Source organism: Leptodactylus fuscus, chromosome 4 (genome assembly GCF_031893055.1).
Source record: "Leptodactylus fuscus isolate aLepFus1 chromosome 4, aLepFus1.hap2, whole genome shotgun sequence".
Classification (NCBI taxonomy): Eukaryota; Metazoa; Chordata; class Amphibia; order Anura; family Leptodactylidae; genus Leptodactylus; species Leptodactylus fuscus.
The window spans coordinates 194,076,535-194,220,713 of NC_134268.1; the positions used below are offsets into that span (position 1 = coordinate 194,076,535).

At 43.7% G+C, this 144,179-nt stretch overlaps 1 protein-coding gene across 2 annotated transcripts; it reads left to right on the forward strand.

The window, feature by feature from the left end:
- Positions 1–54,330: 54,330 nt before the first annotated feature.
- ZMYND11 (zinc finger MYND-type containing 11) lies at positions 54,331–105,302 on the forward strand. Of its 2 annotated transcripts, none has more exons than XM_075271620.1 (16): positions 54,331–54,407; positions 66,818–66,955; positions 71,789–71,948; positions 75,506–75,559; positions 76,763–76,924; positions 79,328–79,405; positions 83,264–83,356; positions 84,776–84,863; positions 86,764–86,819; positions 88,625–88,702; positions 89,185–89,303; positions 91,443–91,650; positions 93,068–93,133; positions 96,447–96,725; positions 98,589–98,774; positions 100,578–105,302. In XM_075271620.1, the coding sequence occupies exons 2-16, from the start codon at positions 66,822–66,824 to the stop codon at positions 100,698–100,700; spliced, it is 1,884 nt and encodes a 627-aa protein (XP_075127721.1). In that variant the 5' UTR covers positions 54,331–54,407; positions 66,818–66,821; the 3' UTR covers positions 100,701–105,302. The 2 variants fall into 2 exon arrangements, with proteins under 2 accessions (XP_075127721.1, XP_075127720.1); XM_075271619.1 differs by lacking the exon at positions 54,331–54,407 and adding an exon at positions 64,425–64,446.
- Positions 105,303–144,179: the final 38,877 nt, after the last annotated feature.

The window sequence follows — 144,179 nt, forward strand, 5'->3', positions numbered from 1 at the left end:
ATCACATATATATATATATCTATATATATATATATATATATATATATATATATATACTAGCAGGTACCTGCGACTTCGTCTGCGGGTTGGCAGTGGCGTTGAACCGCTTGTATGCAGGCAATCGCTGCTCCAGTGTCATGTCTCCCTATCTCTGCTCCCAGTTTCATGTCCCCCCATGTCTTCTTCCAGTTTTATGTGCCACCATCTCTGCCTCCAGTTTTGTCCCCCAGTGTCATGCTGTTGTCTTTCCTGCTCGTTTTGTGCCCGCAGTTTCATAGGCCTCTTAGATGATGTCCCCCTTGGATGTGTAACATGAATATTTGTACTCACCTTCCCACGCTCCCTCGCCGCTCTCTCCACTCTGTCCCTCCACTGACGCCGGCTCCCGGAGGTTGCTATGACAGCCGGAAGCCTTGCGCTGGCTCCCCGGCCTGTCAGTGTTGCGCTTCAATTTTAGACTATGGCAGGTAGACTGCAATTGAAGCGCTGGTTTTATGCAATGCACTGCATAATACCGGTGCCTCTATTGCAGCCTACACAGCCAAGGCTACAATAGAAGCGAAAGACTGACAGGCCGGGGAGCCAGCGCTAGGCTTCCGGATTTCATATCAACCTGACGCCGACCCCGGAGACGCATGACATCTGTTCAGGGGGTTGGTGGACACTACTACCCCCCCCCCCCCCTCCCGGGGACACCACCTCCCTCGGGACATTTCAACAAAATCCATTCAGCCGTTTGGCTGTGATTGAGGAACATACATCCACACACACAAACCCACAAATATCCAGACTCATAAACTTTCACCTTTATAATATTAATAGGATATATATATATACATTATATACAGTATATGGCGGTGGTTCTTAACCGGGGTTCGATCAAACCCTAGGCCCTATGCATGGTTCATTTTTTGTACCAGTAAAAAAACATATACCTATGTCTTGAATTTGGAAAAAAATCATATTTGATTTATCACTAAAGAAGGGTTTGATGAATGTGCATATGAAACTGGTGGGTTGAGTACCTCAAACAAGGTTAAGAACCACTGATATATAGCTATAGATATTGTAAGGGGGCCTTCACATGGAGTAAACGCGCGTGTATTTTTGCAAAATACACGTGTAAAAACAAGACTCCCATTGACTTCAATGATATTTTTTACACGTGTAAAATACCCCTGTAAAAATACGCCTGTAAAATTCGGCTCTTAGGCTGTATTCACACAGAGTAACGGCAGGCGTTTTTTGTGTGCTTTTTGCACATAGTGCCGCGTTAACGCGGCGCTATTTTGTGGTGGCGTTGACCGGCGTTAACGTAGCGTTAACGCGGCGCTATGTGCAAAAAGCTCACAAAAAACGCCTGCCGTTACTCTGTGTGAATACAGCCTTACACTAGTAGAGCCGACCGTGCATGCGCGGCCATAGTTCCGAGGCCGCAATTGCGAGCATGCGCAGTCGGCTCTACTAGTGTAAGAGCTGACAGAGGTGACGCTGCTGAAGAAAGAAGGGGAGGATCCAGCAGAAGACAGAGGCGGCGCAGGATCCTGTTCTCAGGCAGCCGTGGGGACGTCCTGATCGCATTTTCAGTGCTGGGGCCCGCCCCCATCGCTGCCAGAGACCTAATTTACATACCGGTAAAAAATGGTATTACTAAGGAACGGCGCGGCGGAGATCCCATCTACAGGTAGGAGACGAATAGCCTTTCTAAAGGCTATTCCGACGTCTTATCCACAGAAAAAAGTTTTTTAATGGTAGAATCCCTTTAAGCTCAGTGTGAGCCGGACTTGTGAGACGGAACCTCAGTACAGTATCTTGCCCCAATAGACTAGTGAGGGTTCAAGAAGTGAGGTAGTGCCCTGTGTGTGGGTGGGCTGTTTGTTGTTTTTGTTCTGTTATAAGCTGATTAAAGCCACTTATTTTGGATCACATTACCTGATCTGCTGTTTATTTGGCACACAGCGCCACCAACACTTCTGTAAATCCAGGAAAACCACTACCTTTGGTGCTAAACTACCCCCAATTGTCACAAGATAGATAGATAGATAGATAGATAGATAGATAGATAGATAGATAGATAGATAGATAGATAGGAGATAGATAGATGATAGATAGTTTAAAAGCACGAAAACTCACTTTATAGTACTGTGCAAAAGTTTTAGACAGGTTGGGGCCCATAAACATTTTGCCAAAATACATGTGTAAAAATAAGACTCCCATTGACTTCAATGACATTTTACACGTGTATTTTGACGTGTTTTTTTATACGTGTAAAAAAAATGCCATTGAAGTCAATGGGAGTCTTATTTTTACACATGTATTTTTTACACGTGTCTGGTCATAAACCAGCCTCAATAGTAATATGCCTATGACAAGCCTTCAGTAGGTTCCTGGAACAGCTCAGCTATCGTGACCTCACCGTGTGGAACACAGCCTGCAATGACAAAGGTCCGGGGCTGGGTGCCATAGTCTTACTTTTGGGGGGCCTGGCCTGTAATGCCCACAATCAGAGTGAACTATTATTAATTTGGAAGACATTTTGGACTGAAGAGATTCCTATTAAAAATGTGAAGGACATAGATATTATTGTAAGTGATCAATTAAGCCCATAAAAGATATCCATGACCTCGCTAGATCTGACAAAGAGAGATGTTGTTATCTGAGTTTCGCCATAGTGCAACTCAGGCTTCGGGCTATTATTATACTCGTACATTGAAGTAAGATATTAGAAATTACTTATTTTTAATGTAAGTTTATTCGCTGGCTCTGATAAAAGACTCTGCGCTTTCTCCACATTTGTGTCTTATTGGCTCGGAGCAAAATGACTACATCAATAAATATGGAGATATAACATTTATCCTGAATAGACTGTATACAGGGAGATCAATTTATATGAAATGAGTTAGTGATAAAAGACGGATTGAAACTGAAGTTTCTGTGACTCACATGTTACAAGGACATTCTAATGTACAACCTGCACCAAGAAGAGTAAAATATGACCCAGCGGAAACTTACATCTCTTTGATAAAGGGTGTCCTTCATATTTAGACATTTCTGTATCAAAGCGCAGCAGCCTCTGCTTTATCCTTGCTTCTCTATTGAATTTCCTCCTAATGTATCACGGTCACCATAGTCCTAATCTCAAGTACCTTTTACAACATATTTCATTCCAATAGCTTCCACTCTTTTGATATTTCTGCAAGACATTTGGTCCTCGGGTTTAGTTCTTGCTCTTAAAAATTGATGACCATCTGAAAGAGCGATGGGCGCCGTACAGCTTGGTACGTCAAAAAAATGCTTTTCAGACTCACTCAAAGAATGAATGGTATTAAATCCCAGCATTAAAAAGCTTACTGACCATAATTCTATATAATTTGGGCTTGTTGTACCGCCTGCCCAGAAACCAACTGCCGTGCAGTTTAACCATCCTTTCAGCCCAACACATACGCAGCTTTCTGTAGCCAAGCGTTGTTTTCTCGGATGTCTTAATAAAATCCTCACATAAAACAAGATGATTAATGTGAATGGTGACTCAGCTTAGAGTAATGCCCAGAGCTAAACTAGCAGAAAATACAAAAAAATATCATAATGCAACATAAGAGGTAGACCTGCAACATGTGATATACCTGTAAAAAGTCGTTATGATAAATTTACATTCAAAGGCCAGGTTCAGATGGGGTTTTCTGGGCTAGAATTTGGGGCGGAGGCCGACTCAGATTCCGGACAATAAAACGGTAGCCGCAGTGCACTGGCATCCTATTGCAGCACACCGCTCCGGATTAGGACCAAATGAATGGGCCTAGTCGGGAAGGAGTGTCTTCAGGCGGACGTACGTGGCTGAACTGGCCTGAAGAAAAGGGCATGTTGCTTCTTTTTTCCGCGAGCAGTTTGTTCCCACTCACGGAAAAAAGAAATGACCGGCACCCATGGATTTCAATGGGAGATTTTTTTGGGGTCAGGATTTTGATGCAGATTTTGCATCAAAATCCTAACCAAAAAATCTCGTCTGAACTCATCCTAAAGAGGATCTTTCATGTCCTCTGGATTTAGTACACTGTCAGTTTTGCCAGTATGTTGCCTGGTTGCAGAGATATTGGTACTGTTAGCTTCGGTACCAATATCACTGCTCTGTTAGAGGGGCCGGTCTTATAGTTTAGCGTCATTGCTGGCATTGTGGAATGCCCCTTGGACAGTACAGTTCTATAGTCTTGTACTGTTCCCCCCGCCTTTATCACTGCCCAGCCATGATGCTGAGCTGTTAAAGCCAGCCCCTCTGACAGAGCAGTGATATTGGTACTGAAACTAATAGCACTGATATCTCTGCAACCAGGGCACATACCGGCAAAACCAATAGTGTACTAAATTCAGCTTTCCTGCAGTATATAACAATGCCAGGCAACATTAAAAGTCGTCTTTAAAGGGGTTGTACTGTTATGGACAATTATCCCTTATCCAATTGTTGCATCGCCCAGTGATAAGGAGGATGGGGGACCGAAAGTACCCCTAAGGCCTACTTGTGAATAGAACACCAGTGAGCTCCATTCACTTCTATGAGACTGTGGGCATATTAAAGTTCTGGTAGCCCCATAAATGTCAGTGCAGTGCTGGTCACGTAAGCACACTGGCACTCCATTCATAAGGAGGCCTTGGGGAGATTTTCCTGTGGATAGGAAATAAGTGTCCATAATGGAACAATCCCTTTAAAACTCTATAGTCATGTCCTAATTATCACCCAATAGCTTTTTTAAACACTGTCTTAAAGCTCTTCACCAAACTTCTGGCGAACAGACTTAATGCTTGGCTCCCTCTCCTTGTCCACAAGGACCAGGTCGGCTTCATACCCTGTCGTCAACGTTGCGACAATACTAGAAGAGCTGTGGACTTGGAGGAGGTAGCCAACCATCATTCTATCCCCGCGCTTCTTTTGAGTTTGGATGCAGAAAAGGCCTTTGACCGCCTTAAAGAGGACCTTTCATCAGATTGAGCACAGGCAGTTCTATATACTGCTGGAAAGCAGATATCGGGAAAGCCAATAGTGAGCTGAATTCAGCGCACTGTCAGCTTTCCAGCAGTATATAGAACTGCCTGTGCCCAATCTGATGAAAGGTCCTTTTTAACTGGTCATTTATGCAGGAAACCCTGAAGGCCTTCGGGCTCTCATGGCCTTTTCTGGTGGCTATCTGGGCCCTCTATTCCCATCCCTCGGCAGTGGTCAGCCTTCCCCTTGCCTTCTCCCTCCCTTTTTCCATTCAGAATGGTACTCATCAGGGATGTCCCCTTTCCCCTTTGATCTTTGCCCTGTGCATAGAGCCCTTGGCGGACAAAATCCGCTGCAACCCTGATGACAAAGGAATACAGGTTTGGGACAGAGAATTTAAAGTTTCTCTTTTCGCCGATGATGTTCTCCTTACCCTCTCCACACCTCACACTACTCTCCCCAATCTTCTGCATCTTCTGACGGAGTATGGCGACCTTTTGGGTTATAAGGCGAACCCCTCGAAAACCGAGGCGCTCCCTCTTAACATCACACATGATGACCTTACGCTTCTTCGTTCCAATTTTGATTTTCAGTGGCAAACGTCTTCCATCCGTTACTTAGGGATTCAGATTTCTCCCTCCTATCATGCCTTTTACTCAGCGAACTACCCTCGGCTGTTCCAAGACTTAAAGGGGTATTCCCATAAGTCTTGTTCTGCAGCCTGAAGACTCTGTACTCTCTTCACTTCCTGGATTTCTCACACATTGGTGGGCGGGGTTTCACTTGCTCTGCTATCTGCTATGAGCCATAGTATGACGCTGATGTGCAAAATGATGTAGCAGAGCTGGATATGAGTCAGCTTGCAATACATAAAGATGTAAGGGACTCCTTATCTCAGCCCTTATCAGCCAAATTCAATTAAACCGGCTGATAAGTGGAAAAGCTGAAGATAGACAGCACAGTAATCCCAGAGCTCTTACCTCCCCCTCCCTATATGAGAAGCTCCGTTGCTTGTCAGCCCCTCCCTCCCCCCCCCCTGAGAGAAGGCAGCTACATCACTTGACAAATGAGCAGATAATCCCAAGGGCCAGTGTCAACAATGAAGTGAATAAATTAAGATAGCGGCCAAACAAAGCAGTTTTGATAAAGCAATGTATTTAGGAAAAGTCTTATATCCACATAAACTAGCAATATAGATAGGATCCTTGTTATGGGACAACCCCTTTAAGAGCTCTCTTAGATAAATGGCAGCCCTTGCCGATCTCCCTACTAGGGAGGATCGCGGCGTTTAAAATGACCCTTCTTCCAAAATTATTATACTACTTCGAGACACTCCCAGTTGCGGTCCCGCGAAATGACCTTCAAGTTTTACAAAAAGCTATCTTTCGATTCATATGGCTAGCCAAACGTCACCGTATCCCTCAATCGGTCATGTTGTCCAGGAGGGGGTCTGGGGGTCTGGCTGTCCCAGATCTTTTACACTATTACTGGGCGACCCATCTACGCTGTATCCCGTTTTGGGCCTCTGCCCCGGCATACACTAGGTGGGTGGAGATAGAAAAGCTTTGGCTAGCTCCCATGCACCCCAACGCTTCCCTATGGGATGCCTCTCCCCCCACACCTACCTCCCCCTACTTACTTGGCCCCATCCACTTTACTCGCTCTATATGGTCTACGTGTAACGCTAAATTTCCTCTGGCGTCCCCACGCTCCTCCACAAGGGGCCTCATATCTTCCGTGTACCAGCTTCTTGTCTCTCAGACGACTGGTTCCCCTATTCGGCATCATTATATGGACAAATGGGAGGAGGCTTTGGGCACCTCCATCTCCCAGGAACAGTGGCAGATTGTCTGGTCCTGGGCTCAAAAATCATCCCAAAGTGTTACTTTTAGGGAAACACAATATAAACTTCTGATGCACTGGTACCATACCGCAGCTCTTCTTCATGCTTTGAACCCTACACTCCCATCGAGGTGCTGGCGTTGCAACGCTGCAGTGGGTACATTATTTCAGATTTTTTGGTCTTGTCCTCTTGTGGGTTTCTGGGAGGAGGTGAAAGCTCTGATAGACTCTCTCTTCCTGCAGGAAGTCCCTTTAGATCCTCTCCTATATTTACTGAACCTTCCTTCCAGACTCTTCCTACACCTCTGTACGGCTGCAAAAACCCTAATTGCCAGGTATTGGAGGAGCGGGAAGCCCCCCTCAGGCATTGAACTCCTGACACGTATTAAAGATGTTAGGAGTCTCGAGTTCCTTACCGCTAGTCTTAATAACACCCTGGACAATTTTCAATCTATCTGGTTTCCCTGGGATGCCCACTGTGCACTACGTGGCCTCTGATCTGGACCCTCTCCCCCTATCCCCCCCCCCCCTTCTGTTTCTGTTTGTCTGTTGTCCTCCCCTTTCTGTTATTTTCCCTTAATTTGTATTGTTGGATATTTTTGAAAAAATTCAATAAAAATTAGAGTTGGAAAAAAAAAACTCTATAGTCTAACTTTGCACTAATTTTGGACAGTATTAGTAACTTTACCACTTATCTCTACAGTGACTGATAGGCTGATGTGTATATGTGCATCACCACCCAAAGAGGTAGGAGGAGGCGCTATCCTCATGAACACTCAGCCTCATATACTATGGGGGAGATTCATGTAGACTCCTTTCAGAGATTACTGAACAGCCCAGGCCCCTTAGTGCCCTTAGGCCGCCTCTGTTCGTGGGGTTTAGGTATCAGACCACCACTGATCTGATGACTTATCCTAAGGATTGGTTATTAGTATCAAAAATGCCCCCAGCCTCAAAAACTGTGAATATCTTAGCCACAGTAACAGAGATGGAGGAAGAATACAGATCCTAATAACTGGCATTTCAGTAAAGCAATATATTTGGAGCACAGGGTAGTGAGCAGTGTTATCTCTATATGGCACATTACATTAAAGTTAATAAAAAATCTGTCATCTTAAATATTCTTTTGAGACAAAACCCAAACACGAGAAAATAAGCTGCTATCTCAATAAAAATCAAATTGAGAAGAACTAAAAAGTTAATGCAAAGTTCACTTACTGTATATCAAGTTTCACACAACATGTCTAATAGTTTATATATAGACTCTTCAGGGAAAGTAATTGCATTAGAGGGTCAAGATTTCTCATCCTTAGGCCACTTTCACATGGCCCGTTTTGGTCAGTATTTTGCATCAATATTTGTAAGCACAAAAACAGAAGTGTAAGCTACAAAGGGAAGGAGTTTAAAGGGGTTGTCCCATCACAAGGATCCTATCTATACTGCTTGTTAATGTGGATTTAAGACTTTTCCTAAATACATTGTTTCAGCAAAGCTGCTTTGTTTGTCCACTATCTTATTCAATTCATTGTTGACACAGAGAAGAGTAAACGGACACAGCCCTGACTTATCTGCTCAAAAGTCAAGTGATGTATCTGCCTGGGCTAAGTGCACGGGAGCGAGCCTGTGTTTCTAGCTATTCCTGTGTGCACCACATGACCTAGGTCCTGCACTCAGATAGGGGAGAGGAGCTGCTTTCATTTCTGAACTCGTCTTCTGTTCTCCCAGTTATCAGGCTAGCTAATTCAATTGTGTTCATTATGGCAGAGACAGGCAGTCTCTGTATGTAACACAGAATGGAGTTGCTCCTGCCTGTACTTCATAGTCCAATATTGTGCATATAGTGTTGTTTGAGGACCTCTGATGACATCACAGGCCCTTCAGCCGCCCCATAGGATCATGCTATGCGGTGGGCGGAGCTACACACTAATTTGGAGCAGAGCTAAATGGCAGGTTGCATGTGAAACCCCGCCCACCAAATGACGCAAGAAACCAGGAAGAAATAAGATTTTACAGCAGTGAAGACTGGTGAGTATGCGACATGGGAATACCCCTTTAATGAAAGGATCCACTTCTAGCTTTGTCATATAAATACTAACATCGGCATGGTCCAACAACTGAAGCATAGGGTACACATTGTATGTTACTGTATACATTTTCTTTACTGTGACATCACTGTGTGTCATTGGTGTAACTAGGAATGGCGGGGCCCCGTGGTGAACTTTTGACATGCCCCCCCCAACCGACACTAAAGACCACACGCACTATTATACTATTATGCCCCATAGTGGTCCCTGCACACAGTATTATCTCCCCTAGTGGCCGCTGCACACCCTATTATGCCCCATTGTGGACAGCCATGAACAATTATTATACTCTGGGGTCTTTTCAGAGTATAATAATCAGACACTCAGGGGAGGAAACAAATATAAAAAACACTCACCTATCCCTGGCTCCAGTGCGGTCCCTGATGAAGTCGGCCATCTTCAATGACGTCGGGATCTCACTTGATTCAGGCCTGTGGCCATGTGACATCAGGGACATCACACAAGAAGGCCTGAAGCCTACATGGAACCCAGAGAAGTAAGTAACACTGTTTTTTTTTTATGTTCCCTCACCTCTACAGGGCCTCCGATCATTATACACGGGGGCCTATTAATGGCCTATTATAAAAAAAAAACCAAAGAACGCAGCAGTAGCAGCTGTCGCCGGGCCCCCAAATGTCCCGGGCCCTGTGGCAGCCACTACCACAACTACCCCACGATAGTTACGCCCCTGCTGTGTGTATTATACATGTAACGTGACAACACTATGTGCATCATTTCTGTACTGTGGCATAACTATTTATTTGCTTTGTACTGTGACATCACTGTATGCATTATTTTTGTATTGTGACGTCACTGTGTGTATTATTCTGGTACGGTGACATCGCTGTGTGCATTATCTCTGTACTGTGACATCGCTGTGTGCATTATCCCTGTACTGTGACATCACTGTGTGTATATTATCCCTGTACTGTGACATCACTGTGTGTAGTATCCATGTACTGTGACATCACTGTGTGTATTATCCCTGTACTGTGACATCACTGTGTGTATATTATCCCTGTACTGTGACATCACTGTGTGTAGTATCCCTGTACTGTGACATCACTGTGTGTATTATCCCTGTACTGTGTCATCACTGTGTGTATTATCTCTGTACTGTGACATCACTGTGTGTATTATCCCTGTACTGTGACATCACTGTGTATATTATCCCTGTACTGTGACATCACTGTGTGTATTATCCTGTACTGTGACATCACTGTGTGTATTATCCCTGTACTGTGACATCACTGTGTGTATTATCTCTGTACTGTGACATCACTGTGTGTATTATCTCTGTACTGTGACATCACTGTGTATATTATCCTTGTACTGTGACATCACTGTGTGTATTATCCTGTACTGTGACATCACTGTGTGTATTATCCCTGTACTGTGACATCACTGTGTGTATTATCTATGTACTGTGACATCACTGTGTGTATTATCCCTGTACTGTGACATCACTGTGTGTATTATCCTGTACTGTGACATCACTGTGTGTATTATCCCTGTACTGTGACATCACTGTGTGTATTATCCTGTACTGTGACATCACTGTGTGTATTACCCCTGTACTGTGACATCACTGTGTGTATTATCCCTGTACTATGACATCACTGTGTGTATTATCTCTTACTGTGACATCACTGTGTGTATTATCCCTGTACTGTGACATCACTGTGTACATTATTTGTACTGTACAATCATTATGTAACTTATCCCGGTGTACAAAGGAGAACAAAATAATCAGACACTTTCCAAGTTCTCAATCTTACTGCTTAAGGTGGTCATGGTATAATGGGGAATGGGAAGAATGGGTCAGTGTGCTATCTGTGAAATACATATTTTGTTCTGCACTGTTTTTAGCTACTTAGGTCCTTAAAAGTGAAATATTTAGCATTTTATTCAGATAGCTCCCAATAGATGTGTCTCCACAAGGAGAAGCCATAACTTTCTTGAGACAATAACACCGAGACACTGAAAATGCATTCCATGGATGTATATTTAGGACATTACGGAAATCAGCTATAAATTTAGTCACTCCACAAATATACATTTTTTGGCCAGACGGATGTTTTTCCAACTTATCCAAAACTGTAATAAATCGCAAGCTGTAATATTTCTTTAGTCTTTCAAGTAAAGATCCCAAATTTATGAATAAAACTCCAAACTACTATGGTTTTCTGGAAAATATTGCAAGGTATCGAGGACTAAAACTAGTCCGAGCAAATATGTTTTGTCTGTGAAATGACTTTAGTCGAAAAATAAATCACAAGTTTAATTTATGATAAACTAGCTTTTACCCGCGACTTCGTCTGTGGTGATTTGAGAATTGGGCGGACACAGACGTGTGAAACTGTAAAAGTGCTTTAAAAAGTTTGGTGGGATAGCAAATGTGATGTGTTATATTGTGTATGTAGTAATACAGACAATGTGATGTGTTATATTGTGTATGTAGTAATACAGACAATGTGATCTGTTATATTGTGTATGTAGTAATACAGACAATGTGATGTGTTATATTGTGTATGTAGTGATACAGACAATGTGATGTGTTATATCGTGTATGTAGTAATACAGACAATGTGATATGTTATATTGTGTATGTAGTAATACAGACAATGTGATGTGTTATATTGTGTATGTAGTGATACAGACAATGTGATCTGTTATATAGTGGAAAGCTATATGTAAATGTGAGTGAGTAGAGTGAGGGCTACTCCTGAGGTGACAGTAAGGAGTGTGCAGGCAGGTTGAGGCAGGAAATGCCAGGCAGTGTGTGTGAGTCTATAGCTGGGGCTAGGAGTCCTGCTTTTGTGAGTCTCCTGCTAGGAAGCCATGTTGTTTAGTGGCACCAAAAGTAGCCTATGACTCAATCCTAAGGGAAAACTATGTTTGAGGAAAATTGCACGCAAATCCGTCCAGGCATTTTAGCGTGATTGAGGAACAAACATCCGAACTCACAAACATGCAAACATCCAAACACACAAACTTTCACATTTATAATATTAGTAGGATGGATAAACAGAAACACACATAGAAAAAAATGTTCCTATTGGTTAATAATGTATTTTAAGACGTTGATTTTTTTTTTAATTAAGAAAACACAAATACAAAATACCGTATATACTCGAGTATAAGCCGAGTTTTTCAGCACGGCTTATATTCGAGTCATTACGGTAATATCATAGTCACAGACCCAGCATACAGACACGGGGGCGGGTGCCGGGCCGCAGCATCGCCACGCTCCTGGCAGAAGTACTGGGGCCTTCTAGCAGAAGTACTACTTCTGTAGTTTGAAATGGCCATGGCGATGCTATGGGCCCGGCACCTGCCCCGGTGTCTGTATGCCGGGTCTGTAACTACGGTAGCTGTAGTCTGTAGCTATAATGGCGCCACTCTGCTCCAGAGAGGTCACCATTGCAATCGGCACCTCCACTGTAACTCTTACAGTGGTAATGCCGGAGTTCCTGAGCACTGGAGTTACAGTGGAGATGCCCTTCGCTGCGGGGAAGCAGCAGGCGCCGCCATGCCCCTGGAGAGAGGAGGGAGTAGGCGCGACCGCTCTCTCAAATGCGGCCCTGAAGCGCTGAGGGAGATCCCCGGCTGCCAGAGCTGAAGGGGAATCGCCGGCAGGAGCGCGTACCTGAAGGAAGACCTCGGCCGCTGGACCTGAAGGGGAACTGCCGCCGATAGAAGCGCTGAGGGGAAACTCAGGCAGCGAGTCTGCCGGGGATTCCCCTTAGCGCTTTTGCCGGCGGCCGGCCACAGTTCCCCTTCAGGTCCAGTGGCCAAGGTTCTCCTTCAGGTCCGCCCCTCAGTGCGCCTGCTGGGGATTCCCCTCAGCGTCTCTGTAAAGGCTCCCCGGGTGCAGTGCTTTTCTTTTGCAGGCTGCTCTATAAAACCTGCAAAAGAAATGATGATTTTTGCAATGTATTGCAATGCATTAGCATTGTAATGTATTGCATTAGTGATCAGACCCCTAGGGGGTCTAATAAATGCAGGAATTTTTTTTTTTTTAAAAAAAAGTAATAAAAAAAAAAAAAAAAAAAAGTATAAAAAATTCAAATCACCACCCCACCCCCCTCCTTTCCCTAGAACACATATAAAACTAATACTGTGAAACACAGACACGTTAGGTATCCCTGTGTCCGAAAACGCCCGCTCTACAAATCTATAAAAATATTTTTCTTATACGGTAAACGCTGTAGCTGGAGAAAAAATGTTGTCTAACTGCCCCTTCCCTGAAACTGTTTTTTTTTTCCCCCCACTTGGAATTCAGTCTGACTATAGCCAGGCTGAATATAGGATCTGCAGTGCTCCTGTTCCGTCAGGAAGGGGTTAATAGGAGCACTGCAAATACCCTATATTCAGCCAGACAGAATTCCAAATGGGGGGAAAAAACCCAGTCCTCAAGCTCAGGGAAGGGGCAGACAGACAACCAAAGCACCCCCTCCCCTTCCCCAGCACCCAGAAACTACTGCACCCAAAAACTCCGACCATTTTAATTTTTGAAATTTTCCAGTAGCTGCTGCATTTCCCCCCCTCGGCTTATACTCGAGTCAATAAGTTTTCTCAGTCTTTTGTGGTAAAGTTAGAGGCCTCGGCTTATATTCGGGTCGGCTTATACTCGAGTACATACGGTATGTAAATATTAACGTAAAAACCTGTAGAACAACCCCTGACCCATTGACCTATCAATTCCAACCCTGTTGATGGAGAAGAGAAATATAAAAAACAATCATGTTACATACAATACAAGTCACCTAGCATTAATATGTTTCCAACCGTTTACTCCAGAGCTCGATAATGGTCGCCTGTTACTTGTTGCATGCACCTACTCCAATACAGTCTTAATTGACATTCAGGGGTTAGCCCCACTTTGCAGAAATGCAGATTTTTTTCCTGCGGTTTTTTTCAGCCATAGAATGGCTACAAAAGGAATAGGAAATTTATAGGAAGCTCTTATACTTGTCCCTTCTGCTCAGTACGCTCCAGGCTTTGACTTTAAAAACCTCAGGAAAATCTGCAACAGAAAAAAAGCTCTGTTTCCTCAATGTGCAACCTTAGGGTGCATTCACACTACGTTTACGGCAGCTTATTCTAAACGTAAAACACGTTCAGAATAAGCGGCGTATAAAGCAGCTACATTCATTTCTATGGGAGCCGGCATACAAGCGCTCCCCATAGAAATTAATGGGCTGCTTCTTTCACTGCGAGCAGTCCCATTGAAGTGAATGGGAAGTGCCGGCGTATACGGCAAGCTCTGCTCATGCCGAGCCGTACACGCCGGCACTTCCCATTCACTTCAATGGGACTGCTCGCAGTGAAAGAAGCAGCCCATTCATTTCTATGGGGAGCGCTCGTATGCCGGCTCCCATAGAAATGAATGGAGCTGCTTTATACGCCGCTTATTCTGAACGTGTTTTACGTTCAGAATAAGCTGCCGTAAACGTAGTGTGAATGCACCCTTAGGGTGTATTCATACAGAGGAAAATGGTGCTGAATGGTTGCTAGCAGAAAAAGAAGCCCATTGAAGTCAATGGAGACTTTTTTCAGCGCTAAAATTGTACACCAAATTCCTCACCATTTTTCTCCGTGTGAATAGACCCTATTTGTGGTTTTTCGCAGTAATAAAGTGAAGAACAAAATCTTGCCACACACACACGCAGGTAGTCCAAGAGCCACATGTGACTCCCAAACCTGGGAGGGTGGATTGCTATATCAAAGGAGGAGCAAATGGTGCAGGAACTCCTGGCTGTGACCTGTTGCCTGGATTAGTCCACATGTCTTTTTAGTGAAAACTTCCACTATAAGGGTGCATTCACACTACGGATACGGTGACTGATTCTGAACGTTAAAACACGTTCAGAATCAGCGCGTATAAAGCAGATCCCATTCATTTCAATGGGAGCGCTCCCATTGAAGTGAATGGGAAGCGCTCGCATGTATGGCTCGCTCGGCTCATTCCGAGCCGTACACACGAGCGCTTCCCATTCACTTCAATGGGAGCGCTTGTAGAGAAAAAAGCAGCCCATTCATTTCCATGGGGAGCGCTCGTATGCCGGCTCCCATAGAAATGAATGGAACTGCTTTATACGCGCTGATTCTAAACGTGTTTTAACGTTCAGAATCAGTCACCGTATCCGTAGTGTGAATGCACCCTAATGATGTGTTGTGGTAACGGAGCCCTGTTATTCTCCCAAAACCTTCAATTTCCACCTCTGTGTTGAGTGGCTTTCTGTAATATAACTATAGAAAAGATTTCCCTTTTTGCAGGTTTTGATAATTGATATCTCACAAATACTGAATTACTAAGGTTTTGCTATACAGAAGTTGTATCTAACCAAAAATAGTAAAATACAGCAGAGCCATCATGTGGCCATGTCTGCAAAACACAGAGGATATCCTGTAGTTCCATAGTGTTACACATGCACTTCACTCTATACTCGTGAATTGACAGAAATTTTTACATTTCTAGATATTACATTTACATAAATTACATTTACTTTCATGTACATTTGCTAATTTTTGTATAGAAATATTACCCTGACAAATCAACACAGTAGGGATTTACTTTGGACTTTTGTGGACCTGTCTCTTTTTTCAACCTTATTACCTACTAGAATTACCCGTGACTTCGTCCGCGCCAATCACCATTTACACAGGCCCACACTCCCCCGCGCACCCGTCCGCCTTCCCCGCACATGTGCGGCATAGCCGAGCCAGTTTCCTCACCGTACCACAACGAAGCCCGCCACTCCCATCCACGCACAGCATCCAGTACCCGGCCGCGGCACGCAACAACGTTCCCTGCTAGTGCTACATATACCAACTCCCCCGGGTGGCCTCACTACCCAGTACACAGGAAATTGTATATTTTTAGGCATTCATTAATATGATAAAACCCGTTGGATAGCTTTGATGCCTAATACGCTGACTAACCTTTTAAGTATATTACTTTAGTGTTCTAAAAAAAATTAATCCATCCAGGTCCTGCTTTCAGCATTATATAAAGGTGGTATAACATTTTAATTATAAATTACAAAAAAATTACATTTAACACCAAACACAACTGACTTACCCTATACATTTCTATAATATAAATCCTAATTTGCAATGCTGACCCTAACATGAACAAGACTAGCACTAGGACCAAGAGACAAGAACACCAGCTAAGTAGGAAAGCAATGCAAGCAAAATACAGACAGGGATACTATGCTGAATATTCACACCTATACCATCTCTTCCTTCCACTATGTGACCCCGCCACCCAATCCCCCCATGATCCTTAGTATAAAGGCACTGTAGTCTCAGTAAGGTGCTGCAGTTACATCACAGATTTTTCCTAGAGAGCAACACAATCTGGCCAGCCTATGTGCAGGAACTACATCATAGCCCTATTCACATAAATATAGCTATATTGTAGCCCCTGCAGATGAAATGACTTCAAGAGTCTCTGTGCAGGAAAAGTATCAAAGGGACCAGGATCAATTTGTTTTCAGTATTGGCAATAGTCCCAGTGGATAAAGCTCCCCTAATCAGAATGTTATGGCAGAGCCCAGTGATATACCATAACATTTCAGGATGAGAATATCCCTTTAATAAGGGTGCATTCACACTGAGTAAACGCACTTGTAGTTTTGCAAAATACACGTGTAAAAATAAGACTCCCATTGACTTCAATGACATTTTACAGGCGTATTTTTACAAGCGTATTTTTATAGGCGTATTTTTACACGTGTAAAAAAATATCATTGAAGTCAATGGGATAGCAAAATTTACAAGTGTAATTTTACTCTACAAAATAAGCTAGCGTTTACTCAGTGTGAATGCACCCTAATAGTTGGCCGGTAATGGTTGCAAAATTCATGTACAAGGTAGAGACATGAGAGCTACTACAGGGCCCGGTCGAGGTAAGAGAATATCTGGAGTGCAAGGGAAAAAGTGCTTAGAACATTGGGAGGGGTAGTAAAAGTGGGGGCCAATATACTGTAGGCATCAAAATAGGTACAGTTTTACTATCTTCTGGAGATAGATGGATGGATGGATGGATGGATAGATAGATAGATAGATAGATAGATAGATAGATAGATAGATAGATAGATAGATAGGAGATAGATAGATAGATAGATAGATAGATAGATAGATAGATAGATAGATAGATATTGGTATACTAAATCAATGACATAAGGAAGACCTCCTGGTGTCCTGCATGTTAAACACCTAACTCATCCCTAGCATTGTGCGCCATGTATCTGTATCTGTCGTACAGTGACTGTCCAGCGAGCAGTATCCATATTTAAGGATAGACACGAGCACACTTTGAAGCCAATGTATTTTTAGCTTTTGTTTAAAGGAAGTTTTCTCCCATTTAAACAGACACTTTACACTGCTCTTCTCCTGCCAATTTGGGGGGACTTGGCTGTTATTATACAGCAGGAGAGACATTCTTAAAATATACATCTGCTGAATCACTCCAAGACATGGTTTATGAGCTGTCAAAATGGAAGGGTTAACATAAGAATTATCTCCATCCTTTTGAGTTATACACAGAAATTTGGCTCGGGATCATATAAGTACATGTAATGGCAAAACTCACTCACTTCTTATTTGCCAAAATCTCCTGCAGAATATGTGGCTGGTAATATAATAATCCAGGTTTTGGTGTTAAAGTATGAAAGGTTAAACATATTTAACTCTACAAAGAAATGTCAGCTCAGTTACGCTTCTGGAGACCCAAAATTAGACTCTTGCATTTGAATAAATTCCTTACATGGTCTCTAACTTTTCAGACAACTTAGTCTCACTTCGTAGAGCATGAGTTTCTGTGCCAAAATGTAATGCACTCTAATTAAAAATGTGGCTGCTTTCTGCTTGAAAAACCTCTCTAAAGTCCCTGCCACTAGAGGTCTCCGATCTAGCTAATTTACAGTTGACTCCTTTGTTACCAGGGAAGTCTGTCCATAGATACTAGATAGAGGCTATGCAGAAAGACAGTGAGTGGAGGGTAAGATCTCTCTCTTCACACAGTGAATTGAAAAGGGAGGGGCTGATTCTCCTCATAGCATGTCTGCAAACTATTGCTGTGTGCAAAGAACTGAAGATTCAGTAATCTCACAACTTATAATGTAAGAAAAGTCTTCTATGTACTTGTATATACTTCTGTCTGCTATCTTTGTAGCGTATTAGCCAATGGATATGAAATATAAAGATTAAGTCTTCAGTAGTTGATACCTTTTTAACGGCTAACAAAAATGATGAGAGATTGCAAGCTTTTGAGACTACTAGGTCTCTTTATCAGGCATGGTATGACACAATTTCTGAAGGCAAGTGTACTTATGCATTGTTTTTTTTTCCTTGTTTTAGCTGCTTGCCTGCATGTATTTGCCCTGTGTTTGCAGTCCAGTGTCCCTGGATCTCCTATATTACAGTCATTTGGGCTGTTCTCAGTTATTTTCTTTCTTATTGTATAGTTTATACATTGTGCATTTAAATGCACCCCAAAGGGTAATAATAGACCTTTTAGGTGCATTTAATTTAATTTTTTTTGATGATTTGTCCTGTAACAGGGATTGAAACATACACTTGTTCCTGTCCACTGCCCTGGTCTCTGGCCCCTACAGACCTCTGGATAAGCTGATCTGTGCAGGGTTAAGATGTCAGACCCCCTAGATCACATAATAATGACCTATCCTGTGAATAGTTCATCGTAATGAAAACTCTATTCGGGGTTGGAAACCCCCTTTAATTGGTCAAAATTCATTGTTTCTTCACAGTACAGCAGTTGTCTCTGTTTTGCATATCCATTTCAACTACTATGTCATAGTCATGCCTGATGGTATTCTATGATTTTTGTTCCTCCTCCATCAGATTTACCACTTTTCAAGGCTATTTGAAGATTGTTCCACACTTTCTAAAGAAATATTTCCATAAATTCTTTAGACTGTGTCAGCCAAACTCATCACTTTGGAGGGAGCCAAGTATGCATGTGCATGAGAAGCTGCAAGAATAATATTTGAGTATCCTGTGCACAGGTGATAACTTGTAATCTTGGCACAACCACATAAAAAAATGCAAAATTCCAAGAACTAATGTTCTGATGTTTGACTTCCATTGCATTGCCATGTAAATAATATCACATGTATCCACATCTATCTAAGCGCTTGCAGCTCTTTGCTTTGAAATAGATATAGGCATTTACTTTGAGTGCTTTATTTGCTCATAACAGGCATCAATTCCTTTAGATCAAACTGAGAAATGTTTCTGGTTTGTTTATGGGCAGTGGTAGCCGTCTCCTTTGTGGAATGTTTAGATACAGACATGTGTGTGATGATCAAAGTGTATTATGTGTATCCAGATGTGATCAACTGTGCTAGGACAGAATACATATGGCACACCACGCCTGTTTATTCTGCCCTCTGAGCATAGCCTGATAAAATGCATACAAAAATTGTGTTGTGTTGTGTTTTGCATTGACTGTTTTTATTTTATTTTTTAATGTAGATTGTGAGCCCCACATAGAGCTCACAATGTACATTTATCCCTATCAGTATGTCTTTTTTTGGAATATGGGATGGAAATCCAAGCAAACAGGGGGAGAACATACAAACTCCTTGCAGATGGTTTTTTTTTTGCCCTTGGTGGGATTTGAACACCAGGACTCCAGCGCTGTAAGGCCACAGGGCTAACCACTGAGCCACCATGTGGCCCCCTGACTGCTTTTAAAGAGGCCACTTCAGCTGTCCCGGCATGTCTATTTAGAGGGGTTGTCCAGGATCTGGAGCAAACTGAGGGGTGACCAATGTGGGTGAAAAAAAAACAACCCAAAAACCCTGTTCTTACCTATTCCTGGCGCTTTGTTGCTTTGTTATCCAGTCCTGGTCCTCTTTCCCTCTGTGTTTGGACTTGCCAAACTGGAAGCAGAGAGACTCACATGCCCACTGGGACCTCAGGGGTCTATGTAGTCGCTGGTAAAGAATTGGAAACCTCTCCAAGAATCGAGGAGGTCACTGGTCTTCACTTCTGACGTAGCCAGTATCATCACAGGAGAGAAAGTGGACTGGGACTGTACAATGGAGTCCCTGGGATAGGTTAGTATGTCCATATTTTACACTCACCCTGGCTGCCCCCGAGTTTGATCTAAACTCTGTCGTTCCTCTGTTATTTCTCCTAAAAATGTCAAAAGAAATTGACAACTACATGTTCCTTGTCAAAGGGGTGTGGCAGTTCTGGAGGAACAGGGTGTATATTAGTAACAAAGCAGTGCAGAAAATACACAGGTAAGTTTTATTACTCTCTGGGTAACCCTTGTAGCGTTAATATTAATTTCTCACATATAATCCACATTTTCTTCAATGATTTCATTGAACAGTCATTGATAAATTATACAATTCTGTCTGTCTGCAGACACCACTAGGGGGCGCTCACTAGACATGGATATATACTTTACAATGGGAACTATAAAAAATGTATATGTTAGTTTTAGCTGCATAAAAACAGGATGGGTCATCAGTATTTATTTAGTAAATATTTTTCTGACCTGTATACCACCATCATATTCTGCAGCTGTCCCATATAGGGCTCGCAATCTAAATTCCCTAGCAATATGTATTTGGAGTGTGGGAGGAAATAGGGTCCATGGGCTTCCAAAGGTAAACTTTTAAAGCGGGTTAACGTTCCGTGTTTTTGGAAAGCCAAAAACTAGTGTGAACTTAGTGTAAAATTCCCAAAATACGTGGTAAGTACTTGTCAGCAGCCTGATTGTAAAACCTGTAAACTGTTCTGAACTTTACTGACATGGGGCCAGCCAAGCAGTACTGAAACTATGTGCAGATACTGCCATCTAGTGGAATATAGACAGATACAGTAGCACATTTCTAAGACGTTAGATAAAATCGTGAAACAATGTAACATGCCTCTCTATTAACAGACAGATTTTGTGGAGTTGGAGAGTTGGTGTGACCTTTGTTCTTTGGAGGAGGAGTCCTGGAAGTGATGAGCCGGCCCCCGCAGAGCCCTGATCTCATCATCATCCAGTCTGTCTGGGATTACATGAAAAGACGATGATCTGGGCTTAGTTCACCAAGATGGCGGGAACAACCTACAACTGCCCCGCGTTCTGCAAAAAACCACGTCCATATTGCATCGCATATGTATGATTTCCTACACTGTCTGATCTGCAAATATCAATAAAATAGGACATGCCATGCTTCATAATTTGCAGTCCTTGGATATGGCACGGACACACCACCCCAAAAATTGCGGTTGTGTATCTAAGCCGAGACGCAATTTTGGGTCTGCAATTGCAAATATTAATTTCAATCATATGCATGAGGCTTTAAACAGGGATTCTTCCAGTTAGGCCTAGCATATGCCACCCCAGTTAGCTGTATCTAAGGTTAAGGCCTCATGCAGTGAATCGCTGCAAAAAAAGACTGCGGGAAATTACCGCAGCAGAAATGCATCAGATTATTCTTCAACTTTTTTTTTTTTTTTTTATACAAACTTAACAGAGATTTCCTCTGCAGACTTTCTGCTTCCATTATACCTATATGGAAAATGCCAGCATTTCCGTAGCTATAATTGACATGCTGCGATTTTCACGGTTGTTAAAATTGCAGCTTTTCCAATGCAGATTTTTTTTCTGCAATGTGTGGTTGGGATTAGCCAGAATCTCATTCACTTTGCAAGTAATGTAAAATGCAGAATTTTTGCAATGTGCGGCCCTAGCCTTAAGGACTCCAGGTTTTCACCCTTTGCCCCTACGTACCTCCTATTTGTTTTTCACAATCCTCAGTCTGTGGCCATAGAGTAGCCCCCAACCAGAAGGTGAAATATAAAAAATAGCAGGGGTCAGAGCCAGGTATCCAGAAAGAGACTGATAAAAAATGGAGTAAAGGCCAGGCTAGAATAAAAACCAGAGAAACACTTCAAGGTGAGAGTAGTCAGAGAAGGCCAGATAAAACACTGATGGTAACCAGAGGGTTAATCCTGGAGAGCAGAAAGAAAGTGCACCAATGAGCCCGTGTAGAAAAAACTATTTTCTTCTACAAGCCTAACGTTAGTTCATTAAAAAGATTGTCCCATCTGGAAGGATCCTATCTATACTGGTAGCGTATGTAAATTGAACACTTTTCATTAATATGAAGTCGTGCACAACCCCCTGCCGCTAACCATGGCTAAGCAAAACTGCAGTTAAGAAAACCACGGATACCGGGATTTACTGTCATCCAATCATTACAGATCAGGATGCAATCCTGGTCACCTGATCATTACATGAATTGTACAATCCTTCAGTATCACTATATATTATACATTATGACTACACCTCATACAATTTATAATGAAGAACTCTGTATTAGTCCTTTGTGGGCTTGTGTATTGGCCTCATTACAAAGATTGACTTGGTACAAAGACGGCTTTTGTAATTCCTTTCTTATACCAGTAGGGGGCAACAAAGCATTATGAAATAACTGTGTGGAAAAAAAAAATCTCATAAACCATGTTGTCAATTCCTGGTGAATATTTCTCATTTACATCTTCAATACATCATTTCTTATACTGTAATGTGTTCCTTCACTGTACCATCAGCACACACAGCCAAAATCATATTAAACATATTGTGAGATTGGCTCCTAAAAGGGAAGATCGATCTATCTATCTATCTATCTATCTATCTATCTATCTATCTATCTATCTATCTATCTATCTCCTATCTATCTATCTATCTATCTATCTATCTATCTCCTATCTATCTATCTATCTATCTCCTATCTATCTATATATCTATCTATTTATCTATCTATAATCTATCTATCTATCATCTATCTCTTTATCTATCTATCTATCTATCTATCTATCTATCTATCTCCTATCTATCTATCTATCTATCTATCTCCTATCTATCTATCTATCTATCTCCTATCTATCTATATATCTATCTATTTATCTATCTATAATCTATCTATCTATCATCTATCTCTTTATCTATCTATCTCCTATCTATCTATCTATCTATCTATCTATCTATCTATCTCCTATCTATCTATCTATCTCCTATCTATCTATCTATCTATCTATCTATCTATCTATCTATCTATCTATCTATCTATCTCCTATCTATCTATCTCCTATCTATCTATCTCCTATCTATCTATCTCCTATCTATCTATATATCTATCTATTTATCTATCTATAATCTATCTATCTATCATCTATCTCTTTATCTATCTATCTATCTATCTATCTATCTATCTATCTATAATCTATCTCTTTATCTATCTATAATCTATCTCTTTATCTATCCATCTATAACCTATCTATCTATCAAACTCACCCAAAATATCAGAAGCACTCTCAGTCGTGTACATGGGGGTCTAAGGCCAGTGATGCCTTCAGTGGTCACTTGACACAAAACAGGATGTCAATGCTGATAACAGCCAAGGGAACCTGTATGTAGAAGACTGGAAATGGAGGATCAGAGAGAGGTGAGTAATGTTTTATATTTAGAAGGAGCCTACCACTGAAGTGAAGAATATCAAAGCTAACTACACCACTAGACAGGTCATACTCACCTGAATGTAAACCTTTTACCCCTATGCAAATGCGGGCCTTCATTGCCAAGACATCTGTTTATTACCAGATATGTATATGAGTAATCTGGAGCACCCAGGGCGGCTCCATTGCTCCAAGCCGTACACCCCCACACCGCTGTAATTTACATCCTTTCCACCCTGTTTTTGTTGATGGGAAACTCATAACACTTTTCCCCACATGTTCCAATTATGTGAACATGAGAATACAGGCCCAGGTAAGAGTTCAGCTTAGCTCCTTGGCCCTATCAATCAAAGAAGGGAGGGGTACAGTGGCAAATTACGGTTGTATGGGGTATAACAGCATGGAGCAACAGAGCCGCCTTTGGTGCTCCAAATTACTCATTTGCATGTTTGATAATAAACAGATATCTCGGCAGTGGAAGCTTGAATTTGCATGAGGTAGGGAAGGGTTGAATCCGGGTGAGTGTTAGGATTGGGTCCCGCAGGTTACTATCATAGTGCACAGCGCCACCTGCAGGGCTGTCTAACTATTCAGCTTTCACCATACTGAGCATACTCAGACCTATTGGAGTCGCTCAAAAGCTAAGTGCCATTTCTCCCTCACTCAGCATGAGTGGTGAGGTCAAAGCCCCTATTGGGCGGTGACTTCCCTTTAAATAGTGTGAGCCGACGCCCGCCGGGGGCTCACACTTTGTCTAAAATTTCTTCAAAGTCCACAGAGTGAATGACAGTAGTTTTCAGGGATAGGCTCCAGTACTCAGGCAGGTTTCAGACTAGGTGTGTGGGGTTCCTCTGCTTCTCCTCGGTGCTGTTAGTTAGGACCTGTAAACCCTGAACCATTAGATCTACACCAGGGCTAGGAGCGATAGACGCCGTTCCAGCTTGTAGATCTGCAGCAGGTATGGTCTCTGAGATAGCCTATGTGTACTGTCTGACTTCATGTATGGCTCCTAGCTGTGTGCGGGAGCATGGGTGTTTGATGGCTCCAAGCTGTGTGCAGGACCATGCAAACTCCCCTGGTAACTCCAAGCTGTGTGCAGGAGAATGTTCTAAAACTTCTGTGGTGACCCCTAGCTGTCGCAGGGGTAAGTGTGTGTTTGCTGGCCTGGGGTGAGTGTTAACCCTTGGAAGCCACCCCCCCGGAAGAAGGCTTAGAGCCGAAACGTGCGTTGGGGCCTGGTGTGTGGGCTAAACCAGCAACAATTTTTACAATTCATCCATGGGTATGTTACACCTCTGACCTCAGTTACCTATTGCCCTTTGTTTATAATTTTACCTAGCATGTTATAACTACTACCTCTACCTCATTGATATGCGCACTACCTACTTATAACATGAAGTGTATTCACCTGGATAGGCTTTCTCTGCAACATGACGTTTCAATTTGTATTAACTGACATGCACTTACTAGTCTATTGTGTGAATTGTATCAGAGATGCATGAAGGTCATTGATGTTGAAATTTCTAAATATACCTTGATAGGTTCCTGGGTTTATATCACCCTTACATTTGGGTGATTACTATAAGCTTACAACTTGATTTTGTACAAATCTATTTACTTCAAATACTGGGAACAATAATTACCCTATTTATACTCTCACTTTGCTGGATTTATCCCCCACACCTACTGTTTGGTAGATGTGGTATTGTCACCCTTTTTAACTTGTTGTTATTGTGTTTGTATATTTAATAAAAATTGTCTGTTTCAATTTAGCATTTTCTACCCCCTTTTTTCCGTTTACCCCTGCAGTGTCTTGCAGTAGTTCACATTTAGTTCAGGCTGCAGTGTCTTGCAGTAGTTCACATTTAGTCCAGGCTGCAGTGTCTTGCAGTAGTTCACATTTAGTCCAGGCTGCAGTGTCTTCCAGTAGTTCACATTTAGTCCAGGCTGCAGTGTCTTGCAGTAGTTCACACTGAGTCCAGGCTGCAGTATCTTGCAGTAGTTCACATTGAGTTAGGCTGCAGTGTTCTGCAGTAGTTCACATTGATTTTCACACTGCAGTCTTCGCAGTAGTTCATATTGAGTTCAGACATACAGCCACCCACCATTGGGCCTGTGGACCACGCTGTAGTGTTCTACAGCTAAGAGGTTCTGTAGTTTTAAAAAAATATTTATATATATACACAGAACCGTAACCATATCTAACAGTGTTGTTACTTTCATATGCTTCACCCTTATGATAGACTCCCTTTAACTCCTCTTAAAAATCCAGATAATGCGCACCTGGATGAGAACAATCTCATTTGGATAAAGGAATAATTTTGCCAATATTTAATGAGGTTCCCCAGGATATATATATATATATATATATATATATATATATATATATATATATATATATTTAGGGGAAGGTGAAAAAACAAAAACATTCTCACCTATCCCTGATGCTCCGATGTCTCCCATCTAGGGTTGAGCCGATCTTGAGATCTCAGGATCGTTTTTAAAATCCGATTTTCGATCATTTTCCAGCCGATCCCGATTGCAATCGTGAAATTTGCTCGATTGCCGAACAGGATCTAATCTTTCTCAATCCTGATTGCTCAACCCTATTAATGATATGTAAATGAATAGGGTTGAGCCGACCTTGAGATAACCGCCAACCTCGTTCCCGCTGGAAAAGATCGGGATCGGAATCACGATCGTGAAATTTACTCGATCACCGATCCCAGCGAGACATCCAGTTCCCCTGCTCCAGTGTTTTCTTGTGACAGATGTCCCCACCACACTGTGACGTTCAATCAGCAGCCTAAGCAAAGGACATGGGACGTCACATTTAGTAGGATAACCACTTTTTAAGTGGACAGGGTTTCCGTTTTTTCGGGTCCCCATGTGGTTCTGAACGACGGATCAAATGCTAGTGTGAACCTAGCGTAAATCGTAAAGTTTTCTGCAGCTGAAAATAGGAATAAATATACTGTATATCATTCCATGTTTAAAACGTTTTACAGAGAAACCTACAATTTATATTGTCCTCATTTTGTGATGTGCACACCCTAGGCAAGATAATATTGCACATCTTATAGGTTGCACAAGTTCCTGTATATATGTTTAGCCTGTGTAAGCTGTTATCCAGCTATGAATCCTGCTTTCTATCTCTATAGATGGTTATTTTTCGACTAGTCTAAAGGGTGTCACCAGAACCCACAAGTCAACCTGGGCCCACAGATAGATGAGTTAGGACTGCTTGTCTTTGAGCAGCTGGACTTCACGTGCAATCGAACTGTATTAGGGAGGTAGGTCATGCACTTCATCTTGCTCCACTCCATAGATTTGTCTCAGTCCCTTAAAGTGTCCCACCAATTCTAAAACCAGTTTCATACATTCATAGTACAGGAGAATATAAGAAACTTTCTGATTGATCTTATTTAAGAAATTAACTTCCTTCTCTATTTATCAAGATGAGTTCTTTTTTATGTATTAATCTATGGAGTGGGAAGAGGGAGGAGGAGGCTGCAGGAAAAGATACACAAATAATTGCAGCTGCTACACTCTTCTAAACTTGAGCGAGGGAAACTTTCTGACACTGCTATAGATTTAAAATAAGGCTCTACCACTACAGAGAATGAGACAATAGATTAATTAACATCTCCTCCCCTTTCCATAGACTTCTGTGTGTGAGCTGGATACAGATCTATCTAAACAAACAGACTGCATGAAGGTAAGGAGGAGCGCAGCTAAACAAGTGGGGAAAGAAACAGATTTCTTTAATAAGATAAATTACAAAGTTTCTTATATTCACCTATTCTATCTATCTATCTATCTATCTATCTATCTATCTATCTATCTATCTATCTATCTATCTTTTATAATTGGGGGTACATGTTAATTAAAAAATTCTCATCTACTAGAGATAATTGCAACTTATCACAGTTATCATTGTGCACGGATCGGGAATCAGAAAAAAAAGTGTTTTATTCATGTGATTCCTGACTGTGCTTATAGTTCAATACGGACTATTGTAGTGATAAACTCCCTTTAAAGATGGCTGTAGACTCAGTTCTGGTCCCGAATATACTGTAAGTCTAAAGTGTATTACAAAGTCAGTAATACGCTTGTAATTTGCAACGGGACCGAAACATTTGTGCAGAGACAGAGTATAACTAGAGATTCTGTTGACTGTGGGGAGGTGGGCTGTGTATAATATAAAGGGGAGGGGGAGTCCATAATATACTGTAAAGGGTTGGGAGGAGAGTATAATATAAAGGCGTGGTGAATGTATAATATATAGGCATGGGAGGAGTATATATATATATATATATATATATATATATATAGTGAGTGGGGTTGTGTATAAGATTAGGTTTGATAGGATTGTGTATAATATATAGATTTATGAGGCTGCCTATAATATAAAGATGGCGGGCATTGTATAATATAAAGGTGAGTATGGGGAGTGCGCACTATAAAAGCTTTAGGGGGCTGTGTCTAATAAATTGAGACAGCATATAATATAAAGAGACGAGAAGCTTTATACAATTGTACAAAGTAGGGAGAAGGGAGAGATTTGGGGAGTAACAATTGTGATCAAAGGGGGTGCATGGTTTTGCACTGGATCTGGTCTAAAGCGTTTCCCCGGCCCCAAAGCACTGTAGTTACACCACTAGATTAGTAGTTATACATAGCTAGCTATCTTTCACTAAGCTTGTTTATTCCTCTTTCATATCTTGTCTTGAGTATGATTTACAATATTCCTGGAAGGCAGTGAACAGCTGAATAGGTGTAAATATTACCGTATTCATGGAAGGACGTAGCGGCTGATGTAAGACTCAGGAGGGAGACTCATCCCCCTGAAGGAGTCACAGCTGCTGCAATCTTACCGCATCTTTCTACCGTATTACAGGATCTAGCCTGAGAATATACTAAAAGTGCTGAAAATAATTGCAGGCTGCACAAAAAAAACAATATATCAAGGAGATTTTACACAGAATGTGAGAATTATTATCAGAATGTTATCACAGGCTAAACCAATAAGCAAAAATCTATTAACAAAAACCATCACATGATGAAAAAATAAAGTCCATGTTGTGCTGAAAAAACATGTAAAACCTAACTTTTAATATAAATACCAATAAAAATCAGTATGTAAATATATTCCACCCCCATTAAAGAGAATCTTATATCCTATTACAGCCATCCAAGGTCACAACCTCAATGGCCAATGTGAAAAATAAATAATTCACAATGTCCTACCGGGTCTCAGGGAAAAAAAATGCACACCCATTGATACCAGTGTTGCAGCCTGTTTAGGGAAACGGCATAGAAAGGGAAAAAACGTAGGACATTTAGGGAAGAGATTGCATAGATGAAAACCGTCCCTATCAAAACCCTACAAAATGATCCTATTAAACCCTATATTCCTATCTCTGACCAGTACCTTATCCTAAACCAATCAAGCCCTGTTATGTATCCTAATATAGAAAAGCAGAAGTGCAGAGCAGGTACTGTATATGAACATAATATATCCAAATCCCGACATGCACGTTTCATGTATCATATATACATTCATCAGGGAATCACCAATCAACATGATTGCCGTACGCACTGTTGACGCCAACAGCGGGGAACACTGCAGATTACAAAATTTACTGGACACGGAAGCGGCAAACTGGTTCCGGAAGCCCCATAGACTTGAATGTATCACAGAATGTACTTGGATGTCATCCAACTGCATTTTGTGATAAACTCGGCCCCCAATTTGGATACTGTGGGGAATCGCTCAGGTAGCTGCTCGGTAGCAGTGCAGGAAACAGGGACACACAATGGGTTGCACACAAGTTTAGGCTTTATTCACTTGTAGTGCATTCACTGCCTTTGCAAAGGCACAAATAACCAAAACAAAAACCTTCTCGGCTGAGAACTAACTTAAACATAAGGAGCCTTGTCACTAACAACGGGTGGCACAGTACCTGCTCTGTAGATTTGGTCTGGACAGGTTAGCTCTGTCAGTGTGGTGCCACACTTCTAGTCCTCACACACAGACTAATATCAGACCTTGATTAGTCAGCTGACCTCCCTGGTGTGGGTCTTTACCAAACACCCTTTAGCTGCCTGGCTGGGACATACCTGTCTTCCCAAACCACACCCTTCAGTCTCTCACAATACATACTTGGTTGTGTGCATGAACCTTAAGGGCTAGTTCACACGAGGCAAAATGGTCAGGATTTTGACTCGGAATCCGCGCCAAAATCCTGCTTAAAAAACCGCCTCCCATTGAAATCAATGGGAGCCGGTCATCTCCTATTGTCTACGAGCGGTTTGTTCCTGCTCGCGGAAAAAGGAAGGGAGCTGCCCTTTCTTCAGGCGGATTCCGCAGCTGATTCAGCCACGGATGTCCGCCTCGCGACACCTCCCTCCGGACTAGGTCCATTCATTTGGGCCTAATCCGGAATGGATAGCCGCAATGGGATGCCAGTTCACTGCATCCCGTCGCGGCAGCTGCGGCGGAATGTGTACACACAGAAACCCGTGTGAACTAGCCTGTTAAGAAGTATACAGCTACAGTACTCAAAACTAGAGATGAGCGAACACTAAAATGTTCGAGGTTCGAAATTCGAATCGAACAGCCGCTCACTGTTCGTGTGTTCGAACGGGTTTTGAACCCCATTATAGTCTATGGGGAACATATACTCGTTAAGGGGGAAACCCAAATCCGTGTCTGGAGGGTCACCAAGTCCACTATGACACCACAGGAAATGATGCCAACACCTCTGGAATGACACTGGGACAGCAGGGGAAGCATGTCTGGGGGCATCTAACACACCAAAGACCCTCTATTACCCCAACATCACAGCCTAACAACTACACACTTTACACACTCAATACCACCTCTCTGACAGTAGGAAAACACCTTGAAACATGTGTATTTGGCACTTGCAGTGAGGAGAGCTTGTCACCAGCAGTGAATTTGGCCCTTGTAGTAAGTTGAGGTTGGCACCAACATTTGTTTTGAAAATCAGGGTGGATTGAGCCTCTAACCAGCAGAGTTTGGGCAAATTCATGGTGGAGGGAGCCTCTAAAAACCCCAGTTTGGACCAATTCATGGTGGAGGGAGCCTCTAAAAACCCCAGTTTGGACCAATTCATGGTGGAGGGAGCCTCTAAAAAACCCAGTTTGGACCAATTCATGGTGGAGGGAGCCTCTAAACAGCCCAGTTTGGGCAAATTCATGGTGGAGGGAGCCTCTAACCAGCCCAGTTTGGGCAAATTCATGGTGGAGGGAGCCTCTAAAAACCCCCGTTTGGACCAATTCATGGTGGAGGGAGCCTCTAAACAGCCCAGTTTGGGCAAATTCATGGTGGAGGGAGCCTCTAACCAGCCCAGTTTGGACCAATTCATGGTGGAGGGAGCCTCTAAAAACCCCAGTTTGGACCAATTCATGGTGGAGGGAGCCTCTAAAAACCCCAGTTTGGACCAATTCATGGTGGAGGGAGCCTCTAAAAACCCCAGTTTGGACCAATTCATGCTGGAGGGAGCCTCTAAACAGCCCAGTTTGGGCAAATTCATGGTGGAGGGAGCCTCTAAAAACCCCAGTTTGGACCAATTCATGGTGGAGGGAGCCTCTAAAAACCCCAATTTGGACCAATTCATGGTGGAGGGAGCCTCTAAACAGCCCAGTTTGGGCAAATTCATGGTGGAGGGAGCCTCTAAAAACCCCAGTTTGGACCAATTAATGGTGGAGGGAGCCTCTAAAAACCCCAGTTTGGACCAATTCATGGTGGAGGGAGCCTCTAAAAAACCCAGTTTGGACCAATTCATGGTGGAGGGAGCCTCTAAACAGCCCAGTTTGGGCAAATTCATGGTGGAGGGAGCCTCTAAAAACCCCAGTTTGGACCAATTCATGGTGGAGGGAGCCTCTAAAAACCCCAGTTTGGACCAATTCATGGTGGAGGGAGCCTCTAAAAACCCCAGTTTGGACCAATTCATGGTGGAGGGAGCCTCTAAAAAACCCAGTTTGGACCAATTCATGGTGGAGGGAGCCTCTAACCAGCCCAGTTTGGACCAATTCATGGTGGAGGGAGCCTCTAAAAACCCCAGTTTGGACCAATTCATGGTGGAGGGAGCCTCTAAACAGCCCAGTTTGGACCAATTCATGGTGGAGGGAGCCTCTAAAAACCCCAATTTGGACCAATTCATGGTGGAGGGAGCCTCTAACCAGCCCAGTTTGGACCAATTCATGGTGGAGGGAGCCTCTAACCAGCCCAGTTTGGGCAAATTCATGGTGGAGGGAGCCTCTAAACAGCCCAGTTTGGGCAAATTCATGGTGGAGGGAGCCTCTAAAAACCCCAGTTTGGACCAATTCATGGTGGAGGGAGCCTCTAAAAACCCCAGTTTGGACCAATTCATGGTGGAGGGAGCCTCTAAAAAACCCAGTTTGGACCAATTCATGGTGGAGGGAGCCTCTAAACAGCCCAGTTTGGGCAAATTCATGGTGGAGGGAGCCTCTAAAAACCCCAGTTTGGACCAATTCATGGTGGAGGGAGCCTCTAAAAACCCCAGTTTGGACCAATTCATGGTGGAGGGAGCCTCTAAAAACCCCAGTTTGGACCAATTCATGGTGGAGGGAGCCTCTAAAAAACCCAGTTTGGACCAATTCATGGTGGAGGGAGCCTCTAACCAGCCCAGTTTGGACCAATTCATGGTGGAGGGAGCCTCTAAACAGCCCAGTTTGGGCAAATTCATGGTGGAGGGAGCCTCTAACCAGCCCAGTTTGGACCAATTCATGGTGGAGGGAGCCTCTAAAAACCCCAGTTTGGACCAATTCATGGGGGAGGGAGCCTCTAAAAACCCCAGTTTGGACCAATTCATGGGGGAGGGAGCCTCTAAAAACCCCAGTTTGGACCAATTCATGGTGGAGGGAGCCTCTAAAAACCCCAGTTTGGACCAATTCATGCTGGAGGGAGCCTCTAAACAGCCCAGTTTGGGCAAATTCATGGTGGAGGGAGCCTCTAAAAACCCCAGTTTGGACCAATTCATGGTGTAGGGAGCCTCTAAAAACCCCAATTTGGACCAATTCATGGTGGAGGGAGCCTCTAACCAGCCCAGTTTGGACCAATTCATGGTGGAGGGAGCCTCTAAACAGCCCAGTTTGGGCAAATTCATGGTGGAGGGAGCCTCTAACCAGCCCAGTTTGGACCAATTCATGGTGGAGGGAGCCTCTAAAAACCCCAGTTTGGACCAATTCATGGTGGAGGGAGCCTCTAAAAACCCCAGTTTGGACCAATTCATGCTGGAGGGAGCCTCTAAACAGCCCAGTTTGGGCAAATTCATGGTGGAGGGAGCCTCTAAAAACCCCAGTTTGGACCAATTCATGGTGTAGGGAGCCTCTAAAAACCCCAATTTGGACCAATTCATGGTGGAGGGAGCCTCTAAACAGCCCAGTTTGGGCAAATTCATGGTGGAGGGAGCCTCTAAAAACCCCAGTTTGGACCAATTCATGGTGGAGGGAGCCTCTAAAAACCCCAATTTGGACCAATTCATGGTGGAGGGAGCCTCTAACCAGCCCAGTTTGGACCAATTCATGGTGGAGGGAGCCTCTAACCAGCCCAGTTTGGGCAAATTCATGGTGGAGGGAGCCTCTAAAAACCCCAATTTGGACCAATTCATGGTGGAGGGAGCCTCTAAACAGCCCAGTTTGGGCAAATTCATGGTGGAGGGAGCCTCTAAAAACCCCAGTTTGGACCAATTCATGGTGGAGGGAGCCTCTAAAAACCCCAGTTTGGACCAATTCATGGTGGAGGGAGCCTCTAACCAGCAGAGTTGTGGGAAAGCAGGGTGGAGGGAGCCTCTAACCAGCAGAGTTGGTGGAAATCAGGGTGGAGGGAGCCTCTAACCAGCAGAGTTGGGGGAAATCATGTTGGAGGGAGCCTAGTATTAGCAGAATTGTGCAACGCTTATGGTGGATGAGTATGAGGATGCGGAGGAATTGGAGAGGTTGAGTACAGACATGGAGTTTCATGTTGGGGTGCTTTACACAGGTGGGCACAAAAATGAAGGCTCTATCCAGTGGTGGTTCATTTTTATCAAAGTGAGCCGGTCGGCACTCTCAGCTGACAGACGGGTGCGCTTGTCAGTGATGATGCCACCGGCTGCACTGAACACCCTCTCAGATAGGACGCTGGCGGCAGGACAGGACAGCACCTCCAAGGCATATAGGGCAAGTTCAAGCCACAGGTCCAACTTCGACACCCAATACGTGTAGGGCGCAGAGGGGTCAGAGAGGACAGGGCTGTGGTCGGAAAGGTATTCCCGCAACATGCGCCTATACTTCTCACGCCTGGTGACACTAGGACCCTCTGTGGCGGCACTTTGGCGAGGGGGTGCCATCAAGCTGTCCCAGACCTTAGACAGTGTGCCCCTCGTTTGTGTGGACCGGTGAGAACTTGGTCGCCTACTGGAGGAACTGTCCTCCCTGCCGCCAACGTCACATGCTGGAAACATCTCCATCATATTCTGCACCAATTGCCTGTGGCAAGCATTGATGCGATTGGCCCTCCCCTCTACCGGAATAAAAGACGAGATGTTGTTTTTATACCGGGGGTCAAGGATAGCAAAGATCCAGTACTGGTTGTCCTCCATGATTTTGACAATACGCTTGTCGGTTGTAAAGCACCCCAACATGAACTCAGCCATGTCTGCCACAGTGTTAGTTGGCATGACTCCTCTGGCCCCACCGGAAAGTTCAATCTCCATTTCCTCCTCATCCTCCATGTCTACCCATCCGCGCTGCAACAATGGGACGATTCGAAGTTGCCCGGAAGCCTCCTGTATCACCATCACATCATCGGACAACTCTTCTTCCTCCTCCTCCTCCTCCTCCTCCTCCTCCTCCTCCTCCATTAAACGCGATGAAGCGGACAGATGTGTGGACCTACTCTCCAGCTGTGACGGATCGGATGCTATCCCTGACTCCTCTGTGTGATCTGAGTTATCCCTGATGTCAATCAGGGATTCTCTCAGAACACACAAGAGCGGGATTGTAAGGCTCACCATCGCATCCTCAGAGCTCACCCTCCTTGTGGACTCCTCAAACACCCGTAGGATGTCACAAAGGTCTCTCATCCATGGCCACTCATGGATGAGAAACTGAGGCAGCTGACTTTGTGGCACCCTAGGGTTTTGTAGCTGGTATTCCATCAAAGGTCTCTGCTGCTCAACCACTCTATTCAACATCTGAAACGTTGAGTTCCAGCGTGTGGGGACGTCGCACAAAAGCCGGTGTTGTGGCACATGCAGGCGTTGCTGGAGAGATTTTAAGCTAGCAGCGGCTACTGTCGACTTGCGAAAGTGGGCGCACATGCGCCGCACTTTCACCAGTAGCTCTGGAACATTGGGGTAGCTCTTTAGGAAACGTTGCACCACTAGGTTGAAGACGTGGGCCAGGCATGGAACATGTTGGAGTCCGGCAAGCTCCAGAGCTGCTACCAGGTTCCGGCCGTTATCACAAACGACCATGCCTGGGCCCAGGTGCAGCGGCTCAAACCATATTGCCGTCTCATCGAGGAGGGCATCCCTCACCTCGGAGGCAGTGTGCTGTCTGTCCCCCAAGCTGATCAGCTTCAGCACAGCCTGCTGACGTCTACCAACGCCAGTGCTGCAACGTTTCCAACTCGTAGCTGGGGTCAATCTAACAGCGGTGGCGGAGGAGGAGGCGGTAGAGGAGGAGGAGGAGGGGGGTGTTCTTCTCGTGTCCCTGCCAGGAATGTTAGGCGGGGAGACGAGGTACACCGGGCCAGTTTGGGAAGCAGTCCCAGCCTCAACTACATTCACCCAGTGTGCCGTCAGTGAAATGTAGCGTCCCTGTCCGCATGCACTTGTCCACGCGTCGGTGGTCAAGTGGACCTTTGTGCAAAGCGCGGAACTAAGGGCCCGCCTGATGTTGAGTGACACGTGCTGGTGCAAGGCGGGGACGGCACACCGGGAGAAGTAGTGACGGCTAGGGACGGCATAGCGAGGTGCCGCAGTTGCCATCAGGTCCAGGAAGGCGGGAGTTTCAACAAGCCGGAACGCCAACATCTCCTGGGCCAGCAGTTTAGCGATGTTGGCGTTCAAGGCTTGCGCGTGTGGGTGGTTAGCAGTGTATTTCTGCCGCCGCTCCAATGTCTGAGAGATGGTGGGTTGTTGTAAAGAAGCGCCTGATGGTGCCTTTGATGGTGCAGGAGAAGGAGATAAGACAGGAACAGGGGAGGATGAGGGAGAAGTCAACAAAGTGGCGGAGGCAGATGAAGTGGTGTCCTGGCTCGTCCTCTGGAGTGCATCGCCAGCACAGTCAGCAGTGGCAGTGGCAGAGGCAGTGGCAGTGGCGTGAACGGCAGGCGGCCTTTGTCCTGCCGTTGCTGCCTGCCACTGATTCCAGTGCTTGGATTCCAAATGACGGCGCATTGAAGTGGTGGACAGGTTGCTCTTCTCAGAGCCCCTAATCAATTTCGAGAGGCAAATTGTGCAGACAACACTATATCTGTCCTCGGCGCATTCCTTGAAAAAACTCCACACCTTCGAGAAACGTGCCCTCGAGGTGGGAGTTTTTCGGGGCTGGGTACGAACTGGAACATCTTGGGAGATTCCGGGTGTGGCCTGGCTTCGCCTAAGCTGCTGACCTCTGCCTCTGCCTCTAGCTACCCTTTTTGGTGCTGCACTTGCCTCAACATCCACACTACTTTCCCCGCTTGACATCCCCCCTGTCCAGGTCGGGTCAGTGTCCTCATCATCCACCACTTCCTCTTCCAACTCCTGTCTCATCTCCTCCTCCCGCACAATGCGCCGGTCAACTGGATGCCCTGACGGCAACTGCGTCACATCATCGTCGATGAGGGTGGGTTGCTGGTCATCCACCACCAAATCGAACGGAGATGGAGGAGACTCTAGTGTTTGAGCATCTGGACACAGATGCTCCTCTGTTAGGTTCGTGGAATCGTGATGTGGAGAGGCAGGTTGAGGGAAAATGAAAGGAGCGGAGAACAGCTCTGGGGAGCAGGGACAGTTGGGGTTATTGTTCTGTGAAGCTTGGGAATTTTGGGAGGAAGGAGGACAAGACTGTTGGGTAATAGGAGGAGAGGAGGCAGAGTCTGACTGGCTGCTGGACAATGTGCTGTAAGCGTTCTCTGACAGCCATTGCAAGACCTGTTCCTGGTTCTCGGGCCTACTAAGGTTTGTACCCTGCAGTTTAGTTAATGTGGCAAGCAACCCTGGCACTGTGGAGTGGCGCAATGCTTGCTGCCCCACAGGAGTAGGCACGGGACGTCCTGTGGCTTCACTGCTACCTTGCTCCCCAGAACCATTCCCCCGACCTCGCCCACGGCCTCGTCCACGTCCCTTTCCGGGAGCCTTGCGCATTTTGAATTCCCAGTTAGAAATTGGCACTATATACCAGTAGCAAAAATTGTGGGTGCACGTAACCCCAATATATTCTTTGAATTCCCAGTCAGACAATGGCACTATATACCAGTAGCAAGAAATGAGGGTATTTATAACCCCAATATATTCTTTGAATTACCAATCAGAAACTGGCACTATATGGCAGTAGCAAGAAATGAGGGTATTTATAACCCCAATATATTCTTTGAATTCCCAGTCAGACAATGGCACTGTATACCAGTAGTAAAAATTGTGGGTGCACGTAACCCCAATATATTCTTTGAATTACCAGTCAGAAACTGGCACTATATGGCAGTAGCAAGAAATGAGGGTATTTGTAACCCCAATATATTCTTTGAATTCCCAGTCAGAAACTGGCACTGTATACCAGTAGTAAAAATTGTGGGTGCACGTAACCCCAATATATTCTTTGAATTCCCAGTCAGACAATGGCACTATATACCAGTAGCAAGAAATGAGGGTATTTATAACCCCAATATATTCTTTGAATTCCCAGTCAGAAACTGGCACTATATGGCAGTAGCAAGAAATGAGGGTATTTATAACCCCAATATATTCTTTGAATTCCCAGTCAGACAATGGCACTGTATACCAGTAGTAAAAATTGTGGGTGCACGTAACCCCAATATATTCTTTGAATTACCAGTCAGAAACTGGCACTATATGGCAGTAGCAAGAAATGAGGGTATTTGTAACCCCAATATATTCTTTGAATTACCAGTCAGAAACTGGCACTATATGGCAGTAGCAAGAAATGAGGGTATTTGTAACCCCAATATATTCTTTGAATTCCCAGTCAGAAACTGGCACTGTATACCAGTAGTAAAAATTGTGGGTGCACGTAACCCCAATATATTCTTTGAATTACCAGTCAGAAACTGGCACTATATGGCAGTAGCAAGAAATGAGGGTATTTGTAACCCCAATATATTCTTTGAATTCCCAGTCAGAAACTGGCACTGTATACCAGTAGTAAAAATTGTGGGTGCACGTAACCCCAATATATTCTTTGAATTACCAGTCAGAAACTGGCACTATATGGCAGTAGCAAGAAATGAGGGTATTTGTAACCCCAATATATTCTTTGAATTACCAGTCAGAAACTGGCACTATATGGCAGTAGCAAGAAATGAGGGTATTTGTAACCCCAATATATTCTTTGAATTCCCAGTCAGAAACTGGCACTGTATACCAGTAGTAAAAATTGTGGGTGCACGTAACCCCAATATATTCTTTGAATTACCAGTCAGAAACTGGCACTATATGGCAGTAGCAAGAAATGAGGGTATTTGTAACCCCAATATATTCTTTGAATTCCCAGTCAGAAACTGGCACTGTATACCAGTAGTAAAAATTGTGGGTGCACGTAACCCCAATATATTCTTTGAATTACCAGTCAGAAACTGGCACTATATGGCAGTAGCAAGAAATGAGGGTATTTGTAACCCCAATATATTCTTTGAATTCCCAGTCAGAAACTGGCACTGTATACCAGTAGTAAAAATTGTGGGTGCACGTAACCCCAATATATTCTTTGAATTCCCAGTCAGACAATGGCACTATATACCAGTAGCAAGAAATGAGGGTATTTATAACCCCAATATATTCTTTGAATTCCCAGTCAGACAATGGCACTGTATACCAGTAGTAAAAATTGTGGGTGCACGTAACCCCAATATATTCTTTGAATTCCCAGTCAGAAACTGGCACTATATGGCAGTAGCAAGAAATGAGGGTATTTATAACCCCAATATATTCTTTGAATTCCCAGTCAGACAATGGCACTGTATACCAGTAGTAAAAATTGTGGGTGCACGTAACCCCAATATATTCTTTGAATTACCAGTCAGAAACTGGCACTATATGGCAGTAGCAAGAAATGAGGGTATTTGTAACCCCAATATATTCTTTGAATTCCCAGTCAGAAACTGGCACTGTATACCAGTAGTAAAAATTGTGGGTGCACGTAACCCCAATATATTCTTTGAATTCCCAGTCAGACAATGGCACTATATACCAGTAGCAAGAAATGAGGGTATTTATAACCCCAATATATTCTTTGAATTCCCAGTCAGAAACTGGCACTATATGGCAGTAGCAAGAAATGAGGGTATTTATAACCCCAATATATTCTTTGAATTCCCAGTCAGACAATGGCACTGTATACCAGTAGTAAAAATTGTGGGTGCACGTAACCCCAATATATTCTTTGAATTACCAGTCAGAAACTGGCACTATATGGCAGTAGCAAGAAATGAGGGTATTTGTAACCCCAATATATTCTTTGAATTCCCAGTCAGAAACTGGCACTGTATACCAGTAGTAAAAATTGTGGGTGCACGTAACCCCAATATATTCTTTGAATTCCCAGTCAGACAATGGCACTATATACCAGTAGCAAGAAATGAGGGTATTTATAACCCCAATATATTCTTTGAATTACCAGTCAGAAACTGGCACTATATGGCAGTAGCAAGAAATGAGGGTATTTGTAACCCCAATATATTCTTTGAATTCCCAGTCAGAAACTGGCACTGTATACCAGTAGTAAAAATTGTGGGTGCACGTAACCCCAATATATTCTTTGAATTACCAGTCAGAAACTGGCACTATATGGCAGTAGCAAGAAATGAGGGTATTTGTAACCCCAATATATTCTTTGAATTCCCAGTCAGAAACTGGCACTGTATACCAGTAGTAAAAATTGTGGGTGCACGTAACCCCAATATATTCTTTGAATTCCCAGTCAGACAATGGCACTATATACCAGTAGCAAGAAATGAGGGTATTTATAACCCCAATATATTCTTTGAATTCCCAGTCAGACAATGGCACTGTATACCAGTAGTAAAAATTGTGGGTGCACGTAACCCCAATATATTCTTTGAATTCCCAGTCAGAAACTGGCACTATATGGCAGTAGCAAGAAATGAGGGTATTTATAACCCCAATATATTCTTTGAATTCCCAGTCAGACAATGGCACTGTATACCAGTAGTAAAAATTGTGGGTGCACGTAACCCCAATATATTCTTTGAATTACCAGTCAGAAACTGGCACTATATGGCAGTAGCAAGAAATGAGGGTATTTGTAACCCCAATATATTCTTTGAATTCCCAGTCAGAAACTGGCACTGTATACCAGTAGTAAAAATTGTGGGTGCACGTAACCCCAATATATTCTTTGAATTCCCAGTCAGACAATGGCACTATATACCAGTAGCAAGAAATGAGGGTATTTATAACCCCAATATATTCTTTGAATTCCCAGTCAGACAATGGCACTGTATACCAGTAGTAAAAATTGTGGGTGCACGTAACCCCAATATATTCTTTGAATTCCCAGTCAGACAATGGCACTGTATACCAGTAGTAAAAATTGTGGGTGCACGCAACCCCAATATATTCTTTGAATTCCCAGTCAGAAACTGGCACTATATGGCAGTAGCAAGAAATGAGGGTATTTATAACCCCAATATATTCTTTGAATTCCCAGTCAGACAATGGCACTGTATACCAGTAGTAAAAATTGTGGGTGCACGTAACCCCAATATATTCTTTGAATTACTAGTCAGAAACTGGCACTATATGGCAGTAGCAAGAAATGAGGGTATTTGTAACCCCAATATATTCTTTGAATTCCCAGTCAGAAACTGGCACTATATGGCAGTAGCAAGAAATGAGGGTATTTGTAACCCCAATATATTCTTTGAATTACCAGTCAGAAACTGGCACTATATGGCAGTAGCAAGAAATGAGGGTATTTGTAACCCCAATATATTCTTTGAATTCCCAGTCAGAAACTGGCACTGTATACCAGTAGTAAAAATTGTGGGTGCACGTAACCCCAATATATTCTTTGAATTACCAGTCAGAAACTGGCACTATATGGCAGTAGCAAGAAATGAGGGTATTTGTAACCCCAATATATTCTTTGAATTCCCAGTCAGAAACTGGCACTGTATACCAGTAGTAAAAATTGTGGGTGCACGTAACCCCAATATATTCTTTGAATTCCCAGTCAGACAATGGCACTATATACCAGTAGCAAGAAATGAGGGTATTTATAACCCCAATATATTCTTTGAATTCCCAGTCAGACAATGGCACTGTATACCAGTAGTAAAAATTGTGGGTGCACGTAACCCCAATATATTCTTTGAATTCCCAGTCAGACAATGGCACTGTATACCAGTAGTAAAAATTGTGGGTGCACGTAACCCCAATATATTCTTTGAATTACCAGTCAGAAACTGGCACTATATGGCAGTAGCAAGAAATGAGGGTATTTGTAACCCCAATATATTCTTTGAATTCCCAGTCAGAAACTGGCACTGTATACCAGTAGTAAAAATTGTGGGTGCACGTAACCCCAATATATTCTTTGAATTCCCAGTCAGACAATGGCACTATATACCAGTAGCAAGAAATGAGGGTATTTATAACCCCAATATATTCTTTGAATTCCCAGTCAGACAATGGCACTGTATACCAGTAGTAAAAATTGTGGGTGCACGTAACCCCAATATATTCTTTGAATTCCCAGTCAGAAACTGGCACTATATGGCAGTAGCAAGAAATGAGGGTATTTATAACCCCAATATATTCTTTGAATTCCCAGTCAGACAATGGCACTGTATACCAGTAGTAAAAATTGTGGGTGCACGTAACCCCAATATATTCTTTGAATTCCCAGTCAGAAACTGGCACTATATGGCAGTAGCAAGAAATGAGGGTATTTGTAACCCCAATATATTCTTTGAATTCCCAGTCAGAAACTGGCACTATATACCAGTAGCAAGAAATGAGGGTATTTATAACCCCAATATATTCTTTGAATTACCAGTCAGAAACTGGCACTATATGGCAGTAGCAAGAAATGAGGGTATTTATAACCCCAATATATTCTTTGAATTCCCAGTCAGAAACTGGCACTGTATACCAGTAGTAAAAATTGTGGGTGCACGTAACCCCAATATATTCTTTGAATTCCCAGTCAGACAATGGCACTATATGGCAGTAGCAAAAATAGTGGGTGTATATAGCCCCAATTCTATTGCTAGGGGACTTGCAGGGTATTTCTGGGGTGAAGGTGGGGGGGCACACCGTTGGAACGGGTATCGGGGGTATATATCGGGTAAACGGGAATACACTGTCAGTGTATTCCATTCAGGATCCTGGGAAAGCTGGGTTGCGGCGATTGAGCCCGTCAGTGCCACGTTACACTGACAAGCTTCTCCCTGGAATTTAGCTCTTACAAGAGCTGTTGTGGTTGTCTTCTCCTTCCTATCCTAGCCTGTCCCTGCCTACCCAGAATCTAAGCCCTAACTAGCTGGACGGAAACCTCCGTCCTCGGTGAATTGCAAGCTCAGAATGACGCGAACCTGGGCGGCGCTGTTCTTTTAAATTAGAGGTCACATGTTTTCGGCAGCCAATGGGTTTTGCCTACTTTTCTCAACGTCACCGGTGTCGTAGTTCCTGTCCCACCTACCCTGCGCTGTTATTGGAGCAAAAAAGGCGCCAGGGAAGGTGGGAGGGGAATCGAGTAATGGCGCACTTTACCACGCGGTGTTCGATTCGATTCGAACATGCCGAACAGCCTAATATCCGATCGAACATGAGTTCGATAGAACACTGTTCGCTCATCTCTACTCAAAACCCTTCCCTGGATATTTTTTTCATAGCATGTAAATGCCAAATACGGAGAACTTTTTATTATCTACACAATGATTCATTATCTGTAGGATCTTTAGCTTCCTGGTTGAGTGTTTATTACTCACCCTTGTGTTCACCAGGTCTTCTTCTAGATTAAATTTGAGGCAAATATGAGTGTTTCCCGAGGAGAACCAAAATTCCTTCCAAACAGATTTAGCAAGTCTCCAGTATGACATTGGCAGTGGTTCCAAATGCTGGTTTTGTAGAAAACAAACTGAACTATGTGAATTTTTCAAGGTCAGTGTTTAGTCCTGGCTGTTTATCTGTGTTTATGTAACGCTCTGGCCAAACATGAGATCTTTTCCACACCCATGAAAATTGTGTCTCAGAGAAAATAATTGTCCACAGGTCAGAAGGAAACTGAATAACTCTTAGCCGGTAAAATCAAGAATTCTCTATCATTAGACTAAACTTAGGATAAGGTCCTTGTGGGGAACCGCTCAGGTAGATGCTTGTAGCAGTGCAGGAAACAGGGACACAGACACTGGATTGCACACAAGTTCAGGCTTTATTCACATGTAACGCATACACTGCTTTTGCAAAGCCACAGGATAAACAAAACTATATCCTTCTCGGCTGAGAAAACTAGCTTTAACGTAAGGAAACTTTTCCCTGATTATACAGGAGCCTGGCTACCAGTCTCACACCTTGGCAACAACAACAGGTGGTACAGTACCTGCTTTGGAGGTCCGGTCTGGACAGTTCAACTCTGTGTGGTGCCACCCTGCTAGTCCTCACACACAGACTGTTATTAGGGCCTGATTAGTCAGCTGACCTCCCTGGTGTGAGTCTTTACCAAACACCCTTTAGCTGCCTGGCTGGAATATACTTGTCTTCCCAGACCACATCCTTCACTTCTCTCACAGTCCTATAACGAAACATGGCTAAAAAAAACACTGCAGAAAAAAATCTGCAAAAATGCAATCCCTAAAACTTAGAAATGTTTCACTGCTTTTGCAATGTGCTTTTATTTTTGCCTCTCCCACAATTTTATGGGGAAAAGCAACATGCTGATTCTATTTAAAAATGCACATATTTTTGAGAACGCTGCCTTTTTTCGCAGTGCAACATGGGGATGAGATTAAATTAATTCTCATTCACTTTGCTGGGACTGTAAAACACAGCTGGCAAAAATGATGCATTTATCCAAAGTTTGGCAAAGGACACGTAGCAAATCACAGCTAAACAATGTTGCAGAAAAAATGTGGAAAAAACATTAACAGTTCTCACTGCATTTGGCTGCATTTATAATGTTGGCCTCCCCCTTGTAAGTCTAATAGGCAGCACTGTAGTCCTGGGTTCAAATCCAGTGAAAGACGGGCTACTGGGCCTTGATCTCCGCTATGCCCCATATAAGTTGATCCAATACCTTTTATTGTCATCTAGAATCCATATAGCCTCGGACCGAAACTGTCCATCTCTGATATCAATGGACACCCGTTTGCATTTCGACAGAGTTTGTCAATAGCAGGGGTGGGCAATTAATTTTCCCATGGGGCCGTATAAGAAATTGAAACTATGCTAGAGGGCTGTGCCACGACAAATTTATCTCCACCCACTTCTATGTTGACTCCGCCCACTCTCAATCATCTTTCCATGCCCCCCCACACAGGATAATCCTCCTACAGTCACCCGTACATTATATGCCCCCACATTGTAATGTTCCCTTCCAACTGTCCCACAGTATTAGGTTCCTCTCCTGGTGCCCCAGTATAAACTGGTGGAAACTAGAGGGGACATGAAACTGGAGCAGCTGGAGGGGGACATTAAACAGTGGGGGTAGTTGGAGGGCGGCAATAAATTGACAGCTGGAGCGGGACATGAAACTGGGGGAAACTAGAGGGGGACATTAAAATCAGGAAGCTGGAAGCAGACAATAAATCGTAGGGGTAGCTGGAGGGTGACATTAAACTGGGGGCAACTAGAGGCAGACAGGTCCCCCTACAGCTTCCTCCACGGTTTAATGTCCCACCAGTCTAAGTGCCCTCTTCATCTACCCCCAGTTTCATGTCCCTCCCCCTCCATTTCTCCCTCAGTTTCATATCCCCCTTTATTTTCCCCATTTCATGTCCCCCCCCTCCATCTCTCCCCCAGTTTCATGTCCCCCCCTCCATCTGCCATCTCTGCCCTAGTATAACATTCCCCTTCCATCTCTGCCCCTAGGTTACTGAGACACACACACAGATAGACAGACACATATAGACAGACAGACACACATATAGACAGGCACACATATAGACACACACACATATAGACAGGCAGGCACACATATAAACAGGCAGGCACACATATAGACAGGCAGGCACACATATAGACACACACACACATATAGGCAGGCACACATATAGACACACACACACACATATAGACAGGCACACATATAGACAGGCAGGCACACATATAGACAGTCACACATAGACACACACACATATACACACACTCTCTCTCTCCCCCTGCAGCTCACCTTACATCTCTCAGTACTTTATGACACGCTCCACATCTCCATCTTCGGCCGGCACTAAGACACGCCCCCTAGTCAAAGCTGTGCGGGCCGGACTGAATCAGTCAGAGGGCCGGACTTTGCCCAGGTCTGGTCAATAGGGTAATGTTCCAGGCTGGCCAAACTGTATATAAATATAATCTCTGGCTGAAGTGATCTGAATTTAGCTTTTCCCTTTAGGCAGTGGTTCCTCTTTCGTGATACAGCGCTACCCTCTTACCTTCCTCAGTTCATCCCCAGTTGTATATCTTTGTAACCAAGTTTAGAATATGTGTATATTTTCTACTGCTCAGCTTATACAACAGAGAAAGTTATTACATGTGTTATATCAGCTCTGTTACTCCGTTCACTGTAAGGGCTCGTTCACATCTGCGCCCGGGGTCTCCGCTTTCAGGTTTCCGTTTCCTGCTTAAAACTGGGCAGGAGATGGAAACCTGCCGGCATCTTTCCAAGCCCATTGATTTGAATGGGTTTGAAAAGTGTCCGGCCGTAAGCGCCGGTGGGCGTTTTATGTGCTCCGTGGCAAAACCAGTTTTTTTAAACCGGACACAGAGTTGGACATGCAATGTCATGTGAACCCAGCGTTATTCTGACTATTTTGTGTTTTATGGCTTCAGTCAACAAATTCTTTATGAAAATGAAATAAAAAATAGAAGCAACTTTACAAGTCATCTTGATGAAAAATCTTTTTGTCTACAGTTTTTACACAGTCATATGTGTCTATAGTTACAACTACAAACAATCCACATGTAGTCTTTTCTGAGACTTCATATCTACTGCATATATCCAACGTCTTAAAATATTTATGTTGCCAAGATGTAGGGAACACATTTCAGTGTATAAATGCAGGATCAGACTACAGGGGGTTTATTTGTAGTCTGTAACCGTGGCAGCACATAGTCCTTAGTGTGCTCACAGCTCTACTGCAAACCTTTTTTCCTCTAGAGTTATGGAATACAAACAACCTGCGGTGCAGGACGCGTGTTCAGCTTGATTCTTTGCTTAGAGATTTTGTCGCTCTGTCTTAACATTGTTCTATTACAGGGGTGGACAATTAATTTTCCCATGAGGCCGCATAAGAAATTAAAACTATCCTAGAGGGCCACGTTGCGGCAAATTTAGCTCCACCTACTTCTATGTTGACTCCACCCATTTTCAATAATCTCTCCATGTGCCCCCACACAGTATAATCCTCCTACAGTCACCCGTACATTATATGTCCCCATATTATAATGTTCCCTTACAACTGCCACACAGTATTACATCCCTCTCCTGGTGCCCCAGTTTAAACTGGTGGAAACTAGAGGGGGCATAAAACGGGGTCGCAACCACTCAGGATTTGGCCTAGATGCGGATATCCAGTATGGCAGGGTGAACTGTAGAAATTTTGAAAAACAAGGGTCAGCGTTATAAATATTGAGTTTTTGTATAAACTTGTGTTGTCAGTAAAAGTGTAAATGAAATGCTTGTAATTGTACATCACTATAGCATAGAAACAGCTGACTACAAGATCTAAGATCACCGGAGCAGCAAACTTTACGCCATGACTTTACATTTCTTATGAATGGTTTCTGATAGGACACAAATACTGATCAGTATCTTAAGAGTTTCCTTTGCTCTGCACTAAGCCCTGCAGCTCTAGACATGTCTTATATCTTCTATTTCCTGTGTGGTTTTACAAATAAGAAAACACACCTGAGAGAAGACTGTGCGGCAAAAACCTAAGGAGATTGGTAAGGAACTGAGAATTGAGTTATTTACTGCGGCTTCTGCAGCATTTTACACTTACAGAAATAGCACTGGCAATTTGTACATGCAGATCTAGAAATTTATACATGAAGAAATGTCATCTTTGGGCGGGTTCACTTTAGGCAATCCTGACGGTTTCCGTCTTCTGCCCCGAGAAACTGGTGAGGGGATGGAAACCCGGCGGTCAGTTTTCAAATCCATTCACTAGAATGGGTTTGCAAAGTGACCGCCCGTGAGCGTTTTGTGGTCTCCGTGGCAAAACCATTTTTTTTTTAACCGGACACAAAGTCCTGCATGTCCGACTTTCTGTCCTGGTCTGGGCACAGCCAGGGGTGTATAATGAAAGCGCCAGCTGTGTCTTGATGGTGGGTAAGGAAACTTTGGGAGCTGTTCATGCTTGTTGGTAGATTCATTGATCCTCTCTACTGGCAGTCTGAAGCCTGTTCACCACGTATGTGTGCGCTCACATAACCACTGCTCCCAACATCTCCACACAGCTAGGCCAGAACCACTTGGGTGGCAGGCAGTTCATTGAAACAACCGTCTTGCTTCTCTCAGTCCAATGATGTGCCCCCTCTCAAAGCCTGCCAAACAGGCAAAATATCTTCAAGTGTGTCATAAGTACATGTGCAATCTTCTTTTTGAATAAATTCCTTTGGACCTGAGAGCGCCGTCCTTTTGTTCTTCCATTGGTGCATCCTCCTGGTTTTTGACCAGTGTTATAGAGACGTGCTGCCACTCTCACTCTGACGAAGCCTGATATTGCTGAAAACGGAGTTGTGAACGGAGTCACAACCCGATCAGGTGAGAGGCCACCACGTCCTGAGTTCTTTTCATAAACACCAGATAATTCATCTATATATTTATAATAGACCATCTACACTATAAGTGTGCTCGGTGTCTCTCTATTCTCTATAAGTACATGTCTAGCAGACAGTGATCTCTCACAAAGAGGTACACTACCCAAGAGTAGTCTTTGAGAGCCTTTTAATATGGCAGCAGATCCAGAGAAGGGTCTGGAGAGTCATATGCCAATGATCATGATTGCTATAGCAGGCCTCTGTACTGAAATGGTATCCTAAATAGAGGCTCAATACCTTATAGATTGTAAGCAAGGCCCTCCAATGGTGTGAATTGATGATTCGTTAAGTAAAAATGCCAGTTATTAAAAACTTTGATGTCAGTGGTTTAAAAATTTCCACCCACCTGGCTTGCCCCGGTATACAGTGGCTTGAAGAGCCACCTTTCACTGCAATTACAGCTGCAAGTCTTTTGGGGTCTGTCTCTACTCACTTGGCACATCTAGAGACTGAGATTTTTGGCATTCTTCTTTAAAAAATGAGCTCAAGCTCAGCCAGATTGGATGGAGATCGTCTGTGAACAGCAATTTTCATGTCTTGCTACAGATGCTCAATAGGATTTAGGTCTGGACTTTGACTGGGCCGTTCTAACACATGACTATTCTTTGATCTAAACCATTCCACTGTAGCTCTGGCTGTATATTTAGGGTCATTGTCTTGCTGGAAGGTAAATCAATCAACCAATCTTGCTGGGATGGTGTGTTCAGGGGGATGAGCAGGGTTACTTTTCCGCCGCACACAGTGCTTTGCAGTTAGGCCAAAAAGTTCAACTTTGGTCTCATCTGGCCAGAGCATCTTCATCCACACGTTTGTTGTGTCCTCTATATGGCTTGTGGCAAACTGCAAAAGGCACTTCTTGCCTTTTATTTCAACAATGGTTTTCTTCTTGCCACTCTTCTATAAAGGCCTGATTTGTGGAGTGTACGACTTATAGTTGTCCTATGGACAGATTCTTCCATCTGAGCCTAGGATTTCTGCAGTTCCTCCAGAGTATCCATGGGTATCTTGGCTGCTTCTCTGACCAGTGCTCTCCTTGTTCGATCTGTTAGTTTAAGTGGACGGCCATGTCTTGGTAGGTTTGCAGTTGTAGAATACTTTTTCCATTTTTGGATGATGGATTGAACAGTGCTCCTTGGTATTCTCAAAGCCTGGGATATGTTTTTATAACCTAACCCTGTTTTAAACTTCACCACAACTTCATCTCTAACCTGTCTGGTGAGTTCCTTGGTCTTCATGATGCTGTTTGTTCACTAGTGTTCTATAACAAACCGCTGAGGCCTTCACAGAACAGGTGTATTTATACTGAGACTAAATTACACACAGCTGGGCTCTATTAACTAATTAAGTGACTTGTGAAGGCAATTGTGAGCACTGGATTATATCTATATAACAAGGAGAGAGTGAGTGCTGTCACCTCTCAACTACTTCTACTAATTCAATCTGCTGACATCCTCCCTGGATACTGGAACTGACTGAAGGCTACAATACACCGGCATGACGAAAATTCATCGCAGTAATGACTAAGTTGCTGATATATATTGTGTGCTGCACCCCTGGTAATGCAGAATACAATACAAAGTGAAAAGATAAGCTTCCTGGCTGGGCCTCCTCTTCCTCATGGGCCCCTTTGCAGCTGAAAGACTGCACAGACAGCATGTCTACGGCTGATGTATACCATGAGGCCCCATGCACACCACCATGTGCAGTGTACAGGTCAGTGTACTACGGTCTGACATTACACCATGTCACTGCTTTCTTGTAATGGTGACACTAAAGTTTCACTAGAGTTAAGGTGATCAGGGATGGTGAAAACAAACTGGACACACACCTCCATTTTTGTGAGGGTGAGATACACAACAATGTAGATGTGGATGTCCTGTAGAAATTGAGGACACCTAGCACGCAGGGATAAAATCCAATAACTTTGTTTAGCCTACATGTTTGACGCGCTACATGCATTTCTGGTTAGACTTTGCACCTGGGAGCCAACCCTGTTTGTCCGCGTACCAGGACGATTTTTCTCATTCCAGGAAGAGCTAGCTGAACTAATCCATACACTGTTTTGCTTGCTTTGCTAGGTGTGAATGAAGCCTTATGTGGTAGGGGCACCTCAGGCACCATGGCCCAGATGTCACTGTTAAAGAGGTTTCGCAGGACTTAGTAATCGATAGCTTATTCTTAAGATGGATTTACTTAAAGGGGCTCTATCAGCAAAATTATGCTAATTGAGACCCACATATGCGTGAATAGCCTTTAAAAGGGCTATTTAGGCACCGCAAATGTTATATTAAACCCCCGTCCCGTTTTTAATAAAAGCATTAAAACATATATGCAAATCTTACCGAAAGTGCACCATGGGCGGGGATAAACGATGTGACGTCAGCTTCGGGCACGCCTGCCTCTTCTGTCTTCTTGTAGTAACGCCCTCTGGTTTCGTGTCTTCCTCCGGCTTCTTCTCTTCAAATCCCGCGCCTGCGTAGTAGCCCTTCCCTCCGGAGCGCTACTGTGCAGTCTCACTCGCGAACTGCCATTAAGTAAAATGGCGCGTGAGCCTGCACAGTAGCGCTCTGGAGGGAAGCGCTACTACGCAGGCGCGGGATTTGAAGAGAAGAAGCCGGAAGACACGGAACCAGAGGGCGTTACTACAAGAAGACAGAAGAGGCAGGCGTGCCCGAAGCTGACGTCGCATCGTTTATCCCCGCCCATGGTGCACGTTCGGTAAGATTTGCATATATGTTTTAATGCTTTTATTTAAAAACGGGACCGGGGGTTAATATAACATTTACGGTGCCTCAATAGCCTTTTTAAAGGTATTCACGCATATGTAGGGCTTTATTAGCATAATTTTGCTGATAGAGCCCCTTTAACTTGATTATAGAGTGCCACAGTATTCCACAGCACCATACAGATATTGTCGTCACCCATTGTCCCAAGCCGGGCTTGCAATCTAAATTCCCTATTAGTATTAGTAGACATTCATGCAAATCCAGAGAGAACATTCAAAGTCTAAGCAGATGTCCTTGGCCTGGAAAAACCCTTTAAAGGAAGTCTACCACCTCCCCCGAGCACCATATCACAGAACACATTACAATGATAATATACATTTTGTTATTTATGACACTTTCCTGGATATGGATGAAAACAGTCTTATGCAAATTAGGTAGTTGTCCCCTGAGCCCTTTGGCTTTGGGAACACAGCTCTTACTACGTACGTAGGATGGGCGATGTCACATCAATAGGAGGAGCAACTATCACTGCAAAAATGTCATGCAGGCAGGAAGTGATAGAGGTCTGAGTAGCAACAGCAGTGCTCCATGGAGCCAAGGGCCCGCCCCCAGTGCACCAACTACCTAATTTGCATAGTTGTTTTCATCCAAATGCATGAAAGTGACATAAATAATAAAATATATATTATCAGTGTAATGTGTTCTGGATGGGCCAGAAGTGAAGTGGCTCAGGTGACCATAGTGGTTAAGCACTGGCCTCAATGTCGCATGACGTTATTGATAATACGCCAATATGTCAAACATGTGACCACCAGTGTTTGGCCACAGTGTTCACCTGAGCTGCAGCACTTACAGTCTAGCCAGTGCAAACAGAAGAATTTGAGACCACACACTGGGACAATGGACTGAGCATAGGAAACACGTCTTTATTACTTTCAGGGCCGCCATCAGGAATTTTGGGGCCCCATACAGCCTAAGTGTCTGCCCCCCCCCCCCCCCCCGCCATTTTAAAACGACCTTATTTTGCGACACACCAATTCTGTATTGTTGAGGGAGAACCCCCGCCAGAGTACGGGTCACTTACAGTGGTCAGTCACCTGCTCCAAATCAATCATGCATGTACATTTCCCTTTATTTAGCAGCATTACAAGGCTTAATCAGATTCTATTTGCAGGTAAAATCTGCTCCGTGTGACCGCGCCTATAGAGAGCCAACACCATCTATAAGAGCCCTCCTAATAAATCCTCAGGGCTTATTCACATTGCGTTTTTGGCCTCCCTTGCCGGGGTTACGTTGGTAACCAGTCACAATCAGCTGTCAACTTATCCCTGCACGAAGAACTGGCCATTAAAAAAAAAGGGGGGCCTGCAGTTCTCCGTGCAGGGATAAGTGGGGAGCTGATTGTGACTGGTTACCAACGTATCCCGGCAAGGGAGGCCAAAAACGCAACGTGAATACTCCTTTACAGTGAAAGTCCCACCCCCAAACAGGCTGCTATGCTAGTAGCATAGCCGCCTACATCATTATTATTCTCCAGCTAAAAACTTATATATTATTGCCCCAGTTCCCTCTCCGCAGTGCCGCACACCCGATGTCCCAACAATCCCCCCCCGTCCACCTTCTAACATCTTTCCATTGCCCCCTGTACCCATACCTCCCAACTGCTGAAGAACCAAAAGAGGTATAAAATGTGCGGCTTCGCCGCTGCCGCCTCTCACGCTGACACATATGCGGCTGAAGCGAGGAGCTGACCTGTGTCAGCTCCTCGCTTCAGCCGCATATGTGTCAGCGAGAGAGGCAGCGGCGAAGCGAGGAGCTGACCTGTGTCAGCTCCTCGCTTCAGCCGCGTATGTGTTCAACTCAGATCTGCATCCTCTGGACGCAGATCTGAGTTGAAACAAGCAGGACATACAATGACTGCTGCCGGCGCCAGGGGGCCCGGGCCCCCCCCATTTTTAAATTTGGCCGGGCCCCTGACGCCAGTAGCAGTAGTACCGGCCTATCGGCGGCCCTGATTACTTTAATCCCAGCCCCAGCACAGTTTGGCTGGAAAATCCCTTTAACTCTACCTGCACTACAGCTACACCCATATATGAAAATATAGCACAAGTACCGGAGGGCACCAGGAATATTTTTGTACTAGGAGACTACAGCTACAAAAATGTCACAGCTTGCTAAATCACCACTCATTTTTCAGACAATCAAATTCTCATTTCATACAACATGTGATCCTGGGCCAAAATGTAAAGCACTTTCATTAAAAATGTTGCTGCTTTCTGCCTTAGAAACCTCTCTGAGACGCGGTTGACACCTTTGTTGTCTCTCCGCTGGGGGATTCCATTCCCCATTCCGCTTTAAAAATGTAAAGAGTTTCAAAATTCTCACGCGATAGTACGGGTGTTCATTATGTTTGGCCGATCGGGTTTTCCCTGTCTGGCTTCGTTCATGAGAGGCCTGCGAGCCTCGTTTTCCTTGTTTCCCCTTCCCCCTGTATTTAAAAATCTTTAATAAACATTGATTAAACATAAAAATGTAAAGAGAAAAGTCCTGCACCCTTTTAGGGCAGAAAGCTGAAGCGGATTAGGTATCTGTTCGGGAAGGCGGACCCCCCTAAATGGAAAACTGAACACAGGTGTGAACCTAGCGTGAATTTCCTGCCACTAGGTGTCTCTACTCTTGCTGATTTGCAGTGATTCTGTCTTGCTGACGCTAGGTTCACACTAGCCCCCGGACTCCGTTTTACAGGTTTTCATCTTCTGCATGCAGAAGACGGAAACCTGACAGACCGGGTCCGGCCGTGAGCGTTTTATGCTCTCCACCGCGAAACCGTTTTTTTTTTAAACCGGACACAAAGTACTGCATGTCCAACTCTGTGTCTGGTTTTAAAAAAACGGTTTCACGGCGGAGAGCATAAAACGTTCAACGGCGCTCACAGCTAGACATCTTTCAAATCCATTCAAATGACTGGGTTTGAAAGAGTCCTGCAGCTTTCTGTCTCCTGTTCTGTTTCGTGCAGGAAATGGAAACCTGTATGAACAGAGACCGGGCGCAGATGTGAACGAGCCCTTACCTAAGTTAAGTGTAGGGGGGCAGTTTTTTTCTCTCTTTACAGTGAATGGAGAGGGGAGGGATTGATTCTCCTCACAGCCTTCACACACATCTGCAAACTGTTGCTCTGTGCAAAGGACTGAACATTGTGCAAATCTAAAGTCTATGTATCTACTTCTGGCTACTTGTGAGGCTACAGATAGGATATTATTCAATGGTAGCAGCTTTACTGACTGTGTTCATAGTTTTGGGTTTTTTTTCCCCTGTGTTTCTGCTTGTATTTGCCCTGTATTTCCAGTTCAGTTTTCCTGAATCGCCTACATTATTGGGTTTTTCTCAGCTGTTTCCTATTGTACAGTTACTCCTGGCAGAATTACATATAGAATAACCAGAAGTATAGGGGCAGATTGCTCCTTATTGTACAAGACCACAGCCTCAGGGACAAATGTAAAATATGCTGCAGCCATAATGTGCATATTAGAAGTAATACAAAACTGATATAAATATTGCTGAATTAGGTCAGAAAAACCGAGGTAAAAAGTCCTATCACTTGACAGGTCGCAGCGGATCAGGGAGTGTACAGGAAAACTACAAATCCCATTACACCTCTGGCTGGCAAGGCATGCTGGGAGATGTAGTTCCACAACCGCTTGAGAGCCACAGGTAGCCAGCTAGCCCCAAACACTGTCACTCAGGAAACTGTCCACAACCTCAAGCAGTGTAAAGAGTGGCGCTAACCCGTCAATGAGACGAGACAGGACGCGGCCGAACTCTCCTCCTCAGACGGTAATGGCGACAGGCCAGAGTACGGCGCAGATTCTCTGGCCTGGAGTGTTTCTGCGCAGGCGCCCTACGTCACACCCGACGTGTGCGATCCACCAACCAGTAATGAGCCAATCAGCGGGCGCCTGTGGAGCAGGATTGAGCGCTGCCATTGGTGGGACACAAGGGCCAGTCATCATCCGATCCAGCCCAGGTAAGTGAGCGGACCGGCGCTGCGTCGTTGCGGCCCCGTTTCCCTCCCCCCTCCCTCCTCCGGTCGTCTCATCCCCCCCCCTTTAGTATGGTTGGGTGGGCCCGTGTTTGGACCCACCCGTGACTACGCCCCATGGACGTGCCCGGGGCTGCCGGCCGTGCCAGTGACCTGGTTGTATGAGGTTCCTGGACTAGTGCTGCTGTATTGTTGTGGCCACTTGTGTGTGTGCAGATGACAGATGTGACAGGGCTGCCTATAGGGTGAGGTGGAGCAGGAAGTGTCAGCTGTGGCATGTAAACACAAGCAGTGCCCCATACTAGCAGTCACTATAGACCTGGGTGCAGGGGCCAGACTGGTGTCCATAGCCCTGCACCATCTACTGGGGTCACTTACCTGCTACAGCTGCATTCACTGACATGTCCACACTCGTCTAGGATAGCGCTTAAAGGGGTCGTCCACAATATTATGGCAGGGAATGTGTCAAAGTTACAAAAAAACATAATATTTGCCTGTTAAATCCCCTGTATCCGCTGCAGCGATGATGTGCCGTATATCTGTGTGATCATTGCAGCCAATGACTGGCCTCCGCTTCGATGCCCGTGTGTATGGTGGGAGAACAGTGATTGGCTGCAGCGGTGACACAAATGTGCGGCACGACACCACTACGACAAGGTAAAGGCAGGAGAAAGTGTAGCTGGAGCGACAGAGGATCAAATTGTATTTCCTGCGGTCACATTTTTTTAGCCTCCTTTATGGTGTTACTCCATCAGTTATCCACAGGGTAGGTGATAAGGGTGCATTCACACAGTGCATTTAAAACTGCATAAAAAAGAATTAGGTGCAGTTTTTGGTTTCAAGGGTGAAATGTGTTAGATTGATTTTGCCAGGTTGTACGGAGAAATAAAAAGTTTTGCACTGTATTCTCTGTACTGGATAAGCCTACTTACTGCTAAATGTGTGTATATATATATATATATATATATATATATATATATATATACATATATATATACATATTTACGCACACACACAGGTTCCCCATCATCCCCCAATCTTATTTTACAAAGCACAGTGTAGGTTGGGGAAGCGTTGTTCCTCTGCTGCATCTCTGACCCCATGTCACATGATCAACTCTACTCTACTCCTTCTTGTATATAGAGTAGAGCAGGGTCGGCCTTGTGACCGAGAGTCGGAAGAACAAGATGTCCAGTCCTCCTCTGCTATCTGCGTGGGGTAACATACATAGCCCCTTTAAGAAACTACACCATAAAAGCATCAAGACAGTTAGAACCCAACCTGAGTGTTATGAACGTAGGACCTTAGTCTTAAAGGGTTTGTTCAGCAAAAAAAAAAAAAAAAAAAAGTCTAAGTAGGCTCAACATGATGTCCAAAACAAAAAAGCAGGGCAGGAGTCATAGGTCAGGAGATGAGGCCTCTTGGTTTGGTTTCTACACAATACTGAACCATTCTAATTTGTTTTTATGGCCGGACAAATCTTTAACTGCAGTTTTCTGTCCTGTTGAATTGGATCAATTCATATCAATAGGTGGGTTGTCCTGACAGCAAAACCTTTTAACCCTATTGGAAAACCAGACAATGCTGGTGGGGGGCGGGATAATCCTGTAGTCTTACATGAAAACTCAATAGGCTTCATTTATCAAATCTCTCTAAAAGGCAACCAATCTGATCTGCGACGCTGAAGGCCCCAGTGCGCTTGTTACAAGACACCAAGGCCAGTTTTCCCTTTAGACCGATACGTTGTTTGCATTGTTTATGGCCACTTTTATAAAACTGTCTGACAGTAACATGACAATTCCATTGACGGGTATGGGGCAAAGTCATGAGTCTCAGTTCACACAGCATTGTCATCATGTGACTCGAAATGCATGGTGACCTTAAGTACTTGTTCCCATGGTGCAGGTAACGTGTGTGGTTAAATCCAGGAGCAAAGTGGGGATAAGAGAGAAACTCAAAGCAGTGGTTCTCAAGCTGCAATATGTGCACCCGATGGGATACGGTCCACGGCTAAGAACCACTGGTCTGTATTACCTGCTTCACTGTATACAGGTCCCCTGTGCCAATAATGGATGGCCACGGAGGCCATCCTTACTTTAGAAATGCAATGAACCCTTCCATCAGTACTAATGCAGTTACTGGCACTCGGGGCACAATTGGTGAGCAGCATTCATCTGTCACGGGCGTCTGTCCTGGGTAGCATGTAATAGATCGCCAGCTGTGAAGCCATTGTGTTACATTGTGGGGGCTCTGTTGGGGTAGTTATGTTACGTCGTGGCCATTGGTATAGGGCAGGGGTAGGGAACCTTTGGCTCTCCAGCTGCTGTGAAACTACAACTCCCAACATGCTCCTTTCACTTCCATGGGAGTTCCAAGAACAGCAGAGCAAGTGTGCATGCTGGGAGTTGTAGTTTCGCAACAGCTGGAGAACCGTACGTTCCCTACCCCTGGTGTAGGGGAATAGGAAATATATAGCAAGCTTCTTATACTTCTCCCTTCTGCTCAATCCACTCTTGGCTATGGCTTAAAAAAAATGCAACAAAAGAAGCTGTGTTTCTGCAACGTGGGGCCTCAGCCTTATAGTTCTTTAATGTTTGTGATTTCAATATGGCTCTAGCCAAATCATGGATTGGCCTTAGTCTAGAGTGTCATTTTGGATGTCACCTTGGTTGACCCATGAGGATATCTTATCCCCTAGCCACAGAATAGGACATAAGTCCAAGCACTGGGCCACCACTCATCTCAAGAATAATGGTCCCCTGTGCCCCCCATGTGAATGCTTAGGTGCACTGCCACTCCATTCCTGTCTATGGAACTACAGTATTGTTCTCCGCTATCCCTGGCACTCCCTTAGAAATGTATAGAGCCTCAGTGCCGCCATCTCTCCAATCAGACACATGTACATGGGACCTCATGTGAAAGGGGACCAAGTTGTCTTCTAAATTTTCACACCCTATTGTGGCGTTTTGGATGCATCCCTTATACAGGAGTGTTATGAGTTAACCGAAAAATGAGTACCTATCTTACTAAAGGACTCTGTCTACCCTTAGACTACACTCATTTCAATGGACTGTCAAAAAATAGGATATGTCTTATTCTTACCTGCTTTCAGGAATCTCTCCATAGACTCACATCTATGAGGCATCCTTGAAAACGGGTGAAAAAAGTCCCTATTGTACCACAGTTGAGTGATTGTAGCCTAACAGCCCATTGATGCAATACTTCATTGTCCTTGTGGTGGCGCTATAGTCAGGTTCACCCACAAATTAGAGCTGACTGCAGAGATCTCAGCAACAAGGCATCCTGTGATCCTTCATAGATCCAACGAGGACAGACCCTTTGGGCGACTCAGTAACATACTTTATCAGTATTTTACCCCTAAGTGCCCTGTTGCATTGCCATTTACACTTGATTTTCTGCTGATACTTTTTTAGGTCTTCCTGTTTTTATCTATTTATTTATTATTTTAATAGGTTCCAGATTATCTCCCCATTAACTTCAATTAGGAACATTTTGTGCTTTCCTGTAACGCCCATTTCTGCGGGCGTGCTGTGATCTTAGAAATTCTTTCTGCAAATGTATCCACAAATGCAACTAACCCTGTAAGACTTTGTCCACACAATGCAGTTTTGTATTTGGAGACATTTTTGTTTTGTATAATGGAAGGATCCTGGCAGAGACGTATCCAATCCCTCTTGGCGTAAAGGGTTCTCTTCCCAGGACAGCTGATTCAAGGCAACTTTGGTTGACTTGGTGAGACGGCACCTTTTAAAATAATGGGGGGGGGGGATTTGTCAGTCCATCTGTGCCAGTTTTATAGCATAGATGGACACTAATGTATCACACCTTTGGTAGATCACCCCTTTCTGCAGATGTGGGCTGGAGTGGGGATGCCTCCGACCCGACATATTTATTATAATGACAGAAAACTGGCGTGAGTTATGTAGGAGATCTTGATCCTTCAGGCAAGCCTCATGCCAGTCGAGGCTTATATTAAGACTGACATAAGAAATGCCGGTCTTGATAAATTTCCACAGTAAGCAGTGCCCAATACTTAGGTTAGTGAATAGCTATCTGTTGAACTTTCTCCTAATAGGGTTTACATGAACTTGAACTGATCCGTCAGTGCGGCCAGACTGGAGACACACGCCTTTGACAAGGAAGATAGCAGCACCCAGTCGACAGGTTTTTTTATATAGCTTTCCAGGAGGAATAGCAAAAGGACAGCGTGGTCCAAAGTCCTACGTAAAGAAGCTCCAGAATTGTTGTTTCATGAGGAATATAAAATAGGCATATGAGAGGTGACCAACCTTCTTAGGTTGTGTTCACATAGAGCAGTGACGGTGAACCTTTTTGAGACCGAGTGCCCAAACTGCAACCCAAAACCCAATAAATTATCGCTGAGTTCCAACACAGTCGTATGCCCAAAAGTACTAAATGCAGAGACCTTTACCTTTCAGTACAAGCTCTGTAAAGCCCCATAGTCACACGACTATGTTCCAGCATAGTCGTGTGACTGGGTCCTTACAGAGCTTGTACTGAAAGGTGAAGGTCTCTGCATTTGGTACTTTTCAACAATTAATGTTCACTACTTACATCGCACAGGATCTCTTTTATAGTGACCGTGAAATGTTATTACAGCCTGTACTAATATCACATCTGCTATAAAACAGATACTGTGTGATATAAATAGTGAGGGGGCCCCACACAGTACAATCTGCCCCGCAGTGGCTCCCACAAAGGATTATATACTTCACAGTAGCCCCCTCCCCACACAGTATTAAATGCTCCACAGTAGCCGCCCTCCCCACATAGTATTAAATGCCCCACAGTAGCCGCCCTCCCCACACAATATTAAATGCTCCACAGTAGCTCCCCTCCCCACACAGTATTAAATGCTCCACAGTAGCTCCCCTCCCCACATAGTATTAAATGCTCCACAGTAGCTCCCCTCCCCACACAGTATTAAATGCTCCACAGTAGCCCTCTCTCCACACAGAATTAAATGCTGCAAGTAGTTCCCCCTCCCCACACAGTATTAAATGCTCCACAGTAGCCGCCCTCCCCACACAGTATTAAATGCTCCTCAGTAGCCCCCTCCCCACACAGTATTAAATGCTCCACAATAGCCCCCCTCCCCACACAGTATTAAATGCTCCACAGTAGCCCCCTCCCCACGCAGAATTAAATGCAAGTAGTTCCCCCTCCCCACACAATATGAAATGTTCCTGCACTAGATTCCCCATTGTGCGCGATCCGGGCTACCACATGCATACCAGCTGAAGGGGCTCTGCGTGCCATAGGTTCGCCATCACAGACATAGAGGAATTTTCCGCAGACTTGGTTTCAGATTTTGATCCCGAATACGGAGCAGATGCCTCCTGCAATCCACCCCCCATTATTTTCAATGGGTGGCAGATATCGCAGCAGGATGCGGAAAAAAGAAGTGGCCCGAAACTCCCTGCTGGCCCATTCATCTGGGCCTAATCAGACACTGCATCGGAATCCCGTCGCAGCTAGACCATAGTGAAAATGAAGAGGAATTCCTCTTAATTTTCCACCGTGTGAACATACCCTTACAAGTCGTGGGCACACTGTACAAATCACTGGCCTCAGACCTGCTGTGAATTATAGTAGTTGTAAAGTCAATTGTTTTTAAGAAATCCCATCCAAACATTGCGGGTTTGTCGATTTTTGCTATGGATGCAAAGGTCAAAAACCTCTCTAGCCAAAAGGCTTAAACTTGGTTCGAAAACAGAGCCTGGCCCGCTGAGGGATGGCCTCAAAGTGGTTCTCCCATTAGAGAAATAGGCAGCGCTGTGAACGTATGAATTCACTATAAGTGGTCGATACAAAATATGGCGCGTCCCATTGCAGTCAGTTTGCCTAGTATGACATTGACCCACAGTTGTAATGCGTTTTTTTTTTTTTTTTTTTTGTAATGTAGATTGTGAGCCCCATATAGGGATCACAATGTACATTTATTTTCCTATCAGTATGCCTTTGTAGAATGGGAGGAAATCCACACAAACACGGGGAGAACATACAAACTTCTTGCAGATGTTGTTCCTGGCGGGATTCGAACCCAAGACTCCAGTGCTAACCACCATGTTGCCCCCTCCATTGCAGTCAGTTTTCCTAGTATGACATTGACCTACAGTTGTAGTGTGCTTTTTAACACTCAGGAGTAGAGGAGTTAGTAGGTGCCATACAGGTGCTCATCCCCAACGGTCAGTTTGTTGTACCTATTTTTGGAGACCGATGTACCCCCTCCCGAACGTGGGAAGAACATAGAAACTCTTTGCCCTCGGTGAGACTCGAACCTAGGACTACGGCGCTGCAAATCAACAGTGCTAACCACTGAGCCACCGTGCGGCCCAAGTAGTCTGCACAAAGGTCATTGAGATTTAACCATGTCAGTACTTTTTTTTTTTTTTCTTCTTAAATTTTGCAGCAAATCTCACAAGAAAAAGCTCCAGGTCCCCTCCGATGTATTAAAATAAACATCAACCTCTGCAGATCCCATAGCATACTTGTGAACACGGCCCTATTGCTGAATTGTGGCAGTCCTTCCCATGTTCATAGGTAAATCTATCTGCGGCTATCAGATAAGTAGGCACTATGGGGGCAGGGATTTTTCCAGGCTTCGGTCAGAAATCAATTTGTTGTAGATTTTCTGCTCAGCTTGCAAGGCTGCTGACAGAGAACAATAGATTGTATTCAACCGTACCAACGCAAGGAGGGTAAGATTGGTTTTATTATTTCTATATAAACTTGTGCATTTGTCAGGCGGCATCTGGATACACATCATTCACTGGCTCTAGGACTTCCCCGCATCTCACATTACATCAGCTGTCAACAGAGGTCCCTTGTTATTTAGGATCCGGTCACCGCTGCCATTCACCGCGTCACGTGGAAAGGCCAGACACAAACTTCTCGGAATAATAATCCTGCTATTTTATCATGGGGAGACCGAAATCTCCCAGCCCATTTATTATACATTGGATCAGAACATTTACCAGCCACAAGCTTGTAGGGAAAAAAAATCATTGTAAATAAATATACAGAAGCTGCAATAATCCAGATCTAGCCATAGACATGACCCCATTTATACACATTTACAATATGGGTGCTTACATGTGCCCTAACTGCCGAAGGGTGGCGGGACATTGCCAACTCGTGATGATCAATGATGCCGTAAGTTAAAGCATACCTCAAAAGTGAATAGTACAGTTGAATATAAGAAACTTTGTAATATATCTTATTAAAGAAATATGTTTTTTTTCTCCACTTTTCAGGCAGTTCCCGTATATACTCGAGTATAAGCCGACCCGAATATAAGCCGAGACCCCCAATTTTACCACAAAAAACTGGGAAAACTTATTGAATCGAGTATAAGCCGAGGGGGGTAAATCCACCATTGCAGATAAAAAGTTTGGTCATGTGCATTGCAGCCTAGTAACTCCATGGGGATCATAGTAATAGCAGTTAACCCCATCATGTCCCTCACATTAACCCCCTGTGTGCCTCACATAAGAGTTACTGATATGTGGGACATATGGAGGTAATAATTAGGTATCTTCATAATTAAGGTACTTCATTAGTCCCCTCATGTGTCTCACATATTAGTAACCCTTATATGGGGCACACAGGGGTTAATATGAGGGACATGATGGGGTTAACTGCTATTAATGTGAGGCACATGGAGTTACTGAAACTACATTAATAACCCCAAATGCCTGACATTACTAGGCAGAGTAACTAACTTTACTGTAGCTTCCTCTCCTCCATACAACAGACATCTTCCATAAGACACAATGAATCCTGGCCACTCATCTGTAGGGTAGATGCTAAATCCTAGTACGCTAAAGGACCTCTGATGACGTCATGACCATGTGATCGGACTCTGGTGTGGGCGGAGCTACTAGGATTTAGACTCAACCTTATCTGCAGATGTTACATACCAGTGGCTGCAGGACCATTGATGACATCACAGTCACGTGACTTCATGACAAGCCAATCACAGAGCAGTAGCACTAAAGGACCTCCCCCTTCCAGGTCCTTCCAGTTTTCTGTGCTCCGTGGACCCTGACTCGTGTATAAGCCGAGGAGAGCTTTTTCAGCATGAAAAATGTGCTGAAAAACTCGGCTTATACTCGAGTATATACGGTACTTTCTCCTTATTAGTTTATGAAGAGGGGATAAAAAGACACTGAAATAATTGCTGGTTTACTTTGCTATTCCTTGCTTTTTAACACTGCTAGGTTGTAGCTAAGAAGCTGATAATACACAGAATGGCAGGAGAATCTCACCTCCTCCTAAACAAAAAGTTACAGTGAAGATAAGGAGTAGTAGAACAGTTTAATAAGTGGTGAAGCAAACAGAAATCCTTAATAAGATATATTTGAAGGTTTCTTATTTTCACCTGTACTATTCATTTATGACAAAGTTATTTACAACAGGAGGTATAATTTACCATCTTAGTTTTACCTTCAGAATCATGTTGTGATTGGTTATTGCATGCGGGCAGTCTTGTGTCTGCAGCCTAGTAGCTTTCTTCTGTGGTGTTGCCCTACAATAAACCATCATCTATACATGGAACCGTATATATTTTGTTATGAAAGGTATCCTAGGATTTGGTAACATAAGCGGGTACTTCAGGGGAACTATGCAGGCACCGGAGTAGCTGCACATTAAAAGGGGTTGTCGTGATACGCTAGCTTTATTTCGTAGAGATGTTTCAGTATTTTTGACCTATCTTGAAAATGTACCTTAAAGAGGATCGTTCATGCACATGCGGTTTTATATACCGCTAGAAAGCCGATAGTGCGCTTAATTCAGTTTCGGCACCGATCTCTGCCCACTGTCAGAAGGGCATTCCTGACAGTCAAGCGTCATCGTGTGCTGTCAGGAACACCCCCTCTGACTGTACAGGGCTGTGGACAAGTACAGTCAGGGAAGGGGTGTTTCTCACAGACCAGCTAGACTGTCAGGAACGCCCTTCTGACAGTGGACATAACGGGAAAGCTGACAATGCGCTGAATTAAGTACACTGTCGACTTTCTAGTGGTGTATAAAACCGCATGTGCCTGAGGACATGAAAGGCCTTCTTTAAATCCCTCAATTTTCCTCAAAATTTTCCTAGTTCAGTGACTGACAGCCTTCCTTATATTCTTTGTAGCTGTCAGTCACTGAATAGGACCTCCCACTGGACTCCTAAGCGTCTCCTGCTCTATAGCCTACTACCTACAGATCAGACATTATGGTCCTTGTGACAAGTCATCTTTAATGTGTTTTATCTATAAAAATTTTGCTAAATCTTGTCAGTTTGCAGGTAAAATCAGTTACATTTGCGGCTCTTATTCCAACAATTCAGCAGCCGTGTATGTCTTTCATCTTCGTACTGGCATATTATGGTCACATCTTTGCGCTCACGTTAAGTCCCAGTCTAACCATGAGCGGGCCAGCACCATCCCTAGATCTATTCATGGGACTTGTGGCCTTACAGACTTGACACGTATTAAGGGGCCATTCACACGGAGTAAGGCAGCGCTGATTCTTGCACGATAACTCGCGTAAGAATCAGCACTGCAAAACAGAATCCCATTGACTTCAATGGGTTCCGTTTAACGCGCGTAACGCATTGAAATCATTACGCGCGTTAAACGTAACCCGTTGAAGTCAATGGGATTCTGTTTTGCAGCGCTGATTCTTACGCGAGTTATCGTGCAAGAATCAGCGCCGCGTTACATCGTGTGAATGCCCCCTTACTCTCCTGTTATAGTGCAATGAGTTAGACGTCTCCCAGGTGATAACATCTTGTGTTTTTCACGTAGCTGTCATGGGAGTAAATCCCAGTAGTATTGGCACAGCTGTGACCATGAGAGTATTTTTTAGGTTTTTTTGCCTGCCAGTCTCCTGTTGCATGTTGCGCAGCTGTACGCTCTTCCTATTATTCTCTAGGATCCAGTACGTAGCAGGACCCAGTGCTTATCCTTAACCTTCCGGTATCTCCAGCAGACAGGTCGGTGACGGGCGCGGTTAATGGCTGTGCATTGATTTGGGAGATGTGACGTCAAGCGTTAGCTTGTTTTGTTAGCAGTCTCTATGGAGACACGTCCGGCCTGGGTCACCGTTATTAGATAGTGTTTCTCCAGATACTCCTGTTACATAACATCAAGGCTAGTCCAGGAGGATGTTATTATATCATGTATTATGGCTGCTTATCTAGTGGGAGTTGCCATTCCTATAATATTGCATACTAAAGATTGCTCGTTGTATATACCATTTACTTTCTGCACCATTTCTTCATAGTATTCAAGCTCTGCTGCTGCTGTTCAGTAGGAACCTTCATTGTAGAGGCAGAAAATCTGTCCTGGGCACAGAGGTGCAGGGCTTGCTACAGTACAGGTTTCTTATACCTGGTCTCCAGGATTTGTCCTGGTCTTGTTATGCTGCTGTGAATTGCATGAAGTTGCACAAGAAGGAGTGTGAATGATTCCTAAGTCCTCCTGCACATGGCTGTGTGCTAGCTCGGTGTGCTGTCTTAGTTTTTCCTGGATAGGACACTGACCTATTCATTTCTATGGAATCATGCCCTCTACAGTCTTTCCCACATATCCATACGCATCCTGCTTGTCCGAGCATGCCATATTCTGCTCAGTCACGGACCAGCCTATAGAAACCTATGGAACACAGAATAGAACGGACGTCACATGGAAGTGTAGGACAGGCGTCACAATTTGCTGACCTTTTTTACAGCCTATGGACCCAAAAACTGTGGACTTGTATATGGGCCCATAGAAATGAATGGGTCTGTACTTGTATCCATAATTGCTGATAAATACTATGGTCGTGTACATGGCACCTTAGTATACTATTATGTAAAGGTGAGCTTGAAGCAAAAATTTATCATTCACTACCCCAAGGGATCACCTTGTTCCTGCCAAATCCAAGACGCTCTCCTATTATTTATTATGCTTACTTGTATAGCACCATCCTATTCAGCAGCACTTTACAGACATTGGCAGTCACTGCCCCATACAGGGCTCACAATCTACATTCCCTATTAATATATCTTTAGAGAGTGGGAGAAAACCAGAGTACCCGGAGAAAACCCACACAAACTCCTTGCAGATGTTTTCCTTGGCAGGATTTGAGCCTTGATCTTTTATATCCAGCACCAGTAGATTATGCTGCAGCAATGACATGTTCCAGTGACTACTGTAGCCACGTCATCTCTGTCAAGGTTCAAGCCACTTTCTTTGACAGTGATGCCTGCTTGTATAACACTAGGTTGTATAGTGGGGATGACTGGGGAGACAGAGGACCTACCAGGGGGCGACTACGTGGTTGTATATGGGGACGACTGGGGAGACAGAGGACCTACCAGGGGACGACTACGTGGTTGTATAGTGGGACGACTGGGGAGACAGAGGACCTACCAGGGGGCGACTACGTGGTTGTATATGGGGACGACTGGGGAGACAGAGGAGCTACCAGGGAACAACTACGTGGTTGTATAGTGGGACGACTGGAGAGACAGAGGACCTACCAGGCAACGACTATGTGGTTGTATAGTGGGACGACTGGGGAGATAGAGGACCAACCAGGGAACGACTACATGGTTGTATAGTGGGATGACTGGAGAGACAGAGGACCTACCAGGGGGCGACTACGTGGTTGTATAGTGGGCCCTCTGGGGAGATAGAGGACCTACCAGGGGGCGACTACATGGTTGTATAGTGGGCCCACTGGGGAGATAGAGGACATACCAGGGGGTGACTACGTGGTTGTATATGGGGATGACTGGGAAGACAGAGGACCTACGAGGGGACGACTACGTGGTTGTATAGTGGGACGACTGGGGAGACAGAAGACCTACCAGGGGGCGACTACGTGGTTGTATATGGGGATGACTGGGAAGACAGAGGACCTACCAGGGAACGAATATGTGGTTGTATAGTGGGCCCACTGGGGAGATAGAGGACCTACCAGGGGGCGACTACGTGGTTGTATATGGGGATGACTGGGAAGACAGAGGACCTACGAGGGGACGACTACGTGGTTGTATAGTGGGACGACTGGGGAGACAGAAGACCTACCAGGGGGCGACTACGTGGTTGTATAGTGGGACGACTGGGGAGACAGAGGACCTACTAGGTACATAATGCTTCAACTTTATTTTACATCGTAGACTGTGCTGCTTCACACAGCAGAATGACAAGGTATACTAATGTACACCCCCTCCCCCCAACGTAGGCCAAAAGGGCACCCGTTTGAGTAGGGCTGTGAGGTCGAAGTTGGAAAAAAGACTATTTTTCGCCTACAGTCAGCATTATGACAAATGGCCATTGAATACCTAATGTCTTCTCTTTCATTGTATTGTTTCACAGGTCGATGAAAACGGATAAGAGCATGGCTCGTCTAACAAAGAGGCGACAAGCGGATACAAAAGTCATTCAGTACTTATGGACGGCTATAGAAGTGATCAGAAATCAGAAGCAAATCGCAAATATTGATCGGATTACTAAGTAAGTCACTTACTAATAAGTCTTTCTCATAAACCATCCCTGACCAGAGATCCTAAAAGGAGTTGTGCAGACCTACAAAGACATGGCTGCTTTATTCTTCCCGGGAAGTGACATTATGTCTGTTGGTCACATGGCAGTGCTGCTTTTCCATCCCTTAAAATGAGTGGGACTGCGCTGCAGCATGGCCAGGTGACCAATGGACATGATGTCACTTCCTGAGAAGAACAAAGCAGCCATGTTTTTGAAGTCCTGCCCTTTAAAGGAAATCGGTTTCATTTGCACTTGATTAACTTAAAGCAAATCTGTTCCCTAGATGAGGTAAGATGTTACAGGAATGGGTTCAAAAAACTATTGGGGGAATTTATTAACCCTGTTATTTCCAGTCTTTTACTAATGCTCTTCATGATCCTAGAACATCTTGCCAGGTCTCAAGTCAAAAACTGGTATAGATTTCAGGTATAACTCATGACTGGTTTCTAAAGAGTGACAAGCAGGTTGGAAAGTGGGGCATTTTTTGGCACAGAGGGGTGTGCACCAATAATACGCCGACTTTGTGCCAGAAAATGTGTGCCCAATTTAGTAGTCCACTGTATTTATGATAGGAGAGCTCCTCCAAGTTACCTTTCCAGTTTCTGTCATAAATTATAATAATCTTGCAGGGTGTGGGAGGCCATAGCCTCTCCCACTGAGCTCTGCCTCGATACGCCCATCTGATCATGCAAAGAGAGCAAAAGACCCAAAAGTTGCACAACTGTGCAGAGAGTGTAAAGACACGTCAGATTTCATCATCTCTCATCAAAATCTGATGCATTTTTAGACCGGATTAATAAATCTGTGCCTGTTCCTGGACTATTTTGCCCTTACATAGGTGACAGATCTGCTTTAAGTAATCGTTTTGCTGGATGTATAGCAGGAGACTTTCTGTCCTGTTGGAAGGTGTTCTTTCAATTGCTTGTTAAAACTTTCCTTATATAAATGAATATCCTCTGCCCACGACTTCGTCTGTGGGTTGTTGATGATCCGCCTATATTCAGCAAATTGATGCCGTCGATGATTTGCCTGCTCCGGCGTTTCGGCAGCTCTTAAGCTGTCCTGCTGCTGAACTTGTTCCTCATGCTGTGCCTGTGATTGTTCTGGCATCTCAGCAGCTCGCTGGGACGCCATATAATGAGTGTGTTGTTGGCGTGATGATCCACATGCTCCGGGGTTTTGGCAGCTCTCAAGCTGGCCTGCCATTGAACTCGCTCCTCATGCTGTGCCCGTGATTGTTGCGGCATCTCAGAAGCTTGCTGGGACGCCATATAATGAGCGTGTTGTTGGTGTTGATGATCCACCTGCTCCAGTGTTTCGGCAGCTCTCAAGTTGGCCTGGCACTGAAGTTGTTCCTTGCACCGTGCCCGTGATTGTACTGGCATCTCAGCAACTTGCTAGGACACCATATAATGAGTGCGTTGTTGATGTCGATGATCCCCCTCAGCTCTACTTGAGGAGAACTCTGTTGACTTCTGGCTTCCTTCATAGCTCTCCTCGTTTGCGACAAATTAGATTTTCTTTTTACCGACATGTTTAAAATTGGCAAACTGCCAATTTGCATAAAAGGCGTTTTCCCACCCAGTGTGTCAGCATGTTGCCTGGAGCAGATCAGATAATATGCAAATGTGTGTACACAATCTACTGAGGGTTATCTGAGTGTTTACACAGAGAGATAACAGACCTGGCTGAAGTAAGCTGCTGCAAGAGCAGTCTAATATAGTATGTGAACATAAATTCATAACAGTTGTGAAACCATGTGATTTACTGGGATAAAAAGTAGACTATGTTTTAATCGAGGTTGCAATCTATCTCTATCTATCTATCTATCTATCTATCTATCTATCTATCTATCTATCTATCTATCTAGGATAGGATGTGACAACTCCACCACCACAGCTATCTATGACACACAGGGCATTAGGGTCAATAGACATTAGTTGTAGAATTCAGATGTATAACTCCTCCATCTACTGTCCTTCTGCATTTACGCTCATGTAAAAAATTGATGGAAGCTTCCTGCTGTCGTATTCTTTACTTTTCTACTTTACTAACGGAACGAAAAGACCTGCACCAGATCCACCAGACCAGCTGAAATTGGCTAGTTTGTTTTGCAGGTTTTACATGCGGTTTCCTGTGGGCTAAAGGCTCAAAATCTGCAGCCAAATATGCAGCAGTAATGGACATGCTCCATGTTGAAAACCCCCAGTGCAAGACACTGCTACCTTACATCATGGTGATTTTGCAGCAATTTGCAGAGGCTTAACTTTGCTGAGGGCAGACTACATGTGGCCTTCGTGTTATAATGATTGTATTTCCCATAACACAGTGCCTTGTTCCATTTCCATTTTTGCGTTAAATTTGATGAAAAAATTGACAACTGAGTGTTACCATTTACTTTGACCTAAAGACATGCCCCTACATAGTCTGGTACTGTCAGTGTGAGAGTGCAAGGACATACCAGGAGAGGCGAGTAACACAGCGGGGTCTGAAGAGACTCCAGAGTATAAAAATAGCAGTTTTTGGTTTGGACATATGGACATATAAAAAGCGCGCGAATACTGTAATAACTGAACTCAAACTACTGACATGCACAAAATCACGCTGGTTATCCGGATTGACTGCCGATTTGGTTATTTTTCAATGAATTGACCCTTCCTAGCTGACAGTAACTTTCATTCAACCCCCATAGTCTTTGGCCTAGAAAGCGACCGAGACCTTGGCGTCCTGCCACATCTCCTAGGATAATTTATTGCCTATTGATCACGGTTTACACCAGGGCGCTCTTTCATCCTCATAATTGAAATATTTGTCAGGAAACGGACGGAGGTTCATTAAAATGAAATTCTATTCACTAAAAGCTCTCCCCGGCCCCCTAACAGCGCTCCAGCAGGGTGATATATTACATACACTGTCGTACCGTTCATTCTCTTTCTTATTCTGCGGTTCCTTGGAGGGATATTTTTGAGGCCCCAAAACTAGTTTTGTGTCACACAAACTGCTGTAAACATGAAATCAAGTGGAAATTGAAATGGCGTTCCTTTCGCTAAGAGGTCGGCGGCGGCAGAGAACGGTGCGGGCACCTGTTTTCAAGGAGAATTTTAGCTTTACTAAAAGTCATTAAGTAAAAAAATCTCCAAAGGGAAAAAAATAGAAAAAAAGTTATAAAGTGGATAAAGTTCATGTCTGTGGGTCCTGAGACTTAGGTGAGGGTTACATGAGACTTTTGGCCGTGCAATATGAAGCTACCAGTCACACCTCATGGCAGTGAATAAGGTCGTGATTGGACTTCTGCCTAATGCCAGGTCACGGTCGTGGCACCATGCAGGTCACAACAGGACCACGTTTACCATCGTTGGGTGCGGCTGAGGTCATACAGCCTCATGTGTCTAGTATAACGTTGAAGAGAAAGTTAAATAAGGTTTCTGGCCTCTCAGAAATTTGCTAAGGGCAAAAAAAGGGTTAAAAAAAAAAAAAAAAATAAGGGCCCTGATCCCCTGCATTGGGCTCCAGCTCTTGCACTCCAGCAGTGATGTCAGTACTCCCCCTTGTGGCCATTGTATCTGCCGCTATTGTTACGTCATCATTGCGGCGCTGGATCCATTGCAACGATGACGTACCCAACGACTGTATGTGACCACTGAGGCCTGTGATTGGCTACGACCATGTACAGGGGGCGCTGATGTCATTGCAGTAGTGCTGGACCCATAGTCTTATACAAGAGGTCATTTTGCGCTGTGAGATCTCACTACCTACCAAAGAACTACCACATGTTATCATGATAGTTACCCATGTCCCCCACCTCTGCAAAAACGTTTCTGCCTGTTATATCTACATGCTGTGTGACCCCTCCTCGTACATGCTGTGTCCCCTCCTCGTGTCCTCCAACCACATTCGGCTGTATTACTAACATCACTCTGCACAGAGAACTAAATGATCCTGCAGTGTGTCTGTGTTTCTTTCTTTTTAGTTGCTATGATTCCTAGGATTTCTCTATCTGCCATGAGCTTGTATGTGTTTCTCTCTTGTTATATACTACTGTACTAACCATGAAACTGTATCACTGAAATATCCCCATTGTGGGACTATTAAAGGATTTTATCCCCTTCCCTGCCCCCCAGCCAGTTTTTTTGGGGAGACCGTAAATCCTCTTGTAATAATCTTCACCTAGATGATCTCCATAACAATGTGTCCGTATCCTGTTACAAGGAGGTTCACATATATCATATTTGTTGTAGAAATTTCTGCAGCTGTCTCTGTCATCTGAATGGAGCTTGTTACAGAAGCAGCTTCATTCACATATGTAGATTGGATATTTCACTTGTCAGGTCACCACATTTTGCTCCGTAGCCTTTCCGCATTGAGTACGTCTTCTGTGTTATGTATTGCCAGGGTTGCACATTCCCGGTTATAGTGCGTTTGCTTTCGGTGAGATCCGCGGTCTGATGTGTAATGGCATCAAAACCACAACAGGAAAAAACACCCAGCTTTGCCGTGATGTTCAATGCAGGTGACACTTAAAAATCACAACCCCATCGCAATAAGAATGTATGCCATTTTTTTATATGTGGTTTCAGCTGCAGCATAAGGTGGTCTCACACAAGGTGGTCTCACATAAGGTGGTCTCACATAAGGTGGTCTCACATAAGGTGGTGTCGACACTTCTACTAGTGCCTGTACTTTGTCCTCCCTAAATATTAAGCAGAATCCCTATGTAATAGTTTAGAACCAATTGTTGGTTCCTTTTTCCGAGATTTGCTTGAATGGAAGATTTAACCATTATTGCCCTTTGTCATCCTCCAGGTACATGACCCGCGTTCATGGTATGCACCCAAAGGAAATCACACGCCAACTCAGCCTAGCCGTAAAAGATGGCCTGATAGTGGAGACGCTCACTGTTGGATGTAAGGGATCTAAAGCTGGTATTGAGCAGGAAGGTTACTGGTTACCAGGGGATGAAATTGTGAGTATTACCTGTACATATAAGGCAAGCTTATGTTTATATGGCATGAACAGATATGGTTCTCTGTCCTTATTTAATACATATACACTATTTCTGTTGCTTCCATTTTTCTGCTTAGTCGTCACCTCTACATCTTAATCTTAAACTAAGGCTTTGTGTGTATATATATGTATGTATGTATGTATGTATATATATATATATATATATATATATATATATATATATATATGTATATATATATATATATATATATATATATATATATATATGGAAATTGCCTTGAAATTATTTATATAGGACCTTTCACCACCTCTTATTCAATAGACATTGCTCCACATATTCCAGTGCAGTTGGGATTTTGTCTTTATCCCCACCATTCCTGAGCAATCCGTGTTGTTAATTTCAGCACAGTTATGCTTTCTGCAGTCAGCTGGGCAGTTCCTGTCTGCCTGCTCCATTGTAGGACCACCCACCTGCATAATTGTGCTGAAAATAATAGAAATAATTGCTCAGGAATGGTGGGGGCTAGAGAAAAAAATTCCATCTGCTTCAGAATCAGTGGAGTGGTGACTAATGAAGGATGCAACAATGAGAAGTTATTGGTAGAGGTGGTAAAAAGTCCTTTTTTATTTTATGAACTATCCCTAGGTTAGCTAAAGTTGATGAATATCTAATTATGATGTAATATGAGGATGGGCTGGATCCTCCGCTAACAGCCTTACTTAGCAGCACCCCCTTCTGGTTTCTATCAGAATGATCAGTGTACAGACAGTTTGGCCTCTGCTCCGCTGACAGTTAAATAGGAAAGCCTTGAACTGATTTTTACATTGCTTGGCTTTCCTGCTGTATTACAGAACTGACTCTCTCTCTGATTGGAGAAATACCTAGAATAGGGATGATTATAATAAGTATGAAAAGAATCTTTGTAAAGTGTAGAAGCCACCCTACAAGGTACTGTCATTAAAGGGGCTCTATCACTGAGAAAGTCATTTTTATCTAAACACATCCTTGCATATTCTTTAGAAATGCTACTTCTCACCTACCTTTAGTATGTAGATTGCCTCAGTGGTTTCTGAATAAGTTTGTTTTATTCATATGCTAATGAGCTTACAGCCAGCACAGGAAGTTCCCAGCAGCACTAGTCTCTACTATTATCTCCTATGTGTGTGCAAACAGGAAGCTGAGTCATCAGCAGAAGCAGCCTGTGCATAGGAAACAACAGGAGAGGAGTGCACAATGCATCGTGCACCAGTCTAATTAGCATGTGAATAAAAACTGACTTATTCAGAAACCACTGAAACAATCTACATACTATAGGTAGGTGTGAAATAGACTTTGTAAAGGCTATGCAAAGGTGTGATTAGTTAAAAAAAAATGACTTTTCCCAATGATAGAGCCCCTTTAATTTGATACCAATTTCCTACCGACAGACTCCCTTTAAAAGTGTTGTCCACAATATTTTAGTATTGTGTAAGCAGCCTGAGGTAGATGGAAAAAAACACAAAAAACAAAACATGCTGTCCTCTCCCTGGTGCTCCTGTGTCCAGTCCCTGCAGCATCTCAGAGCTTTTCCGACGGAAGTCCCCACCACACGTGACCACTGACACATCACAGGTGACATATGTAAGTGACGTTCTGAGTCCCTTCCTTAGGTTGCTGATTGGCCTCAATGGTCACATGTGGCGGGGACTTCAACCAGAAAGGCCCTGGGCCGCTGCAGGGACCGTAACGTGGCCTAGGAGAAAGGACTCACCTGTGACAGGTGAGTATGTTTTTGTTGTTCCTGCCACAATACTAAAATACCGTGGACAATCCCTTTAAGCCCTAAAACCAGCTGGGTAGGTAGTAACGCTAGGACTCATGCCTGCCTCATATATACACGCTTGCAGTAAACCCGCCTTTCTATACGCAGGCATACAGATCATCTGTTCATATAGTGCATGTATCGTCTCTGGTACCAGTACTGAATTGTATTATACTTTTTCTCTGCATGCATGGCTTAGTCAATACATACCGTTGTGTTTTGTATTTTTGGATGGTAGCGTACAGGATATTTTTCTTGCTATTCTACATCATACAGATCCATGACCATTTAGATTCCTGATAAATAATTTACTAGCCACGCTGTCCACCATGCATCAGTGCACAATTAGCCTTGGCTTAGTAATAGGGATGACCCATAGGTTAGGGCAATGGATCTTGGAAGATCTCGTCTTGTCACTGACATTGCTTGGAAGATGCTGGTAGTATGTACGTGCCACTAGCGCTTCCTGTACAGGCCAGGATGGAAAGATGGTGTCTCAGGGCCAGCACTGGGTGGTGGGATTATATATGGTGGGTATGGGAATTTTTCTTAAGAATGCAACGGACACAAAAAGTTCTTGTTAGCTCTCCTCCGGAAGAAAATGTAGTGTCTAGTGTAACGTGTGACTAGGGAATACCGGCCTAACAGTGCCAGCATTAATAGGGTTGTCCAAGCTTATCTTTATGGTCCCCCATATGGTCGATAGGGGGCTGACACCCCCATATTGTTTACAGGACAGGTGCTTTAAGCGGCTTTGTACAGTTGATCAGTCTTCGGGCCAATAGTTGGCCCTCTATCGATCATATCCTGAGGATTGGCCATCAAAAATTAAACCTCGACAACCCTTTTAAGAAAATTAGAACATGACCTGCACATCCACATATTACGCCGTGATCTGTTGCCGTTAGGCTAAATTAATAAAGCTGAACATAAGATTCCTGATATACATTTTGGTCAGAGTGCACAAGCCCACTAGCCCCTTCATGGTGACCTCATTCCTTTGGGTCCCTAAAGTAATGGGTGCATTTTATGGCATCCACCACAGTACTGCAACCACAGTAGCACGACAGCACCCATGCAGACAGGTTTAGCTCCCATGGCCCTGAGCCCCATCACCTCACAGTCCGTGCACCATGTGAACAGATTGCACAAACTCACCTTGCTATGCGGAAGACTGAGAATAAGAAGGCTTCCAACTTTAGTGCAGTCTCCTACTAATTCTAGGACATATTACTATTAAGATATGAGTAGCGTACAGGAACCTTATGGAGACGTGTTATGTACCCAATACTACTGCATAGGGCATTAGATGACACAGGCGCCTGCCTGCTTGGAGGTCCACATGTACTATCAGGAGTCCGTCTCACTAGTGCCACCTACAGGAGACAGTTTTCTTCCCAGGAGAGCTAATTTGCATATATTTCCCAGGGAGCATTGCCTGTAAGACTGCCTACACCAGCTGGATCTTTTATCTGTATATTCGGATGGCGGTAAGATTTGTGGTCCACTTTCACACCCCCACATACCCTGGTTTGACCTGCATAGATACTGTCCCTTTCAGGAGAAAATTAAAACCTATCCTTAATGAATGGTATACCAAAATATATGATGGACCTCCGTATCATTAAGGCGGCCCCCCTTGTTTTATAGCATTTTCCTTACCAAATGTCTTCTTTTTTTTACCTGATTATTTTGCAATCCCTCCACAATATGCCAATTCTGTTTAGCACAACACTTTTGTAAATTATTGCAGATGAAACATCACCAAATTCACGGAAGAGAGGGAAAATCAGTGAATTCACCTGAGGTTTGTTAAAGTGCTTTGATATCAAGCTTTGCAAGTATGTAAGCCAACAATTTCTTTGTCATTTTCCATAGTCAAAGCAGTGGGACCATATGGAGTAGCCTAAATAAAGTGGGAGGCAAGTCTGCATTGGGGTTAATTCCGATAAATTACAGTTCACTATCCATTTCCCTCACTAATATAGGGTGTGAACATGTAGATCGCAGCATCTGGTAACCCGTCGGTGGAAGTGGAAGAGCCTGTAATGTGTTGCCGCAGCTTTATGTTTTGTCACTAGAGGCCCCAAATGCTTCCTGTAAGCAAGTGCCTATATTGTAGTATCTATCTTGGAACAAGGGAACGGATATTCTATCAACATCCATCCTCTGAAACGCTGGATTATAATCCAGAGTTTAATATAAAAAAGGGTGTGTGCACCTTCAGCAAACTGTTATGTACTACATGTATCTGCTTTAGGATGTATTATGTTATAATCTACTAGCATTATCTGCAACTTCGTCCGCGGCCCCCTCACCCCCTGCGCGACCTACCTGCAGCGCCTGCCCCGGGCCCCCCCTTTGCCTTGTGGCCACAGCGGGCCCTTCGAACACTAGTGCACTCATGGACTCCCAGGCCCCCACCTTGCGCCCCGCTGGCCCCCTTCCCCTCCTCTCCCCCCTGCCCCCTCCCCCTTTTTCCCTACACCCTCCCCCATTCCCTCGCACCTTCCCCCCCAACCCATGACCTCGAACCCCCTTCCCCCCCCACCCAATCACACGCCCCCTTTCCCCCCCCCCACCCTACACCCCACCACGTGCTCCCCCCCCCCCACACTATCCCACCCCATTCTTTTCTATAGGCTCTCCCAGGTATTACAGTTGAGATTGAATTACATGCCACATGTATGTACACGGAGCTACATTCTCACTGCTGAGGCTTGTACATGATCCCCACTCTGTACTGTATATATCTGAGCATGTGTATTACCGTAAGCTACATAATATATATGGGTCTCATTGGGCTTATTGTAGACTATTTTGGGGGTACATTTACAACAGGGGCAAAAATACTACCCCTAAACTCGAAGAGCAACACATTGCACGCTCTTGCAGCACGGATGGGTTATCGTCTAATAAGGAATGGCTGATTGAAATTTTAGGTCCAGCTACTTACCTTTCCCATCTCCTTATCCAGTTGCCTTGCCAAATAACCATGTGTTTCTCCTAGGATTGGGAGGCAGAAACTCATGACTGGTACTGTTTTGAATGTCATTTACCCGGAGAGGTGATGATATGTGACCAGTGTTTTCGTGTCTACCACCCTAAATGTTTACCTGATGATTTAAGGCTCAGGGATAGCAGTAACCATTGGCAGTGCCCGGTTTGCAAGGTAAGGTTCTATCTACAGTCCGGTCGTATAGTAAAATATGTGAAATATGTCAATGCATAAGGCTGCCTTCACACCACCATCATGGCTGAAAGTCGGTCTGTTGGATTGAACACTATGAGAGGAGATGAACTGCTAGTATTATGTCATCTATGTCTGCAAAGTAATGTCCCATAGTGATTACAGTCAAGGACATTATTTGGCAGGGGCACCCTGCATCGAAATAACTAGAACTAGCAGTCTGTCTCCCTCCGTAGTGTTCAAGTTAGTAAATCCATCTGACACCAAGTTTCATCACTAAAGCCCTCTTGTGTGAAAGCAGCCTAGGGATCGGATACATTTTAGGTGGATACCTGAACCTCTGCTTTGTAGTCACTGCAATATTGGGAAATTGCAAAAATAGTGTATTCCCAATAATTGAAATGATTACATTCAATAAAACATCCAGAGACTGACTATACTTTACAGATGTAATCTCTTGTATTTGTATATGGCTCTGTTCACACCACATTTTGAGTATGCTACCATGTGGACAAAAACGTATCATTTCAATACTCTTGCTGATTTTTTTCTGAAGTGTATGTTTAAGACCCGGTTCACATCTGCGCATGGGTTTCTGTTCATGGACCCCCCAAATGGAAACCTAGTCCGCATAAAAAGCAGTTACCTTAGGAAACCGGCGGACCCCATAGACTATAAAGGGTTCCGTGTGGTTTCTGTTCGGTGTCCACATGAAAAATACAGGCTCTTCAAATGAGATCCAGGATAGGTCAACAATGGTTAATCCTAGAAAACCCGCAGGTACCGTAGACCCATCCAAATTAGTCCTTGGGATTCACAGCCCCAGCACGTCTTTTGCAGCAATGCTACTTTTTATTACATGCTGCTTTTTTCTTCTATTTGCTCGTTGGGAGAATCATAAAACTGAAAAACCACAATAAACTTTGTCATTTAAAACATACTTAATCTTGACAGAATCTAAGACATGCTGCAGTTGTATGTGCAATGTACTCAGCAATGGTTTACGACGTCGGACAGATTCTGCTTAGACACAATAATGTTTCCTGCAAGCTTCAGGTCTCTGGATTTCAGCTCTGGTGGCGGATTCCTGCCATACAGGCCCCGGCTGACAACATTCTTAAAGGTTCATTTAAGGTTGTGTCATCCGTCCCTGAAATGTACTCAGTGTCTAGATTGAATATAGATAGTCTCCGCAGCCATTATCTGTGATCATCGCTCACATTCTGGAATATGGGTAAAAAATATGCAAATCTATTCTCCAGGATGTAATTAGGAGAACAGTGCACTCTGTACGCCGCCCTCTAGAGGGCAGCATCCTTAACATCATGCTGGACTCAGTTAAAAAGTCTAATTAATCATGATGCGGCAATTAATTTGGCAATTAAATCTGCATCATGATTAATTAGACTTTTTAACTGAGTCATGCATGATGTTAAGGATGCTGCCCTCTAGAGGGCGGCATACAGAGTGCACTGTTCTCCTAATTACATCCTGGAGAATAGATTTGCATATTTTATTACCCAGAATCCCTAGCGGAGCAGGAATGACTTGTAAGTGTCCGTACTGCCTATGTAGGCAAACACTCTGCCTGATGTGTACGATTATCTCCTGATTCTGGAATATTACAGTGTATCTGGTGATCTAGTGCTCATGTTACCCCTCCTATCCTCTCGGATCTTTGTTCCTATGGCTGCAACCATCACATCACCGTCCACCCAGATGGTCGCTTGTCTCAGTGTCTTGCACTGTACTCCGCCGAGTCCAGTGATTGGCTACAGCAGTCACATGGACTGACATATTGCTCATACAACAAAGTAAACAAAGACTGGTAGGGAGCAGCAGCGCTAGAATGACAGTAGATTTAAAGGGGTTGTCCGGGGAGTACTCTTTTACTTACCTGGTCCCAGGATGCTTTAATTGACCTCATGGTTCTGGTGATGTCATGACACCCGAATCATGTGATCCCAGTTGCTCCGTCCCCTCTTCCCCATCTCACAGGTAATTCATTATTAAGTATATTATTTTATAGTATTTTCCCCCTAACTGATTTTTTTTGGTGAACTTGAAAATCCCTTTAAGTTGGTCACATGCTTAAAAAAAAACTGTAGCTGACAGCCATCTCTCCCGCACATGCACACTCGGCTCAGCCTGTTCTAAATGGATATAGGAATTCCTCTGGTGGTAGCTTATCTTTCTTTAGAATAAAAGGATGAAGACATGTTGAAATTCAGTTTACATCTACTGTCCGGAGAGTTGTTCCCCATACACATTAGATGGTTGGTTTTCGCAAAATTTGGCTCGGTTTCTATTAATCTAACGTATATGATTTTTGTAACTTGCTTACATGACATTAAATAAGACTTTTCTCTATCTTTTGTTCTTCAGAGTATGAAGAAGAAAAGCCCCAACAAGCAGGAGATGGGTAAATACCTGCGATTCATTGTGTCCCGTATGAAGGAGAGGGTAGGTTTTACTTCTAGGGTGAGCCGATTCCCTCAGTGCCGTCTCAAGCACTTGGTAATCCCTTCTTGCAGGAGCCGCCGCTATCCTCGTACATGTCTTATTTCTATGTATACTGGGCTTTCTCCAGTCATCACTGGGGTTTATTCCCCTACAAAGGCCTTGTAGGATTTCCCCGGACCATGATTGTAAATGATTGTATGGCCAAAACTGTCTTCATAGATGTTTCCAGCCAGCCCTTATGTAATGTCTGTGGCCATCATGTGCGATTAGGATTAGACATGAGGGTGCGCTGCTTTCCGTCATCACTAATTCTACTAATGTCTCATGATAAAATCTGGAGCTGAGACTTCCAGGCTGCAAGACAAAGCTGTACAAGTCTTATAGGAAGGCCAAGCTGTCCTTTACTATGAGAATATCAACTTACTACCATTTCTATAAAAAGTGTGGAATCAATATGGTAACCTTTACTATTTCCTTGGTGGAGGGAACATGTGCCCCTTAGGCTTTGTACTCACTGCCTCAAGCCTTCCATTGAAGATTTCACAATGTCTACCTGCAATGTGTATGCCACTATATACAGTCCTATGAAAAAGTTTGGGCACCCCTATTAATCTTAATCATTTTTTGTTCTAAATATTTTGATGTTTGCAACAGCCATTTCAGTTTGATATATCTAATAACTGATGGACACAGTAATATTTCAGGATTGAAATGAGGTTTATTGTACTAACAGAAAATGTGCAATATGCATTGAACCAAAATTTGACCGGTGCAAAAGTATGGGCACCCTTATCATTTTATTGATTTGAATTCCCCTAACTACTTTTTACTGACTTACTGAAGCACAAAATTGGTTTTGTAACCTCAGTGAGCTTTGAACTTCATAGCCAGATGTATCCAATCATAAGAAAAGGTATTTAAGGTGGCCAATTGCAAGTTGTTCTCCTATTTGAATCTCCTCTGAAGAGTGGCATCATGGGCTACTCAAAACAACTCTCAAATGATCTGAAAACAAAGATTGTTCAACATAGTTGTTCAGGGGAAGGATACAAAAAGTTGTCTCAGAGATTTAACCTGTCAGTTTCCACTGTGAGGAACATAGTAAGGAAATGGAAGACCACAGGGACAGTTCTTGTTAAGCCCAGAAGTGGCAGGCCAAGAAAAATATCAGAAAGGCAGAGAAGAAGAATGGTGAGAACAGTCAAGGACAATCCACAGATGACCTCCAAAGAGCTGTAGCATCATTTTGCTGCAGATGGTGTCACTGTGCATTGGTCAACAATACAGCGCACTTTGCACAAGGAGAAGCTGTATGGGAGAGTGATGAGAAAGAAGCCGTTTCTGCAAGCACGCCACAAACAGAGTCGCCTGAGGTATGCAAAAGCATATTTGGACAAGCCAGCTTCATTTTGGATGAAGGTCCTGTGGACTGATGAAACAAAGATTGAGTTGTTTGGTCATACAAAAAGGCGTTATGCATGGCGTCCAAAAAAACAGCATTCCAAGAAAAACACTTGCTACCCACTGTAAAATTTGGTGGAGGTTCCATCATGCTTTAGGGCTGTGTGGCCAATGCTGGCACCGGGAATCTTGTTAAAGTTGAGGGTCGCATGGATTCCACTCAGCATCCGCAGATTCTTGAGAATAATGTTCAAGAATCAGTGACGAAGTTGAAGTTACGCCGGGGATGGATATTTCAGCAAGACAATGATCCAAAACACCGCTCCAAATCGACTCAGGCATTCATGCAGAGGAACAATTACAATGTTCTGGAATGACCATCCCAGTCCCCAGACCTGAATATCATTGAATATCTGTGGGATGATTGGAAGCGGGCTGTCCATGCTCGGCCACCATCACACTGAACTGAACTTGAATTGTTTTGTAAAGAGGAATGGTCCAAAATACCTTCATCCAGGATCCAGGAACTGATTAAAAGCTACATGAAGCGACTAGAGGCTGTTATCTTTGTAAAAGGAGGATCTACTAAATATTAATGTCACTTTTCTGTTGAGGTGCCCATACTTTTGCACCGGTCAAATTTTGGTTTAATGCATATTGCACATTTTCTGTTAGTACAATAAACCTCATTTCAATCGTGAAATATTACTGTGTCCATCAGTTATTAGATATATCAAACTGAAATGGCTGTTGCAAACACCAAAATATTTAGAACAAAAAATGATTAAGATTAATAGGGGTGCCCAAACTTTTTCATAGGACTGTACATATACTGGATGTTTCCCATTGGGTTGTACTATAGTACAGGATGACGGGTATGCTGACATATACCACCCAAACACATGTAGGTGAATAGTGAGCCCTAATGTTGTTATACACCCGGAGATTTTTTTCAGATTTTTCCTTGCAAAATCAGCACCAGATTCATTGACCCTTCCTGAATTTCCCTCCCATTGTATTATCAATGGAAGACACAGACCAAAGCAGGACTGTGTAAAAATAAGCCTCCTCTTCGATCTCTCCTTGAATTCCACAGCTAATTCGACCTCAGATCCCACGATGCGAGATACTGTGTGGATTTGCGCTATAGTGCTACACCAATGTTCATTTAGTGTGATGACTGTTCCAGGGCTACTTGTGCATGTTGTCAGAGTGTTAAGGTATTCTCCACTGTTGTTTCTATTTCCTGGTGATCATGATATACTATTAGAAATGTATCCTTTAGGCTCCATGCACATGTACATGCGCTTTGTTGCAGTGAGCTAGCAGCCATGTTTTTAATTGCTAGTAAACTGAAGAGATATTTTTTATGGCCCCATACACACGCCGTGTATTATTATGGGCCGTGTAGGCCAAAACACAAGACCGTTCCCATTCCTATCTGTTGTGTGGCCCAGGCTCACCGCATGAAATGAATGGGTCGGTGCTTCCTCCATGTTTCTCAATCCTTGAATCTGTTGCAGAGGAGAATCCCTTTTCTTTTTGGTCCATGAAAAAAAAAATCTATATTCTGTGATTTCGTAATGGTTACAGCCCTATGGGGGATGGGTATTTCATTGATGATCTATGTACAGTATGATACGTTGTTAGAGTTTGTGTCTGTAAAAATGGCTCCCTCATGCAGTGGCAGGCCGAGTTATTGCCATAGAGCCCTAGCCTTATATTATTCACTGGTCTGCCGCTACATTAAAGCCACTGACGGGTGACGCGATTCCCATTGATAATCTCTTTACTATGACATATTGCACAGTGGGCTGTGGGTTTTTGGAAACAGAAATATGAGCAAGCGCAAGGATCTCAGCCCACAGGTCACTTTGCTATTCAACTCCACCCCTCTGAGGACAGATGGCTCCAGAATCCATGCTGCTAGATAGAGAGTTTTGTACCCAGGGAATGCTATACAGGAATCCTTAGGGCCTAAACCATGAATGAACCAAGTTCACCCCTTGGTGGCAATGGTACTACCTAATGGCGTTGGCCCTCAGAATAATGTGCCCTGTCACATTGCAAAATTTTTTTGAAATTGAGTGGAAGAGCATGACAAAGATTTCAGGAGGTTGATGTGGCCTCTCAATTCCCCAAATTTCTATCCGACCGAGCATTTACAGGATTGGCCGTTATAAGAAGTCTGGTCTTTGGAGGCCCCACATCACAACTTCTAAGATGTAAAGGATCTTCTGCCAATCCTCAGTCTGAGATACCACAGGACACCTTAAGAGGTCTTGTGGAGTCCTTTCTACGACAAAACTTTTTGGTTGCATAATGAAAACCTGATAATATTAGGTTTTATTGTTATGGCTGTTCTGTGACTAATGCTTATTGATGATATAATAAAGAACAAACCTTTTGCCAAAGTAAAAATCAGATTTTAAACTTAAAAACTAATTTCTTTTTCAGGCCATTGAACTGAACAAGAAAGGGAAGGACAGTAAACATCCCATGTACAGACGGTTGGTGCACACCGCCATCGATGTGGCCACTATTAATGAGGTAAGTATCTATAGAAGGGAAGTAAAAGTCCGGAACTACTGGAGGTACGGTGTGACTATCCTTGGCCGTCCGCACATCACTCTCCTCAGACAGGACATTTGTAGTGTTATACACAGTCCAGTCACATTAATGTGATCACCTGTCATTATCCAGAATAACCACCTTTGGCAGAGCGGACCTCTGCGAGACGTGCAGGAAGAGAGGGGATGTTGTGATGATGATCACTGAGATGTTGAGCCATGCTGACTCCAGTGCCTTGTCCAGCTGTGCTAGGTTATGCGGTTGAGCATTCATGGCGTGAACAACCCGATTGAGGTGGTCCCACAGATTCTCGATTGGGTTCAAGTCCGGGGAATTTGCTGGCCAAGGGAGTATGGTAAACTCATCCTGGTGCTCCTCGAACCACGCACGTACACTGCGAGCTTTATGACACGTCGCATTGTCCTGCTGGTAGATGCCATCAGTCTGAGGAAAAACATTTCACATGTAGGGGTGAACATGGTCCGCAAGGATAGATGCATACTTGTGTTGATCCATCGTGCCTTCCACAATGATGAGTGCACCCAGATGGCTGATGACACGGGCCTTCTGCGATTGGTTATTTAACGTTGTCATCAAAAGTGGGAGGTGGTCACATTAATATGGCTGGACTGTGTAGCTCACTATAGGACATTTGTGGTTACACATTATTATCAGGTCTTGCTGCAGCTTCTTCCATTAAGTGTGTGATATATTCTCACTTTATAGTCGTGTTCTGAGACTTTGATAGAGATGGTCCCTAGGTCATCATTATCAGATTAGTAGTATTGATCTGCTGTGTGTAGGCTCTTGGGAAAGTGTTGTTTCTCAGGCTATTGTTACTGAAGACATCATCAATAAAAAAAAAAAAAGTTATCCCTTATTATAATCTTAAGGATAAATCATCACTATCATAGTCCTGGAACACCCCTGTAATGTAAATTTGTAGGACTCTTATCACTATTACCACTTATAAGTGTAGATCTCAGTATGCTCAACGTGATCACGTTCCACATAGAATATGTCTGCTATAGGTGAATGGCGCATTCAGGTCCGGTCTGCACGTATTGTATTGTACTGTGGTTTTATACTTGGCCTTCCAGCGGTGTATAGAATGGAGCTATAATATTTCTGGAGCTATAGTGTAAGTACTTCCAGTGACACCGTATTCCTCGCACAGCCGTAAATACATGAACTATGTCCGCTTGTCATATTGCACCTTAGCTTGCAGCTCTTTCCTTAATAACCTCCATGTTTTACTGAGCACCTCTAGCGCCATCTCAGGTCCCCAGGATAATAATCACACGGAGGTTTTACTTCAATTTCTCCTTAACTGCAGCTCTGAGGGATTCCATAGTTATTTCTCTTTTTTTTACAGTACAATTTCATTTTTTTTTCCAGAAAGTAAATGAAGGAAAGTATAAAAGTTATGAAGAGTTCAAAGCCGACGCTCAGCTTCTGCTCCACAACACCATTATTTTTTATGGAGGTGATGACTTTTATTTCTTATCCTATCAAGAGATAATCTCTGCTTGGAAAGGGGACAGATTTTACTGAAAACCATTTTAGGCCCGAGCTGTGCTGCCGTTTCTACCGCTGTATGGGATGTAATGGTCCATCATTTACAGATGGGTCCAAAGCACCGCAGCCATAATGCTGCCTTATAGCGGCACTGTACCACCATATGTAACATAGGTATATGAGATGCAGAGTGTAGAGGATACGGTACACTAAAAAACAAGATCAGTGGGGGGGATACGGTCCAGAAGTGGCACTATTGATCCCAAGTCTCTTATAAAACTATGTTTCTTTACAGTGTTACTGAAGATCAGGATAATTCCTCCATATAGGAAGACTAAACCCAATCAAATACTAAGTGTAGAAATATAGAAACAAGAAATATATAGCAGCCCATTGCATGTCAGTCTGCTGTATTTTTTGCATAATCCTGACACAGTCTTATAGAAATCCTGCTCCATGTGGAAGACTGAGGGGTTCAGGCCTAGCCAAGGGAGGGAGATGAATGATCTTTTTGTTCTGCTGCAGACAGTGTAAAAGAGAGATGCTCCAGCACCAGCCAGTTGTCTTACTGCAGACAGTGTAAAAGAGAGATGCTCCAGCACCAGCCAGTTGTCTTACTGCAGACAGTATAAAAGAGAGATGCTCCAGCACCAGCCAGTTGTCTTACTGCAGACAGTGTAAAAGAGAGATGCTCCAGCTCAAGCCAGTTGTCTTACTGCTAGACACAGCAAAGTAAAGAAGGCGACAGGAACATAGTTGAATTAATGGGATTTTCCCACAGGATAAGTCATAAATGTCGGGCAGATGTGGGATCCGCACCTATCTTTAAAATGATCCCCATTTTCCAGGTTACATCCCTTGGCTCTAGCTCACCGCGACCTCACTAACAGACTTCAGAACTTCAGACTGATCTCAGTGGTGGGGCTTTACAAATACAGTGTAGCCCTTTCATCTATGCTGTTTCCATAACTCCCATAGAAGTGAATGGAAATGATGGAAACATCGTAGCTCGGAAAGCTAAGTTGTTTCTGCAAAGCCCAACCAACAAGAACCGTGTTTTCAGCGAGATCGCGGTGAGTTAGAGCCGTGGCAAGGAACCTGGGGGCGGTTCATAGTAGGGATTGATGTGAGTCCCAGAAGTGGGTAACGCAACTATTAGAGATATCCTGGGAAAATACCATAAATTTATTTCCTGGTAGAAGCAGAGCAGAGATTTCTTTATAGATTTCTAGACAAAATAGGATCATTTTCTGTATTTAGCGCCCCTTTAAATTTGTTAGCGTTGTCTTGCTCAGTGGGACTCCAATAACTGTAGATATATATATATATATATATATATATATATATATATATATATATATACACATATACATATATATATATACATATATACACGTGTATATATATATATATATATATATATATATATATATATATATATATATATATATATATATATTTATATGAATTCCACTTCAGCAATAGGACTTGCCAGTGACATTTTTCCTGTTTTATTTCACATGAGACACTTTTGGGTCAGTTAGATTAGATATATTCATCCATTATCTGCAGGGTAGTGCTACTGCAACACTAAAGCTGTAGGCGAGATAACCTAACACCTTGATGTCCTCGCTGCCTGGTAACATCTCATTATACCAGTGCCACAAGGTAGCCCTAAGCCACGGCCTCATGAGGATTTATTTGTGCAAACACATTTGATATTTTCAAGATATTTGCAAGATAATTTTTCATTTTCAAGCCAGAGCAGTGCTGTGCCTGTTGCATGTGATATTCTGGCTTTATTATATCATGTTGCAGGTATGTTGCTCTGGCATTGGTTAACATGTGCCCTGTTATAATTCTTACAGATGATAGTGAGCAGGCTGATGTGGCAAAGGTTCTGTACAAGGACACTTGTCATGAGGTAAGCTGAGCAGTGCCCACGTGATTTGGTAGACCTGATGCTTGGTTCACACCTGCGCATGGCTTTCCGTTCTTTGGGTTCGCTTGGGGACCCAAAAATCGGAAACTCAATCCGTTTAAAAAGCAGTTACTTGCAGGACCTTTCTCTCTGCATTTTTCACGCGGAATGGGATATGGAATCCCCGAACGGAAACCGGGCACAGGTGTGATCCCAGCCAGAATGCACATAGCTGCCATTTTCTTGATGAGTATGATTTTCCACCTTCCATTTTAAGGGAGCCTTCACACGGAGTAAACACTCCGCTCATTCTGAACGCAAACTCATTCAGAATGAGCGGCGTAAAACCAGATCCCATTGATTTCTATGGGTGCTGGCATACGAGTGTATCATATTGAAAGCAATAGGTAAAAAAGCCTCCCATTGATTTCAATGGGGAGCGCGCGTATGCCGGCACCCATACAAATCAATGAGATCTGTTTTAACCCCGCTCACTTTGAACCAGTTTATGTTCAGAATGAGTGGAGCGTGTACTCTGTGTGACGGCTCCCTAAGGGGAAAAAATTCCTTCCTGACACCAATCAGGCAATTGGTATAAAACCCTGAAAGAACTTGTCTGTAACAAAATCTAGAAACCATAACCTGTAATAGTTATCTTTTCTAGAAAGGCATCCAGGGTTTTATGGCTCCATTGCTCTTCCCTCCCTCTCTTTGGGGGGAAATTGTGTTTTATATGTGGGATGTCAGTAGCCGTATCTCAGTAGTAGATGTCTGGTGTATACATGTGTACATAGTGGGTTAGGTCTACTGTTGTGACTGCCCGACCTTGGCACGTTTTTGGTCCATCTAATGTTAGCGGGGGGCTCGTTGTCCAGTTTGTGCAATCCGGACAGATTCCGTCTTCTGTCTCGCGAAACTGGACAGGAGATGGAAACCCAGCGGTCAGTTTGAAAACCCATTCACTTGAATGGGTTTGCAAAAGTAACCGCCCGTGTGCGCTTCTGTCTGTCCGCGGGGAAAACGCTTTTTTTTTTAACCGGACACAAAGTCCTGCATGTCTGACTTTGGGTGGACAATGAGCGCAGGTGTGAACCCCGTTATACAAATTTTTCATCTGACTTAAAATGGATTTGGTTCCACATAAAAGGAGCAGGCACAGCTTAAGTGCTCCAAATTGCCCCAAAATTTTGAAGAAAACTGGCAAAAGCAGGCCAACTAAGAAGTGGTATAAACCCAGACTAGATTGTCTGAAGGTGCACCAGATTTATCATCCAGCATCAGTCACTATGATAAATCTGCCACATTTTCAGACTGTCTATGTAATTGTGTTCTATTGATGTATTACAACATTTAATATCGTATACCTTGTAGTTGAGGGCCATGAAGGTAACTATTAATAGAGGCAATGTCTGTGATAGGGGTGAGGATACCTACAAACTGTACTTTTATATACTAAGCCCTGGCAGCATCAAAACAAAGTTGCTGCACAGAGAAATGACATCTGATCTACATCATCTGGTGAACATCCAGGCATACGTGGGGACTTGTCTGGGCTTTTTAGAAACTCACACAACCTCTGTAAGGGAAGGTCAATATATTGAGTTCTCTGTATGTTCCTCATGACAAGTATGGGGCAACTAAAAATACTATTCACAGAGTAAAAATAATAGAAACATCACCCACATAAGCTACAACTTTTCTGGATCTCTGGAAAATGTGCTTGTTTGCTATGGGTATATATCTTTTAGAAAGAAAACTTGTGCATTTTTACTAACCAAGTGTCTATGACTTTTCTTCTTTACTTTCAGTTGGATGAGCTACAGTTGTGCAAAAATTGCTTCTTTTTGTCAAATGCTCGGCCTGACAACTGGTTCTGCTATCCATGTGTACGTATATTAAAACTGCTCATTGCCTGCGCGAAGAAACGGTTTTTATTTTACTTGTTTCTGCTCATAAACAAGGTATTACTATGTGTATTGTACATCTGCACACACCCAGGGGCAGATTCAGACATGGCAGACAATTTCAGAAAATTCTGCATGCTTCTTTTTTTTTTTTTTTTTTTTTTTTTTTGGATAAAAATCACTATTTAAGGAGTCTCTGAACCCACACACAAGGCTTAAATTTTTTTATAACATGTATATGTGTATATATATATATATATATATATATATATATATATATATATATATATAAATAATAATTATTATTATTATTATTATTTATTTATTTTATATTTATTTTTTTATTTATTTAATCTTGCTGTTGACCATTTTGTTTTTCTTTCTTAATTTCTATGCGTTCTTTTTTAGTAACAGATATATATTTTATTATTGTCGGAATAATTCTAGACTGCATTTTCTTACAGATCCCTAACCATGAGCTGGTCTGGGCCAAGATGAAGGGCTTTGGCTTCTGGCCAGCTAAAATAATGCAGAAGGAAGACAATCAAGTAGATGTTCGTTTTTTTGGCCATCATCACCAAAGGTACCTACATAATTCCACAGGGGTCAATTTATACCAATATAAAATTGACAAAAAAAATACGGTGGAGACTATTTACCGAGAGCGGCCAGAGTACATAATAATAGATGGACCGGTATAGTAGTTCTGTTCGATGAGGACACAGAGGTCACTTCCTCATGGCTTATAATTGACTTGTTTTCGTCCTCCAGCAGGAAACGCTCTTAGCCACGGTGACCTACTTTAATAATTGTCTGTATAGCAGTAAACAATGTTCTCTCTGCTTGTCTCACACATTAGTTGTCGCTGTCATTATTAGTCAGAGACTCGGTAACAAGTATCCAGTGTGTCAAAGGGCATGGCTGTTATGCGTGATATTATTGAGGCCGCTAGTAGATAAATGCTACATTCACATCTGTGCCGGAGTCTCCATTCAGAGCCTCTGGTGTAGAGATGAGCGAGTAGTATTCGATCGATTACCTCCCCTGCACAGTTAGGGCTAGTTCACACGTGGACATGGAGGAGGATTATGACAGCGGAATTCACGTCATAATCCTCCTCCATACAATGTTAGTCTATGTAGACTGCTAGCTTTTTTTTCTGCTAGCAGGTTTTTGTGCTAGCAGAGAAAAAGAAGCGACATGACCTTTCTTCAGGCGTTTTCCGCCTGAAGAAAGCAACAGAAGTGAATGGGAGGTGAAAACCACACATTTTTTTCCGTGCAGTTTTTTTTGCAAAAATACGGAAAAAAAAAACGTGACACAGTTTTTTTTCAGCCCATTCACTTTACAGGAGGGGAAAACAGCCTGGCTTTTTTTTTTAAAGCTGTTTTTACAAAAAAAAAAAAAAGCTCCAAAAAAAGCTTCCTCAATTAGGAAGCTTTTTTTTTCTGGTGCCAAAATAAGCCACACGTTATTTACTTGTAAACTAATCCTTAGTGGTTTAAAAAAGCACCAGGGAAAGGTGGGAGGGGCATCAAATTTTTACGGCGCTTAACCCCTTGGTATTTGACCGATTACACCAATAACTATGCAGGGGAGGTATTCAGTCGAATACTACTCGCTCATCTCTACTCTGGTGCAGAAATTTTGGACAAAACAGTTCTCCACGTCTGACAGTGGTGTCTGTGAAAAAAAAAAAAAGTAACGGACTCCATTATAGTTAATGTGTTCCCCCGGGATCCGTTGTTGGCAGGTATTGTGGTCTTGTGACGGACCAGGATAACAGAGACCCCCAATGAAGTTGTGAATTCAGCGTAAAGGTCTTGGTCACCATTGTAAATCATTGTATCTTCCTTGTAATAAAGGAGTTTTCCCAGGACTTGCACATACAGCAGACAGGCCATCAATATTTGTCTGGTGGTCAGACCCATTGAGGCCTCCACATTGTTCACACAGGCACAGCGCCATACAAGTGTGGCTGGACTGGGTACTGCCATGTTGTCTCCATGAAGAGGATATTCCAGTTGCCGTGTCTGTTTTAGGATTACATTATATTCCCATTAAATTATTCACATGCTTGTTTCCTTATAAGGCACCAGTTCTTTTGTCAAAGGGGTGTGTCCCAACATAGTCTGACGCCATCATTACTTGTTGGACAATGTTAGACTGTGTAGGGACACAAAATAAAAAAGGAAAGATGTTCCAGAGTTATTGTTTCATGGGGTTACAGGTATTTAATAAAATGTCAGAAGAGGGGACAGGTCTTCTATAACGTGAATGAGCTGCAGTAGCCGGCACAATGACACAACTGCAACGTAGTAGGTGAAAACTAATAAAACATCAAAGCATAGCATGTTAGCCAAGATACAGGTAGCAAGTGAGATCCTTACAGAAGGAATGCTTGCCTCATATTACACATGTACAAGCATAAAAAGGGTTTCCAGGATGTAGCTATTGATACCCTTGGGATAGGTTCCCAAAATCATATCACCGCTATCGATCAGATGATTTTAAGAACCACTCTGCGAGAAGCTGAACAGTTTACAGATCCAGAACAACACCGATCTGTCCCCTGTATAGTGGCTGCGCGGGTTTACTACGGCTCAGCTCCCATTCATTGATGACCTATTCTAATCATAAGTCACCAATATCCAGACCCTGGAATCCCTTTATAGGTTCTCTATCCCAGTGATCTATTGTAAAACTGTTGTCTATTAACCAGGGCCTGGATTCCATCAGAGAATATTCAGGAAATTACTGTTAATGTACATCAGCTCCATGTAAAGCGAAGCATGGGCTGGAAAAAAGCCTGCGATGAGCTGCAGCTGCACCAACGTTTCCTACGTGAAGGCCGGTTCTGGAAATCCAAAGGAGAAGATAAAGGGGAAGAAGAAGCAGAATCCAGTATCTCATCGACTAGTAATGAACAGGCAAGTGGGCTGCAGAACGTACCTTTATGGCGCAGTATTGTCACAATAAATCTATTCCTTAGTCTGGTGCCTGGACAACCCCATTAAAGGTATTTCCATCTCATAACATAATGGGACATCAGAAACATCCGCCAACACATTACAAGATACCCCATACCCCTTAATGGAGAGGAGAATTTCCATTATTTAAAAAAACCTAAATATATATTAATATTTAACAATAAAATAGTGGATTAGTAGTAATGAAAAACTTGCAGCAAAGTAGTGGATGCCATACGATGTCTCGTGTATTACTATTAATACATTTACAATTAGAATTGGTATGATCCCGTATGTCTGGACCTCCCGCCCCTGTTATTTTAGGGGTTTCACAGGTGAATCCTGCGTGCCTCTGTGCCATTTGTTTGCTCACCCTGTTTTTGCCTTTTTTTCCCCTTCTATTCAAAAAATCTTTACTAAACTATGATTAAACGTAAAATTAGAATTTGATGTTTTCTGGGCAGTTTTTATGAACACCTCAAGTACTTTCCCCCATCTGATTGCATAACACGACCATGTGAATAGGCACTAAGTTACTGAAATTTCCCCACTGTGGGACTATTAAAGGATTATCTTAAGTTACTAGAGATATCAATATCCATCCTCAAACAAAGAAGTCTATGGAAAGGGGAGGAGGCAGCTGTTGCCAGGTAGTAAGTGAGTTATTGCCTCATTCTCTGGTAGAGCACTATCTTACGAGATATAGTAGAGTTACAAGAGCTTTCTCCTTCATAGTGTAGCAGTGTGTGCCTTTTCCACCAGCCTCTTCTTCCCCTCTCCATAGACTTCTATATTAGTAGCAACTCCACCTGATAAGTTGAATAGAAAACCTATTTCTTTAATAAGATATATTATAAAGTTTCTTATATTCATTTAGGACTTCTTGTTTTACAATTGGAGATATCTGGTATCTGAATAGATAAAATCTATAATTCGGTAAAATGCAAACCTTGCCTCCGGTTCATCCCTGCATCGCCATAGCAATGTACAAACAGACCAATTTATGTTATTAGCGCCTTTGAGCTGCCAGGATTCTGTTATTCATGAGCGTAATTTACGGTGATATTTATAGGGACTGTAAGAAGTGACAGATCACCTGGAGTACACCTGGAGTCCTCGCACAACCTCTCACAACGTGTCCTAGTTTCCCGCAGACATAAAGAGATATATTGTCTGGGCAACAAGACAAGTCTGTGAATTGTTTCCTCCAGCTCTTCTAATTGAGACCCAGACGAGCTATAAACAGAACGTGAAGAAGCTCTGCACAATGTAAAGATTATCTTGTCGCTGTATATTCCTGCAGGATGAAAAGCATGTATGAAATCTGTTCAATGTTAGCAGGATTACATTGACCGTGTGTCCTTAATCTCTCAAGCAGAAGGCAACTCAGGAACCAAGAGCCAAGAAGGGGCGGCGTAACCAGAACGTGGAGCCCAAGAAGGAAGTAAGTTCTCCTTACAATTAATACGCCACCATTATTTCAGGACTTGCCATATTTTGTAGATTTTATCATTAGTACTTTTGTTTCTGTTTTGTTTATCACACACAAAACCAATGTACAAAAAAAAAAAACAAGGGCGAATTCAAGTAGTTCCATCACTAATAACATCTATTCTTTTTCTACATGATAGAGTTTTAGTGTCTGATTTCTGGGGGTCCGATAGATGGGACTCCAAGTGATCACAAGATGGGGGTCTCCTGTGTAATGGGCAAACGTTACACTGCTCCTTTCACTTCTTTGAGACTGACAGAGCGCTTTACATGGCCACTATATCTGTACAGAGCGCTTTACATGGCCACTATATCTGTACAGAGCGCTTTACTTGGCCATTACATCTATACATAGCGCTGTACTTGGCTGTTACATCTGTACAGAGCGCTGTACTTGGCTGTTATATCTCCACCAGTCTTATAGAAGTGAGTGGTGAGCAACTATACCCCGTACCATTGCACATAACACTTGGGGTCCAACACATTCAGTCAGACTGAGAAATGCATACTATCAACGTTTTACGGTTAAAGGGGTTTTGCATGACTTTTAAATTGATGACCCATCTTTAAAGGGATTTGTACCATTAAAATTACATTTTTTATCGATCACATGTAGGAATAGCCTTAAGAAAAGCTATTCTTCTCCTACCTTTAGATGTCTTCTCCACACCGCCGTTTGGTAGAAATCACAGTTTTTGTCGATATGCAAATGGATCTCTCGCAGCACTGGGGGCGTCCGGGCGCTCAAACAGCTCAACATGTTTAAGCGGCGGGCATGTGCAGTCTGCTCTGCCCGAGGCCTAGAAGTTTTATCCCAGCTCCGGAAGAGGACGCGAAGAGAGGCCGTTCCTGAAGAAGCTGGAGGCGTCGCTGGAGAGTTCTCTCACAGCACTGGGGACTGCCCTCAGTGCTACGAGAGAACTCATTTGCATACCGACAAAAACCAAGATTTCTACTGAACGGCGGCGCGGAGAAGATATCTAAAGGTAGGAGAAGAATAGCTTTTCTTAAGGCTATTCCGACATGTGATCGACAAAAAATGTGACTTTAATGATAGAATCCCTTTAAGACAATCCATGTGGGTTTGAACTTCGGACCTGCGGGCCAACTGAAGCGACAGCACTTCAAGGCCCAGTTACTTGAGTGATCAGCTACTTGAAATATTGTCTTGTTATACGTGGAGAGGAATTAAGGGTGCATGGGAAGAAATAAAGGCAAGGGCTAGGTTGGATGATCCTTGCCATATGATATAATGGTTCATTGATAGGGACGTCATAAGATATATTCTTCTAGACCTTATAGTAAGACGAATGTCTGATGTGTCATCTGTATGAATCAGTCTGGATATTTGAAGTTTAGGAACTGGTTATTGTAGGTTTCAATAGTAATGGATGTCTGTAAAGCGTCTGTAAAAAATGTTTCAAGCAGAGTCCGATGATACAGATGAAAGTTTAGGTTAAAGGGCAAGGACCTAATATCACTTATACAGTCCTATGAAAAAGTTTGGGCACCCCTATTAATCTTAATCATTTTTTGTTCTAAATATTTTGGTGTTTGCAACAGCCATTTCAGTTTGATATATCTAATAACTGATGGACACAGTAATATTTCAGGATTGAAATGAGGTTTATTGTACTAACAGAAAATGTGCAATATGCATTAAACCAAAATTTGACCGGTGCAAAAGTATGGGCACCCTTATCATTTTATTGATTTGAATTCCCCTAACTACTTTTTACTGACTTACTGAAGCACAAAATTGGTTTTGTAACCTCAGTGAGCTTTGAACTTCATAGCCAGATGTATCCAATCATGAGAAAAGGTATTTAAGGTGGCCAATTGCAAGTTGATCTCCTATTTGAATCTCCTCTGAAGAGTGGCATCATGGGCTACTCAAAACAACTCTCAAATGATCTGAAAACAAAGATTGTTCAACATAGTTGTTCAGGGGAAGGATACAAAAAGTTGTCTCAGAGATTTAACCTGTCAGTTTCCACTGTGAGGAACATAGTAAGGAAATGGAAGACCACAGGGACAGTTCTTGTTAAGCCCAGAAGTGGCAGGCCAAGAAAAATATCAGAAAGGCAGAGAAGAAGAATGGTGAGAACAGTCAAGGACAATCCACAGACCACCTCCAAAGAGCTGCAGCATCATCTTGCTGCAGATGGTGTCACTGTGCATTGGTCAACAATACAGCGCACTTTGCACAAGGAGAAGCTGTATGGGAGAGTGATGAGAAAGAAGCCGTTTCTGCAAGCATGCCACAAACAGAGTCGCCTGAGGTATGCAAAAGCATATTTGGACAAGCCAGCTTCATTTTGGATGAAGGTCCTGTGGACTGATGAAACAAAGATTGAGTTGTTTGGTCATACAAAAAGGCGTTATGCATGGAGTCCAAAAAAACAGCATTCCAAGAAAAACACTCGCTACCCACTGTAAAATTTGGTGGAGGTTCCATCATGCTTTGGGGCTGTGTGACCAATGCCGGCATCGGGAATCTTGTTAAAGTTGAGGGTCGCATGGATTCCACTCAGCATCCGCAGATTCTTGAGAATAATGTTCAAGAATCAGTGACGAAGTTGAAGTTACGCCGGGGATGGATATTTCAGCAAGACAATGTCCAAACACCGCTCCAAATCCTCAGGCATTCATGCAGAGGAACAATTACAATGTTCTGGAATGGCCATCCCAGTCCCCAGACCTGAATATCATTGAACATCTGTGGGATGATTTGAAGCGGGCTGTCCATGCTCGGCCACCATCACACTGAACTGAACTTGAATTGTTTTGTAAAGAGGAATGGTCCAAAATACCTTCATCCAGGATCCAGGAACTGATTAAAAGCTACATGAAGCGACTAGAGGCTGTTATCTTTGTAAAAGGAGGATCTACTAAATATTAATGTCACTTTTCTGTTGAGGTGCCCATACTTTTGCACCGGTCAAATTTTGGTTTAATGCATATTGCACATTTTCTGTTAGTACAATAAACCTCATTTCAATCCTGAAATATTACTGTGTCCATCAGTTATTAGAGATATCAAACTGAAATGGCTGTTGCAAACACCAAAATATTTAGAACAAAAAATTATTAAGATTAATAGGGGTGCCCAAACTTTTTCATAGGACTGTAAAAGATATTTAGCATTGGATGGGATATTACACATTTCAATGTTTGAGAAACTCGTGTAAAACAATGCCAATAAATAATTCCCTACGGCGTATATGAACATTCCTTAAACCTAATCCAACCTGTTCCGTTTGTAGGACCCGGAGCCAGAACCTGAGACAGAAGCCGTGAGCTCCAGCCAAGAAATCCCTTCTGTGCCACCGCCAGTTGAGAAGGTGTCTGTCTGTACACAGACAAAGAAGCAAAGTGCCTCGTCTCCAAGAATGTCACACCGCAGCACACAGACCAATAATGACAGCGGGTGCCAGAACATGTGTCATGACAAGTACAGTAAAATCTTCAATGACTTTAAAGAAAGGATGAGCACAGACAACAAGAGGGAAACTGAAAGAGCCGTGCGGGAAGCCATTGAGAAGGTTAGAATAGCGTAATCTGCTATGTGACTGACTTTATGCACAAGGAAGTGGTGTGAATACTCTTTTAGATGGTTCCTGCCCTATTTATATGCGGCCCCCTATATGTAGGTTAAGGCCTGGTGCACCCGACCGTGAGCAATGTATACCGTGTGGATGGATACCACATTGCACACAACCCTGCACAAAGTGAAGACCATGGATGACACATGGATATCACAGACACATAAACTGAAATTAATGGACCTGCTCCATATTTTGCAGCCATTCACTACAGTCTAGACCAGGGGTGGGCAATTCATTTTCCCATGGGGCCACATGAGAAATTGTAACGGTTCTAGAGGGCCATGTGCGCCGTGGCAAATTTAGCTCCACCCACTTCTATGCTGACTCCACCCATTCTCAATCATCTTTCCATGTGCCCCCACAAAGTATAATCCTACAGTCACCCTAACATTATATACTCCCATATTATAACGTTTCCCTCCAAATGTCCCTCTCCTGGTGCCCCAGTATAAACTAGCAGAAACTGGGGCAGCTGGAGGGGGACATTAAACTGTGGGGATAGTTGAGGGGGACAATAACCTGGGGGCAACTAGAAGCAGACATGTCCCCCTCCAGCTACCCCCTATGGTTTAATATCCTCCTCCAGTTGACCCCAGTTTAATGTCACCCTCCATCTGCCCCCTAGTTTAATGTCCCCCCTCCATGTGCATTCAGTTTACCTGCCCCCCTACATCTGCCCCTATTCCCCCCCCTCTTGCTCACACATGCTGTCTCTTCTCTCCAGCAGCCTCCATTGCCGGCAGCTTGCAGAAAGCACACAGTCCCGTGTGGCTCCGCCCACTAAGGAGCCATAGCCTATCCTGGTGATAGGCCGTGATGACATCATCACAGGTCCTTGAACAAATGTCCACAAGCTATGCGGGCCGGTCAGAAGCAGTCAGAGGGCCGGATGTGGGCCTTACATTGCCCAGGTCTGGTCTAGACACACAGCAGTAAAACTACAGCTGCGTGTGCGGGCCCATAGAAATGTATGCGTCCGTACTTTTACCCACAATTGCTGATATGGTGCCTAAGAAAGGACTCCTTTGTCTTAATAAGGGTGTTATGTCTTGAGCAATATATCTAATGCTGCTGTCCTTGTAAACACAGGCAGATATCAGGCACAACTAAGAAGTACTTAGCTATTGACATGGCTTCATGTCTATTGGCTCAGTCCAAGAAAGCAGAAAAACAGCTGCAGATTGCTCGAATCTTCCTTTACGTTATGTTCAGTGGGGGTCCCCAGATAATACACATGAGTCTAAAGTATTTAGTGATGTGACCCCTTCAGTATTTGTCCTTGCATAGTCGCACTCCCGTCCACTCAGTTGTGCAGAGAACAGCAGTCGACTCCCATTTACTTAAATGGCGCTTTGTTTCAGTTCCCTGCACAAGAAGCAAGGAGGGCGAAGCTGTGCAGGGTGACATCGTGAAGCGACCGCAGCACTGATCTAGCCCCGCACTCTGGTTATTTTCAGGTCCTATCTCTGGCGACCCTCATTGACCATAAAGTGAGGACATTTTGTTGTGTTGTGTCGTCACTTTGAGGTGGGAGTACCCCTTTAATGTACCAGTTATAATTCCTGACTATACATCTGAAGCTCCAAGGATTGCAAACAACACAGTGCTTGGCGCGTCCTATAGTAATGGCCTTTTTATGGGTTTGGTCAGCCGTTCAGCCAGGTACATGGAGGTTTGAATGGGATAACGTTTCCATCCTCATGTCACGTTTCAAACTCGGTCCAGGTAGTTCATTGATACATTGTGAAGAATTACTAAGACACTTCGTACATGACTGAGATCCCTTATTTGTCTTTGCAGCTGCGAACAGAGATGGAGGAGGAGAAGAGGCAAGCAGTTAGCAAAGCCGTGGCCAATATACAAGGGGAGATGGATAGAAAGTGCAAACAAGTGAAAGAAAAGTGCAAGGAAGAGTTTATGGAGGAGATTAAGAAGTTGTCAGCACAACACAAGCAGCTGATATCCCAGACCAAGAAGAAGCAGTGGGTAAGATGCCCGGTCTCCAGGGCTGTAGTCTGCGTGCTGATGACTGACCACATAGGTCCATTGTTTTGGCGCAGGGTGCGGGACTTTTGGTTCCATTTAAAATAACGGACTTATGAGGGATGTGAAGATCCCTTTTATTTCTTTAAAGGGTTCCTATGTTTTGAACACATTTTTTTCTCCCTAACATGTTGGAATAGCCTTAAGAAAGGATATTCGTCTCCTACCTTTCCTTGTCTTCTACGCGCCGCCGTTCGCCTGCAATCCAAGTTTTTCTCGGTATGCTAATGAGCTCTTTCGCAGCACTGGGGGCGGGCCTCAGCGCTCAAACAGCACTGGAGGCATCCCCAATGCTGCCAGAGAACTCTCCAGCGCTGCCTCCATCTTCTTCTGCAACAAGGTCTTCACCGCGTCCTCTTCCAGCAGTGTCTTCTAACTTCTAGGCCAAGGGCAAAGCTGACTGCACATACCTGCTGGCCACGAGAAAAATAGCCGATTCCACAGTATTGTAAGCGGCCATCTTCTCGTGGCCGGTGGGCAAGCCCAGTCATCTTTACCCGAGGCCTAGAAGTTAGAAGACACGGTGAAGGCCTCGTTGCAGAAGAAGATGTAGGCGGCGCTGGATAGTTCTCTGGCAGCATTGGGGACGCTTTCAGTGCTGTTTGAGTGCTGGGGGCAGCCCCCAGTACTGCGAAAGAACTCATTTGCATACCAAGAAAAACTGGGATTGCATGCAAACGGCGGTGCGGAGAAGACAAGGAAAGGTAGGAGACGAATAGTCTTTCATAAGGCTATTCCGACATGTTAGGGAGAAAAAAATGTGCTTAAAAGATAGGATCCCTTTAAGATTAATGTCTATGGCTAACGGACATATGACGGATGGTAACAAGTGGTCATCCTTTATATTGTCTGTTATTTCTCAGCATTTTTTTTTTCTGCGCAGAAAGCAGAATGAAAAAATATAAAGTATACGAGCAGACATTAATAGACACTAACTGTTGTGAATGCTTTCTTTTGTTTCTAATAAACCCACACATTACCATCAGTTATTGTCTGTTATGATAGGTGTCTGTTTTTTTTTGGGGGGGGGGTTTATTATTATTTTTGCAGGGTAGGCCATAAATATATGATTGATGGAGGCAAACACCCAACCCTGGACCAATCATCACTAAGGAGCTGCTTCAATGGGGGCTGAGCTGCAGTGAAGGCGCCGGGCTGATAGACAATGGATGGAGCTTTCAGCTTCGGGCACCCGAAATGGCTCTTCACAAATGATTAGTCTGGGGCCGGGTGTCAGCCTCATGCCGATTATATATCTATGGCCATTAAAAAAATAAGCCTGGATAACCCCTTTAAGTAGAGCTGTGCTGTATTTGTGAGTGGTGAAGGCACTAATGTGCAGAGAAAAAATAGTGAGCAGGATGCAGAGCCGGATCAGTTCTGCCTCCTCTTCATTCTTGGGATCGGTGGGCAACTTAGAGGATAGAACCCCCCCCCACAGTCTTAGGCTAAGGCCCCACGGGAAGCGCTGTGGGAAAAAAACGCGGCAGGAACGCATCGCGGTTCTTCTAACAGCGCTTTGAACAGAAAGTTTGCTGAGTTTTCCTCCGCAGACTTTGTGTTTCAATTGTATCTATAGGAAAGCCGCCGGCATTTCCATAGATATAATTGACATGCTGTGATTTCCAAAAACGGCCTTAAAGTGATGAATTTGAGACTAGAATACCCCTTTAAGTCTGTTTCTATGTCTTCTATCATAGCCATTGAGACTTACGACTGTACGGTTGTGTTTTTCACCCCCCACAGTGCTACAACTGTGAAGAGGAGGCCATGTACCACTGCTGCTGGAACACCTCTTACTGCTCCATTAAATGCCAGCAAGAACACTGGCACGCTGAACACAAGAGAACCTGTCGCAGGAAAAGATGAATCCTCCCCTCCCCCTCGTCTTGTTTCCTTGATCTCTTCTCCTCAAACTCTGTGTTTTGTTTCTAATTTCCAAGATGCCGTACTCGCTTACTATCTGCATCCCATTTCCGAAGCAGCTCATAGTTTGCTCAGTACCGGAGGGGAGGATATGCCGAGCGCACGACTCCCGTACTGAAGTACTGAAAACTTTTTCTCCACAAAGAAATCTTTTGCACAATCATCCCTGTGCTTGTGTCCGGCCTCTAACCTGTTTGCTGCCAGGGGATCCCACAGTGTGTTCTTCTCTCCTATAAGTGCATGACATCTCTTCTGAAAACAACCAAGGTTAGACGTCGCTCCTTCCCGTCGGAAGCGCGTTTTACATTCATAACAGAATTGTTGCCGATACACCGTAGTTTTTACTAGTCGATTTTGCATTTCAGGTTCGAGGCATTTTGTGGGGTTTTTTTTTACGTTTTAACATTTTAAAGTCATTTTTAACACGCCTACGTCAGCCAAGCAGCAGGTCTTAATCCTCCCCCTTTTAAAGCAAAGAGATAATAGGCACCATAGTTTGGTCTCATGGAGTAACCCCGGACCACAAATGTAGCTGTTAGCAATGATGACGGTGAGCCAAAGGTTGTGGTGCCAGTCATTTCTGATGGATCTGTGAATGTAAAGTAAACCCAAAGGGGGACACGTACTACCTTCTAAGCAAAGCCTCCCATCCGCGCACCTGCCAAGCTTGTGTCATTACGTTCCTTCTACTTTGAAAGGCATTATGGTTTTTAGTTCTTCTGTACCAGGGGGTTTTCAGATTTTTTTGGGGGAACAGGGTTCACAAAGCAAGAAACCGTTTTCTTTCTTGCCTATTTTATTTGTAAGATATATTCCCATGTTTGTTCATTACTTATTTTCAATATATAACTTTTATAAAGAAATGAAATATATTAAACTTTGATCGCATAGTTTTAAATACAGGTAATCTTATCTTAGATCATAGGCGTTACGTTACAATTTGCACAGTTCATAGTCCTATGGAGGCACACTTCAAGAGACAATTCAGACCAAGGATCGACCTCGGACAACTTCTTACAGGGTTTATTGAGATCTCACGTGTGCCGTTATTGTACCTTTTTAGAAGTCATTCACCCGTTCACACTACTGCTAGGCATGTACAGTTGTCACCAGGGGCAGATTATCGGGGTCATCTCGCTCTAGGAATGGCCTGAATATATTTGGGCTTCATAAGTAGAGAAGTGTGGTTGACGCTATTCATTATTTACTTAGTTTTTAGGATCAGATTTCTAGTGTTGCAGGTTTAGAATTGAACACGTCACACAAAGTATGCACAATATCAGGGCGCCACTGCCATGGAAGCTAATACAATCAGAATGTGCATGGGGAAATGTGGAAGGAGAAGATACCAGCTGATGTTTCAACAAAAAAAGTCTACACCATAGGATGGAGACGTTAATGCTGTTGACCTAGCCAATGATCATCTCATTGGATGCACTTAAAGAAGTACTCCAACAAAAAAAAAATAATAAATAAAAGATGAATTTGCCCATATAATGTAGTACAGGCTATTATTAAAGAATAATGTATGAATTGTGATTACCAGTTTTATTTGATGTGCCATCCTGGCTTCCTCTTCACCTCTGATATGGATCTTCTGATGCAGCCTATACTTCCCATTATGCATCTGGCATGTCAAAGACAGGAGGATGTGGAGCCTTGTGCTGCACTTACCCTGCTAAGGGCGATAAGGGATCAGTGACAAAGAAAATCGTCAATTTGCTTCCCTGCCTTCTGCTTGTAATAGGTTTCTTAGCCGTTCTTGAAAGCAGGAGGCAGGGGGTGGGCAGTGTGAAGGTGCATTTCATAAAAATACACTGGAGAGTATGCACAGCACTCCTAGATAACAGTCAGAGGGGTTTTTATAACTGCAGCTAGTTATTGTATGGACTCATCTATTGTATCACTACACTCCTGGTTTCTTATATATGGCAGATATTATATGTCTAGCAGCACAGAGAAACAAGGAGGGTAGAGCTGGGGGAGGAGGAAGAAGATTCAGGGAGGGATTTGATGGGCGATGATGTCATCTTGTAGTTCACAGGACGTCCTGCAGACAAAAGACACCGATCCAGGAGAGTACACTCTGGACTGGGGGGTGGGGGGTGTTAGACTCGTGATCACATGACACAGCTGCCCACACGTAGTAGTTCGGAATGCACTGTGTGGCAGTAACTGTTAGAATATTGTAAGTGAGTTATAACTTATCCAAACATATTTCTGGAGTGCTTCTTTAAAGGAAAGGTCCATCTTTGCAAGCAAATAATTGTGTTGGTTAAATGCATCTAAAATGTTAAATGACCGAACTTTGTAAATAGTCTTTAATAAAAATCTACAGTTTGTGTCTATAGCTCTAGTAGAAACCTACGTATCTCACATACGCTCTGTAGTGTCATCCTTTTAGTGATATTAACCTGTCTGATAAGCATTAGAGGACAGATGGAAGGGCTTAAAGGGATTTTATCATTAGAATCTCGTTTTAAGCTAAACCCACGTTGGAATAGCTTTAAGAAACTCTATACTTCCCCTACCTTGAGATGTCTTCTCCGTGCTGCCGTTCCTTAGATAACCCGGTTTTCGTCCATATGCTAATTAGTTTTCTCGCAGCACTGGGGGCGGTCCACAGTGCTGTGAGAAAATTATTCAGCGCCGCCTTCTTCTTGTTCACCTCCTCCTCCTCTTCTTCCTTGTCCCGTCCCGTCTTCTATAAAAACCGCCAACAGCACATGTCCATCACCATATTCCCGTGGCCGAATGGGAGAGGCCACAGGAAAATGGCTGACAGACATGCGCAGGCAGCCATTTTCCTGTGGCTGAACAGGAAAAAAAGAGGCGTCAACCAAGAAGAAGGCAGTGCTGGATTGTTTTCTCGCAGCACAGGGGACACTCCTCAGTTCTGTTTGAGTGCTGGGGAATGCCCCCATTGCTGCTGTAAGAAAACTAATTAGCATATGGCCGAAAACTGGAATATCTAAGGAACAGTAGCACGGAGAAGACATCTAAAGGTAGGGGAAGAATAGCCTTTCTTAAGGCTATTCCTACGTGGATTTAGCGTAAAACGGGATTCTAATGATAGAATCCCTTTAAGAGTCAGACTACACAGGGATTGTTTGTAGTCTGTTACCATGAAGACACATCTTCATATGAGCTTTAGGCACTAAACAGAAGGTTTGTTTTATTCGGATCATTTCAAAGTGACTTTGGTTTTTGATTTAGAAGCATTGAACCAGGGTGGTAAACTTGGATCTCGCCCACCGTGGCACAGAGATGCCAAACCAGTCAAGAAGATATACAGTAGTTTGTATATTAGAGCAATGAAATTCATTCCCAACCAGACCAGAAACGAATATGATGTTGGAGTCCCTAATGTCTACGACGTTGCAGTCAGAATTAATTTTCCGATACGACGCTTCCTCCACACACCGAAGAATATTTGCATGCCGGTTTACTTGTAAAATTGTCAGTTTTTGCAACATCTTGAGAAAATCAACCATAGGAATGGATCGATCGTCGAATAATTGTATCTCACCTATGAATCTTTCACGTTGTTGGGAGCGGGGTTGTTTTTATAAACCACATGGAAAGCCACTTTATCATCATTGTATTTTAATTCATCTTGTTTTTACGTGTGAAAGGAAGTTCATGTTCTGTTCTGTTTCTTGTTCTAATTTTATGTGAGGATTCTGAGCAGGAATGTAGAAAAACCTAACACGCTAGCTATTCAGGGGAAGGAATATCGAGGAAGATTTGTACATATTTATTTAGATCTTTGATATTTATTGCAAGTGATGGAACATGGTCAACTGGGGAGCCATTGTGAATACTAATGTATGGGGAAAAGCCAAGTTCTGGTTTGCCGTGGAACTCAAGATCTTACATACGCTCCCGCAGTATTCTTCATATTCAGCTTCATACATCAAACCAGCATGACGCGACTCTCGTAAGACGACATCCACATCTTCCTCCTTCCATCCATCCATAATAGACCACTCCACTGCTGTAAGGGGCTATGGTACAATCCTGGCAGAACAGATACTTTACAATATCTGCGGTATCGATCCAGACCTATGAACGAAAGTGTATTGTGATGAAAAGATAAATAAAAAATACATTGATGTAATATCATTCCAAGAAACATACAGTATAACGGTTATCTGCATGAGATTAAGACTTGTGTTATTTGGGCTTCTTTTCCTGTGTCTTTTTGACATGGTTGCACATTGCAGAGTCAAATCTGTGTGAAAACAACAAAAAAAATAATTAAATTATCGATTAAGATTGTGGCCTGGTTTTGTATATGTTGTAAGTTAAAGTAAAAACAAAAATGACAAAAAAAAAAAAAAGAAAAATGTTTTGAGACAGTTACTACAAAACTGAATTCACTTCTGTTTCTTAAGCTGTACTAAGATGTTAAGCTTGGCCACTATGCACATTGTAATTATCCATTGTGGCTGGTCTAGTTCTTTGACACATTCTGCCATTTTGTAAGCTGCTCTTACTAGCAATATGTGTTAACATTTGTTAATAAATGTATTTAAAATTAAATGATGGTGTCGTGGAAGTCACTTTACTCCATCTGTTCTTCATAGGTGCGCGGTCAGTGTTACTAGGCAAAGCTGGCCATATACAGCGCCTTGCAAAAGTATTCGCCCCCTTGAACTTTTCAACCTTTGGCCACATTTCAGGCTTCAAACATTAAGATATCAAATTTTAATTTTGGGGGGAAGACTCAACAAGTGGGACACGATTGTGAAGTGGAACGAAATTTATTGAATATTTTAAACTTTTTTTTAACAAATAAAAAACTGAAAAGTGGGGCGCTATTCGGCCCCTTGCGTTAGTACTTTGTAGCGCCACCTTTTGCTGCGATTACAGCTGCAAGTTGCTTGGGGTTTGTCTCTATCAGTTTTGCACATGGAGAGACTGGAATTCTTGCCCATTCTTCCATGCAGAACAGCTCTAGCTCAGTGAGGTTGGATGGAGAGCGTTTGTGAACAGTTTTCAGCTCTTTCCACAGATTCTCGATTGGATTCAGGTCTGGACTGTGACTTGGCCATTCTAACTCCTGGACACGTTTATTTGTCAGCCATTCCATTGTAGATTTTGCTTTATATTTTGGATCATTGTCTTGTTGGAAGATAAATCTCCAGTCCAGTCTCAGGTCTTTTATAGACTCCAACAGGTTCTCTTCCAGAATGCTCCTGTATTTGGCTCCATCCATCTACCCATCAATTTTAACCTTCTTCCCTTTCCCTGCTGAATAAAAGCAGGCCCAAACCATGATGCTGCCCCCACCATGTGTGACAGTGGGGATCAGGGTGTGTTCAGGGTGATGAGCTCTGTTGCTTTTACGCCAAACATATCGTTTAGCATTGTGGCCAAAAAGTTGGATTTTGGTTTCATCTGAGCAGAGCATCTTCTTCCACATTTGGTGTCTCCCAGGTGGCTTGTGGCAATCTTTAAACAAGACTTTATATGGATATCTTTGCATTTGGCTAAAATACATGTTATGTACAGTGCCACTCTTCCATAAAGGCCAGATTTGTGCAGTGTACAACTGATTGTTGTCCTATGGACAGACTCTCCCACCTCAGCTGTAGATCTCTGCAGTTCATCCATAGTGATCATGGGCCTCTTGACTGAATCTGTGATCAGTCGTCTCCTTGTTTGAGATGAATGTTTAGAGCAGGGGTGCCCAATACGTTGATCGCAATCTACTGGTAGATCGCAAAGGACGTATGGGTCGATCGCGGGATGCAGGGATCCCCGGTGTCAGCTAGCTCACAGTGCAGACTGAGAGTCATCTCCTGACACTGGCAGGCAGGGCTGCCGCAGCCCCAGCCTACCAGTGTCCAGAGATAACTTTCAGTCTGCGCTGTGAACAGACACCGGGGATCCCTGGGCGGCCACAGAACGCCGTCTCCTGCTGTCCCGATTCGTTCGGCCCCGCCCACATGCACGACCCCACCCACAAACGCCCCATCCCGCCCATAAGCCCGCCCGGCCCATAGGCCCGCCTCGGCCCGCCCACAGGCCCGCCCCGCCGTAGTAGATCTTTTGCCTTGGTCAGCTAACAAAGTAGCTCACATACTGAACGAGTGATTATGAAGATAATCTTGTTTCCCTTAGTCCTAACAGCGGCACAATGTGGGGTATTTCTGCCCCTGTGTGCTGGTAGGACAGGCGGATATTTAATTAGCCAATAAATGCGTGGCAGGCCCTATAAGAGGGCACAAGAACCTCCCCTCTGCGTGTAAATACCAAAGTACCTCCATAATATTTATATACAGTTTTATACATAAGATATGATTCCCAGGGTGGGAAATCTTGTGCCGCTGTTAGGACTAAGGGAAACAAGATTATCTTCATAATCACTCGTTCCCTGTCGTCCTCAACAGCGGCACAATGTGGGGATATAGCAAGCAGGTCCCCAAGATGGGTGGGATTTAACCCATAACTGAACATAAGACGGAATGGGCAAAGGCAGTGGAGTCTGCCACTTGGTCCTTCAGGCGATAATGCCGGATGAAGGTAGATTCAGATGCCCAAGAGGCAGCTGCGCATATTTGGTCCACAGACAAAGCACTTCTTTCCGCCCGAGAAGTGGACACTGCCCTAGTTGAATGGGCATGAAGGAAGGATGGAGCCGACAGCCCTTGGGTGGTATAGGCGACTTTAATAGTCTGGGTAACCCACCGGGATATAGTGGCTTTAGCGGCTTTGGCGCCCTTGTTTCTCCCAGTGTAGCTGACCAACAGGTTTTCAGTCCGCCTAAAAGGGCGACTGCGCTGCAAGTAGATCTGCAGGCATCTGACCACATCCAGCTTATGCCATCTTTCTTCTTCAGCAGAAGAAGGGAAGGGAAAAAATACCGGAAGGGAGATTATCTGGTTCCTATTTGCAGCAGATGGTACCTTGGGACGAAAACCCGGGAGGAACCTAAGCTGCACATGGTCAGAAAAAAAGGTAGTATATGGCTCCTCAGCAGACAAGGCTTGCAGTTCACCAACCCGTTTGGCAGTAGTTACTGCCAATAGTAGCGCCATCTTGCCGGTTAGTGACTTGAGGGAGATTTCCTCCAAAGGTTCAAATGAATGATCACATAAAGCGTTTAGGACCGGAATAAGGTCCCATTGGTGGACGGGGGTGTTTACCACCGGTCTCAGCCTAGTTGCCCCTTTAATAAAGGTGCTCACTAAGGAATCCTGAGACAAACGCCTCCCCAGATAGGCGGACAGGGCCGCCACGTGTACTTTTTTTTTTTTTTTTTTATGTAGATTGTGAGCCCCACATAGAGCTCACAATGTACTTTTTTTTTTTCCCTATCAGTATGTCTTTGGAATATGGGATGGAAATCCATGCAAACACAGGGAGAACATACAAACTCCTTGCAGATGGTTTTCTGCCCTTGGCGGGATTTGAACACCAGGACTCCAGCGCTGCAAGGCTGCAGTGCTAACCACTGAGCCACCGTGTGGCCCCCGCCACGTGTACCTTGAGTGTGGCCGCAGCAAGACCTCTGTCTAGTCCGTCTTGAAGGAAGTCCAGGATCACCTCCGTCGGGGGATCGGTGGAGTCCACTTGATGCTGCAGACACCAGGCATTAAAGATGTTACTTATTCGACGGTAGTTTTTGTTAGTCGAATCTGCTCTGGCGCTGGATAGGGTCTTCAAGACGGCTTGTGACAGTCCTCTATTTCTCAATAGGGACTGGTCAACCTCCAGGCTGTCAGGTTGAGTCTCCTCAGATCCTGGCATCTCAGCTCTCCTTGGGTTACCAGGTCTGGGAGTGGGGGAAGCCTCCAATATATGCCCTGACTCATTTGTATGAGCTGAGCAAACCAAGCCCTTTTTGGCCAGAACGGAATTATGGCTATTCCCGAGACTTGGTCCTGTCTTATTTTTATCAATACCTTCGGTATGATTGGAATTGGAGGGAAAATGTAAAACAGCCTGAACCTCCATGGGATGGACAGGGCATCCACTGCCAAGGGATTGTCCTCCTGGTACAGGGAGCAGAAGGTCCCTACCTTGGCGTTGAGTCGGGTAGCCATAAGATCGACCTCCGGGAGACCCCATCTCTGGATGATCTGTTGAAATACGTCTGGATTGAGAGACCATTCTCCTGATACGGTAATACCCCGACTCAGCTGATCCGCTACTATGTTCAGGGAGCCCTTTATGTGAACAGCGGATAACTGGACTAGATTCTTCTCTGCCCAGGCAAATATGAGATTCGTCTCTCTAAGCAAGGTTGGTGACCTGATGCCCCCTTGTTTGTTTATATAAACAACCACCGTCGTATTGTCTGACCAGATCTTGACTGACTTGCCTTTCAATTCCGGGGCAAAGTGTACTAGGGCCAGGTACACTGCTCTGAGTTCCTTGAGATTGGATGACCCCAGCTCCGGACATATCCATCGTCCCTGAACAGTTTTGTCTTGACAATGGGCTCCCCATCCCCACTGGGATGCATCTGTTGTCAACAGGGTCCACACCTTCGGGACCGTGGACCTTCCGTCTTTCAGGTGTATCCACCATCTGAGGGAAAGACGAGTAACGGGAGAAAGGCAGATCTTCTTGTGCAGTCCCCGTGGAGACCTGTTCCAGGTTCTCAACACTTCCATCTGTAGGGGACGTAAATGCCATAAAGCCCAAGGGACCGCCTTGGCTGAGGATGACATCAGGCCCAGAACTCTCATGGCGGTCCGGATGGTTACCTGCCGAGTGTGCAATAAGAATCGTGCACTGGCCTGGATCCTTTCTTTCCTTGGACTGGAGAGGAAGATCTGCATCGCTTCTGAATCCACTAAAAAACCGAGGAATTTCCTTCGGGTGGATGGAATGACTTCGGACTTCTCCCAATTGATAATCCATCCTAATTCTTGTAGGAAGTTGATGGCAAGGTTGAGCTGCTGGAGGAGAGCAGCAGGAGACTGAGCTTTTAGTAGCCAGTCGTATAGATAGGGAACGATGAAAAGACCCTGAAGTCTGAGGGTCGCGGTGACCGGAGCGATCACCTTGGTGAATACCAGTGGGGCGGATGTGATGCCGAAAGGCAGAGCTGTGAATTGATAGTGCTCCCTGTGGCCGGCCATAGAGACGGCAATCCTGAGGAACTTCCTGTGGGAACGAGCAATAGGGACATGTAGGTAGGCGTCCTTCAAGTCGAGGGTAACCATCACCTCTCCTGGTTGAAGAAACACAGCCACGGAATCCACGGTCTCCATCCGAAATGACTTCTTCCTGATAAACTGGTTGAGGTACCTCAGGTCTATTATCATCCTCCAGCCCCCGGTAACTTTGGGGACCAGAAAGACGGGGGAGTAAACTCCCAGACCGTGATCTGAGGCTGGTACCTTCTCCAGGGCGCCCTTGGTAACATAGTCGGCAACCGAGGCTTCCAGACTGGCCTGCTGAGAAGGTGGAAGAATTCGGGTGGAAACGAACCGATCTGGAGGTGGAAGATGAAAATCAATGTGATAGCCGTGCTGTATGATCTTCAACACCCATGGGTCTTAAATATGGGTGAACCATGCTCTGAAAAAGGAAGAAAGACGTCCTCCCACAGGAAGAGGGGCCACAGGGAGCTGCCCCATGTCAAAACTCAGGCTTCCTCTTGGTGTCCTCCTTGGAAGCGCCATGTCCGGCTCCCCTAGGGCGGTATCTAGAACGCCGTTGCTGAGCTGGGCGTCTAAAATTAGAGGAAGAACCTCTGCCTCTAGAGGGAGCACGTCTGCCCCTGGATGCTTGAGGTAGGGACTTTCCCCTACCTTCAGCTAATCCCTCCATAATGGCATCCAAACTTTGGCCAAACACTCTTCCCGGTTCAAAAGGGAGAGCGCAGAGAGCTGCCTTTGATGCAAAATCTGCACGCCAAGGCTTTAGCCACAGGGGTCTACGGGCAGCGGTAGACAACGCCATAGATTTGGCGGAGATCTTCAATTGAAGGCGGGAGGCTTCCGCCAAATAATCTGCAGCCCTATGAACTCTCTTCATAGAGGTCAGGATTTCATATCTATCCACGCCCGTGTCTATATCCCGCTGCAAGGCGGCTAAACGGTTGTGCAGAAAGTCGCCAACCGTGGAGGAGGCTATGGCCACAGAGGCTTGCGCAGAAGAAGCGGAGTAGATCTTTTTTAGAACGGAGTCCGCCCTACGGTCCAGAGGGTCTTGAAAATTTGAACCGTCTTCTAAGGGCACCAGGGTTCTGCGGGACAGCTTGGCTACGGCCAAATCCACCTTCGGGGGAGGCCCCCAGGAATCCCACTGGGCAGTGTCAACAGGAAACAGAGTTTTGAAAATCCTGGAGAGCGAGTGTCCCTTCTCTGGCTGTTTCCACTGCTGCGCCATAAGGTCGGACAGCGTGGCATCCGCATGGAAGGCAATAAGTCCCCCAGAGGCAGACGTGGAGGCTTCCCCGTCAACATCTCGGCCCACTGTAGACCGGATGGACTTCAGCAGCCTGCCTGTTTGTTCATAATGGAACACAGGTCTGCCGGAAATCACTGAGTCGTCCTCGGAGGAATCATCCTCTGCCACCCGCAGATGTTCCAAGGGGGGGAGGGACGAGGAACGGTGCTCAGAGCATGGTCTCTTGCTGAGCTGAGACAAGGTGGAATGGATCCCTTTGAGAGAATCATCCTGTAAAACAAAGACGGAAGGTACAAGCAAGGGAAAAACTATTTACCCAAGCGATGCCCAAACTCACCATCTCCTTGACCCAAGCCATCATATCTCTGGGAGAGGGCTCCTCAGGTGGAGGGCCTCTGCACCCGCGACAACGGCCCAATCGTAGCCTAAAAATAATAGGCAAGTTATAGGACCACAGTACATCAAAGGGAACAACCCCTTAAGCCGCTACCTACCATCAGAGAGTGGTGTGTCGCAATTAAAACAGGAAAGATGTTTCCTCTTAGCAGAGGTTTTCCTCCTACCATCCCCAGGAGGGGTAGTAGAGGATGACATCTCCTGCAGAAAGAGATAATAGACCATGCAATACTGTCACCATAACATCATACCATGATTTAAAAAGGGTAGATCTTACCAGGTTCAGTAGACCGGATCAGTAAAGGTGACAGACCAATAGGGTTAACAACAGCAAACCCAAATCACAAGTGTACAAGAAATGCACAGCCTTCCAGAACTGCAGGAAGGTACTAGTGACACGGCCGGCCTGACCTTTAACCTGGCCGACCGGAAATGTGAGGAGCCAACCACTCCCATGCTTACCCCAGACAGGGGTTAATAAAATCATTTTTCTCCCCTCCCCCAGCAAGCCCCTACCAGGGGAAAACACCCCCTCCTCAGCTAGGGCTCCGAATTAAAACAATGGAGCCTGGAGACGATCGTGCCGGCCGCGGCTACCGCGCCTTGAACTTCCGGTCAAAACCGGAAGTGCGCGCAGGCCAAATGCGGCCGCCGCGAATGCAGCCGTGCACAATAGTTCCGGCTGCAGCACGGACCCGCCGCAACCACGGACCTCAGCGGCATGGTGAAGGGACGGACTGGAGTTCAGCGGTTCACATACAGACGCTAGAGGTAAGAGGAGAGGGGAGGGGGAGAGGAGGAGGAGGATTAGAGGAATAAGCCAACGCAGGCTAATCAGCACCCTCTTCCCCAAGGAAAGAGGGTGATTTAGAAACATCATGCTCAGCCCAGCTGAGCCCTGTAAGAGGACACAAGTCCTCCCACCTGTCCTCTGTCCACACAGGACAGAAAAAAAACACGCAGAGGGGAGGTTCTTGTGCCCTCTTATAGGGCCTGCCACGCATTTATTGGGTAATTAAATATCCGCCTGTCCTACCAGCACACAGGGGCAGAAATACCCCACATTGTGCCGCTGTTGAGGACGACAGGGAAAAAGTGTGAGCACTCCTGATTTAGAGGGACGGCCGGGTCTTGGTAGATTTGCAGTGGTCTGATACTCCTTCCATTACAATATGATTGCTTGCACAGGGCTCCTTGGGATGTTTAAAGCTTGGGAAATCTTTTTGTAACCAAATCCGGCTTTAAACTTCTCCACAACAGTATCTCGGCCCTGCCTGGTGTGTTCCTTGGTCTTCATGATGCTCTTTGGCGCTTTAAGCAGAACAAAATATAAATATAAGAGGTAAGCTCACCATTCAGATGAATGTTTCTTTAGTCTCAGAAGCATTTACCCAGGTGCACGACCCGTTCTCCCGATTCCACGGAGCTGTGTTGATGCAACAATACGAACTTAGTATGGATCCGCAACACTGAGGTAAGTATAAAATCTTGTTTATTCCATCAAATTAAAACAGGTCAAAGGGACCTCCAGACAGAATATACATCCATTAAAAAGTGCAACAAAAGGAAGAAAAAGTGAGAAAAAACATCATGCCGCGAGTCTGACGCGTTTCGGGGTTTTTTAATGCCCCTTAGTCATAGCTCTATCGGTCAGTTCTAAATGAACCATTTTTAAAGGTAGATTTCAGAGATGAAACTCCCACCTCTTGAATTGCCAATCAGTCACCATTATTGATTGACTAAGTTCCTGCCACCTGAACCTGTTGTAATGTGTTTATATATAAAATAAAGTTGCGTTGTAATGAAATTGATTCTTTCCATTCCACATTCAATATTCAATCAGCATAATAGCAATAACAGTAATAGTGACTAATTAGTCCAATACACTATGTACATCCCCGAAACTTGCAAAGCAAAATCCCCATCTTACAGAATCCGATCACGCAATGTACACAAAACATATAGATATATATTCATAATGCTGTATTCAATATACCTGAACTGCATCATAGGAGTTTTACTTCTGTAAATCTTTTGGTCCTGCATGATCGATATAACTGGACTGTTTTATGACTCCCAGACAAGCATAGACCGCTTTCTCGTATGTACCTAGTCACGTGACCCTCCGTAACCAATCAAGAGCAGTCACGTGACTGATTCTAACCAATAAGGACTTAATGCTCTTACTATTGATATATTCTGCGGGAACTAAATGAAAGAGACTATACCGTATCATGTACATTACTATGCCGAAAGAATCAACAGCAAGCAGGTAAGAAAGAGATGTACAAGTTGTATTCTATCCACTCTCAATCTTCAAATATATACGAAAATGTAACCCAACTCGTGGGTAAAATTACCAGAAACTCTCCTAGAACCGCATTAAGTGTAGATTGGAGAACATGAATTGATATTTCCTCTATGGGACAAGAAACATAAGGAAACATATCATTATTGACAACCAAAATAACCAAAATAGTTATGCATCAATCGGTTGTAAACAAAAAAAAAAAAAAAATAAAAAAAAATAAAAACGCAGAAAGAAAAACGCAGAAAGAAAAACGTGTTACGGAACCCAAAGATAATCCACTTAAAGATAATCAACTTAAAAACCGCAAAATGTGTGAATACGAACCAATATATTAAATAAGGATGTATCTATAGAAATTTAGTAGATTAATGTAAGATCTGTTTTGATATTCATTCCGGAAGGATATCGGCATCCGAACCTCAATATCCAAAGGGCCTCTTTCTTCAATAATATTTTCTTTCTATCTCCTCCTCTTGGAGACTCAGATACCTGTTCTATACCCCAAAATTGAAGGGATTTAACTGATCCTTTGTGAAACTTGGCAAAATGTCGTGAGGCTCCTGATATATTTTCTGAATCAAGTTTCTTACAGTCCCTAACATGTTCTAATAATCTCACTTTGACTGGGCGTGTTGTACTGCCCACATAGTCAAGGTTGCAATCCAAACATTTAATGCAGTAAATAACATAATCTGAATTGCAATCCATATTAGATTTGAATTGCACCTTGAAGTTAGTGACAAAACTACAGAGAGTCTGGATATTTGTAGTAAATTGACAACTTCTACATTTTAAGCGTCCACATTTCTGGAAACCTGGATTGCTGGCTGACAGATTATTTCTGGGAGTAGCTTCACTCAAGAAACTAGGAGATAGTTCATTTCCCAGGGTAAGACCTCTTTTTGGGACAAATTGTATCCCAGATTTTAATATATTTTTGACTACTGGATCCATTTCTAAAATGGTTAAATTTTTTTGAATAATTTTTCTAATGTCACCAAATTCAGGACTGAATCTTGTTGTAAAAGTAATTGGTATATCGTCCTTCTTTACAGCAATGCTATTGACTAATAAGCTGTCTCTTTCCCTGAGTTCCACTTTTTTCATAGCCTTACTGAGACCACCCTCATGATACCCTCTATCCTTAAGTCGCTTGATGATAGACCTACTCTCTTTCTCATAGTCATTTTCATTACTACAAGCCCTCTTAGCACGCAGCAATTCCCCAACCGGAATGCCCCGGAATGTAGAGGCAGGATGGCAACTATTTGCTTTTAAAATCGTATTGCCAGAGGTTGGTTTCCGATAGAGTGTAGATTGTACTTGTCCCGTGTCAACACACCCCTTAAGGGTGATATCCAAAAAATTAATATGACACATATCATGAGTGTAAGTAAAACTTAGGCCAACACAAGTACTGTTCAAAAAGAAAAGAAAATCTGGTATGGGCGCTACATCTCCATACCACACGATGAGTATATCATCGATGTAGCGCCCATACCAGAAAACATAATCAGAAAATTTGTTATTGACTGGGGAAAAGATATATCTTTCCTCCCAAATGGATAAAAAAAGATTAGCAAGTGAAGGTGAAAAGGGGGCTCCCATAGGAGCCCCCTTGATCTGTAAATAAAATGTGTTGAGAAAAACAAAAAAATTGTGACCTAATAAATACGCAGTAACAGAAATGATGTACTCACACATGCTGGGAGTATATGTACTGTACTTGTATAAATGTATCGCTAGTGACTCAAGGGCATAACCGTGGGGAATGCTGGGGTAGAGGGAGCACACGTCGCAGCTAAGCCACGACATTTCTTCTGTCCATTTGAAATTATTGAATGTTTTTAAGATTTCACGGCTATCTTTAATATGGCCTGGGGCTCTGAGTACCAGTGGTTGTAAAATTTGATCCAGCCAAATACCCAGTCTCTCATTCAGAGAGTTACGACCTGAAATTATAGGACGCAGTGGAATTGGTTTTGTCTCCTTGTGTAATTTAGGTAAGCCATATAATGTGGCAGTTATAGGGGTAGGATTATTGAGAAACTCAGCTTCGTTTTTAGTAAAAACTCCAAGTGCTATGCCCTCATCAAGTACCTTTTGGAGTATTACCTTAAACTCATTAGTGGGGTTCTGTTTTAATACTCGATATGTACTAGTATCGTTGAGGATACTCATACAGCTAGTGATATAATCTTCTTTATCCATAATTACTGTCTTGCCCCCTTTGTCTGCTTTTTTTATTACTATATTTTTTGTTGTTTTCAATTTATTCAATGCTTGTTTCTCTTGCCACGTTAGATTGTGATTTTTATGTTTAGTCCTACTTTTAATTTGCTGTTCCAACTCCACTAAATCCTCCTCCACTTTTTGCTGAAAAAGATTAAAGTGGGGACTCCTGGCCTTAACTGGGTAAAAATCTGGATTTTTCCGATTTACCACTGACCTATCTTTATCTTTGATAACCTCTCTATGTTCGTAATCGAGATCAATCAAAATCTGTGTAGTAGTGTGTTCTTTAACATTAGCATTAAGAGACAATCCTATTCTTTCAGGAATAATGCTATTAGTAGATTGATTATCACTTGGGGAAGGGGCTTCATCTATGGAGTTCTCAAAAAAGTGTTTTTTCACACTCAAGAGCCTTACAAATTTATTTAGGTCAAGAATAGTTTCAAATGTATTGAAATGCCTAGTAGGTACAAAATTAAGACCCTTATCTAATAGTTCTAACTCTGTTGGTGTAAAATTTGAACTAGAAAGGTTAACTGTACTATTGACATCATACGTATTAATGTCCTCTGTAACAGTTAACGTTTTGTTCTCGTCGGATAACGAGGTCTTTTCATGCTTCTTTGTTCCACCTCTTCGGGTGACCGTTCTTCCCCGTTTTTTGGAGGATTCCTGTAATTGGAATGTCTTTTTCTTCCATGATACGACTCAAAACTGGTATCCGTGGTGTCGTCCATGTTAGTTGTTTCTCTTTCGGAGAAAAAAGAAGAAGAAGTTTCCGGTTCATCTAGGGAGCTGAACGATACACCTCTTTTATTTTTCGGTCGTGCACCAGGTCTATTATGGCGTTTTAATATAGGCTTAGGGAACGGAGAAGATGTAGTCTGTGGTTTCCGGTATACGAACCCAGTCGTGTAATCTTGTAAGTCTCTAGAGAATTTTTTCTTTTTATTTTCAATGATTTTATTCTCAATATTGTCCAATTTTTTGTTTAAATTTATTTCCCAATCTTTCCATTCCTCTATGGGTTTAAGATTCTCAAGTTTTTGCTGTATAACCAAAAGATCTTCCTTAATTTTGGTAACTTTGGTTAAAGAACACACTACTACACAGATTTTGATTGATCTCGATTACGAACATAGAGAGGTTATCAAAGATAAAGATAGGTCAGTGGTAAATCGGAAAAATCCAGATTTTTACCCAGTTAAGGCCAGGAGTCCCCACTTTAATCTTTTTCAGCAAAAAGTGGAGGAGGATTTAGTGGAGTTGGAACAGCAAATTAAAAGTAGGACTAAACATAAAAATCACAATCTAACGTGGCAAGAGAAACAAGCATTGAATAAATTGAAAACAACAAAAAATATAGTAATAAAAAAAGCAGACAAAGGGGGCAAGACAGTAATTATGGATAAAGAAGATTATATCACTAGCTGTATGAGTATCCTCAACGATACTAGTACATATCGAGTATTAAAACAGAACCCCACTAATGAGTTTAAGGTAATACTCCAAAAGGTACTTGATGAGGGCATAGCACTTGGAGTTTTTACTAAAAACGAAGCTGAGTTTCTCAATAATCCTACCCCTATAACTGCCACATTATATGGCTTACCTAAATTACACAAGGAGACAAAACCAATTCCACTGCGTCCTATAATTTCAGGTCGTAACTCTCTGAATGAGAGACTGGGTATTTGGCTGGATCAAATTTTACAACCACTGGTACTCAGAGCCCCAGGCCATATTAAAGATAGCCGTGAAATCTTAAAAACATTCAATAATTTCAAATGGACAGAAGAAATGTCGTGGCTTAGCTGCGACGTGTGCTCCCTCTACCCCAGCATTCCCCACGGTTATGCCCTTGAGTCACTAGCGATACATTTATACAAGTACAGTACATATACTCCCAGCATGTGTGAGTACATCATTTCTGTTACTGCGTATTTATTAGGTCACAATTTTTTTGTTTTTCTCAACACATTTTATTTACAGATCAAGGGGGCTCCTATGGGAGCCCCCTTTTCACCTTCACTTGCTAATCTTTTTTTATCCATTTGGGAGGAAAGATATATCTTTTCCCCAGTCAATAACAAATTTTCTGATTATGTTTTCTGGTATGGGCGCTACATCGATGATATACTCATCGTGTGGTATGGAGATGTAGCGCCCATACCAGATTTTCTTTTCTTTTTGAACAGTACTTGTGTTGGCCTAAGTTTTACTTACACTCATGATATGTGTCATATTAATTTTTTGGATATCACCCTTAAGGGGTGTGTTGACACGGGACAAGTACAATCTACACTCTATCGGAAACCAACCTCTGGCAATACGATTTTAAAAGCAAATAGTTGCCATCCTGCCTCTACATTCCGGGGCATTCCGGTTGGGGAATTGCTGCGTGCTAAGAGGGCTTGTAGTAATGAAAATGACTATGAGAAAGAGAGTAGGTCTATCATCAAGCGACTTAAGGATAGAGGGTATCATGAGGGTGGTCTCAGTAAGGCTATGAAAAAAGTGGAACTCAGGGAAAGAGACAGCTTATTAGTCAATAGCATTGCTGTAAAGAAGGACGATATACCAATTACTTTTACAACAAGATTCAGTCCTGAATTTGGTGACATTAGAAAAATTATTCAAAAAAATTTAACCATTTTAGAAATGGATCCAGTAGTCAAAAATATATTAAAATCTGGGATACAATTTGTCCCAAAAAGAGGTCTTACCCTGGGAAATGAACTATCTCCTAGTTTCTTGAGTGAAGCTACTCCCAGAAATAATCTGTCAGCCAGCAATCCAGGTTTCCAGAAATGTGGACGCTTAAAATGTAGAAGTTGTCAATTTACTACAAATATCCAGACTCTCTGTAGTTTTGTCACTAACTTCAAGGTGCAATTCAAATCTAATATGGATTGCAATTCAGATTATGTTATTTACTGCATTAAATGTTTGGATTGCAACCTTGACTATGTGGGCAGTACAACACGCCCAGTCAAAGTGAGATTATTAGAACATGTTAGGGACTGTAAGAAACTTGATTCAGAAAATATATCAGGAGCCTCACGACATTTTGCCAAGTTTCACAAAGGATCAGTTAAATCCCTTCAATTTTGGGGTATAGAACAGGTATCTGAGTCTCCAAGAGGAGGAGATAGAAAGAAAATATTATTGAAGAAAGAGGCCCTTTGGATATTGAGGTTCGGATGCCGATATCCTTCCGGAATGAATATCAAAACAGATCTTACATTAATCTACTAAATTTCTATAGATACATCCTTATTTAATATATTGGTTCGTATTCACACATTTTGCGGTTTTTAAGTTGATTATCTTTAAGTGGATTATCTTTGGGTTCCGTAACACATGTTTTTCTTTCTGCGTTTTTCTTTCTGCGTTTTTATTTTTTTTTATTTTTTTTTTTTTTTTGTTTACAACCGATTGATGCATAACTATTTTGGTTATTTTGGTTGTCAATAATGATATGTTTCCTTATGTTTCTTGTCCCATAGAGGAAATATCAATTCATGTTCTCCAATCTACACTTAATGCGGTTCTAGGAGAGTTTCTGGTAATTTTACCCACGAGTTGGGTTACATTTTCGTATATATTTGAAGATTGAGAGTGGATAGAATACAACTTGTACATCTCTTTCTTACCTGCTTGCTGTTGATTCTTTCGGCATAGTAATGTACATGATACGGTATAGTCTCTTTCATTTAGTTCCCGCAGAATATATCAATAGTAAGAGCATTAAGTCCTTATTGGTTAGAATCAGTCACGTGACTGCTCTTGATTGGTTACGGAGGGTCACGTGACTAGGTACATACGAGAAAGCGGTCTATGCTTGTCTGGGAGTCATAAAACAGTCCAGTTATATCGATCATGCAGGACCAAAAGATTTACAGAAGTAAAACTCCTATGATGCAGTTCAGGTATATTGAATACAGCATTATGAATATATATCTATATGTTTTGTGTACATTGCGTGATCGGATTCTGTAAGATGGGGATTTTGCTTTGCAAGTTTCGGGGATGTACATAGTGTATTGGACTAATTAGTCACTATTACTGTTATTGCTATTATGCTGATTGAATATTGAATGTGGAATGGAAAGAATCAATTTCATTACAACGCAACTTTATTTTATATATAAACACATTACAACAGGTTCAGGTGGCAGGAACTTAGTCAATCAATAATGGTGACTGATTGGCAATTCAAGAGGTGGGAGTTTCATCTCTGAAATCTACCTTTAAAAATGGTTCATTTAGAACTGACCGATAGAGCTATGACTAAGGGGCATTAAAAAACCCCGAAACGCGTCAGACTCGCGGCATGATGTTTTTTCTCACTTTTTCTTCCTTTTGTTGCACTTTTTAATGGATGTATATTCTGTCTGGAGGTCCCTTTGACCTGTTTTAATTTGATGGAATAAACAAGATTTTATACTTACCTCAGTGTTGCGGATCCATACTAAGTTCGTATTGTTGCTTTAAGCAGAACCCTGAGCCTATCACAGAGCAGGTGCAGTTATACAGAGACTTGTTACACACCGGTGGATTCTATTTATCATCATCGGTCATTTAGGACAACGTTGGATCATTCAGAGATCTGAACTGAACCGAGTGAGTTTGCTGCACTGAAAGTAAAGGGGACAAATAATTTTGCACGCCACACTTTTCAGTTTTTTATTTGTTAAAAAAGTTTAAAATATCCAATAAATTTTGTTCCACTTCACAATTGTGTCCCACTTGTTGATTCTTCTCCAATAAATTAAAATTTGATATGTTTATGTTTGAAGCCTGAAATGTGGCAAAAGGTTGAAAAGTTCAAGGAGGCCGAATACTTTCGCAAGGCGCTGTACATAACATGTATTTTAGCCAAATGCAGACGCCCATTGGGAAAGGCCAGAAGGTTGGGAGTAGTAGTAGTCACATTGGTCACAGTGACAAGTATCAGAACCCAAACATCTAGCTCTGACCCTTACTATTGAAGGGTGTACTGGTGGTGGCTCCCGGAATATGTTCTGCTATGCCAGTCTTAATATTGTGCCACGTACAACCTACATATTGTGAATTACCCCTAGACTGTAAATGACGGGTACATTTCATTACATTCAGCATTAAACGTGGAGACATTAGTACTAGAGCGTTTAGCTTTTGCAAATCCAACTATGGGAAGACTTAACCGTACGCCAAGGATGAGAACTCTTATTCTGTAGGATGGCATTACCACGACAAGGTTTTGCGGTATAGCATAGTGTCAATTGCTCTCAAATGTGCGTTATCAATGACATATGATTAAAACATTAATTGGAATCATTATCATTAATGTATTCAATGTAATGGTTGCAAGATTCCCCGAGGTTGATGTTGGTTGGAGTGCCCATGATGGTTGCACAGGAGTAAGACTCAGAAGACAGTTTTGCAGAACAAGGCAACTCACAGTGTTTACGTGAGGTGGAACAAGATAACTTCATTAGCATCCAGATACTGCAATTACAGTTGTTGTGAAGCATGCATTGAGGGCTGGAACTGAGGCGGCTGACGCGACTTTATGTTGACCTGCGTCTTCATTGGGGCAGTCTTCCTCTTTGCTTGTGTGCTTTACTTGAATGCATAACTTCCCTACTATTCCCAGGCTGTGCCTGATCTGAGGCTGCAGACAGGATCATAGCTATGAGGGCTATATAACTTTATCCTCGTGTCTTGAAGTGTTTCTGAGTTGGTGTCTTCCAGCCTAACTTTGGGCTGTAGCTCAGTCTTCTAGCTTCTGCTCACTCTTCTACAACTTCTAATACAGAATTTTGAGACATATTAAAGGGATTTTTCAGTCCCAAATTGATTTTCTTACTGATGATCTATTAACAGGGGTAGGACCCTGTACAGATCAGGGGCTGAAAAACCCCTTTAATTTACTTCACCTCTCTCCCTCTGCAGCATGACTCCCATCCTCCTCACTCCCAGCAGCTACTACTACAGCAGCCCTTCCCTGGGCCTCAACCATCAACACAACCATAAGGTTCCATATCAGCCCCCGGCACCTCAACGTCTTGTCGCCCTGACCCTGTCTGGTGGATAAGGTTAAACCTGCAAAGGAGATAATGGCTCTAAGACTAGACTTGTACCAATTGTCTGAATGAGTAGATACACTTGAGAGCTTCCATAATTAGACTTATCAGTATATTCTTCAACTAGCTGGTACCCGCGACTTCGTCTGCGGTGATTGTAGAAGTGGGTATATACAGGCGCGGGTAAGGTTTTCGTACTGTGTATAAGGTATGGGATATAAAATGTAACTGTGTATCTTGTTGTTTCTGTAATTCTGAGAGCACATGAGACTTTTGTGTTGAATGTAATTTGTATTTCAGCCGCTATACGGTGTTGGTATAAACTGTACATAGTGTCTTTGGGACAGAGGTATTTCAGGTTAATATACTTCGATATACGACATTGTATGATTTGTTATTTTCCGCCAGTACATGTAAGTTTTGGGCACAGGATACTCTTGAGTAAGCAACATAAAGTCTGGCCCTGTGCATGACAGTTTAGTAACTCCATGTGCCTCTTATTGATAGCAATTAACCCCATCATGTCCCTCACATTAACCCCAGTGTAAGAGTTACTGATAGAGATGAGCAAGTACTGTTGGGATCAGCCGATCCGAACAGCACGCTCGCATAGAAATGAATGGACGTAGCCGGCACGCGGATGGTTAAGCGCGCTGGCTACGTCCAAGCGGAAGTACCAGGTGCATCCATTCATTTCTATGGAGCGTGCTGTTCAGATCGGCTGATCCCAACAGTACTCGCTCATCTCTAGTTACTGATATGTGAGAGACTTGGAGGTAATAATTAAGTATCTTCATTACTGAGGTCTTTTATTAGTCCCTCCATATGTCTCACATATTAGTAACCTTTATATGGGGCACACAGGGGTTAATATGAGGGACATGATGGGGTTTATTCCTATTAATGTGAGGTACATGGAGTTACTAACACTAAACTAATAACCCCATGCCTGACATTAATGAGAATAGGAAGTAAAGGAAGGGAGCTGTGTGTTTCTTACTTTCAGTTTGCTAGCAGCTTCGGCAGGAGCCATCACTATAGCAGGCAGAGACCTGAGCGATTAAGCTCCACCCCCTGGGTTTCCTGCACCCCTCTCAAAGGGGAGTGTCCTTATGCCTCAGCTCTAGCAGAGACTTTATTTAACTCTTGCAGGTCCTGTGCTGCTGGCATGCCAGTGAAATATGGCAGGAGTGCCACTCTTGGCATGTGTGCCAGGGGTTGCTGACCTCTGCTGTAGGGGGTAATATGAATTTTGTGGCTTGCTATGGTCCAAAGTGTGTGAGATTGCAGAGATAGTGATGTGAGTTTGGGTTTTGTGGGGGTCCTGGGAAAAACGTATGTGCGCTATTGTGACGAAAAGTAGCCTATTACGCAATAGAGTGTAGGGACTATGTTTGTGGAAAATTTCAGCCAAATCGGTGGAGCGGTTTTTGCGTGATTGACCGCCAAAGATCCGAACATCCAAAGGGTCCTGGGAAAAACGTATGTGCGCTATTGTGACGAAAAGTAGCCTATTGCGCAATCGAGTGTAGGGACTATGTTTGTGGAAAATTTCAGCCAAATCGGTGGAGCGGTTTTTGCGTGATTGACCGCCAAACATCTGAACATCCAAAGGGTCCTGGGAAAAACGTATGTGCGCTATTGTGACGAAAAGTAGCCTATTGCGCAATCGAGTGTAGGGACTATGTTTGTGGAAAATTTCAGCCAAATCGGGGTCCAAAGTGTGTGAGATTGCAGAGATAGTGATGTGAGTTTGGGGTTTGTGGGGGTCCTGGGAAAAACGTATGTGCGCTATTGTGACAAAAAGTAGCCTATTGCGCAATGGGGTATATTAACTATGTTTGTGGAAAATTTCAGCCAAATCGGTCAAGTGGGTTTTGCGTGATTGACTAACAAACATCCGCACACACAAACCCACAAACATCCAAACTCACAAACTTTCACATTTATAATATTAATAGGATTACAGGAGGTGGTGGCCTCCCATGCTTTGGACCTTAAGCACAACACTTGCCATCTTGAGCACTTGGGTAACAGAGGTCAACGGTACAATACAAGGGTGAGGGGTCTGCCTGAGGCTACGAGAGAGAAAAACATCAAAGTTACTCTTGAGCCCATCTTTAACATGATATTGGGCAAACCACCTGGACATCATATTAAACTGGACAGGGCGCATAGAGCCCACTGACCTAAAGGAGTGACTTTCTCCCCTAGAGACGGGATCTGTTGCATTCAGGACTTTGAGCACAAGTAGGCCATTATGTCTCAGGCACATTCTAAAAGAGAATTGAATTTTGATGCGGCCTCCATTCAATTGTACCTTAACCTCTTCTAGATAACACTCCAGAAAAGGAAGAGCCATTGACATCTTCTGAGTGCGTTTCGAGATCACTAATTGCTGTACCTTAACCCTCATAGCCTGCAGAGAAGGCCACTCTGCCACCCTGAGATATTTTGCAGACTTACCTGCCTTCTGTGCCTCTCTGCAGGCCTGGGAAGCTATGGCACCTCCTCTGTTCCTTCTTCAGGTGTAGAACATGGTCATACAAAAGAAAAGCTGCCTTCCCTCCACTGACGCCTTCACCTAAAGCCTGTCTCCCCTAAATATGAATTCACCATGCTGGTTCCTGTAGGTCCCTATGAGGACTTTCCTGTTCCTGACTGAGGCTTTTCTGTTATTAGAGATTTGTCTTATGTTTATGTTTATGAATTTCTCGCATAGATTTTTTCTCCATTGATTTTTGTGCAATTCTTTGTATGCTTTGTAAGCAGCAGAGATCGCTGGGAGCGCATCTTTGCTGGAGTTTGCTGGTTCTACCCCCAAGACTCCCAAGACTTGAAGGGGACTAGCCGTAGTTTATCATACTTGCTCATGGCTTACCTACAATGTATTACTGCTCACTGCTATTACTCATCTTGTTAGCCCTAGCCAGGAGTTGTGCTCCCTGGATCTAACGATTACTTGGTTTTGTTGTCTTTCTCTCTTGTTTCTTCCTATACCTTGCTTTGAGTACGGATTCTTGCTTCTGCCTCTCCCGAATAACTACGCGACCACCCTATTTTGTGACTTGCATGGGCTGGAGTGAGATACAGAGGTTCTAGATTGGTCATGATGATTCTGAAGGTCAAGGGAGGCCTCTTATTCTCCAACTTAACCTTTATTACTACTCAGTATGATGCACCCCATTATTATATTCCAAATGGATGAAGATACAGAAGCCATGGTTAACCCTGAATCACCTGAACTCACTTCTATGGTTGAAACCTTATAGCCCACCCTAAGAGCTATGATTGTATTTGTGTAAAAACTTTAATGAAAATCACACCTTAAAAAAGCTAAATTATATACTGGAATAGCCATTACTTTCATCTTGGTCACCATCTAAGAAGTAATCCAGAAAAATGACAAACATCACAAACACAACTTAGATTTTTCTAAAGTTTTTACGGGATAGAAATAATTAAGCACCGGGGCGTGGCCTGTACACCGATGTGAGCGGTCGCACTTTCCTGAGCTCCCGCTCTGCCTGCCGACTATCGCGGACCAACCTTGCTCCTGCCGGCTCCCATGGGGAAGAAGCAGCCCCGGACACCTCCTGCTACCTCCTCCGCTCCTCCGGTGGCCTCCGGTCAATCCACACTGCAGGGATTCCTCCAGACGGCTCCGTCCCCAATGCGGCCTAACACGAGGCGGCAGCCATCTTCCTCAGCCCTGCCGCCTCTCCCTGAAGAGAGGACGCTTCCTCTCCAGTATAACAGCGCAGCTTCGCCTGGGGATCCCTCTTCTCCCGCCGATTCTACAGCTCCAGGTGCGTCCTCGGCTCAGGGTCTCCTCAGTGCCTCACAGCCTGCCTTTGGCCCTATCCCCCTCCAGCTAACATCTTCTGTGAGTGTTCCCCCCCCCCTCCACTGTATTGTACTGGGAGCAAGTGGCCATCTTCTCAGGGCTCCCCTGCTGGTCCCCCCTCTGCCTGGGGATCCAAGCTCCCTATCCTGCAATCTCCTAGGGGCCCCCCGTCCTCCCCCATGGATTACTCTGCAACTACCCAGGGGGGGATGGCTGTGCCTCCTGCTGGGGCTCGTCCACCCCTTCCTAGACATTCCGTGCCTTGCCCGCCCCAGGCGGCCATGTCTCCCCTGCATACTTCTGATGATGTGGATATTGGGGCTACCCCCTCCTTATCTCAATATGCTGTGGACTTTCCTACATTGTCCCCCTCTGCCACTCCCGATGGCCTACAGAATGAACCTGTACTTAATGACTCGCTGGCTCTTACACCGTGGCATCAATTGCTTGCTAATTTGCCCTCCAGGGAGGATTTTCATGCTTTTGTTTCTGAAGTGAAGAACGTCTGCAGAGCCGAAATACGTGCTGAAATATCTTCGCTAAGGCAGGACCTACACGGGATTGCCAGCAGGGTAGAGACCCTTGAAAGTGACCATGATCAAACTCGCTCTTCAGTCTCTCAAATGCAGGACTTTGTTACTTCACAATGTCAAGTTATTCAGGACATGCAACGTCACCTGGAGGATTTGGATAATAGGGGGAGATGCAATAATATCCGAATTAAAGGTCTACCTGAGGCTACCCAAGTGGAGGATCTGCAGGCTACCTTGGAGAGCATTTTCAATTCTATTCTGGGGGAGCCTTCGACCCACAAGATTAAACTGGATAGAGCTCATCGGGCCTTGAGGCCCAAAGGATTGGGTCCTTCCCCCAGTGATGTTATATGCTGCCTGCACGATTTTACTGTGAAGGATGCCATTCTTTCCAAGACCCGTAACCTCAAGGACTTTGATTTTGACTGAGCTAAACTGCAGATCTACCAGGATCTCTCTTGGATCACGCTACAGAAGTGGAGAGCCCTGCGTCCTCTACTACAACTTCTACGTGATGCCCAAATACCATACCGCTGGGGCTTCCCCTTTGCCTTGACGGCTCGTAGGAACGGCTGCTCTGCCACCCTCCGTGCTCACGCAGATTTAGCCCAATTTTGTGATGCTCTGGACTCGACTCCCCCGGAACTGCCTAACTGGGATCTGGTGGCCCCTCCACCACCTCCCCCGCCGATATGGACTGTAGTCCCTCCTAGACGTCGTCCTCGCCAGTCCCCGGGGCGACGTACTGCTTCTGGGGTTCCTTGGGGTGATGCACCACCTCCCTGAGACTTGTGATCTTCTGCTTCTCCCCCCCCCCCTGGGGATGCCACTTTCCATTGATATCTTATTGATACTTGTATTGGTTGGTCCTATACTGTCTTTCCTGTTATATGCTGATTATCCGGTGGGTGGAGTGGGGGGGAAATGCTGGGCTTTTTCACCTCCCTCTTCTCGCAAGTTCTGTGGCTTGTTTTGGCCTTCTTGTTGCGGTACTGGAAGGCCGACTCCATGGGCGCCCTGTTGTTCTTTGTAATGTATATGCCCCTAATAAGTCCCAAATTCCTTTTCTTAAGCGGATTTTGCGACGGCTTCGGGAATTTTCGGGCTCGGCGCTTCTTCTGGGGGGAGATTTTAATATGATCTTCTCTGAACGGGTTGATCGTCTGTCTCTTGGAGACGCCCCTTTACATGCGTCCCAGCTCCTCCTTGCCTGAGAGTTCCGGCGCCTCGTCCGATCTGCAGCTCTTTACGACCTCTGGAGGGTGACTAACTCTACTGCTCGCTCCTATACCTTTTATAGGTATATATCTATACCTAAGATAGGTTGGCTAAGGAAGTAGCTTTGCGCGCTCGGATAAAATCCTTAGTTGACAGCTTGGCGGCGCATCCCTCTATTACTTTACTTTGTCAGTTACTTGTTGCTCGGGCGGACCTGCGTGATGTGGTTTCCCATGCCACTCAACGCCTGCTAATGTACAGCCGTCAACGGTATTACGAACGGGGTAATAAGGCTCACACGCTCCTGGCACGGGCCCTGAGGGATCGTCAGGCCTCTTCAGTTCCTCACGCAGTAAGGGATCCTGGGGGGATCCTCCGCCATCATCCTGATGAAATTGCTTCCCTCTTTGAAGACTACTATACTAGGTTATATAATCTCTCTCCCCCTGGCGCCCTGCCCTCTGAGCAGAGATCTCGTGATTTGGAGGACTATTTAGCAGCTTGTGACCTCCCTACGCTCTCCTCCTCGGCCCTACAGGCCCTTAATGCTGAGGTTACTGGTGAGGAACTTTCTGATATACTGAAGGGCCTCCCCAGTGGTAAAGCCCCAGGTCCTGATGGCTTCACCTATTTATATTATAAAGTCTATCTGGAAGAGCTCATCCCCCATCTGTGTACTCTATTTAATGGTTTTCTGAAGGGTAACCCGATCCCCTCCGCTATGCTTCAGTCTCATATATCTCTTGTACCTAAGCCGGGTAAGGATCCTCAGGAGTGCTCCAGCTTTAGACCAATCGCCCTACTCAATACCGATCTTAAACTTTTTACTAAACTTTTAGCTAATAGGCTTGGTGCTTGGCTACCTTCACTCATTCACAAGGACCAGGTGGGTTTCGTTCCCTGCAGGCAGGGGGGAGACAATACCAGAAGGGCTGTGGATTTGATTGAGGTACCTAACCATTCATCTATACCGACTCTTGTGCTGAGTTTAGATGCAGAAAAGGCTTTTGACTGCCTTGATTGGTCTTTCATGTTTGCTACTCTTCGGCGGTTTGGCCTTTCTGGAGCTTTCCTGACTGCGATCCGATCCTTATATTCAGTTCCTTCTGCCGATGTTAAACTCCCGAATGCGACCTCTCGTCTCTTTCCCATAAGGAATGGGACGCGGCAGGGATGCCCTCTATCCCCTTTGATTTTTGCTCTCTGTATAGAACAACTGGCGGCCAGGATTCATTCGAATCCCGACATTACTGGGGTTAAAGTCCGCGATAGGGATTTTAAGATCTCTTTATTTGCGGACGATGTCCTTCTCACTTTGACTTCTCTTCACACTACTCTTTCTAATCTCATAGTTACTTTGGGAGAGTTTGGTAATTTTTCAGGATATAAGGTTAATCCTACTAAAACTGAGGCCCTCCCTATTAATATACCAACGCCCTCTCTACAACTACTTCAGAGCAACTATGATTTTCAGTGGCTTACTTCCTCCATTAAGTACCTAGGAGTCCAGATTTCCTCTTCCTATGCGGACTTATATCCCGCTAATTACCCACGCCTGTTTAGCGAGCTTCGCTTGCTGCTGGACAAATGGCGCCCCCTCCCTATCTCGCTTCTGGGTAGAATTTCGGCCGTTAAAATGTCCCTCCTCCCCAAACTCCTTTACTACTTTGAGACTCTTCCTGTAGCAGTACCCAGAGGTGAGCTTAGGTCCCTTCAAAAGAGTATATTTCATTTCATCTGGAATGCTAAGAGGCACCGCATTCCAAGGTCAGGTTGGCTGGCAAGGGAGAGGGGGGTCTGGCAGTCCCGAATCTCCTATTATACTACTGGGCGGCTCACCTCTGGGTTATCCCGTTCTGGGCGTCTCCCCAGGCTTATACTAAGTGGGTCGAGGTGGAGAAGCTTTGGATGGCTCCTGTTCACCCTAACACGCTCTTATGGACGCGATCCCCTCCCTCGCTTGCCACCCCGCTCTGGTTCTCCAGGGATATTTGGAATGTGTGCTTCAAACGTTTTATGTTGGCTTCTCCTTCGTCCTCTATGATCTCTTTCCTTTATAATCCTCTTTTCCCAGAGGGGCTCTCTTCTGCAGTGGTGCGTCCATGGCGTGGGCGGGGTTTGTTTCGTATAGCTGATTTGGTGGATCCTTTGACATTGGAGTTCCGGCCTTTTGAATATTTCACCTCGACATTGGACATGCCGGCTACTGAATGGTTGCATTATCGGCAGATAGTACATTTTGTCAGAGCTCAGTTTGGCTCTCTACGGGTTTCTCCCCCCACGGAGTTTGAAAGGTTATGTCGAGCAGGTGTCTCTACTAGAGGTCTTATTTCTACCATATATAGACTTCTCTCAGTGTCTGAGTTGTCGTCCTCCCTACCTCATAAGTATATGACTAGGTGGGAGGAGATTTTGGGGTGCCCAATCCCCTTGGGCTCTTGGCAAATTATCTGGTCCTGGGCTGCTAAATCCTCCACATGTATCACCTTCCGGGAGACCCAGTATAAAATCCTCATGTCCTGGTATCATACTCCTGTGTTATTACATAAACGTAGCCTTACCCTCTCCCCTTTGTGTTGGCGCTGCCAGTCCTCTTTGGGCACGATTTTTCACATTTTTTGGGACTGTCCTCTTCTTCGCCCCTTCTGGGCAGAAGTACAGCTTATTACGGAAGATCTGTTTATCCAGGGGGTCCCGCTAGATCCATTGGTTTATCTACTTAATTTGCCTCCCAAGCAACTGGGTAAAAGGACCTCTCGTTTATTTTTATATTTGTGTACTGCGGCAAAAACTCTTATTGCCCGCCACTGGAAGGATGTCCTTCCTCCTACCAAAGCTGAATTGATTGCACGTCTTAAGGATGTGCGTAGCCTTGAATACATGACAGCCACACTGAACCATTCATTGGAGGGTTTTGACTCTGTTTGGTCGTCCTGGGATGCTTACTGTATAACGCATGGTTATTGACTTCTTTCTTTGGTTTCGGATCTGTTCATATCCCTTCCCCGTCCTTGCCCACCCTTTCTTTTTCTTTTTTTGTCCTGTTTCTCCCCGTCCTGTCTGTCTTACCAGTCTTTTGTCTTTGTTTGTTCGTCGTCATGTCTTTCTTGGTTTCTACCAGTTACAGAAGGCCGTTTTTGTATGGGCCTTTTCCTTGTTTTGTTGTATTTTGCTTGACTTTGTATACTTTGCTTTAAAAATTTCAATAAAAATTACAGTTGAAAAAAAAAAGAAATAATTAAGCACCAATGTAATGAAAATATTACTGGCCCTTTAAATGAATAAAAAGTCAATGACTGTCAGGTCAATTATTCCGACATTTAGACCAGTCCGCCCTTGTCCTGAGATGAGAGCCACCAAACCCAAGAGAGTTATAGCTCCGGAGGGCAAAAATCCTTCCCGACCCTGGATACGGTGGTACAACCCTACATCCTATCTCACCTACTGCCATGTATATACAGTATATTCTAGAACAAGCTCTTGAGGGATAACCTTGTAAAGAAAGATCACATGGATTAGGGCATTTGAGCCCCCTCTCCACTTCTTATTCAATAGTAATCGCTCCTGCTGAGCCCTCATGTTAAACTCCAGCAAGGAATGCCATGAAACATACAGGGGAAACGTTCAGCCTTCACTATTTGCGGAAAAAAAAGGAAATTAATACAGAAAAAAGCAATTGTTGCAAAATCTTTCTGTGTGTGAATGTAATGATGAGAAAAGTAAGAGCTTACAATATTATAGCAGAGGTTTATTGGGAAAACTGGACAATTGAAAGAAGGCTTTATTGGCAATAAATCTGGTGAGCAGGCAGGCCAAGGATGTGCGGCAATCGGGTGGTGACATTCTTAGGAATCCCTTGTGTGTGGGCGATAATTATTCTACTGAAAATACCACAAGCAATATATATGGCCTTATAGTTAGAGGAAGACAAGGCTCAAGCTACTTTACATGTGTGACCCAGGGGACAAACCCCCAATCACACCTAATGAGACAATAAGTAGAATAAAGCTTAAAGGGATCCTATCTTTCAAACACTTTTTTTTTCTGAGTAACACGTCGGAATAGCCTTAAGAAAGGCTATTCGTCTCCTACCTTCCGTTGTCTTCTCTGCCCCGCCGTTCCCCTAAAATCCCGTATTGTAAGCGGCCATTTTCTCGTGGCCTGTGGGCATCCACAGTCTGCTTTGCCTGAGGCCTAGAAGTCTGAAACCTGCGCCGGAAGAAGAGGACGTTCCTGACGAAGATGGAGGCAGCACTGGAGAGAGTTCTCTTGCAGCGTTGGGGACGCCCTCAGTGCTGTTTGAGCGCTGTGGCCCGCCCCCAATATTGCGGGAGAACTCATTTGCATACCGATAGAAAAACGTGATTTTAGGCGAACGGCAGGGCGGAGAAGACAACGAAAGGTAGGAGAAGAATAGCCTTTCTTAAGGCTATTCTGACATGTTACTCAGAAAAAAAAAGTGTTTCAAAGAAAGGATCCCTTTAAAAGAAATGTTTTGATCTTGGTGGCCAATATTGTTAGATGGGGTCTAAGTATATGTAGGTGTTCCCTTGTATAAAGGCCATGCCCCTTGAAAAGACCACTCCTACTTTTGCCATAACATGCCAGTGAGTCACCCAGTGAAGACTATGACAGGGGCAGTGGTCAGGCATGTGGGATGCAACGCTATTCAATGTTCTGCATTACAAAGCAATGAGGCTGTAGTGATAGCCCCTATCTGTATATATTTCAGGGCATTGTATTGGTGATTGTGGGGCATGTGGTGATTATGACACATTCAAGAAGAAAATATTATGACTAGAGATGAGCGAACACTAAAATGTTCGAGGTTCGAAATTCGATTCGAACAGCCGCTCACTGTTCGAGTGTTCGAATGGGTTTCGAACCCCATTATAGTCTATGGGGAACATAAACTCGTTAAGGGGGAAACCCAAATTCGTGTCTGGAGGGTCACCAAGTCCACTATGACACCCCAGGAAATGATACCAACACCCTGGAATGACACTGGGACAGCAGGGGAAGCATGTCTGGGGGCATAAAAGTCACTTTATTTCATGGAAATCCCTGTCAGTTTGCGATTTTCGCAAGCTAACTTTTCCCCATAGAAATGCATTGGCCAGTGCTGATTGGCCAGAGTACGGAACTCGACCAATCAGCGCTGGCTCTGCTGGAGGAGGCGGAGTCTAAGATCGCTCCACACCAGTCTCCATTCAGGTCCGACCTTAGACTCCGCCTCCTCCGGCAGAGCCAGCGCTGATTGGCCGAAGGCTGGCCAATGCATTCCTATGCGAATGCAGACTTAGCAGTGCTGAGTCAGTTTTGCTCAACTACACATCTGATGCACACTCGGCACTGCTACATCAGATGTAGCAATCTGATGTAGCAGAGCCGAGGGTGCACTAGAACCCCTGTGCAAACTCAGTTCACGCTAATAGAATGCATTGGCCAGCGCTGATTGGCCAATGCATTCTATTAGCCCGATGAAGTAGAGCTGAATGTGTGTGCTAAGCACACACATTCAGCACTGCTTCATCAAGCCAATACAATGCATTAGCCAGTGCTGATTGGCCAGAGTACGGAATTCGGCCAATCAGCGCTGGCCAATGCATTCTATTAGCCCGATGAAGTAGAGCTGAATGTGTGTGCTAAGCACACACATTCAGCACTGCTTCATCAAGCCAATACAATGCATTAGCCAGTGCTGATTGGCCAGAGTACGGAATTCGGCCAATCAGCGCTGGCTCTGCTGGAGGAGGCGGAGTCTAAGGTCGGACCTGAATGGAGACTGGTGTGGAGCGATCTTAGACTCCGCCTCCTCCAGCAGAGCCAGCGCTGATTGGTCGAATTCCGTACTCTGGCCAATCAGCACTGGCTAATGCATTGTATTGGCGTGATGAAGCAGTGCTGAATGTGTGTGCTTAGCACACACATTCAGCTCTACTTCATCGGGCTAATAGAATGCATTGGCCAATCAGCGCTGGCCAATGCATTCTATTAGCGTGAACTGAGTTTGCACAGGGGTTCTAGTGCACCCTCGGCTCTGCTACATCAGATTGCTACATCTGATGTAGCAGTGCCGAGTGTGCATCAGATGTGTAGTTGAGCAAAACTGACTCAGCACTGCTAAGTCTCTGCATTCGCATAGGAATGCATTGGCCAGCCTTCGGCCAATCAGCGCTGGCTCTGCCGGAGGAGGCGGAGTCTAAGGTCGGACCTGAATGGAGACTGGTGTGGAGCGATCTTAGACTCCGCCTCCTCCAGCAGAGCCAGCGCTGATTGGTCGAGTTCCGTACTCTGGCCAATCAGCGCTGGCCAATGCATTCTATTAGCCCGATGAAGTAGAGCTGAATGTGTGTGCTTAGCACACACATTCAGCTCTACTTCATCAGGCTAATAGAATACATTGGCCAATCAGCGCTGGCCAATGCATTCTATTAGCTTGATGAAGCAGAGTGTGCACAAGGGTTCAAGCGCACCCTCGGCTCTGATGTAGCAGAGCTGAGGGTGCACAAGGGTTCAAGTGCACCCTCGGCTCTCCTACATCAGAGCCGAGGGTGCGCTTGAACCCTTGTGCAGCCTCGGCTCTGCTACATCAGAGCCGAGGGTGCGCTTGAACCCTTGTGCACACTCTGCTTCATCAAGCTAATAGAATGCATTGGCCAGCACTGATTGGCCAGAGTACGGAATTCGGCCAATCAGCGCTGGCCAATGCATCCCTATGGGAAAAAGTTTATCTCACAAAAATCACAATTACACACCCGATAGAGCCCCAAAAAGTTATTTTTAATAACATTCCCCCCTAAATAAAGGTTATCCCTAGCTATCCCTGCCTGTACAGCTATCCCTGTCTCATAGTCACTAAGTTCATTCTCATATGACCCGGATTTGAAATCCACTATTCGTCTAAAATGGAGGTCACCTGATTTCGGCAGCCAATGACTTTTTCCAATTTTTTTCAATGCCCCCAGTGTCGTAGTTCCTGTCCCACCTCCCCTGCGCTGTTATTGGTGCAAAAAAGGCGCCAGGGAAGGTGGGAGGGGAATCGAATTTTGGCGCACTTTACCACGTGGTGTTCGATTCGATTCGAACATGGCGAACACCCTGATATCCGATCGAACATGTGTTCGATAGAACACTGTTCGCTCATCTCTAATTATGACACATTCAAGAAGAAAATATTACTAATCTTTTTGACAATTCCAATGTTAATTTCTGGTAATCACTCAGAATTCTTGTGGTTTTGTCACTTCTGACCTTAGGCACCCCCTTTTGAAGTCTGCAGCTCACCCCACAGATAATAGTTTTGGCAGATGCTGGTGGCTTAGACCAACAGGCCACTCTTTTAATGACCAGGATGGTTACCTGACCTTAGCCTTAACCACTTCAGTACCAGGCCAATTTGTGGTCCAGGACCAGACACATTTTCGGTTTTTTTTGTATGTGTGGTTTTGGGTTGAAACATTTTTCTCGTATGTCTCAGTCAATTAATCTTTGTGTCTTTTTTTCGGGGACACATAGGGCTTTATTTTTATGTTGTTTTTATTTTCAAATGTGTTTTAATTTTTTTTTATATCCGGAAAAATATAAACATAATAGGAGGGAAATTGTGTCTGGTTTTCAATTTATTATTTTTTTAATAACAAAAAGCGCTACTGAAAAACTTTATAAAATAGTTTTTCCTCTTCGTTACAGTAATTTTTATTTTGTATGGTGTTGTCGGGAGTGGGGCTATAACCTTTAATAACGGTGTTTTATTAGCGTATTATTATTATTTTTTTTTTTAAATTATTTTCTTTTTTTTTTAACTTTTTTTTATCATATTTTATTTTTTTTCCAGATTGTGTTCCCATAAGGTCATAAAAGACCTTTGGTGACATCTGATCACTTTTTGTTTTGTTAGGGAGGCTGATTTCCCTTGCAACTGCAGCTGCTACATTTAGTCTCAGTTGCAGGAGGAATCCAGCCTCCTGCACACTGTTCTTTACACTTACAGAGCTGATCTGGGTCCTGTAGGACCCAGCAGCTCTTGTAAGACACTGAGCCTGGAGGATCACATGACCACCGGTTCAGAGGGCGGCCGCATCACGGCGGCGCCCATAGCCGTGTATACAGCGCTCATTGAGCACTGTATACATAGTGATCGAGAAGGCAGGGAAGGGAATAAACCTTCCCTGCCATCTCTCTGGGAGCTCTGGCTGAAGTTACAGCCGGCTCCCAGCTTCAGCAGCTGTACGATCTCCGTGCAGTTGCCGTGTTCTGATTGGACGTACCGGTACGTCCTGTCAGAACTAGGCAACCACTTCCCGGACGTTTATAGTCTATGGGCGGTCTGGAAGTGGTTAATAAAGAGGGTTGAAAAATGCAAAAGCGACACAGCTTTCCCAGGTTGAGTAAATAGACAAATAAGCATTTCAACCCCCATCCCATTCACATTAAACAGGAGCAATTTAAAACTCAAGGCCTAACATTCTAAAAACTGTATAATGACCAGAGAAACTTTGTAACACGTGAAGCCAGCTGAGCTGTGTGTGGCCATATTTCACCCAAGCCCACAGGATCAGAAGATCTGTAAGGATTTCTCTTTTCCTCCCTTCTTATTTTATAACGGTTTGCTTGTTTATGACACTTTTTGTTGTTTCTTTTCGGAAGCACTTGACCTATTTGTACCAAAGTGTACATTTTTATGCTCTATGGTCCAAATCCGTAGGTGGTGGGCGTTACATTTCAACCACAGCCATACCCTTCACCTAAACCAATGATAAGTACAAATGCAGCAGATGTAGAGACTAAGAAATAATTGACAAGCAGAGATATTCAGAGCAACAAAAATAAAAGCTTTTATTTGTTCATTTGAATATAAAACAGGCGTTATCACAGATGTACAAAGCGTACTGGTGGTTTAACATACAAGAAGGTTGCTGTCTTTTGCACATAAAAATTTTATTTCGTCTGTATCGGTTCAGCTGTGATCGGCTGAGTAAATGACGTTTTCTCAAACTAGTCAACACTCCATGAAGTAACGCTTCTGCTAACATTCAACTGATAGACAGGGACGCTGGATCCCTGGGGTAAAGTGTCAAGCAGAATTAAATAGATCATAAAACAAGCACCATGAGGAATCTGTTGGACTGTGTGTTGTGTGTATGGGTTTATCTGCTCTCTCCTCTCCGTCTACCCACATCAGATTTCAAAAAAAGCACAAAAGGTCACAAGACGGACGTTACAAGATCCCAGGAATGGTATATCTACAGTACGCATCCTAATACAGAATCTTCCTTTATTGCTGTTTCTTAACCTTTCCAGCACCAGAGAGGGCAGTCACGTGTCATGTACAATGGGCACAATACACAAAGATCTGGATAACTAGTATTATACATTTCCTATTTGCAGGCAGATAGTGCTACATGTTTCTGTCTTTACTACATCGCTGGCAGATGTCCATCCTAAGTGAGTATTTGCTGCTCCTTGCCGTCTAATACCTGAGGTCAGATGCTGGCATTTAGAGTCCACATGACCGTAAAGAGCTCAACAGGTCGGTACTGCGTCCTTGGAACCACTAGAGTAGTTTTACAGTCACAAACGCCACAATCGTCTATTCAACATTGACAAGCCGTAGAAAACCGACGACTATAATGATTGGCTTCAATGGTAAGTGATGCTATACAACCGTATGATGACTTCTTCTGATTATGGAATGACAAGGGGTTAATTACGCAACACTACCGTAAAGTGTAAAGGTAATATGGCTGCCTCAGATCTGCACTAGCTCGACAATTTAAAGGATCAAAAGCAATTCCCAAATATAAGAAGACTTCAGTAGTCAATATCTTCAGATAAAGGCCTGCAGGCCTGGCCACAACATTTTTGGGTCCCACAGATGCCATAGATACCAGTAGGCCAACTGCAGGACATGGACTGTCAATGTGCTCTGTGTGTCTGCTGACAGTCTTCAGAGACAAACTCTATACGTTGCAGGTTTTCCCTGACGCGCCAACTAGAGAGATGACGAAAGGTCTCGGCCTTGCGCCCTCACTGCTTCTTTGGCTAGGTACACACTAGCATTCAGGTTTCTGTTCTTCGGGTCTGCTTGAGGACCCGAAAAATGGAAACCATATCCACTTAAAAAGCAGTTACCTGTACACCCCATAGACTATAATGGGGCCATCAGCTTTACAGCACAGAGGAAAATCCGGCTTGCAGGACTTTTCTCTCCACATATTTTAAGAGGAAAAGGGGGATGGAGTCCTCGAACGGTTACCCAACAAAGGTGTGACCAAAGCCTTAGAAGGGTCACCTGACAATAAGAGGATAACAAAGAGACACATTAAAATGGTCTAAAAGCAGAACGGCCCATAGCAATCAATCGCAAAGTGCCCGACTGCTGGTACTCCCAGTCAGTGGCTGTAATCTGCCTATATATAGGTGCCAAGTGACTTCTGCTGCCCTAACAGTAGGATATGGAGGAGGAGAGAAGCTGAGCTCTGATATATAGGGTTATATGATAGAGGAGAGAAGCTGAGCTCTGTGATATATAGGTTATATGATAGAGGAGAGAAGCTGAGCTCTGTGATATATAGGGTTATATGATAGAGGGAGAGAAGCTGAGCTCTGTGATATATAGTGTTATATGATAGAGGAGAGAAGCTGAGCTCTGTGATATATAATGTTATAGGATAGAGGGAGAGAAGCTGAGCTCTGTGATATATAGGTTATATGATAGAGGAGAGAAGCTGAGCTCTGTGATATATAGGGTTATATGATAGAGGGAGAGAAGCTGAGCTCTGTGATATATAGTGTTATATGATAGAGGAGAGAAGCTGAGCTCTGTGATATATAATGTTATAGGATAGAGGGAGAGAAGCTGAGCTCTGTGATATATAGGGTTATATGATAGAGGAGAGAAGCTGAGCTCTGTGATATATAGGGTTATATGATAGAGGAGAGAAGCTGAGCTCTGTGATATATAGGGTTATATGATAGAGGAGAGAAGCTGAGCTCTGTGATATATAGGTATATATGATAGAGAAGAGAAGCTGAGCTGTGTGATATATAGGGTTATATGATAGAGAAGAGAAGCTGAGCTGTGTGATATATAGGGTTATATGATAGAGGAGAGAAGCTGAGCTCTGTGATATATAGGATTATATGATTTGGAGCAGGATTTCTAGGTAAACAGCCCACATACAGTGAATGACACTTCTCCCTGTAAAAGTGTGTATTATACAGAACTTATCAAAGCCGCAAGTCCTGTTTTGGTTGCAGGTCTCATCACCTGAATTTGCATCATCATAATTTCCCTACGATGATGCAACTTTATGCTGTTACGCCAGTAACCATGACATGATTTGTGGCTTTGATATAACCCTATATATCACAGAGCGCAGCTTCTCTCCTCTACCATATAACCTATATATCACAGAGCTCAGCTTCTCTCCTCTATCATATAACCCTATATATCAAAGAGCTCAGCTTCTCTCCTCTATCATATAACCCTATATATAACAGAGCTCAGCTTCTCTCCTCTATCATATATACCTATATATCACAGAGCTCAGCTTCTCTCCTCTATCATATAACCCTATATATCACAGAGCTCAGCTTCTCTCCTCTATCATATATCCCTATATATCACAGAGCTCAGCTTCTCTCCTCTATCATATAACCCTATATATCACAGAGCTCAGCTTCTCTCCTCTATCATATAACCCTATATATCACAGAGCTCAGCTTCTCTCCTCTATCATATAACCCTATATATCACAGAGCTCAGCTTCTCTCCTCTATCATATAACCCTATATATCACAGAGCTCAGCTTCTCTCCTCTATCATATAACCCTATATATCACAGAGCTCAGCTTCTCTCCTCTATCATACCCTGCTCTTGGAAACTGCAGCAAAAATCATGTGACAAATTCACCTTATAGTAGCCCTTTCTTAGGTAGTATAATTAAAATTTCATATACAGACCAAACAATATAGTATTTTTGGATGTATATTTGAACCAGTGATAAAATACAATAATAGTTACTGAGCTGTAGAATCTAAGATCTGTACATTTTCATGAAAAAAAATAAAAAAAATCCTTTAAGAAAAAAAAATACATAGACTAAATAATTTATAGGACTCTTTATTAAATCCAGTGACCCTGTAAATTCAACACTTATGGTTGCAGTACTCTTCCTGACCTCTTTCTGAAATGGTGGCACTGTTGCATTTCGATATGTAAAAACAACATCCATGTATAAACGGTCTGTTTGTTGTAATACGTTGCAATTGTCCCTCATTTTCTACCAAGCAACTAAGGGGATTCATATTATTCATGAATGGTTTCTTCAGTGCATTGGACACAAAAATTGTAAAAAAAAAAAAAAAAATACATATATTTTCCTGATCATATATAGACTTGGCTAAAAAGCACAGACGAGAGCTAGAAAATAAAAAATATATAGGACTAAAGAAAAGAAGCAAAGAGATCCCTGGACCTGTTCTGAGATGGGGGCCTCGTGATCAGGGGCCACATGTGGTTATGAATGGGTGGATGGACAGATGAGCTCCAAATAGTTGGAAGTCAAACAGTTCCATGTTATGATCTCCCGACCACCATAGAAAATCTAATGACTAGGGAGCCAAATCCAAAAACTACAAAATCAGTCAAATTCTAGAATACCTGTCTAGTAGACATAAGGAGCCTCTTCCCTTTATAGTATGTTACCATGTAAGCTATAAATTAGAACTCCAACTCCAAATAATGTGGCGCTTTCTTCCATTACCGGCCTTGTGTGTTCGGCTACGATCATAGCACTAAACTCGAGACTCTACCAGGTCAATGACAACGAGTTCTGCGCTCAACGTGAACACTCTCCTACCTCACACAACTAAGAATGAAGGGCAAAGTCAAAAGTCAGAAGTAGCAACCCGCCTCGACCACGACACCATGTACAGAACTGTATACTGGGGGGAACTAGTTTTCTAACATAGCACTGACGCATTTTAGGTGCATGGCCATGAGTTACGCCATAACAGCAGTTTCTTACCCTGCTCACCACTTTTTAAGGCAGGCTGGGGCGGGGACGCCTCGATCCATCAGATTTGCTATAGATCACGTCTCAAAACTGGCATGACTTATACCAGAAATCTACACCAGTCCTTGACTGGTGCACCAAGATTATTACGAGGCCAAAGCACTCATTGGGGGTGGCGAAAGGGGGACTCGCACCAATTTGATACTCGAGACTTATCTCAAAGATTGGTCATCGATATCAACATCCTGTAAGACCTCTTTAAAGGGAACTTGTCCAATTGACTGGCTTCATTTTATAGAGCAGGAGGAGTGAGCATATAACTTGTAACTTATAGACTGAAACACTGTATACGGAGCTAGTTGTCAGTCATTGAGAGGACCGCCCACTGGACTCCTAAGCGCAGAATAAACAGGGTGTTAGGGGAATAACATACAAGTTATGCCATAAAATTATACATCTATCTGCTCTATAACATGCTGATACAGATCACACTGCAGGTTCCTTTAAAGGTCTGTCGAGGCCAAAAAACAAAAGGTCTCTCTTTCCAGAAACAATACCACTCTGGTCGATGGGTGACGCCTGGCGACACAACTCTGCCCCATTCACTCGACTGCAGTGGATTTGTTTCTGGGGAAAAGAGGATTCCGCAATGGTCCATGGAGAACACAGACGGCACATGTCCCTGATTGACCGAAGTGTGAATAAGCCCTTATAAATCACCTGCACCTGCAAAAAGTTTCACTGTGCCTTTAAGTTTCATGTTTCAAGGGTTTTTCCAACCTGGAGCACAATTTTTATTTTTTTTTCTAAATGTAAACAGGTCCAAAATTTTGTGCCGATTAATTTTTTTTAATATAGGTTTTTAGCAAATGAAGCTCTTATAAAGACCTGGAAACCCCCGCACAGACATGAGTCTTGCTGGAGTTGGTGTTGTCATAAGTTTTGCTAAATTTATCCAAATTCACACAAAAAATTTGTACACACCCCCACAATAATTTTTTTGAATTTTTTGGTAAAATTGCACTTGATAAATCTCATGTACATCAATTTGACAGGCTGACCACGCCAACTTCCCCACGCACTTTTCACAAGTGGAGGGAATAGTATAAACATGCAAAATGTAGCTAAAATGTTTGCGCACGTAAGCCCAAAAAGTCACAAACCTTTTGATGAAAAAATTCTGAAGTGGAGGGCTATAAGTTCCCCCATAAAATTCTGGCTACCTAAAACCGCCACTAGAAGGAGCTGAAAGGGGTTGTGCAGGATTAGAAAACATGGCTGATTTCCTCTTTACAGGAAGTGACATCACATCCATTGGCCACATGGCCATGCTGTAGTTCAGCCTCCTTCATTTCATTGGTTCTGTCATGTAACCAATAGATGATGTCATTTCCTGTTAAGAAGAAATCAGCCATGTTTTCTAATTCTGCACAATCCCTTTAAAAGTTTACAGTATACTGTTAACACTTTGAAATAATGAATTAGTAAGCTCCCCCTAGTGGTCACTGTAGGCACAACACTCATGTGGATAAGGGTTTAGGATCTGATGGCTGGGATCTGACCATTAAACCTCCAATGATCATGAGATGGAGGGGTAGAGCCCTCCAGTTTTTGAGCTCAGATCATCTCCTTATCCTGCTGTAGTGGAATAACCCTTTAACTATGTCTATGCTGAATATTTGGGGCTCTGTATCCCTATAGGGGACTTCAACTCCAATAATCAGACAATAAGCTAGGTGCTACAATGTGGACATTCACTGCAAAGTGGACCCCTAGTTAAAAAATCTCTAAGAGATGATATAAGAGAGAAGGTTATAAAAACCAAGGGGTTATTTTATAAGGTACTGACTGCTTCACCTCTGCATTCGGTATTCTGTTTGGGGAGTCCACTTGGGGACCCCCTGAATGCAATACTGAACGCATTGACAAGCGGTGAGCAATGAAAGCACATGGACCCTATAGACTATAATGGGGTCTGTGTGTTTTCCGCGCACTGTCCACACGAGTCATGCGGAGGGGAAAGTAGCTCATGAAGTACTCTTCTCTCCGCATGACTTGTGCGGACACCGCGCGGAAAACACACAGACCCCATTATAGTCTATAGGGTCCATGTGCTTTCATAAGCTCACTGCTTGTCAATGTGTTCGGTATTCCATTCAAGGGGTCCCCAAGCCGACTCCCCAATTGGAATACCGAACGCAGATGTGATCCGGGCCTTAGTGTAAGATGAAAAGGCTTGTTGATAGATTCTGGAACATATTTTGTCTCTATAGGAGAACAGTCCTTATTGTAAAAGAAGAAAGCAGTAAAGCTAGAAAAATACACCTGGAATAACCTAAATCTAGACTCTCAATAAATATTAGGAAATTGCTTTATATTATACTTTCCAGATATTCTCTTAAAGCAAAAAAAAAAGGTTCCCGCAGTTGCCCATCCCCCGCCGACTACAGCTCTGACTACTGTAGTCAGCAGGGCCGGGCAGCTCAATACAGGGAAACAGACTGGAAACATGGGATATCTGCTAATACCATAGCTATAGTGGCCTGCTATTCAGTGAATAGTTCATAGCCAAAGTGAATTTCTTATTAGCCATGTATTATTATTGCTCCAATGCATCTAAAAAAAAAATAAAACAACTTTGCTAATAGTCTGTTCATCTGATCCTGCAGCCACGCTTTATTCCATCTATTCCCTAGTTTGGGCTAACATATATGTATATGGCTAGTAAGAAGAGGGAAAGGATGGCAGGGAGTGTGACTACAAAATCAGATACGTTTGTAGTCTGTTACCATGGATACGAATAGATCTGCATATAAGCTGTGGACACAAAAAATAGTTTTTTTAAAACTAGACAATTAGAAGGTTCCTTCATTTCTTATATTAGATGCTTATGAGCAATGGTTGACAAGACGTCCTTACCCTTTAAAGTCTTTCCAGCTCTCATATATTGTATTTATATATTCCTCTGCAATTTTTACAGTTTTCCGATATGAACCCCTGAATCTGACCTCACTCAGCATGGAAGCGTACCCGCTCGCAGCACAAAGGGAGTCATTTACAGCGGGGACTGCCTGCGGATAGCTTTTTGTACTTTTGCCGTTGTGTATGGGACTGCTGAATAGAAGCCGAGTACAGGGCTCAGTATCTCCAGCGCTTCCATAGAACTGAATGGGGAGACCCAGGACCCCCATTCTTGTGATCAGTGGAGTTCCCTGTGGATAGGGGATACGTTTGCGTTGGTGGGCTAATCCTTCTAATGACATTAAGGCCTTATTCACACAGCAGTAAAAAACAGCCCATTTTATTGAATGGTCTTTTTACAAACTAGGACATAGTTATGACATGTTCTGTACTTGTCCTTTTTGACGAAAATGTGGGCCCAAGAAAAATCAATGGGATCTGTGGGTTGGGGCA

What these genes read in the sequence shown, in the direction of transcription:
- ZMYND11 (XM_075271620.1), top strand. Translation starts at nt 66,822, where the DNA reads ATGAAAACGGATAAGAGCATGGCTCGTCTAACAAAGAGGCGACAAGCG. An exon ending in ATGTGGCCACTATTAATGAG is followed by an intron (nt 83,357 to 84,775) that starts GTAAGTATCTAT and finishes TTTTTTTTCCAG; the next exon opens with AAAGTAAATGAAGGAAAGTA. An exon ending in ACAAGGACACTTGTCATGAG is followed by an intron (nt 86,820 to 88,624) that starts GTAAGCTGAGCA and finishes CTTTACTTTCAG; the next exon opens with TTGGATGAGCTACAGTTGTG.